This window comes from Carassius carassius, chromosome 7 (genome assembly GCF_963082965.1).
Source record: "Carassius carassius chromosome 7, fCarCar2.1, whole genome shotgun sequence".
Lineage (NCBI taxonomy): Eukaryota > Metazoa > Chordata > Actinopteri > Cypriniformes > Cyprinidae > Carassius > Carassius carassius.
In genome coordinates this window covers 17,098,386-17,230,885 of record NC_081761.1, presented here as the reverse complement: position 1 = coordinate 17,230,885, position 132,500 = coordinate 17,098,386, and the positions used below count along the sequence as shown (strand labels likewise).

General features: G+C 35.6%; 11 protein-coding genes across 17 annotated transcripts in view; 5 read left to right on the top strand and 6 right to left on the bottom strand.

The window, feature by feature from the left end:
• Window positions 1–6,690, top strand: part of sh3gl2a (SH3 domain containing GRB2 like 2a, endophilin A1) — a 26,375-nt gene extending 19,685 nt beyond the window's left edge. Inside the window, exons 5-9 of the mRNA XM_059554070.1 lie at window positions 44–177; window positions 2,106–2,264; window positions 3,138–3,241; window positions 4,754–4,872; window positions 4,968–6,690. Coding sequence (XP_059410053.1) covers window positions 44–177; window positions 2,106–2,264; window positions 3,138–3,241; window positions 4,754–4,872; window positions 4,968–5,164 — 713 coding nt within the window. The 3' untranslated portion in view covers window positions 5,165–6,690. The remainder of the gene's footprint in view (window positions 1–43; window positions 178–2,105; window positions 2,265–3,137; window positions 3,242–4,753; window positions 4,873–4,967) is intronic.
• An 11,268-nt stretch (window positions 6,691–17,958) lies between these two features.
• Window positions 17,959–20,587, top strand: foxe1 (forkhead box E1). The gene has a single exon (XM_059554069.1). The coding sequence runs from the start codon at window positions 18,283–18,285 to the stop codon at window positions 19,345–19,347; it is 1,065 nt and encodes a 354-aa protein (XP_059410052.1). The 5' UTR covers window positions 17,959–18,282; the 3' UTR covers window positions 19,348–20,587.
• A 782-nt stretch (window positions 20,588–21,369) lies between these two features.
• Window positions 21,370–38,406, bottom strand: spag5 (sperm associated antigen 5). The gene is made up of 25 exons (XM_059554068.1): window positions 38,365–38,406; window positions 38,164–38,280; window positions 35,965–38,027; window positions 35,698–35,887; window positions 35,482–35,598; window positions 35,307–35,399; window positions 35,108–35,221; window positions 34,870–34,989; window positions 34,624–34,716; window positions 34,359–34,493; window positions 33,355–33,448; window positions 33,118–33,265; window positions 27,517–27,567; window positions 27,231–27,405; window positions 27,005–27,138; window positions 26,744–26,912; window positions 26,038–26,161; window positions 24,128–24,214; window positions 23,806–23,932; window positions 23,046–23,178; window positions 22,843–22,923; window positions 22,534–22,683; window positions 22,217–22,291; window positions 21,609–21,689; window positions 21,370–21,521 (listed from the first exon to the last, which is right to left on the bottom strand). Exons 1-25 carry the CDS (start codon window positions 38,389–38,391, stop codon window positions 21,450–21,452), a joined length of 4,770 nt encoding a protein of 1,589 aa, XP_059410051.1. The 5' UTR covers window positions 38,392–38,406; the 3' UTR covers window positions 21,370–21,449.
• A 1,839-nt stretch (window positions 38,407–40,245) lies between these two features.
• On the top strand, window positions 40,246–46,434 carry trmo (tRNA methyltransferase O). The gene is made up of 6 exons (XM_059554075.1): window positions 40,246–40,486; window positions 40,580–40,731; window positions 40,956–41,130; window positions 41,795–41,952; window positions 44,868–45,416; window positions 45,492–46,434. The coding sequence occupies exons 1-6, from the start codon at window positions 40,398–40,400 to the stop codon at window positions 45,701–45,703; spliced, it is 1,335 nt and encodes a 444-aa protein (XP_059410058.1). The 5' UTR covers window positions 40,246–40,397; the 3' UTR covers window positions 45,704–46,434.
• A 1,219-nt stretch (window positions 46,435–47,653) lies between these two features.
• On the bottom strand, window positions 47,654–49,935 carry hemgn (hemogen). Of its 2 annotated transcripts, XM_059553230.1 has the most exons (5): window positions 49,787–49,935; window positions 49,636–49,702; window positions 48,674–48,764; window positions 48,203–48,522; window positions 47,654–48,065 (listed from the first exon to the last, which is right to left on the bottom strand). In XM_059553230.1, the coding sequence occupies exons 2-5, from the start codon at window positions 49,691–49,693 to the stop codon at window positions 47,953–47,955; spliced, it is 582 nt and encodes a 193-aa protein (XP_059409213.1). In that variant the 5' UTR covers window positions 49,694–49,702; window positions 49,787–49,935; the 3' UTR covers window positions 47,654–47,952. The 2 variants fall into 2 exon arrangements, with proteins under 2 accessions (XP_059409213.1, XP_059409214.1); XM_059553231.1 differs by lacking the exon at window positions 49,787–49,935 and having other exon boundaries at window positions 48,686–48,764; window positions 49,636–49,780.
• Window positions 49,936–52,639: 2,704 nt separating this feature from the next.
• On the top strand, window positions 52,640–57,938 carry anp32b (acidic (leucine-rich) nuclear phosphoprotein 32 family, member B). Of its 4 annotated transcripts, none has more exons than XM_059554064.1 (7): window positions 52,642–52,854; window positions 54,657–54,806; window positions 54,890–55,012; window positions 56,646–56,838; window positions 56,953–57,077; window positions 57,155–57,224; window positions 57,329–57,938. In XM_059554064.1, exons 1-7 carry the CDS (start codon window positions 52,801–52,803, stop codon window positions 57,409–57,411), a joined length of 798 nt encoding a protein of 265 aa, XP_059410047.1. In that variant the 5' UTR covers window positions 52,642–52,800; the 3' UTR covers window positions 57,412–57,938. The 4 variants fall into 4 exon arrangements, with proteins under 4 accessions (XP_059410049.1, XP_059410050.1, XP_059410047.1 ...); XM_059554063.1 differs by having other exon boundaries at window positions 52,645–52,854; window positions 57,326–57,938; XM_059554066.1 differs by lacking the exons at window positions 56,953–57,077; window positions 57,155–57,224 and having other exon boundaries at window positions 52,640–52,854; window positions 56,646–56,844.
• A 3,001-nt stretch (window positions 57,939–60,939) lies between these two features.
• On the bottom strand, window positions 60,940–80,616 carry coro2aa (coronin 2Aa). Of its 2 annotated transcripts, none has more exons than XM_059554061.1 (12): window positions 80,477–80,616; window positions 71,459–71,659; window positions 69,317–69,433; window positions 68,778–68,927; window positions 67,461–67,640; window positions 66,946–67,062; window positions 63,715–63,819; window positions 63,514–63,610; window positions 62,961–63,073; window positions 62,727–62,817; window positions 62,070–62,356; window positions 60,940–61,968 (listed from the first exon to the last, which is right to left on the bottom strand). In XM_059554061.1, the coding sequence occupies exons 1-12, from the start codon at window positions 80,489–80,491 to the stop codon at window positions 61,837–61,839; spliced, it is 1,605 nt and encodes a 534-aa protein (XP_059410044.1). In that variant the 5' UTR covers window positions 80,492–80,616; the 3' UTR covers window positions 60,940–61,836. The 2 variants fall into 2 exon arrangements, with proteins under 2 accessions (XP_059410044.1, XP_059410045.1); XM_059554062.1 differs by lacking the exon at window positions 80,477–80,616 and adding an exon at window positions 73,898–74,149.
• A 2,716-nt stretch (window positions 80,617–83,332) lies between these two features.
• On the bottom strand, window positions 83,333–110,388 carry uso1 (USO1 vesicle transport factor). Of its 2 annotated transcripts, XM_059554060.1 has the most exons (25): window positions 110,124–110,388; window positions 109,645–109,731; window positions 107,961–108,025; window positions 107,794–107,870; window positions 104,932–105,032; window positions 104,720–104,822; window positions 102,333–102,388; window positions 102,115–102,235; window positions 101,835–102,013; window positions 101,100–101,240; window positions 97,005–97,093; window positions 96,764–96,918; window positions 96,315–96,520; window positions 94,772–94,792; window positions 91,290–91,400; window positions 90,828–90,946; window positions 89,946–90,127; window positions 89,242–89,363; window positions 88,395–88,533; window positions 88,135–88,298; window positions 87,371–87,430; window positions 87,166–87,261; window positions 83,901–83,996; window positions 83,552–83,767; window positions 83,333–83,434 (listed from the first exon to the last, which is right to left on the bottom strand). In XM_059554060.1, the coding sequence occupies exons 1-25, from the start codon at window positions 110,187–110,189 to the stop codon at window positions 83,351–83,353; spliced, it is 2,856 nt and encodes a 951-aa protein (XP_059410043.1). In that variant the 5' UTR covers window positions 110,190–110,388; the 3' UTR covers window positions 83,333–83,350. The 2 variants fall into 2 exon arrangements, with proteins under 2 accessions (XP_059410043.1, XP_059410042.1); XM_059554059.1 differs by lacking the exons at window positions 83,333–83,434; window positions 83,552–83,767; window positions 83,901–83,996; window positions 94,772–94,792 and having other exon boundaries at window positions 87,117–87,261; window positions 110,124–110,386.
• A 2,694-nt stretch (window positions 110,389–113,082) lies between these two features.
• g3bp2a (G3BP stress granule assembly factor 2a) lies at window positions 113,083–120,821 on the bottom strand. Its single transcript, XM_059554058.1, has 13 exons — window positions 120,537–120,821; window positions 120,041–120,157; window positions 119,872–119,953; window positions 119,607–119,780; window positions 118,073–118,163; window positions 117,025–117,127; window positions 116,688–116,874; window positions 115,845–115,946; window positions 115,627–115,729; window positions 115,421–115,480; window positions 115,163–115,288; window positions 114,938–115,056; window positions 113,083–114,361 (listed from the first exon to the last, which is right to left on the bottom strand). The coding sequence occupies exons 2-13, from the start codon at window positions 120,133–120,135 to the stop codon at window positions 114,080–114,082; spliced, it is 1,524 nt and encodes a 507-aa protein (XP_059410041.1). The 5' UTR covers window positions 120,136–120,157; window positions 120,537–120,821; the 3' UTR covers window positions 113,083–114,079.
• A 1,085-nt stretch (window positions 120,822–121,906) lies between these two features.
• ints12 (integrator complex subunit 12) lies at window positions 121,907–125,385 on the top strand. Its single transcript, XM_059554055.1, has 6 exons — window positions 121,907–122,388; window positions 122,474–122,638; window positions 122,742–122,926; window positions 123,347–123,506; window positions 123,597–123,749; window positions 124,540–125,385. The coding sequence occupies exons 1-6, from the start codon at window positions 122,233–122,235 to the stop codon at window positions 125,140–125,142; spliced, it is 1,422 nt and encodes a 473-aa protein (XP_059410038.1). The 5' UTR covers window positions 121,907–122,232; the 3' UTR covers window positions 125,143–125,385.
• Window positions 125,386–125,466: 81 nt separating this feature from the next.
• Window positions 125,467–132,500, bottom strand: part of arhgef38 (Rho guanine nucleotide exchange factor (GEF) 38) — a 21,443-nt gene continuing 14,409 nt past the window's right edge. Inside the window, exons 2-13 of the mRNA XM_059553404.1 lie at window positions 132,313–132,430; window positions 131,708–131,855; window positions 131,590–131,607; window positions 131,256–131,455; window positions 130,999–131,132; window positions 130,806–130,910; window positions 130,378–130,500; window positions 129,862–130,173; window positions 128,767–128,898; window positions 128,486–128,687; window positions 126,735–126,946; window positions 125,467–125,901 (exon numbers count right to left, since the gene is read on the bottom strand). Of these exons, the coding sequence (XP_059409387.1) occupies window positions 125,719–125,901; window positions 126,735–126,946; window positions 128,486–128,687; window positions 128,767–128,898; window positions 129,862–130,173; window positions 130,378–130,500; window positions 130,806–130,910; window positions 130,999–131,132; window positions 131,256–131,455; window positions 131,590–131,607; window positions 131,708–131,855; window positions 132,313–132,430 (1,887 nt within the window). The 3' untranslated portion in view covers window positions 125,467–125,718. The remainder of the gene's footprint in view (window positions 125,902–126,734; window positions 126,947–128,485; window positions 128,688–128,766; window positions 128,899–129,861; window positions 130,174–130,377; window positions 130,501–130,805; window positions 130,911–130,998; window positions 131,133–131,255; window positions 131,456–131,589; window positions 131,608–131,707; window positions 131,856–132,312; window positions 132,431–132,500) is intronic.

Below are 132,500 nucleotides of genomic sequence, written 5' to 3'. Positions count from 1 at the left end.
CTATATTATAGAGAGAGATGTAATGTACACTTGTGTTTTACAGGTCTGGCTCTGATCGATGTTGGAGAAGCCATGCGAGAGCTAGGTGAAGTTAAAGATGCTCTAGACATGGAGGTCAAGCAAAACTTTATTGATCCCTTGCAGAATATGCATGATAAAGACTTAAAAGAAATCCAGGTGAGATATAAGAAATTATTGCAATGAACCCCCAAAACCAGTGCTTTTGAGATTAGACCAGTCATCCTGTATGTACTCATCCTCTTATGACCTGTTAACGGAAAATTCACAGTCGTGTTCCTTTTGCATGCAGTATTTCAGTGTAAAAATCAGTTTTATTCACTAACCTTCCACAATACAGTCTAATCTGACACTTAAAAGCTCTGAAATAGCACTAAACTGCATTCTGGAAAGTTGTTACAGTGTCACTGATCAGTTAATTTCAACCTTGACAGTTTAGGTGGCAGATTTAAGTGTGGATTGTTTCATGAACTTGGCACAAATAGGTTGTTGGATGACGGATGGCTGGGGTTGTTATAAAATATACTGGAAGCAGCTTGAGATTAAATAGGGCTAAATCTCATTTCAAACACATCAGCAAAAATGGCTTATTTAATTCTAAGGTCAGAGAAAGGAGACACAAATGGTCCTAAAAATCTGTCATAACTGTATTTAGATGCCTGTAATGACTATACTAACAATATCTGAAGTGAATATAAACAATAAAAATGTATGTATGACCTCCTTTAAATAAAAATTATTCTCCCATGTCAGTCACTGATATTTAGCTAATTAATGATTTTGGATCAGCTTTAGTTGAGGGTACAGTTTTTTTAGATTTTAAATGTTCTTGTGATTTATTACATTATAGTGAGAATATTCAGCAGAAGTCATAGGGCAGGGTTCCTCAATTAGTTTTCTTCGAGGGCCAACAATCTGCCAACAATACCAAGCCATGGGCCACTGACATGTATAATAATAATAATAATTATTATTATTATTATTATTATTACAATTATTATATTATTGTTGCTTTTGTTAAAATAAAAAATAAAAAACCGCTATATAAATGCAGTCCATTTACCATTTAAAAAACAAATGAACAAACAAAAGATCTCGATGTCAATGTCTGCCATGCAAATCAACTGTTCCTGCTCATCTCCAGACTGGATCTCTTCTCTCCACTTTCCCTAATTACAGATTCAATTATTAGAACTGTCAGCATTAATATTTTTATACTTGGATCTTGGTTGGGATCAAACTGTAGCCCAACCAGATGTGACACAATGCGATAAAAAGTATATTTTCCATGTAGTTTTAGCCCTTACCATTCAAGACAGTGACGTGACTAAGTGACACAAAATATGACATACAACATACAAAATATGACAACGATAACCTCAGGTAATGATTATATGCTTTATTTAATGTGAAAAGTGTCTAATGCGAGTTTGAAATAATATGTTGTGGCATCTTTAGACATAGTGAAAGCAACAATAGATATTTTACCTCAGATCTTAAAATTAAGTTAGCCAAAAGCAACCTTACGTTAAAACTGCGAACTCACTACGAAATAACATCCCTAACAAAGATGGTATCACTCACTCACTCTAAACTGTTCAGTCCTTTCACAACTGAATCATCTATTTTCAGTGTCCACTTTTGTTTACTTCACACTTGCCATGTTTTTGCTGTCACCATTGTATGTACACTAGACTCGACAAAAGCATTGAGAATCATTTAAATTTTGTCATCACGTCATAAATAGACAGAGTCAGCAGTTTTCTGTCTGGAATTTGTCTCGCCGTGCTACACCGTATCCAGTGTAGACAGCATCACTTATAATATATATTGTTATATTGTGTTCTGTTGCATTGCGTCTGGTGTAGACACGATGTAAGTTAATTTCGCTTTCTGATGCTGCTTTTGGATTTTCATGCAACATTATTTGAAATTAGAAATCATTTTTCTCTCATGGGCTGCCTACTGAGGAACCCTGTCATAGAGTGTTTGATCATACTTTGTCACAGTTGTTGATTGAGACTGTATAAATGAATGCATCACTAGAGGTCAGTAACTGAACATTGCATCTTTTTCTATTATGACAGCATCACCTGAAGAAGTTGGAAGGCCGACGGTTGGACTTTGACTATAAGAAGAAAAGGCAAGGAAAAGTCACAGAAGATGAGATCAAACAGGCCTTGGAGAAGTTTGATGACTCAAAGGAGGTTGCCGAACAAAGCATGTTTAACCTTCTGGAGAGTGATGTAAGCTCTGTGGCCTGACCGGTGCTTGCCCTTGTTCACAATCCATTTCATGCTTCTGTAGAGTTTCATTTTACTTTTATCTGTCCCAATTTCCAACGAGTCTTCCCACTACACCTTTCCTTTTATTCTGAAGTAATAACCCACAGTAAGTCACAGGATTCACTTCATTTCATTGATCACAATGGCTATGTCTACATGGTTAATAGTCTGTTTACCACCAGTAATCAAAGTAAGAATTTAGTTTATATGACATGGGCAAACATTTTTAGTCCCGTTTACATGATACTTGCCACTATTTAGACTATTTGCTAAGAGGTGTAATGTTTTTGCTTTAAAATAGGCAGCCTTCAAGCATTCCTGTGTACACGGACCTGTTCGCCAGTTCTAGGGTACACGGTCTCCCTCATTCTGCATAAGCCACACTTCTGGGGAGCTCAGGAAACTGAGTTCATGCTTATAGCTTTACACAACATGGGCATCATGTGTTTTATTGATGCTCGGAAACACTAGAATTGACCATGCTTCGGGCACATTTCTGAACATCAGTGTACATGATGCCAATAAAGTGTGGCTTCTTCTGTTCAAGCATGTTATCGAAACCCATGCATGCATGAGCGTATAGTCAGATTAAAAACATAATACTGAACATATTAACACACATTTACTGTGATCCATGATTACTCTAAATATGAACGTAATCATTATCACAGTGTTTACACAAGCTTGCAATACTTTAGTGCTGCCTTTACTGCATTATAATGGTGCATGTAAATGTAGCCATTGTTTGTTAGTCTTGACCTTCATGTATAATCAGTACAGCATTATTTGCTTTCATGCGTAATATTTGTTGATGTTCTAACTGTGTTTCTGCAGATTGAACAAGTGAGTCAGCTTTCTGCTCTGGTCCAAGCTCAGGTGAACTACCACAGACAGGCCACAGAAATCCTTCAGCAGCTGTCCAGCAAGTTAGAGGACAGGTCTGTATTCTGGAATAAATCCTAAATCTAGTTTAATGTAACAGAAGATCTCCCTTCTCACAAAAAAAACTATGCAGTTACTGTCATCTGTTCTAAAAAGTTAAAAGTATGTTTATGAAAATTCATTTTTCTGTCCATTTCATGTTATTACTTGTACAAACAGTTTTTGACAATTGCATCTGATTTATGATGAGTCCTTAAAATGATGTTTTGCCCTATAAAAAACTGCTAAATGATTAGCTCTTAAACACGCCAACTACACATAGAAGTGACAAATGTAAAACACTACAGTCGTCTTTTGCATGTTCAGAGTGCAGTGCGCAGAATTTTGATTGCTCTGTACATTATTTATGCTTAAGTATGTATTTGCACTGTAAACAGAAATGATTTCTAAGTGCACAAATTATTTAAGAATGCTGTTTTTACACATGAGCACTAATTGTAATTGGGAAAATTGGTGTGACATTTTGAATGGCACTGTTTCCAAATGAAACACGAGAGCTCTTATTTCTTAAATGATGTGTGTAATGTAGAGAACTGAATTTATATATATATATATATATATATATGGCTTTAATTATATATAAGGCTTGTTTTACAGTTAACTTAAACAGTTTATAATATGGTTGCAGTTTTGCAGACTTGGTCTGAAGATTAAGTACAGTAGCACAATCAGTGGTACTATTAACTCACAAATCATACTAAAGAGCAAAAAAAATTTGAAAAAAGACACAACCCTAGTAATAATGTTAAATTGTATTTTCTGATTGACTGTACTTTTGAAGCGTTTTACTACATTTTGCAATCAATTAGAAAAATTGAATCAAATGAATTACATTATATGATACAGTACGTGATAATATTTGTAATTAAATGCTAATCACTTTGCTGAGAAAAGCCTTCAAATGAATACAATTCAAGAATGTCAATTTTTTTTTGTGGCAGCTGAAGCACTGAATATAGTCATTAGAAAAAAAAAGTGACTTTGTAAGTGTTTGTTTTATTTCAATTGCATTTAATTCGGTTCATTGCCTCGGTTCATAGCAGTTGAGTTTGGCGTTTGCTAATCTGTCAGAGGTAGCCTGTGGGGGGGCCTTCACACAGGATGCCTTTTTGTATCCCACCTGCTCCTGGGTGTTGCAGTGCATCTTGCTGTATTGCATCACATCTCACATCAAGAATATCACATTTCTCAGACACTGTGTGAAGGTAAAAATAGTTCAGAACATCTAGAGACCCCATTCAGTTCCATTCTGTTGCCCTCCATCTGTATTTGAACACGAAAACATCCTGTGTGAATGACCCCCAACCGTTCTCTATAGGTATGGTTTGGCAAAGCACGTTAGTTGCCTGTTGTGGCAACTGATGAAAGTCTGACTATGAAAATACACAAAAAAATTATCTTTTTATTAATTATTTTTAAATGTTATTTTGTGATTTAAAAAATTATTAAATGTTGATTTTTGTGATCTTTTTTTTATCACTTTTTTTTGGGGGGGGGGGGGGGGGCAGAATAAGAGAGACTTCTAATAAGCCAAGAAGAGAGTATGTCCCCAAACCTCGCACTTCCATTGATTTCAGTGAGAACCACAATGGGAACAGTGGGCACAGTGGCCCTTCCAGGTCACCAGGTAAGCCAATAATATAATTAAAGCTGTGAAATGGAAGATTACATTTTTTTTCTGTTCTGTAAAGAATCCTTTTTTTTTTTCTTTTTTTTTTACAGCTCCAATGGACCAGCCTTGCTGTCGGGCACTTTATGATTTCGACCCTGAAAATGAGGGTGAGCTAGGCTTCAAGGAAGGTGACATCATCACGTTAAGCAGCAAGATTGATGACAACTGGTATGAAGGAGTGATCAATGGGCAATCTGGCTTCTTCCCTGTCAATTATGTAGATATCCTGGTAGCTTTACCCCAGTAAGTCTTATGCATGTACTCTAATCATGACCCAACCAATCAAACCACTTCTTCTGCAAGAAGAGAAAATAACCAAAACAAACAGCACAAACAGCTCTGTGGTATTTGCTCATAGGAAATAAGCAACAAAATCATTTGAGTGCTCTTTCGTAAATATTATTCCTGACTTTGAATGCCACCACTTTGTTGTATTAATTTCTTTAATTTTCTTGAGGTTGATCTGACCTCTGCATTGCCTGCTGCTATTCCTCCTGTATTTTCAGACATTGTTCATTTTTGCCTGTTTCCATTTGCAACAGCAAGCCTTGAATTGGTCTCTTTATCCAAACCCTTTTAAAAAAAAAAACATCTGCAATAAAATAAGAAAATGTATTTTAGTTTTTACGTTCTGAGCATAATGTATTTATGAAAAGTTATTTGAAGAATAATGATTAAGGTGATGTGAAGTATTAAACATTTGAAGGATTTTTTTTTCTTTGAAATTGCAATAGTTGCAAAAACAAAATACATATTTCCTGTTCATAGTGTGAAATGTTCCAATGTTTCTTTAATGTCCTAAAATAAATTTTAGCCTTTATGTGGTGGTAGATTTAACTATTTAAATAGATTAATATTTAGCAACAAAGAAAAAAATTGAGACAAGGAAAGTTAAGCAAATCATTTCTTTGTTTTTACAGTGTGTCATTTATCTGTCATGTAACATTCTGTACGGTCCATGAATTCAGTGGGCATTTTCAAGCTTTCATATCACATTCCATAGATGGTAAACTGGTCACTAAAAGGTAACCCTTTTGTGTGTGTGTGTTACTATATGCCTTTTAAACTCTTTAAGGATCTGATTAATACACGGTTGTTTCACCTCATCATTAAACTGGAAGTATTTTAACCTCACAAAAATTACACGCGTCACCTGGTGTCAGATTTAAGGCAAGGATTAATTTCTGACTAAATGATGTATAATTTGGCCTAATATTTCCACAGACAGAAAAAGAAAATTTAAGTGCGTTTAGTTGATGCATTTATTATTGTCAAATCTAAGATCCCTTTATATTTAAAAAATAAAATGACCTTATCTTGTATTGGCAGGACATTACAATATTTTTTAAATTGTTGTTTATCCTCAGTGAGGTCTGTACAGTCATTTTTGTGTTTTATTTCCTATTTGTGTATAGTCACGTAACTATAGGACCATGTGTTACTTTTGGATCAGTGTTAAAGCATTTACCACTAGATATAAAATAGACACTGGATATTTATTAAAGTGCTGCATATCAACTCCAGCATGAATTTTCAGTGACTCATCTGAATTGTTAGGCTTGTACTGGGAATGAAAAATAGTGCAACTACAATAAAAAAAAACAACAACAACAGTTGAATGGTGCTATGTGGAGTGTTGTGTATTTTGTTTGACAAACCAGTAGGTGATGCTGCCACAACACAGACTGGATATTTTTCCTTGTTTAACTCAGAATTTGACCTATTTCACTGGTGTGTAATTGCCCATTGGTGCATTAAACTTTCTTGAATATTTGTATTGGTTTTTCTTTCTGTTCCAATTAGAAGTCAGAGGAAAAAATGGCATATTTCAGGTTATCATTTGACACCATCTACATCAGATATGTCTATTTTTTATTAAATATCACATGGAAAGTGGAGCAGGAGCAGTCCGTGTTATCAAAATAAACCAATAGTTTCTTACTGGTAATTATTTACAGAAGGAAGAATTTGTCCATTTCTACTACTAAAAACATTACAATAAGTTGTTTTGGAAATATATCTTCATATAATTTCAGGTACTATAGTATCATGATACTAGATTTAAAGAATATAAATAACAAACTGTGGTGATGTCCATGTTGTTATCTTTGGGGTTTTGCAATTTTGGCACCCATTCACTAGGATTTGAAGATATTAATAGCATTGACCAAACGCTTTTAACTGCTTCTCAGCCACCGATACTCTCCACCCCCGCATGGCCCGCCCAGACACTGGCACGCCAGGGATGTGTCACTTCATCCTACAACTGTACTTACAGTCAGCGAGGCATATCATATCCACCCTATACTTTACCCCACCCCTCCATGAACACAAGCCAACCAGCAAGCTTCACTCTTACATGGCCACAATGCAAACATTCACCCTGTTCCCAGACTCACTGCGTGTCGGCAAACACACCAAAGACTAACAGTGTTCCTTGCAGATACTGTGACTGAAAGTACATATTTGTAAATCTACTTGTATTCCATGTCAGAAATTGGTCATGTATATTTGTATAATAGAATACAATCAATCATTATCACGCAACAAACCCTTACAGGATGATCAGGACCTCAACATGAAACATGAAGGTCAGGTATCATCCTTATGAAGGAAAGTGTGGCCTGGGACAATGGTCATTATTACTACATGTCTGAATGTTAATGTGCCCATTTGTTTATTTATATTAATACACACAATATATCTTATACATTGTTATCCTAAAATATTCATGTTAATATGATGCAGAATCTCTCATTAACTTAGCCTGTGGCAGTCTAAGCTAATATTAGTAATATTAGTAAACGTTGAAATTTACTGATTACTAAATGCTTTAGAAGCCTTTTCCATTGTTCGTAATGAAAGTATAAAAGGCATATACTGTATTTGTCATTGTTACAAATGTAGTAAGCTTGTTAACAAATAAAACCTTAAGTGCTACCAATAGTTTTACACCTCAGATAACATTAAAGGTCTCTGAAGTTGTGATTTGCACCATTGCTATTTGGCAAAGCATCTGTCATTTGAGCTTAAATCAAAAATTTTAATATGGCTTAGTGCAGTGGTTCTTAAACTTGTCCTGGAGGACCTCTAGCCCTGCACATTTTGTATGTCTCCCATAACTAATAAACCTGATCCAACTCATTAGGTCATTAGTAGAGCCTAAAAGGACATTAATTGGGTGTGTCTGATAAGGAAGACACAAAATGTCCCTCCAGGACAGGTTTGAGAACCCCTGGCTTAGTGCACTTATTAAATTTCAAAAGGCCACAATCACAACAAATGTTTTGTTTATCACTGGTAATTGACAAAATAGAATATATATATATTATATATATATATATATATACACACGTTTGTTTTGTGGGGATATCCCATAGGCGTAATGGTTTTTATACTGTACAAACTGTATGTTCTATGGCCCTACACCAACCCTATACCTAACCCTAACCCTCACAGGGAACTTTGTGCATTTTTACTTTCTCAAAAAAACTCATTCTGTATGATTTATAAGCGTTTTGAAAAATGGGAACATGGGTTATGTCCTCATAAGTCACCCTCTCCTTGTAATACTTGTGTCATACCCATGTCATTATACAAAGTTGTGTCCTGATATGTCACAAAAACACGCACACACTCACATATTGTCTTATTCCTGTAATAACAATTCTGTATGATCTTAAATCTCTCCTACACAGACAGACATAATCAAAGACATCATGTCTTGTGACATACATACTTAGATTAAATAAATAGATAAAAATAGGTCATTAGATTGCATTTCTTATCATTGCCTAAATGTCAGAAATATTTGATGTAAACAGCTTGAGTCACTCTTTGGATGTTGCAGAGGACTGACAGGGAAGAGTGTGTTTGCCTGTGTTCTTACATGTTTAACTTGCTGGTGTTCTCACATACTTTCTCTTTTGAGCTGCAGGCTGAGCTCTCATCACCAAGCAAGGGTTGATAATTCCTTGTCTTTCAGCTCCCCTCAAAAGAGCTTGTGATTGGAGATGACAAATGAGGCGGTAAGACAGGTCAGACTGCAACAAGCTCAGGTGTGCTAACATGACTGTTAGTGTGTCAATGCACGAATCCAACAATCATTTATAGACTACAGTTTGTTAAAAAAACTGCATCTTCCTAAATAAAACTTCTGAAGCTAAAGCTGTTTATCTGTAAATCACAAGTAGTGCCATGTAAGAGTTAAATTGGAAGGGAAAGAAATGATAAGGGTGAAGGCCAGAAGTGGCCGTAGGAATGTGTGTCGGTGTAAGATGGAGAAAGCTCTCTTAATATTGTGTCTGGTAAAGTGTTCCTGTCTGCACCAATGCTCTCAAAGTGGGCCTAGAGCCTATTTTATGACCTAATGTCCAAATCTGTGTCATGTCTCCAGTCAGTCAGGATCTGAGAAGAAATTTATACAACGAGCCAGATAGCAAAAATATAATAATATAATTACACATTTCATGGAGGTATAAATTAACAAATATATAAAACATTTTAATATATATAATATTATATATAAATTTTCTCAACATGTAGTAAAATGTGATGCCACTAAATATTTTTTAATTAAATTTGAACTATAATTAGGTGAAAAGTGTGTGTGTGTGTGTGTGTGTGTGTGTGTGTTTACACATATATGTAGTAACATTTGGAGTCTTATGTGATTAAAGAAGTCTGTTATGCTGTTATGTTATGCATTTATTTGATCATTTTTTTAAAATACAGTAAATTTAAAATAAATGTTTTTCATTTATATCAATTTTAGTCACACTTTATTTTAAGCTCCAACTCTCGCTATTAACAAACCATTAACTACTCCTAATTTGTTGCTTATTAATAGTTAGTGAGGTAGTTGTTACAGTAAAATTTAGGTATTGGGTAGGATAAGGGATGTTCAAGTAGAATAAATGCTTTATAAGTAGATAATAGGCATGCTAATAAGCAACTAGTTAATAGTGAGAATTGGTCCCTATACTAAAGTACTACCATTAATGTAATTTATGTTAAACTACTTTGCCTTAATCTCGCATTTGATATATAGCCTGTGCAGTGCAATAACACAGAATATGATTGACAGAAATGCAGTGGGGATGAGTGACAGATGGACACATATTTGGGTGCAGCTTCAGAAAAAAAACAAAGCAGCCGTTCACCCTCAGTGTCAGCTAAAGAAGCAGGCACACACCATGCAAAACAGCTCAGTGAGGGCACCATTTGTTGTGCAAATATACTAGTATATGCAAATAAAGCCACACACACATACACATATACTTTGACATGGCATGGGGAAGCCACAAATAATCATGACAAAAAAAAAAAAGGTTGACCGATTTACTGATGTGTTTACAGGTAAATAAATAAAATGTGGACTAGGTTTTTTGGTTTTTAGTCAAATATAACGTGATCGTATCACAAAGTGATATGTGCTAAGTTACCTATGAATTCTGTGACCCAAATAGAATGACATGGCTTGGATATTTGCCTTTATATGATGATCTTAAGCCAAAATCACAGAAAAGCAATAGTTTTTGAAAGGTCATAGAGAATAAAGTGTAGTCTTTTTTTGACACAACTCTTAAAAGTGGCAATAACACGTAAGTAAGGAGTTTGCAATATAAGACTGTGTTTCAAGAAAGTCCCATAGACAGATCATGCATACAAGTCTAAACCCAGAATGCACCTGCTGTAATCCAAGGCGATGGGAGTTGTTTATTGATAGAGATTAGACTGATTGTCAAAGTGCTTCCCTTTCCAGGGTGAGTCTGTCTCTCTAGGACAATAACTCACCTTTTCACCCGACCTTTGAACCAAAAGTCGATAAACCAAAAGTAGTGAATCGTAGCTGGATCTTATCCACAGAGAAAAAGCATTTTTGTGCTTTTATTGTTTACTGTTGCAACTAGTTTCTAGCGTTAGCTCCTCCAAAACAAGGTTTTAGTTTGAAGTAAAAGAAAAATTAACACTAAGCATTTGAGAGTGCTTAATCAGTGTTTAAAGAGCAGGAAATTAGTATATCATGAAATCATAATCAGACTACTGCCAGTAATAATAGGGTAAATCCATCCCACAAAGCAAAGAAAATCAAGTGTGTGAGAGCTTGAATACTTGTGCGCAAGATGTGGCTTGCGTTGGCTCTTTGCTTTAAGAACAGGTAATCCAGTAGTGTCAGTGATTGAGGAGATACAAATCCTGCAGTAACAGACATGCAGGTGGCACTGGAAAAGAACTGCATACCATGCAATTTTTTTTCTCTCTGTCTTTGTCAGGCATCCCCAAATGCCAGCCAACCACTATCTCTCTCTCTCTCTTTTTCACTTTTAAAGAATTGATGATAGATAGATAGATAGATAGATAGATAGACAGACAGACAGACAGACAGACAGACAGACAGACAGACAGATAGATAGATAGATAGATAGATAGATAGATAGATAGATAGATAGATAGATAGATAGATAGATAGATAGATAGATAGATAGATCGATCAGATGAGATCTTTTCCTTAATATTTAATTTGTTAAGCTCAAGTTGTTTTAATAAGATTTCAAAACCATGTTTGTTATATTAAAAGGTTCAACCTATTAAACAGCCAATATCCTGCCAACACTTAAATAAATCTGCAGGAGCTGAAAGATTAGACACTGAATGACATTCATGAGAGATGCAGAGCTTTGGCTGTTCAGAACACTAGACATCATGCATGAACTCCTAAAGCAAAAGACGGACACACATACATCTGGATTACATTCGAAAAACCCATGCTATGGTTTCCAAGGCCATTTGAAATAATTTCTATCACCACTCTGTCATTTTACACAATATCCATGAGTGGCATATAAACAAATGAAATAAATCTCAAGGTTGTGGAACTTCATTTCATCGTCAAGTCCCAGTGAGGTGTGGCCACATCTGTCCTCCTAGACAACCAGTTTCACTAATGAGAGAGAACATTCCATGGAGAACATTGAACCTTCACACTCACAATACAACTGGATTGAGCAACCCATTCAGAAGCAGGCAGGGGGAAAGAAAATGAGCGTTTGAGCCAACACAAGTCTATATGTGTCTACAGAAACATTGGAAAAGTACCTTGGTGGCCAATGTATACTATCAGACACATGGAGCCGACGCAAAGCCATGAAACTGATGTGCATTGTAACAGTTTAGGCTGTTTAATTACCACCTTTTAACATTTTAAGCAAATATTTCAGTCACACTTTAAGCAAAGAAACTTAATTAGTTTGCTTCTTATTAATTGTTAGTGTGGTAGTTGTTAAATTTAGGCAAGGGGTAGGATTAAGGGATCTAAAATATGCTCATGCAGAATAAGTCATTAGTATGTGCTTTAATAAACAACTAATATACTAGTAATATTCATGCTAGTTAAAGTGTTAAAAGCATTAAAGTGGGCACTTTAGGAACATAATAAATAAAAATACCTTTAATGTTGACATATTTCAAGAGATGAGTCAGAACCGTCATATAGTCCCCAAAATAAAATATGCTGTGAGATGTAACTCCACATTTAAAAAATGCTTGGTAAGATGTTTTCTTCTTCTTTGGAGTCATTTTATTTATTTATTTTTGAAAAGCCTTGTCAGACAGATGTTTTTTTTTTTTTTTACCGGGTAATACTAATGTGAATGTACAGAGAGCAGTGTTGATTTGCCGTGTAAATACAGACAGGTGGCTGCCTTGTGGAGGGTCATAAAGAGTGAACGTTAGGCGAGAGAGGCAGCATTCTGCTTCAGTTATGTAAACTGGCCAGGCCTGAGAACCAGTCAACCGGCACTGGGACTTTGCATTGCCACTGACAAGGCTCAGGCTAAATGCAAACAGTATACATGTTCAGGTACACACAAATAAACGCACATACAACCATAACTAGAATAATGCACGACAGAAAGAAACTGAGATAAGATATAAGAGCAAAATGGTTCAGATATTCTAATATTCCATTTCATAACATTGGATTGAGCATATAAAATATAATCTGTCCATGTTTGAGACATATTTCTATTTGGAGTTCACCTGGAGCTGGAGCTGTTGCTGACAAAGCAGCAAAGCTGTTTTTATTATACAGTATACAGTATGTATATATATATATATATATATATATATATATATATATATATATATATATATATATATATATATATATATATATATATAATGTGTGTATATATATATATATATATATATATATATATAATGTGTGTGTGTGTGTGTGTGAGAGAGAGACCCTGGACCACAAAACCAGTCTTAAGTCGCTGGGGTATATTTTTAGCAATAGCCAAAAAAAAAAAAAACCTTGTATGGGTCAAATTTTTCTATTTTTATATAGTTGTATCTCGGCCAAATATTGTCCGATCCTAACAAACCATATCAATGGAAAGCTTATTTTATTCAGCTTTCAGATGATGTATAAATCTCAATTTCATAAAATTGACACTTAAGGCTTAAGGTTTTGTAGTCCAGGATCACATACTGTGTATATATATATAATTGAGCAGCAATAATAACATAGTAAATAACCACCAAATCAGTATATAATGATTTCTGAAGCAAAATGATGAAGGATAATGATGATTATGTAGACTGGTGAATGGCTGCTGAGAATTCACCTTTGCCATTACAGGAATACATTAGATTTATATATTTAAGTCTGTTTAAATATGTAAACAGTGATTTTAAATGTTAATAATATTCATAATATTACTGTTTTTACTGTATTTTTGATGTAATACAAACTTGATGAGACTTCTTTCATAAACCTCTTTCATAAATTGTAATGATTCCAACCATTTGTGTGTAAAATTGTATTAATATAATAAAAGTATGTTTTAAAAATATTATTTGTGTGTGTGTGTGTGTGTGTGTGTGTGTGTGTGTGTGTGTGTGTGTGTGTGTGTGTGTGTTTCAAAGTATAAACATGTAAGAAAAAAAGTTTCAAGGTTAACTGCTTAAATAAACAAGAAAAAAATGTCACATTCATTTATCTAAAAAGGAACATGAATTGCACAGACATCGTTAATGATATATTTAAAGATATAGATCATATCAGGAAGCTAACGAATGCATTTTATTCAACGTGATTTAGAGCAGCCTAAATTATAATTACTGCTTTAAATACTTAGATCCTAATGACCAGTATTAATTCAAGATCAAGTTAGACCAAAAGCATATAGACATGAGCAAATCCTCCAGAATCTGCCAAATTTAGGAGCTTGTGAAATGCAGAACACGCACTGGGATATACACAGTTCGTGGAGCAAGGCCCTGTTACACACTGAACGCCTGAGCAATTAGTCATGTGTATTATTCTAAACCAGCAAGCATCAGAAACACTGAGCAACCCAACACAAATAAACTGTCACTAGCACAGGGCCAGAGGGTTATTTAGATATGCACTAATGATGAACACTCCGAATAACACGCTAGATTTGTCTGTTCACTGCACTAGATTTTTCTTAATCAAATTACAGTTAGGGTTTTAATAATGCAAAACAAAAATGATATTGCTGAAAAAATCATGAACAGTAGGTTTGACAAAATCATAGTACAACAGCAGATGTTTCCTAAAATGCATTACTAATTACAGATGAGTTTGTGACCAGACCAAGAAAAGAATGTTTGTGTTTTAAAGCAAAGCTGTGTGTATGTGTGTGTGTGTGTTCGTGAAGTCTTTTACAAATGAAACAAACTATCTAAAGTGACTTTCTAAATAAATACTGAAGTTTTCTTTTGCATGTCACCATTTCACCATGAGAGGGATGTCAGAGATTTTTGCATGGCTTATGAAGACAAAACAGTAATTTACATAATTCGTCAATGGGTGGCCTTTTGGACCATGCCGGTTTGTACAATATTGAAAAAAACATTGTTCTATTCATACTGGAATACATACTACATTTGTGCAAAACATTTTTTTTTTCACCACACAAAATGCTTATTCTAACAAGTGCAGGCAATTCAGTTTAAAATTCAAAATATGTTTTAGCTGATTTTTAAATACTATTTAAATACTTTTGGTAGACATTCAAAATAAACTGCAGGTTTTCTTTAATGCAGACAGTAGACTTATAGATAGTATAAATTAAGTGGAAACAGAGGTTAGTCTAAATTGATTAATATTGAAATATTATTCATTTATTCATCTATTTATATTTACTTCAGAGATCAGCAGAACAATCAGCACCAAGCAATACACATATTACATAAACAAATAGTCCTTTTTTGTTTTGTTTGTTTGCTTTGTAATTAAAGCTGTTGGAATACATGACTGGAACTTCAAGGAAAAAGCTGGCGATTTTCACAGAATTGAAAATTCCATTCACAAAATTTGACACATCCTCCACCCCTTGTGTCTTGTTTGCTTATGTATATGCTGTTCCTTAGATTTTCAAACAAAAAAGTGTTACAGTAACTCAGATTCAATAACCCTTATAAATTCTGCAGATATTATAACACTAGGGTAGCTTAAATCTTTGTATAAAATTACATGAATAAATAGCAGTCATCCCATAAAAAATTACAACTTGCCAACTCATAAATAAAAAACTTTGCAGGACAATTTGAACACGTTTAAATCAGCAGTGTTCAGTTTTCTTCTTTGCAATTATATATGCTGATTGCATATATATATATATATATATATATATATATATATATAGTTCGTAGAATTAAGAATTACAGGTAAAGTTAAAAGCAATGCATTATCAATTGCAGGATTCCATGCAGCAAGGTCTTCTTTATGCTGTAAATTTTGGCAAATGTAGGAAGCAATGTTTATTACATATACAGAAAACACCAATTTTCCTTGTCGAGCATTGAAAACTGTAGGAAAAAAATAACATTATGCAATAGGGGGGAAAATAACATAACGTAACAATCAATTATAAATTGTACTCTAAATTTTCATATACATTTAAAAAGTAAAACAGAAATGTATTTTAAAGGAATTTAATAGGTTCATTCTGTCACAATGGTGTTCTGTTCAATATCTTTAGTAAAAAATAGTAGTGTTTACTTAGTTGTCATTAATTTTCTACAGTATTCATGTCAAGAAAAAAGCATCTGCTTCAATAAACAAACAAACAATAATAACGTCATATAGCCATTGTAAGTGCCTGTAATTTAGCTGTGTGACAAATGTACAGAATACAATACCATTTAGATTTCATGACTCAAATAAGCTTTCTCGTTAAAGATAAAGAAAAAACATTCCGTTCTATCTGTACAGTCTTCTACAAATTTACAGGACCTGCCTAGGTAATGCTTTGTCAACAAAACCCAATTTACGGATTGTATTAAAAAAAAATATATAAATATTATATATATATATATATATGTATATATATATATATATATATAAATAAATGTCATTACACATTTATCTTTTTGATTATTAATTGTATAGACTGAGCTATTGCATTTAATCAACACTGTAACATGTAGAATTAAGAGTGCTTGGTGTAAGTTTTATACAAGACTGATTGTTTTGATGCTCTTGGCGGGGGGGGGGGGGGTTATCATTTCTGATGTTTTGATGTTTTATTGACTCTGATGACGTCATTGACAGAATAATCATCACACAGGGTATTAAAATTATTTTTCTTAAATGTAAAATCCTCTGTATGACAGAGAGCAACATTTTATGAGTCATCCCTGGAGCATTTTCTGCCAGCTGCACAAGGGTGGGCAGCCCTTAGGAAATATCCTCTATAAATCCACCAAGCACAAGAGATTACCCTCAGATGACAGGTGAGGAATCTCTTTGTAAGCCCAAGCAATGTTTAACCTTTAGAGAGAGGCTCATTGTCTTGGCGCCTGTCCGAGGAGCAACTCATTTCAGCATAACCTCTCAAACTCTCCCAGCACAAGACCCCTCAGTTGGCCTCAAGTGCCGGTTCTCACGTAAGAGGTTTTGCCTGAATATTTGCTAAGTACTCGCTTGAAACAATTATCTGAATATAATGCAAGAAGCCCACCTGAGTAGTGTAGAAGGTCAGAGAGGTTAGGGACAAAATTTTATAAATTACCTAAATCAAGACCTCTATATATGAGAATCAGTCGACTTCCCAAAAAAACAACAAAAAAAGACAACAACATAAGCTTATGGGAATACCACTGTATAGTCAATTGCATTTTTATTTCCTTTATTGAACATCTACCCAACATCGAAAGAGGTTACCTGGCCTAGGTATCAGCCTGTCTATACCCACACACCAAAATGTGACCCAGATTTGCATGCAGTTAAAACAGAGGGAGGCACACACTGTGTCTTACAATAACATATTTACATCTTCTCACACAAATGAAACCGCCTGACACGGCACTGAAGATAAAAAAAAAAAACTACGGAGGCAATGGAGTTTGTATTACCACTAAACAGGGCTATTAGAGCATTATAATGCCCCACTTTAGCCAAAATGAATCCCAATCTGTTTTGCTTGCTACAAAAATAAACATACTTGTTTTCCAATTACTTGCTGGAGAGCTAGAAAATTAAATTCTCCAAAAAGAATTAGCTGCATGTAGTGGGGGCAAAGATGATAGGAGTCACTAATCTCCAGATTAAACAAAACCAGGATAAGTAGTCAAACAATAGATGCCTTTAAATTTTTTGGATTTAAAAGGAAAAAAATAAGCACTTTGTTGGCAACAGGGAGAACAGTAGCCATTTGAAAGTCTCAAGAACATAATCATAAACAGAAAGTATTCTCTGAGAGTGAAGAATTTTAAACAGAAAATACACTCATGGACTACACCATTCCATAGAATTCAGAATTTTAGCATACAGAAGAAACCGTTTTATTTGTCGGCTCTGAAAGGACATCTGTGCTTTCAAAGTTCTTGTTCCAAAAAAGTAAATAAATGTTAACAACTAAGAGAGCACTTAAAGATATACAAATCTGCAGAGGCATGTGCTTTTAGCCACGTGACGGTTAACCTGCGTGAGGAGGTGGGGCTAATAACTCTTCAGGTGGTGTGTTCCTTGGCCAGTTATTGACTGTTCACTTCTCTCTTCAACATTACGAAGACTCCCATCAGATAAGGCTGTTTATGTGAGTGCTTCCATTTTATTAAACTTAGTACTGCAAGAATTGCTTAGAATTTAGGGCATCACAGTGCAAGGACACACCTGACGTTCCAGATGAAGTGCAAAGGAACTGATATTTCTGTTTGGGGATTTTAAGGTCTGCATTATGACTGGTATTTTTTCAGCAGAATATTTCCAGCAAGCAAAGAGCATTTGTTGCACCTGACAAAGAACCAAGTGAACCAAAACCGTGACAGTCAGACTATTGTGATTTCCAAGCTGTGCTACCGTTGGGAGTCATTTTAACTAGAGTCATGCCTGTGGTTAAAGTGGAGAGCGATTCTCCCTCTGAAACCACTCTTCCAGTGAATGACAGTCAGAGAGCAGAGCCGCAAAGGGGACGTCGGAGGAAGAGGCCTCTTCAGCGAGGCAAACCACCATACAGCTACATCGCACTGATCTCAATGGCCATCGCCAACTCGCCTGACCGCAAACTCACTCTGGGAGGGATCTACAAGTTCATCACAGAGAGGTTTCCTTTCTATCGTGACAACTCCAAGAAATGGCAGAATTCCATCCGCCATAATTTGACGCTCAACGACTGTTTCATCAAGATCCCCAGAGAGCCCGGTAGACCTGGAAAAGGCAACTATTGGGCCCTGGACCCCAATGCTGAAGACATGTTTGAGAGCGGAAGCTTCCTGCGACGGCGAAAGCGGTTCAAACGCACTGATTTCACTACGTATTCATCATTCGTTCATGAGTCTCCCGTCTTCTCACCAGTCCAGATTGCGCGCTCAGCCTACGCCAACTCGGTCTACTCCAACATGGCCGTGAGTCCACCATATGCACAACAGCTGCCTTCTGCCTACTACCAGTCCTCCTCCCCTAGCTTCAGTGCTGGTCAGTCCAGGGTCTTCAGAATCAACTCTCTCATTGGGTCACCTGGCAGGATGGGCCAAAGTGGAGAGATGATGCCTCAGCAGTCTTGCCGCAGTTTCAGTCCAGAGAGTGGCTCCTGCAGTTTGGGAGGACCGGGCTTCCAGCATCAGTCCTGCAGCGGGGAGACAGTGCTGTCATATTGCTCAAGCTCCTCAAACAACATGGCCTTTGCCTACCCCGGCCCAGGACACGGACAGACTCAGGTATCATATCCACAAGGCAGCACCCAGGCCTACGGGCCAACAGGGAGGGTGGCTATCTCCAGTTTGTCTCCCATTGCTGGAGATGCTGTGGGGGACCCTTATGGTAGAACCTCCCCTGCACAGCTGGGCTCTTTTTTTCAGTACAATAATTCTGGTCCAGTAGGAAGCTCAGGAGCCTACATCAGGCATCCGGCTTACTCGGGTAACATGGACAGGTTTGTGACTGCCACCTAAACAAGTTCATGGACGATTATTTTCCATTGCAAGAACACGGGCGCACAAGTACCTTTGGAGAGACTATTTTAGTAAATATAAAAAAACAACTGTGATATTTAAACTGATTTTATTGTGATTCCATCAATTGAGTAAATGGAAATTTTAATAATCTCAATTTACGCATGTACAGCCTTTTCCTATTACAACATTGTAAAAACAAGTTGAAAAATGTTTACAAGGATCAAACTTTTTTCTTTCTTTTTTATTTTTTTGAGTGAAATGTGTTCATATGCTTTGTATACGCTTTTCTTATAATTGTCATCTGTGCTAAGAGTAAATGCTTCGATTTACTTTTCATTGAAATAAGGTACTGCATTTACTACAGTGATATAAAAATGTTTCTACAAGAGGCTGTGTTGTTATATCCTTTTACAGATAAATTATTTAACATTTTAATTTAATCGTGAATATATAAAGAAAACTAGGCTGTAAAGCAAGAATCCATTTCAGCAGAGACCTACATTTATAGAAATGTTAACTGATTTCACTTATTTTAATGACATTTATTTCTAAAAGAGGTTATTTTTTTCTCTTTCCTCTTATTGAAAATACATATGTTACAAATTATTATTATATACTTTGAAAGAACAATCCTTTATTATCTAGCACTTAAATAATGAAAGCTGACATTTATTTAAAAAATTTAAATTAAGAAATGTATAAATTATTTTGTGGCAAGCTTTCAGTCAAATAGGTAAAACAATATTTTAGCATGGTTAGACGCAAATTATCAATCCTCCATGCTATTTTGAAGTTTACACTACTACATAATTGACAACAAATTATTCAGAATAAGTGCAAAAGGGGTTACAAGACAGGTAGGGTAAAATAATTAATTTGTAACTTTTTCTGCCCCTTATCTTTTCTGAGCTTTATTAGACAAAGTCTTCCAGTTCCGCACAATAGCTTGTTTCGGCGGCACTGGCCATTAATGATGTCCTTTCACTCTCCAATTTTGTATTTTTTAAATTGGATTTTAAATAGACATTTACGCTTATTAATATCCACCAGCTTCGTGCTGTGACAATAAAACTAAACAATAGTGATGTCAATATTGCAGAATAATTTTGAGTAGGTAATGATAAACTATAACAACTAACAGGTTAAAAATATAAAGCTACTGAAAGATCTGAAACCAAATAATAAATCTAAAGGTATGCTAAAGTATTTCATATATATAAGGAGGTAATTAGTATATATATATGAAGGATCTATAGGATATATATACACACATATCAGGATATGAAGGAGTGTAAAGCTGGCATTTTTGACAAGCTTATGAAGTGGCCAGTATTTGCACAAAGATTAAAATGAAATTTTTTTAACGTGTCTTGCCGTGTTAGTCATAAATTAAATTAATTGCTTTTATTCAACAAAAAGCAAAAAGAGAGAGATGAAAGTCCTAATATGGTGAGAAGGGAAAGTTTAGCAGTCAACTGTGTAGGTTTTAAATGGCAGGCCAAAGAAGAGATGGAGGTATTGAGTATCAGTGAAGCAGAAGAACACATCAGTGAACATTGTCCTTGAATGGCTGGATTAAAACATCACATCGTTCACCAGGTTTTCACAAGCACTGGCATGATTAGAATAACTATGATTAATTACTGGACTATCTGCGCATCAATCAGCTTTTATATATATGATTCAGACTAGGAGTAAAAAAAAAACAAAAAAAAAACAACAACATTCAATCAAGAGTTTCTGTTTAAATCCAATCTATAAAATAAGATTTTAAAACACTGAAAAACAAATGTTACTGATGTCCTGATAACAATTCTAATAGTTTAATTCGTGTACAGACTTTGAACTAAGACAAAAAACTTTTTTTTTTGTTGTTTTTTTTCTAACAAAGCATATCTAAACACTTACTTATGACTTACAAAATTAAATGAAAAAGAATCTTACAAAATGAGCTGATTGGCCTACAACCTTACCAGACAGAAAGTCTGAAGATTATTCTTAAGTTTAAATAAGAACATATTTAAGAAGAAAACAAGAACACGGTTTATTTAACAATTATGCATTTAAAAACTAAACTGCATTTCTGAATTTTCAATAATTCATTCAAGAAATTCTACAAGATTTTGTAGCTCAGGACAGCTCTTGACAAGATCAGGAACAGAAGACAATGTCTGTGAATAGAAGAAAACAGTAAATTTGTTAATATTTCTCCAATACATAAAGAATATTAGATGTTTGTTTTTAATTGTTCCTCTCACCTGTCTTACTCTTTCAATCATATCATCAAGCAGATGTAGCTCTCGCTCCAGTTTACTCTGGTTCATGGCATGGACCCTTTGCTACAGAACCATATTTCATTTAATTCAAAATTAAAATACTACACAGTGAAATTAAATGTACATAAGTATTTTGTCTCATCACTTACAGTCCTTAAAGACATGATTCTGACAAAGACTCTTTTTCCCCCCACAATTGACTCTTCGCAAAGACCCACTCCCTCCTTAGTTACTGTTGCTATGTCTGATAAGCCATGCCACTCTCACGCCTCTCAATTCAAGCAGAACGTGAATAGATCATCTTTTCATATTTACTAGTTAAAGCACGAAATAAACATTAATGAACATCAGAAGGTATTTTATCTCAACCACTGAAAGACGTCAGTACACACCATTTTTCCAAGTTTTAGTCCACCGAAGTTCAACTACTCTCCTGTCCGATTTGTTTGTCAGACAAAATGACAGATTCAGAGTTATGACTGGTCAGGTCACCTGTCAATCAAGCTCCTTGCGAAGGTTCAATTGCTATAGGAGACACATTGGTGTGTCTGTATAATTATAACAATAATAATAATGCGGGTAAGTCTTACATGTCGTTTTGCCCTCTCCAAGACCTTGGCACGATTTTCCTCGGCTTCCATTAAATTTGCCTTGAGCTTCTCAACCTTAGAACAGAATGTGTTTTATTGATTCAGTTTTTTTTTTATTATTAATTTCAAAACATTAAAATATTGGGTCTGTGAAATCTCTAAATGGGAACTGCTTCAAATATCAAACTTACATTTAATTTTTGTTTTATGTTCACAAGACTACGTTTTGGACTGTTTGAGAGTCAAGGAGTATACACTTTATTTAATAATATTGTTTCATGCCAGTTACAGAGGAAAAACTGGATAGACTGCCATACCTCTCGGAGCAGTTTGATTTTTTCATCTAATGCTTGGGCACTGGCTGCTGATTGGACACCGGTTCGATTAAGCTCCTCCCTCAAGACCTGAGCCTCCACCTGTGCCTGCTGTTCCAGGCGACGCAAATCAGCAACTTCTCGACGCAACTCCTGTTTCACACAACAGAGCAAAGGCAAGTTAGTTATTATACAACAATCTAACAATAGTATCGACAACCACAAAATGTATCCATCAGTCTAAAAACGTGTATGAAAATATTGTCAGCAGTATGTCTGTGGGCAGTGAGTGCACTGTGAAAGGTGACTTACACTATTCTCTGCTCTGTATTTGTGTGCCGCCTCCAAATTTTCCTCCATCTCACTGCATAATTTCCTCAAGTTTTTTTCATCCTTAAAGATGACAGAAAAATGATTACATATTTAATCCTCAAATGCTCCAAATCCTTGAGAGCAAAGTTAAAAAGTTTTGCAGCTGGGAAACTGACCCTGAAATTTTCTAGTTGAACATTTACCTGGGCTTTTTGCTGCAGGACCGCAGCATCCTTCTCCACCTGAGACTGCAGTCGGTCAACATTCTGCCTCAGCTCTGAGACTTCCAGTTTGTGTCTCTGAGATTCTTCCAGCAGCGCCTCCTGCAGGTCACATCTGAAAGAGCAGGTTGTCAGAAAACATGGAATGTTTCAGGATAAAACATTTTTTTTTAAAAACATTTTCTACAACAAAATCTATATGACTTTAATAATGATTCATTTAAAAAACAAAGTAAAATTGAAGTATACCAGTAAAAGTGGTTTGGGTCAAAATAATTTTACTCCCTTTATGTGTTGCACTTCAGGTGATTTACATGCATGTGACAAAAAAACTAACAAAAATCTGAATTTAAAATTTACACTTAATTGCTTGCTTGCTGTTAAGTTAATTTCATCGCTCTTCATGATATTCCAAACCGGTCTGACCAAAAGTCAGACTGACTGACTTCTGTGGAACAAGACTTAAGATGACATTATGAGTTTTTCTTTTTCTTCTGGCTGGCACACAATGAATGTTAAAAAGGCTATTGATTTTTTTATAATTTTTTTGGTTAATTAATGTTCTTCAAAATGTCTTGTATAGTGTTTTGGAGAAGTAAACGTCATAAGTTTCAGAATGACATGAGGATGAGTACATTTTCATTTTTGGTTCAACTATACCTTTAAGTTAAGCAAAAACCAACAAAAATCTGTTCCCTAGCAAATGAGCCTTACTGAGTATCCCTGAGTTTGAGTAACTCACATAGTCTGCTTCAGAGTCTGCAGCTCCGTGTCTTTCTGGATTCTCAATTGGTCTAAATTGAGCTGAAGATCTGAGATGGTCTCACCAAAATCAGTCAAAAGCTCCAACATACGGCTCTGTCTTTCCACTGAGTACACAAGAGAGTATCTTCATAATATAAATATCTATCTTTATGGATTAATTATATTATTACACTCATATATAGACACAAATACAGATATAACACATAAACACACTCACACACACACAGATATTTGAGATAATTTTTTTATTATATTTGAACCTAACATAAGTACATGTTATCATCCGGTAAGGAACGTACCTTTCACTTCTGTGTGTGTAGTTGGTGGTATTCGGGTAAAAGCACTGGTTTCACTGCTGATGCCATCTTGTTGCACCTCACTCTCCTCTGCAAAACATTACCAGGGGTTAAAGCCAAAAAAAAAAAAAAAAAAAAAAAACCTTTTTTTTCCAGGGGTGGGACGGGACGGGGGTCCTCTCTTTAACATTTGAAAATATACTATGGCAAAGTTATTGCTTTCAGTTTTCAAACTGATTTATATTTTCATTAATATATAGTTGACCTGAAGAATGAAATCTATATTATACACTCAGCAGGGCTCGAATTGAATGCCATCCCCCTGGTTGAAAAAAAATTACAAAAAGGATCCCACCATCAGTAAAACCACCATCCCTCCTTACCATCCCCTTTGGATTAATAATGTCGTTTTTCAATGAAAATTGTTCAAGTGCAACTTTTTCATTTATTTAAAAAGACAACAGAAAAAGTATGATTTTTCCTTTAGCAGAACGTAAAAACATTCCCGACATGTCATTGTGCTGTATGTGTAAATGTGAGGGATTGAGATGACAGAGCTGTTCCTCACGCACACACACACCCACACACACACACACGCGCGCACACCCCCGGAGCAGTGGGCAGCCATTTATGCTGCGGCACCCAGGGAGCAGTTGGGGGATCGGTGCCTTGCTCAAGGGCACCTCATTCGTGGTATTGCCAGCCCGAGACTCGAACCCACAACCTTAGGGTTAGGAGTCAAACTCTCTAACCATAAGGCCACAACTTGTCCTTATCCCAGATGAATGGTAAGGCCTAAAAAAAAAATTAGTTTGGTTCCGGTTTCCGACCGACCGTGTCAATTTATGTGCGACCCAAATTTATTTTATGAGACTGGGGACGAACGGTCTTTCACACATCGTTAATTAAATTACAGTTTCCTTTAAATGCTGTTTTACACTTAAGTAATCCGTTAAAAACCATTAAGTATTGCATCAAAACCCTTTAACTGTCAATTCCTAAAGTGAGCTATAACTTAAGGTTTGGAAATCGTAACATTAAGAGAAACACGGGGGGAGTAAACAATATATCGCGGAACAGAGAGGACACTGACAACATGCTGACAGACAGGACATTAACATTACCAGCTTACTTTTAATATGAAACAAAGTCTCATTTGGTTATTTCACCTTTCAAATGTGGTCATTTTTTAAAGAAATGTAAACAATAAATACCGTTTTGTGGCTCTTGAATGTGTCGAACAGATCGCTGTAAGTTAGATCATCAGTTAAAACTAACTGATCGTCTCTTGCTTCTAGTTAATTTATAGCATCAAAATCAAATAAACCACATAAATGAACATAAAGAATGTTGTTTGACTACAAAAAGATGTCTGTACACTCCGTTTTTCAAGTTCAAATCCTCCATGTTAATCTACTATGAGATCGCCTGTCAAACTCCCGCGAAGGCTTTTTGTGCGTGTGTGTGCGTTTTGCGTGTCTATGGCAACAACAGACTTTAAACGGGAATACAGAATCACTGTCGTAAAATTACCGGTACACACATTTAAAATCAGCGCGCGTGTGTGTGTGTGTGTAAAACTGCCACTGGAGAAAAAATAAATAAATTTCAAAAAAAAAAAAAATCCCTACCGACCAATGACCTCAACTGACAACCAACCGGAACCAAACTTTTTTTTTTTTTAGGCCCAAGCAATTCAAATTCACAGCATATACAGAGGAAGAGTTTAGCCTCTTTCATACATACATTCTTTACTGGTAAATGACCACTACATTCTCACACACGAATATGCCTGTGATTAGTTTGGCAAGTAACCAGAAACCTTTGACACTACAGGAAAAGATACTCAATAAATGATGCAGGATTAGAACGGCTTTCCAACAAGACAAGACAAGCACCAAAAGCTAACGCACCTGAACCCTTAGGAGACTCTGTCTCAGGTTCCTGTGTCTTCATCATGGCCACCATAATAGAATCCACAAAAGAGCTGGAGGGATGCCGATGAGACTGCAATGTCTTATCAGAGTCCTCCGACTCCTGAGAAATGCAAAACAATGCTATTAGTTCAGCAAAAAAGCACCTAGAATAAATACAGCATAACTATAAACATTAGACTGGAGTGACGTCAATTGAAAAACTAATTTGTACTATTCAATATCAAGTTTTTCTACTTAAAACCTAGAAACAAGTAAACCCAACAACATTTATACCTTAAAAGGTTAATTTAGAAAAACTAAATTTACAAAAAAATAGTTCAGATTTCAGATTTTAAACTGTGTAATTTACCAAATTACACAAGAAACTGCAAACAAGTGTTACTGTTAACTAAAATTATTTAATCTTAATTAAAATAAGGCTGAAGATGTAAATATTCAACTTAAATTAGAAATGTTTCAATGACAACAAATTAAATTATAAAAAATAAATATGAAAAAAATTTATATATAAAAAGGTTAAATATTAAAAAAACAATAATATAAAAAGAACAACTAATATAAATGAGAAAAACAACAATTTTACTTTAAATTTAAAAAATTGAAAGACTAATTTAAAACAAAAATTAAACCTTCAGTAATTCACAGCACGTAAATTATGACAAGTGTAGTAAAGCATAGGGACCTTGGAGGTTAGGGACTCCTTTAAGATGTTTGTGAGACAGCAAACTCTGTTGTTTAGAAGCATGACATCATTAGATGCCTGAGCCATCTGCTCTCCTTGTTCCAGCAGCATGCTACGGGCTTTGTCTCGTGTACTGTCCAGCTCTTCCTGAAGGGACTCTTTCTCAAGCCTTAGAGAAGAGATTGCAGCAGAAAAAAGACTTCCATTTATTCTGATTTGTTCTGACATTTGTTATAAAAAGTAGACAGGAATATTCTGTACCGCAATTGTTCCAGTGATAGTTTGAGGTCTTCACACTCCAGGTTTCTCTCTCTCAGGCCCTGTAAGTGGCACCGCAACAATCGCTCACTTTCCTCCATCTGTTCCTGTGCCATTTCATTTTCTGCCTGTAAGAACTGTTAGAACAAAACATTTCTGTTATAATGGGAGTAACAGGTATTTTTGAAGTATTGTGAATGTTTTGGTGTAAAATCTAATATCTCATCACCTCACTCATTTCTTTGGCACTGGATAGTTCAGTCTTCAGTTGAGCCAGCTGTCCGAGCTGGTAGCGATGAATCTCAGCTTCAGCGTGAAGCGCTTTAATCAGGCCTTCTCTCTGCGACAGTGTGTCCTCATATTCCTCTAGCTGCTTCCTGGAAGTCTCCAGTTCTTCCTCAAGCCTGCAGAAAGCATATATATATATATATATATATATATTGAAAAAGTCAATTATGTCCATTTATTAATACAACAATAAACAAAAGAAGGGAGATGAAAATGCGACGATATACCGGTTCGCTCTCTCTGTAGCTTGCTGTGCATCACACATTGAATGCTGCAACCTAAAGTAGAAAAATAAAATAATATAGGATTGCAGCCCAAGAATACGTCATGATGAGGAAAAAAACATAAGTCGCACTTAGAACCAAGAGAAAACATTACCGTCTACAGCCGCAAGAGGGCGCTCTATGCTCCTCAGTGTAGACTACAGGAGCAATGAGCAGCATAGAGCGCCCTCTTGCTGCTGTAGACAGTAATGTTTTCTCTTGGTTCATGTCAAATTAATTTTCATAAATAAATCGCACCTGACTATAAGTCGCAGGATCAGCCAAACTATGAAAATAAAGTGAGACTTATAGTCCGGAAAATACGGTAATCATGTGAAACTGCACATTGAGACCCTTTATTTTTTCCATATTTGCAGGAAGTGCACTAAAACAACAGTCAGTAAGGTTTTTAGAGCTATATAAAAGAATTTTTTTTTTTTATGGTAACTATTGTGGCCGGTGGGATTAAATGGGTTATTAATTAAAAGTTAAGGTCTTCAGTGGTTTACCTGGTATGAGTTTAACACATCGTTCACATCACAACGTTCTCTGGGGAATTTCACAGGATTTTATTTTTATTTTTTATTATTATTTATGTTTATATTTATTATTATGATTTATGTTTATATTTTCTGTCACTCACAACCATCATATATAGATTTTTCCCACAAGTAATTAGCTCATAATTAGGTCTCCATTCATTTGTCTGGTTTGAAATGTATTAAACAATTATCCATCTGATATACTAGAGATGTACAGATCAGCTTTAACACCACCCAAACGCTCACCTGACACCCATAGGAACTAGATATTTCTCTGATTTAGATATAATCTAATGTTCAGTGTTAAGCGGTATGATATGGCAGGAAAGTGCAGAGGGGAGGTGCTTTGGAGGACCCCTTTTCAAAATTAACCAAAAGTGCCTCTTAACAATTTTATCATTAACACTGTGGTCAATAAAATAAAACACAAATGAATGATAATTTATGAGTTGCATGTCTTGCTCAAACAAGCTGAAATTCCATAGTCAATAGCCAATGTGAAGCGGAGTGGTAATTACTTATTCATAAAATGTTTTTTGTTTTTAAACAAATGCAAAATAGTTATAATAGAATTGATCACATTAATGGTAAGTACTGTTCAATTTACTGTACTGCATTTTAATATATCTTTCACCATTTGGTGAAACTATCATGATCAGTTAAATGAAGCCCAAGTGCCACCTATGGGCTATTATGAAATGGTTACATGAATCGACTTCATTACATTTCCACTTTTAATAATTAATCAGCAATAGTTAATAACTAGGTTTTTAAACATGTTCACGTTTTATAGAATATAGTTAATATTTCATTAATGAATTCTCATTCACCCACAACCCACACGATTAATCAGAATGTTGTTTTTTTGTGACTTGGCCCATCTGACTTGTGGATTATCCACATTGTTTTTTTGTGATTTACTGGATAAAGATTTAAAAATGTTTTGCTTACAATTTCTGCCTATTAAATTATTTTAAAATGTGGCACAGCTAGGAAAAAAAGTATACTCATTATAAAAGTGCCCATAGAGTTATAAGATTTTATCAATTTAAGTGACTCTAGAACAGGGGTGCAAAATGAGCCCTGCAGAGTTTAGCTTCAACTCTAATTAAACGCACCTGATACAGCTAATTAAGTGTTTCAGGGGCCAATTCTTCAGAATCGAATTACTCTGTCAGCTGGATTTTATTATTGGAAATCTGACATGATCTTCGAAGCTTATCCTAGAGTTGCTGTCATAGCAACATGTCCGCTAACTTAAACCTGCTAAGGACCAGACTTATTTAAACGGGATTATATTGTATCATTTTAAGTAAAGGTGACACTGAAAGTCTGCTATTTTCTTGTAAGAGCACCTTATTAAACCAGGAAAAATAATTACATATATGTGACCCTGGACCACAGTCATACGTAAAACACAGGTATATTTGTAGCAATAACCACACAGTGGCTAATATGCATTGCTAAGGACATTACTTGGACAACTTTAAAGGCGATTTTCTCAATTCAGATTTTCAATTTCAACTTTAATACTGTCACATAACAAATCCGCTTCAAAATAGGGATGGGACGGTATGAAAATTTAATATCACGATTATAGTGACTAAAATTATCACGATTATCAATATTATCACGGTTTTGTTGAAACGAGATGAAAGTGTTCAAAAATAGTTGATGCTCACACTGAAAACATTTCAGCAAGTTTTATATTTAATAATCAACAAACAACTAATAAAACAAGCAACTCTATGCACTTAATTTAAAGAAAGATTAAATTCTGTGGCATTTCCTTCCTTACAATGAAAAGTGTAGAAGCATAGAAAAGCATAGAAAAGTCATTGACTTTCGCCATTCCTTCTCGAAAAAAAAAAAAAAAAAAACATTGTGCGCTGCGCTTGCGTCAGACTGTTGCTGGCTTCATTTTTAAACGATATTACTAACCTTCAGCACATTTTATCACGGTTATCAATAAAACCGGTTATCGTCCCATCCCTACTTCAAAATTAAATGAACTGCTAATTAAAATACATTTGACACTGGAAAATGCAAAGCCTGTACAAATACTGATGGTGAAAAGTAAATAATAATAAAAAAATATATCTTTTATTTATTTTGCTCGCTTGACTATTTCTTTGATCTCGGTTAAGCCTGGTTCACACGGCAGGATAATTGGGCCGATTTTAGCCCCGATTGACACCTTCCGACAATCTTAAGGATGCTCCGATTATCGTAAAATAATCTGATCAGATATTCCTGCCGTGTGTGGTGTGTTAAGACTGCTCTCCTCTGCTCGGAAGGACGTCGGGACCGCTCCTATCTCAAATCGGGGATATCCAACATGTTGGATTTATTTGGCCCGATTTCTTCTCGTGTGTGGTGTCCCCCGAGGACAAACGATCACGCAGCCTGTGGACTGTGGCGTGTAGCCAATCAGAAAGCGAGGTGACGAGGAAGTACCGGGAAACCAAATCGAAACAGCCGGCGACATGGCGCACCAGAAAGTCGGGTGGACGTCGGAGATGGAGGACTTTGTCTCCACTTCTTTGACCATCGCCTTTTCTTTTTTTTCCGGTTACAAACAAAGGACAAACTATGGCCACTGCATCCTCTTCGTCCGCCATGATTGTTTACTCTGAAGTCACGTTTGATCTCGAGGGATTTTGCGAGATTTCCCGTCTGACCTGGGAATGCTCGGGAGTCGAATCGGTTCGTGTGTGATGTGTTGATTTTGCCGTGTGGCTGCGCACCACACACTGTACGACCAACACTGTTAGACCCGTGATTTTTTATCGCCGTGTGTGGGGTCTCTCAGGTTTGGAAAATCGGCCGACAATTTTAAAATCGTCCTGTGTGAACCAGGCTTTATATTAGGGCTGGACGATTAATCGAAAAATAATCAAAACCGAAATTCATAACCTCTAACCGACGTAATTTTCCCATGTCGGTTATTTCGTTTTTTTAATCCTGTTAACACTTCCCCCTTAAAAGCATACTAGCGCGTGTGTAGTCACATGACTCTGCCCCGTCCAGTCAGTGGCATAAAAGCAAAGCGGTGTGAGCGGTGAGCCTTGCGTCTTCACTAAACTTTGTCATTTGTATTTGTTTTATGGTTTGGACATTCAAGCGAGTAGATGAACGGATGTGTATTATTATATCGAGCTACCATTTCGCGCAGCTGCATTGTGGCACGAACCCTCATATAAACAGTAGATGTGAAGATCGCGTGCACGGAGGAACACAAAGTAACTTGTCAGCGCTGTCCTGTGATTTATCACTAAAGTAGCTTAGAATCTCAAACTTCTTTATAGCATGTTTGTGTGCAGCGCACATGAAGCACAAGCGCGTGCACAGAGAGCAGCGGTCGGCGGTCGTGCTGGGTTCCTGGTTTGTGTCCGTTCTCGGACTGTTCTGTGTATTTTAACTGTAGAAAAGGTTGTTCCGAGTCGAAACTACGATACAGAAAACTAACGTTACATCAGTATATCATCATAAACTGAGCCGTTTTTGTCTTACGTGAACATAAACAGATGAGAAAGAAAACACACATGTGCAGTATTTTTGCTTAAAGAGACAACAGCCTAATAAATGTACTGCCTGTCATTAATGTTAATCAAAGAACAAAAGAAAATCATTCACTGATCTTGACTGAATATATTTAATAACTTTACTTGATTAATCTTTATTTTATTTACAAAAAGAAAACTATGCAGTGTTTTTAAAGTTTTAATTACAGTTTCTGTACCTGAAATTTAGTTTAGTTGTATTTATGATATTGCTAATTGATTTGTTTGATCCTTTCTAATTACTGACCTATCTTATTACTTGTCTTTAACACTTTAATATTTGAAATTTATATAAATCTAGTTGTTTTTGCTATGGTATTTTTTTTTTATCACAGGCAAAATTCCTCTTGCAGAATTTTGTAGGCTGCTGATTTTTGCTCATGTTATTCAGCTGCAACAGAATGCTTTGTAAAAATGTTTGACATCTAAATGTTTGACTTAATTTTTTTTATATTGGATTTATCTTATTGGAATCGAAACTAGGAATCGATAAGAATCGGAATCGATAAAATTCAAACGATACCCAACCCTAGTAAGAAATGTTAAGAACATAGATAAAATAACTGCTGATAGTCAATCATATTTACAGTACAAACCTTGTCAGTGAACTATGAGGGCAAAAAAAAACAAAACCAAAAACAAAATAATCATTCAATAATCGAAGCAAATTGTTCAATTAATCGAGGTTTTGATTTAAGGCCATAATCGTCCAGCCCTACTTTATATGATTTCATTGCATTTCTTTCTTTCTGCTAGCCAATCAATGCTTTTCTGATCATAGTTTTAAGTATTAATATACTTGAAAACTGCATTGAATGTGTGGTGAAGTAGGGTTGGAACTAAACTAAGTTTTATACCCTGCTCTGGAATCACACTTTTAAAATTAGGCTCTTTCATACAGTATATCCAGGTTTTTCAAGAAAGTGGCAACCATAGATCTTTAGTGGATCTTGACGAGTGAATAACGATGAGAAAAATATTTTGGTCGCGCTTTATTTGAGACCTAACTATTAATTAACTATGCCTTTTTGGTTGTTAAATTTAGGAATGGTTTAGGATTAAGGATCTAAAATATGGTCAAGCAGAATAAGGCATTAATATGTGCTTTATAAGTACTAATTAATTGCCAATACACTGGTAATATGCATGCTAATAAGCAACTAGTTAATGTAATAGTACTGAATTGTTACCATGTCTTCCTTTTTAGTTGTTTTCAGTTATTTAAATGCTTGTTTTGGCTTATTTGAAATCATTACATTTTTCTTGAGGCACTGGCACCCTGATTGAGAACCACTATTATAGATTCTCATACGAATAAATAGAATAGAAATCATTCTAGGTCAAAAATCTAAATTGGTGTATCCCTAAATTAACTGATCGAGTTCATTCAGTCATCCAAAAAGCAATATGAAATTAACTGTTTTTCAAAAAGCAATTTCCCCAAGTGGATTTCTACATACTTGCTGGTCTCAGAGGCGAGGGACTGCTCTAGGAAGGCGTAAGAGGCCAATGTAGATGTGACAGTGGCTGAGAGCTCAGTGCTCCTCCTCTGCAGCTGAAAGCGCTCCTCTTCTGCCTGAATCAGCTGCTCCCTCAGCACTGACATCTCTAAAAAACCCACACACAGCAGAATCAAGTAAAAGCTCTCCTTTGACTACACAGGGAATAAGTCAATCCAAAGTAAATCACTGTCACACCTGAAGTCATAATGGTCTGCTGCATGTTCAAGTCTGAAATCTGTTGACTGGCATCTTGCAAGCTTGATCTCATGTGCTCGAGTTCATTTTCCATCTGGGGATTAATGGAAACAGCGATTAAAAAGACATACTGCATCTAAAGACATTAAAGGAGTCACATCACAGACTTTCCGGTCTCTTAGAAATGAAATAGTTTAATGGGTGAAAATACACTAACATTCACAACTTTAGGCAGGCAACAAAAATCTAGCATTTTCGCATTTAAGTTTAACTGTCTATAGTCTGAACTTTTCCTGTAAACCAGGGGTGGGGAACGTTGATCCTGGAGGACCTGTGTCCTAAACTCAAGCAGGGACACAGGGCCTCCAGGATCAATGTTCCCCACCCCTGCTGTAAACCCAATCCAAGGTTTAACATTAGGTCTGAAACGCAATTTAAATGATTTCTGAAAATGCCACTTAAAGGGATAGATCACCCAAATTACCCTGTGATTTTTACACCCCCAAGCCATCCTAGGTGTATATGACTTTCTTCTTTCAGACGAATACAATCAAAAAAAGCTTTATAAATGGCAGTTGATATTCAACAGTGCAATAGAAGTCAACAAAGTTGCCCACAATTTTCACATGCAAAAACATAAGATTTCTCACAAATCACACACCATGTCACTTTCATGCCAGGTATCACTCTCTCGGTCAAAGTGGTGAATCTGCATGGGACAATCTGTGTGTGTGTTGGGGGGGGGGGGGTTGGGTTTAATGAAACCGCACTTTGACATATCTGGTCAAATGAGACTGATTTTGGTCTGATTTTAAAATCAAATATGATATCACTGGATCGTTTCTCACAAATTCTGTCTGTTCTTCAGACAGAATTTGTAAGCTATTATATGGCTTCGGAATAATTTTCTTTCTGTTTTTTGGGTTCCTTTAAGGTTTGACAGACATGGAACTGAGAATGAATAAATAATGAGAGCATTTCATTATTAGTGGTAAATGTCTAACCAGGTCTCTCTCTTCCACGGCTCTGTCTCTCATTTCCAGATGTTGCTTGCTGCTCTCCACGGCAGTTGTAGTCCTCTGATGGAGCTGGTGAAGCACTGGGTTTATCCTCTGAATCAGCTCTTGAGCCTTTCTCAGCTTCCCATTGAGGAAAGGGGGAAATTGTTATTTTGCTCCTTAAAGACTGAGTAAGCAAAATGTAGCATGCTATTTTTATTTCATTATCTAAACACACTGCAGACTGATGGTTTTAAATATGAACTCTTACCTCTGCTAACAAGCTCAAGTGATCTTCTTGCTTCCTTCTCAAAAGGTCATTTGCTGCACTGATGGATTCCATGTATGACTTGCTCAGTTCAACCTTGGGTGGTCACACAACTCACTCAGAATACAAGCATATTACATACATAGTCAAGCAAGCCTTCACTTTTAGTGTCTGTGGTCACTATTAAACTAGTGGGAAAATTATATTTTCATATAAATTGAGATAGGGATGCAAGCAGTATGAACAGACCAGTGATGGGTAGGCCAGTTTGAGGGCTGACATCAGTTCCTGTTGAGACCCAACAGTGTGCTCTAGTTCTGCCACCTGAGCAGCATGATAGTCCCTCAACTGCTGCGTTACATTGAAGGCCTGCACACAGAGACAAATGAACAGGATAAGAGGCAAAGATCAACAGGATATTAATAAAAAATAAATAAAAAACTTGTGTTCTTAAGCTTCAGCAAAACCAATAAAAATGTCTTCTAACCGCTTCTTTCTCCTCTAGAGCCTTGTCCATGCAATCTCTCATATCTTTCATCTTCTGCTTCATCCTCTGAAGCGTTTCCTTGTACCTCCCATAAAGAGACTTCATCTGACTGACCTACATAACACAGACTTTTTATGAGATGTGATTTCTTGCCAAATATCTTCTATGAAGCTTATGAAATACATAAGTAGTGACTTACCTGTCTAGATAAAGTTTCTTGATCAACATTAACAGTATTTCCAATCTGTTGCATCTTGAAGATGGCATCCCCTGTGCTAGACTTAAAAGAGTCCTATAGGAGATTGATGATAATTTAGGCCTGTAAAACTGAAAAATGCAAGTGTAACTTTAAAAACTTGCAGGGCGTTTCTCACCATCTCAATCCTCATTGCTTTAATGCTGTTGTATAAACTGTGAAGAACATCCTCATCATGCTCAAGACTCTGAATTCTCTCCAGGGCAGTGCCATACAAATCTTTATATGTCCCATTCTGTGAAATAAAGACAAGATAAAAAAATAAAAAAAAAACAATACCAGACATATTCAGAGTTTTTCTTCCAAAAAGGTGTCTGTGGAGCTGGGTTGTCACCTGTCTGAGCTCAGTGTGGTCTGTCTGGATGAGTTTCTCCCTGAGATCTGATGGAGAAGTATTTTTGCTCGAATTATGAGCACGTGCAGAAGTGAGCTGCTGGGAAAGAACCTCCACCATGATGAGCGTAGAAGCCAGTCTCTGCTCCAACTCTGATCTAGACAGATGCTCCATATTTCCAGGCATCAGGCTTCGAAGAGGAATTCATACTGAGACAATGTAGATCACTTCAACAGAGAGACAACAATTCATGTTTATCTTACTTACTTCCATAGCAGAGAGTCAGTTGAAGTGCTGGCATCAGAAACATCAACCTCCTTTAAAATTTCTACCAATGCTGAAGTATTAACACTGCGCTCCATCTGCTGAACCGGTGTGCTCCAGACACAAGCGCTACGCATCACTACTGGAGAACTGCGCACTAAAGCATTGTGGGGATTCACTGTTGCTGGAGTAGGAACAACCATCTTCCCTGACACAACCATCAGCAATTCAGCCATCTGTCTGAGCTGTTCCTGCAGAGGCCCGTTACCCAAACCTGGAAGGGCATTCAACATCATCTGATTGTCTTCAGAAACCATTTTAGGTTCCACATCCTTTGTCTTGGGTGGGTCTTGAGGAACAGGTGTGTAGCTTAAAGCATTAGCCAGGGATGTGGAGTTCAACAGTGGAGGAGGCATTGGACTCTCCGGGAGCTCAGGCCACAAATGGCTCATTGGGTTCTCAGCTGTGTGGTCATGAAAAACACCCCTGCTTAGGGTGGGCGTCTTTGGAGTGCAGGAACCTGTTAGAGCAATAGCACTAGGAAGATCCTGATTAACAGAGACAGCTTCACCAGATCTATCACAGAACCGCATAACTTCGATCTCTGGGTGCATCTCCTCATCCTTCAAACCCAGTGTCTTATCTTTGAGAATGCTGGTTTCCAAGCCAACATTTTCAATAAAAGCAACTTGAGGACAAAGGTTTTCCTCAAAATATGAAACTGCCTCTTCCCTTTCCGGGTGAAACTGTTCATCACAGTATCCCCCCACATCCTTTCTAGTCACGACAGAGGATTCATCCTTGGGCACCTTGTATTTGTCATCCCTGTTGCTTAATTGTACAACGTCTGAACTTTCAATATTATTTTTACCATTTAATACTGACAATTGTTGGTTTGAATTCTGGTTAGCAAAGATCTTTGATGCTTCTGTTTCACAGCATGAGACAGATTCAAACATTGTCTGTGTATTATTTCCATGAGGTGATGTTAAACTACCAACTGTATTTCCAGACTTTTCCAAAAGACTTGGTGAGGAAACCTGTGACTTGGAACAGACCTCGTTTTCAGTAGTCAATACATTTATGACCAGTGGCTTTTCCTTAGAATGGCAGTAAATATGGTCAACATGATTCCTTCCTGGTGTCAAATCAGCAAAGCTTTGGCCATCATTTTCCATGGAGTCATTTATACAAGACAGACTTTGTTCTTCAGCAAGATTGTCCAGAAGCACTGACATTTTTGACACGTTGGATAGATCAGCTATTTCTATTTCAACTCCAGAACAACACAAGCCTTTAAAATTGATTTCTCCTTCTTCGCTAGATACACCATGACACCCTTCAGAGAGATTAGCTTGATCGTGATTGTTTAGGTTCACTGTATTTTTCAGGGTACACTGAATACCTACAATGTGTGCAACATTTGACTGAGAGGCGTCATCTGCATCAACTGTACTGATGGTGCTACTATCTTCACACAAAGACTTCCAGTTACAGTACGAATGACCCAGAGGTTGATTGCTTACTGATACAGCCTCTGTGCCCACTGTAGAAATGGGAGTATTTTTACATTGTGAGTGATTTCCTGATGCTAGATCCTTTATGAGAATGGACTCATCAGAGATAGCACAGTTGTCGGAAACCTGAACCTCTCCACCTAAGTACATTTGGGATTTGAATGTGACATTTCCCCCCTCATAGGTGGAAACTTCTTCCTCCTGACACAAAATAGATGACGCATCCAGCCCAGTAGATCTGCTCTTATAATAGTATGGATGGTCAACATGCTCTTCAGTGGTCTGATCATCTTCTGTGCAATCAGGTTCAATGGTTTCATTTTGGGCACTCTGAGGTGGGTCATTATCCTCAAGAACCAGGCGCCTGATGAGAACAGACTCTTCTGACATTACAGGTTCATCCTCAACTACGACTTCTCCTTCAAGACACACAAAGGATTTTATGATGGCATCGTGATGTTCATCAGTGGCATCCACAGCTTTCCCATCATTATGGATGTCTGTTGTGATAGTTAAGCTTGATTGCTTTTTACCAGGGACAACTTCATGCTGGTGAAAAACAAAATATCTCAGCTGAGGTCAAAGTAACAGACAAACTTCTTATATTTTTTCCCATATGAACTTGAAATCACAGAAAGTAAAAAAGATAAAGTGGTCTGAAAGCAGTGCAGGAATGCTTCCATACCTTTGTTGTAGGGTCCTCCTCATGCATTGATGCATGCTTAAGCATTAGAGTAGGACTGTCCTGAAAATTCTGCAGTTCATTCTGTACATCTCTGAATGGAACTCTTTCTGATCTGGGCTGAAAAAGGCATAAACCTCTATGATTAGAGCTCAAATAACACTTTTTTTCTAGTTATAATATGCATGGATGTGAAGTACTTACGTTTGACAATCCATGAACAGATGACATGTTTTAGATTTATATCTGCAATCACAAACAAAAGTTAATGAATGTGATTTTAAATACATTTGAATTACTGCAATATTATGCGACTTTATCTGGTAACGTTACACTTAAAAAAAAAACACATCAAAATTAAGTTAACACCATTTTTACATCACGCATAAATCAGCATATTTCAACTGTAATGGTGCTTGCATTTTCAAAAACAAAGATAAATATATAAATACCCTATATATTGCGCTAACAACACAAACTATAATAATAAATAGGTCTTGAAGAAAAGTTCGATATTTGTTAATAAAACGAGAAAGCAAAATGTTGGCTGCGTTCAAAGACGTTACAGTTAATTGTATAATGATATATCCATTTCTCACATTATGTCCAACACATCTGCTTACAAACTGTTGAGATCAGGTCCACTTCTCCATAGAAAGTCAAAGTTTACGTAGATTTGCAGCTTAATATCTTCGAAAATATATAATAACAAGACATATAACTGCTTGCATCCTCTCAAGAAATGTCAGATTTGTTGGTTCTCAACGACCAGCCAGCTGCCTGTCTTCACGACATTTTAGACATCACAGACACATAGCAAATGTTGCTTAAATATTGTTTAGACTAAAACGCAGATCTAAAACGGTTTTCTAAAACACAGAATTGGACAACGGCATCACCAAACCCAAAACATTATAAATGATATAATTATACTAAAGTGTGTTCTGTCTTTAATTCTTACCTTTGCGTCTCATACGCGTTTTCTTCTTTTCTTCTTCTTTAATAAGCGCTTTTCTGGACGTTACTGTTTATTTTAATCCGTATTAGACTACTGTAAAAGCAAACGATGTCAGTTTAACCGCCACTAGCAAGTTCAAAATAAAACACACAATTACCTGATTGGATAAAACCACCGCGTAACATACGGAAACACGTATCTTCTTCTTCTTCTCTGGTTTATTGGTGATTGCATTTCATGTACATGGCGCCACCAAGTGAACTGTTGTGAATTGTATATTTTCCCTCAACTTTTTTTTTATTTTTTATTTTTTTACGGAAACCAATTTGCATTATAGAATTATAAATTACAAGACGCAGGCTGCGTTCTGTAAACTGCCACCTGCAACGATCAATATTAACCCTCGAAGACCCAAATACTGAAGAAAAAAAAACTTGTACATGTTGACAGGATGCCTCAAATGCAGAAATAGGGTTTTTACCATTTTGACATTTGGTGCCAATTGTAAATATGTTTTTAGGGAAATGTTGTAATATTGCAACGTTGGGCTTTTTGGGTAGCATAATTTATGTGATTTTATTTACTTTCTGAACAAATGTAGAGAACATCTTAGAGTTCATTTGCAGGTTGTACTGCTTGTAGTTCCCTAAACAGTAGTCTATATTTAAACCCTAATAATCCCACAGTAATAAGCAGACGTCATATTTTCATGAAAAATAATTTATTACAAAAACATTTAAACATTTTTATATTTATTTTAGTTATATTGTACTTACAAAAGGATGACCTGAAAAAAAACTTTGGAATTTACTGTTTAATTCTGTTCATAACCATGTTCAGTTATGATAGTCCCAAACGCAGTCCTCTGAGAAGCAGAGGTGGACATTTTGTGAAGTACTAAATAATTTTTCAATTAGCAATAATGCACAACTTAATCATTATTTAAAGTAACACTATATTGCTCAAACATTTTTTTAAAAAAATATGTGTGAAATTATTATTATTATTATTTATTTATGTTATTTATTTTATAATATATGGCTGTGCTGTTTGCACGGTAACCTGTGGGTGGCGGTATGTCACTCTTATTTTCCAGTAACCTAAAGAAGAAGTGATATTCTGAGGAAATTCTGCGAAAGTAGTTGGTTGTCCAACGTGTTCCTCCCAAAAACAAAACACGTGCTCGTACTGGCGCAGAGCAGCTGCTGGAACAAACAAACCAGTTTACCATAGCATAAAATATTTTCGAAAGTACAAAAGGTTTTCAGCTATCACTAAAATGTCGCCTCCAGTATGTGGTTGTGCTGAACAAGTCAGGAAACTCACACAGCAGGCGTCAGTAATGAGAAGAGAGATAAAAAATCTCAGGTAGGTTCAAATCATTATGATTGCGGTATATGAGTTCTGATTATCCTGAAAAGAAGTTTCCTCTTCATTGATTGGTTTGTTGATCAAACACAGACAGCAGATGGATGGTGCCATTCGAGCACATAAGAAGCAGATGTCATCACTTCAGTCCATGCTGACAGACAGTAAACACGAAGACAGATTACAATCAGTGAGCAGAAGCCCAATTCAAAGCCCTGCTGAAATCAATCAATTATTAGAGCAAGGTAAAATACATTTAATACCACACACTGACCCACTTTCACTTTTTATTTTGCAGTCTACTTTAGTAGATCATATTTAGGTTGTTTTAAAACCTTGTCATCATTTGAGTAAACTCTATGGGTCCAGATGTTATTGTTGCCATGTTAACTAGTCTAACTAGGACTTCTTGGTCACAGCTAAGTTTCCATGTCAAATAAAATGTATTTGTCTGTTTTTACGGTCTCAGGTCATATTCAGACTGTACCGATCGGATACATCAGCTCATGTTTCGCAGTCAAAAATGGCACTCCACGACAACCCACCATATGCAGTTCTTCTCGGGCTAGCTTAAAGATTGAACCCTCAGTATTCAATAACCCTGAGCATTCTTTAGTTGGACTGGAACAATACTCCCATATCTGGTATGTAGCAAATGGATGGAGAAACTTGTTTGTGTGTGAACATCTCCTTTCTTCCTTGACTTCCCGTCAGATTTGACAACTTTCACCACATACAGATCTAAAGAAATACATGCTGATATAATAATTTGGTCTCAGGAACAAAATAATAACATAATAAAATAATTTTAAAGTTATGTACACGTTTTTTTTTTTTTTTTTTTTTGAAAAGGGAAACTTATACATTCTTATACATACGATAATTTAAAAAAATATTTATTTTAAGATGCATTTATAATGTTCATTCCAAAAACATTGTCTTTTATTTTACTAGTTTTTAGAACTATATTAATGTTGTTTACTTTTAAACCATGATATTTTCTAAGTTGCCATACCATGAAAAAATCTCGTACAATTCAAAACCCCTTGTAGAAAAGCATATTGTTCACAAGTCCTGGAAAACAAGACTTGTTTAATTGAGATAAATAGCAGTTTAGAATTTGGTACTTTTGATCATGCTTAATCAAATAAGAGTGGGTTTAGCCATTACAAGAAGTAAATTTAAAGTATACATGGTAATGTTTCTAGACCGGTCTGATGAGTGAGCAGGCCTAATTAATTACAATTGAAAGTTTCTTGTATATTTATGTGAAGTGAACTCTTTTGTCTTTATCTTTCACATCTTCAGGATAATTTTCCTCTTCCATAAGAATGGGCAAATGAGCTACAAAGCCAAAGTAAAGCCACCCCGTCTGAATGGCCAGAGGGTGGGGGTGTACTCCACCCGTAGCCCCCACAGGCCTAATGCTTTGGGACTGACCTTGGCTAAGCTAGAAGGAATCACAGGTACCACATACTTACAAGACTGAGTGACCTCTGGGACCACGGTTCTCAACCAGAAGGCCCATACCCATCAGTGGGTTTCAGAAAACTTAAAATAACTAAATGTAAAGCTATTATTTTAATTAATTCAACAATTGTGTTTATTTCTTTGAAGAATCAGCGCTCCCAGTGTGCTGACAAAACTGAATATATGAGCAAAAATAGCCTAATTTTAAAAGCGTAATAATAATTGAATTTTTTTTTTTAATAATCTCAACTTTTAGAATTACACATTTCACTTATGCTTAGATTTTATCATGTGGAAGCAAAAAGAAAAAAAAAACATTTAAAAAAAGAAGTTGTTAACCTTTATCTTTATTTAGTAAATCACTAACAGCTGGAAAAGTCACGGGGTTTTTGAATATCGTTGTGGACAGTAGGGGGCCTCGGAGTCAAAAAGGTTGAGAACCACCGCTCTACTAGATCAGTGGTTCCCAAACTTTTCCATTCCACGACCCACCTAGACAAGTGTAATCTATTTCATGACCCACCACAATATTTGAGGAAAAAAAAGGTTGATATTACTTTAAGCCTAATCTTACTTAAAAGTTTGATGACAGAAATGAAGTATTTAAGAAAAAAAAACTTTTTATTTTAGAGTAGGCCTACACCTGAAAAAAATCACTATTAATATTTAAGTTTTAATTTTTGTTTACAGACTTTAGAATATGTAGTGTCCATAAAAACGTTAAACAGGCTCACTCCAGTGAACTGTAATCTGCGCTGCTGTGTTTTGTTGCAGAAAATGCATTCACGATCCTTCCGTGTGTGTCGGTGAGAACGGAGCACAATCCAACACTTTTTTTAGAAAAAGCATAAGAAGCAAAGCAGAACTATCTAAAACTGTTTGGAGATTAAAATAATTGTGAAATAGGTAAAAAATAATAATAAACATGTGTCTCGTTTTAAATAAACAAAAAAAAAAAAAACTGGATGACATTAAGTTCAGGCAGAAATTTATTTTAGCAATGGTTAAATTAATGTTCAGCAATATCTTCAAAAGATTTCTGAACTTTGGCAAATTTTTCTCTAAAAAGAGATGATACGTCAAGGAGTATTGCATTATTTTTTTGTGCATTTTGTTATGTGGAAATGTTTAAATCTTGTAGTGTTACAATTAACCCTGCGTTTGTGCACTGCTCACCCTGTACATGTGAAATGCTTTTTACAAACCGTTTCCCGAACGAAAAAAGTGCACAGAGCTCAAACGGACGATAGAAATGAATGAACATGGCCTACCTGAAACCGTTTTCGTAACATTTGTTTTCTGGTGTATGCAATCTCATGCGGAATATAGTGTATTGAAGTGAGCAAGTTTTTCTCTTTTAATAATGCGGACCGATTGAACCTTTTAATGACATTGCTCTGAGACCTTCACTGTTATTACAACTCGTGCGCGCCCGCGCTTCAAAACACGCAAAGCACGCGGACTTAATTGCAATTCGAAAATCACACTAAGGATATTGCAGTCCTTATTAATGTTGGTGGGCTATATCATTGTGACGAGTGGGTTCCCGGTTCCCGCCTCCTCCTTCCCGTGATTGAGAAGTTTTTAATGTGTTAGACTGGTGCCGAAGCCTGGGAGGAAGGAGGGACGCGCTGCCGAAGATCCCTCGGCACTGAGGTGAATCCGCAGTGCCATCGAGTAGGGCGAAGGAGGATGCTCGAGGCGGTGGGCTGGAGTGAGTTGCCGGGGAGACGGACGCTCCTCTTTTGTATCCTTCCGATCTCCTCCGTGGTTCTCGAGACTGGTGAGTCGAGCAGGTGTCGCTCAATTCCAATCACTCCACCGGCCTCGCACCGTTCCCACTCGTCACTTTCGTGCAGCCCTAGACTGAACTGTGTGTGTGTGTGTCATTGAAACGCAAATTTAGCTGCAGCCAAGTGACTTTGTGCGACCCACCTTGTTCCATTCTGTGACCCACAAGTGGGTCGCGACCCACAGTTTGAAAACCCCTGTACTAGATGATTATGCCGTGTTGTTTGCAGTGTAATTTTAACAACATTTATATATTACTACAGTACTTATTAATATTGTAAATAAGCTTTTATTTTTATAGTAATTTTGTAAGCAATTTGTATTAAATATATATGTCTTTAACTTTAAAGGAATAGTTCACCCAAAAATTTAAATTCTGTCATTAATTACTCACCCTCACATCGTTCCAAACCCATAAGACCTCCGTTCATCTTCGGAACACTAATTAATATATGTTTGATGCATTCCAAGAGCTCTCTGACTCTCCCATAGACAGCAAGGATTCTTACACGATCAATGCTCAGAAACATAGCAAGGAGATCATTAAAATAATCCATGTGACATCAATGTTTCAGCCGTAATTGTACGAAGCTACGAGAATACTTTTTGTGCACAAGGAAAACAAACAAAAAAATGACTTTATTCAACAATTCATCTCCTCTGTGTCACATACGCGAGAGTATCACATACTCAAACAACGATTGCAATGTATGTAAATGGATACGTAGTTGGTTCATATCAAAGCCCAAACAACGTAAACAGTGTATCTGCATACCAGGCTTCTGACACTGAACAGCATACCTTGTTTACGTGTGTGATACTCTCCAAAATGGTGCTATAACGAAGGTCTTGCAGGTTTAGAACAACATGAGGGTGAGTAATTGACTACATTTTTTTAAATTTTTGGGTGAACTATCCCTTTAATTTACTCGCCAGTCTCAAACAGCTTAAAAGGGCCCCTAGTATAACATCAAGTTTGTCATAATCAGTATGATAGTTTACCATATGAAAATGTGCTCTTTACCATCGTAAAATCATTTTGAGGGAAGCTTTGATTTGAAAGACCCTTTTATATGCTGAATATAGCAATATAGTAATCCTTTATCATTTGATTTTCAAGGGGATACACTTCACTTGTCAGGTGTTGATATTATTGCTGGAACACCTGTGCTAGACATCAAGCCATATATTCCAGACTACGATTCTCCAAAAACAAGAAGAGATGATACCAACAGTGAATATAGACAAACATCACCATTCACAGACTCGCAGATGCCCCAAGTGATGGATCTACATGAAGAACCAAACATCTCAGGGACATCATCCGAATCCTCCTCAGAGCTCAGAGATTGTGCAGCTGGACCTTCAGATTTCTCTCAGTCGCAAAGGTCTGGATCAAGTTATGTGACTGATGTGTTAGCAGAGGTTAAAAACTATGTCAAACAACAGCAGCTTTTCACTGAAAGTCTAGAAGACAAACAATCAGATTCTCCTGAATGCACTTCACTGTCAACCGACTGTTTAAGTTCATCCAGTCTTAAATTTGGATGTGAGGACTACAGTACTATCGCTGCCTGGGTCAGGGCACCTCCTGTCAGTAACCTAGACGTGCGGTTTACTGCCAATGCTGAGAAAGAGCTCAAAGAGTTTGTTCCCTGCGACAGTACAGGTATTCGATTTTCTGATGCCTAAGGTTTTTTTTTTTTTTATGTTGTAATACTTCTAACTGATTTTTGATTCATAGACAGTACAAGACCAAAGTTCCAGTTCTTGAAAGGACCAGAAGAAGCAGTGGCAGCCATCAAAGGCATTCTGTCAGCTGACCCTAGATCAGTATATCGTCGCACGCGTTGTCACGACCGCCTGTTCTTCTTCACCCTGGATACAGCTGACATCACCTGCTGGTTTGGCGATGGTTTTGCTGAGGTTGTGAGAGTCAAATCTATGCAGAGTTAAGAAATCTCAAATGCTGTCTGTGATTTCTGTCAAAATCCTGCATTTTCAATAATAGATAAGGAGAATTCACCTAAAAATGTACATTCTGTAAACATTTACTCACGCTCATATCATTCCAAAGACATAAGACTTGATTTTTCTATGGAACACTTTTTGAGAGAAATGTCCATAAAATATTTTTCTCATTGTCCATACAGTTGAAGTCAGTGGTCACCAAAATTGTTTGGTTACCATCATTCTTCCGAATATTGGTTTTTGTGTTCCACAGAAGAAAAAGTCAGTGACGTCATTTTCATTTTTGGGTGAACTGTGCCTTAATTTGTGTTACTGATTAATGATTAACTAAATTTAGTCTAAAAAGATCATTTTTTTGCCTTTAAGCACATTAAGATATTTTTATGGTTCACAACTTAGATCTAAATGTTAACATACTATTCTTAGCAAGCAACTGTATTGCTAGAATTTCATAGTTCCAACAATTACTTGTTTTGTTTGTTTGTTTATTCACATAGTTTTTGTATGATTATTTATTACATTTTAATTTGTTAAATGTGTTCAATGAACTGCTGGGTTTATTAAAGGTGTCATTTATTTTTTTGGCATTACTAAAGCATAAAGTAACATGATATATTTGCTGATACTGTATTTAGTTAAGATGCTAATCTCACATACATGTTCCTCCACAAAACAATGCTGCAGCCATTTATTGTACTTTGAAATGTCTGTTCTGTGTCAGAAAGTCTGGTCTGGTTTTGTTTTGGTCTGTGTGATTTCACCCACTGCCAGTTCAACCAGTTGGTAGAAAAAGAAAAAAAAACAGCATATTGCAACCATGGAAGCCAGAAAATGAACTTTGTCAGAGTTGTTTATAATTTGATGCAATGATTCCCAAATGTTTTTGTCATCCAAATTCCTTAAAATAAAATAGTTTAGTTGAATTCCTAATAATTTAACAACACATTCAGTGGTATTGTTTAATTGTCATATTAGCATGCAGGTAAATAAATAAAATATTTATGTGCCCTCTAGAAGCTTGCGTTCTGCAAGTGAACGTCGCTTGATTGTGCCATCTCAGAGAAGCACAAAGTCACTTTTAACTACCTTTCTAATCTTTTTGTATTCTATTTTCTTTTCATTTATTATGCAATTGTATGTGTGTGTGTGTGTATATGTAAAGATCTCTAACACTAGCTTGCTTTATTCTTTTTTTATTCTATCTGTTTTCTTTTTTTAAATTTTTATTTATTATATTATTTAAAATCCCATGCTACGTGTACTGTGTTAACCTAACTGAGACTTGTTATAGCACTTATATATCATTGCTCTTTTTGTTGTTTTTGATTGCTTCCACTGCCCTCATCTGTAAGTCGCTTGAATAAATGTAAATGTAAAATATTTAAATTTTTAGTGTTTAAGTGTTTAATTTAGTTTCCGTTTTTAATTTGATACATTTTTACAGTTTTACATCAGTGAAAACCTGGTGTAACGTAATGTTTAATACATTTCATGATGTTAATATATATATATATGTATTATTATTTTTTTTTTCTGATCTTTGCTTTTTGTACCAATATGTTTAATGGTTATTTTGAATTAAAAATAGATGATGTAATCTAAAAAGTAGTCAGAATACCTAAAATGAGTAAAATAGATTCCGTTACGAACTACAATTTTCATCACGTAATCAGTTACAGACTGCAATTTGTAATTGTAAGTAATCTACCCAGCACCACGGCGTGTAAGGCTTGTTTCTTTCCTTAATTGCACTGGTTCCTGTCCTCAATCTGGCAACCCGCTGTGAGCATCAAGTCTGAGGAGGAGAAACTACTCGATTGAATATTTTCCTGTATTTAGAATTTGGACTGCAGTACCCATATAGCTGTCAATAGTTCAGCTTTGGCAAAATAAAATGTTTTCCCATAGGAGCGTGACAAAATGACTAGACAAAGACAAAATATAAAACCAATTTATTTTAAAATAGTTGTACAAACTAAACAAAGATTATTTGTAATATCATCTTAAGGCAAATATCTAGTTGCTTTAACACAAAAGTACTATAACAATTTCAGGTTTTTATTCTATTAACAATATGTATAGAATGTTTTTTCCTTTTTTTTCTTTGACAGATTACTGATAAGTGGAGGCATATATACATGGAGACATTAATAATTTCAATAAATATACATTTATTGTTTAGGTTTAGAAATGGTAAATTTGATCAAATTCAGTTTTCTGTAGAAAGGAGACACTCAGATGATTAAATTCTCAGATAGACTCTCTGGTTGAGAAGGAGCAGATGCTGGCAGATACACTGGCACTGAGACTTGACTGTTCAGGTCAGTCCTGGGCTGCTCTTCATCACCTAAAATCAATGCACGTTATTCAGTTTTATTCATATTTGTTCTGACAAATAAATAAATACAACACTTTTATATATGAGCCCCCCCGTTAATGAATGAAGATCCCTGTTGAAAACAAAAGGGGCATTTCTACAAATACCTGTATCAATGATAAGGCTTTTTTGAGGCATGTCTTCCTCCTCATCAGGCCCCAGATCCTCAATCAGAAACTCCAGAGGTTTTTCACTAATTGTTTCCACTGGCGCCGGCTCTGGTTGTGGCTCAGCTGGTACTAAAGGCACTGTCTCTGCTATGGTGGGTAACACAGGTTCTGGGACAGGAAGTGTGACAGGTGAAGGATCTGTTTCCTGAGCCAGACCGAGATCTTCTGGAATAACTACAGCCGGTTCTTTTCTTGGTCGACCTTTCCTTCCTGGGGTACCACTGGTCATCTTTTTCACTCTCTTAAGGCTTTGTGCCCTGTGTTCAATATTAAGCTACATTATTTGAATGACTTATCCAAATTTGTGCATTTGCATCATACTATCACAGTGTCATATTTGAAAAATAAATAAGTGCTCTAGGCCTTTTCCACTGTGCTTTTATTGGCCTAATTCAACACTAGCTTTACCCATAAACCCACTGGTTGGTTGCCTTTTCCTCTGCCTCAGCCTTTCGTTTCTTCAACAGGTCTCTGTCTCTCAGTCGCAGCCGAATTCCACCTACCAAACAAACAAATCACTCACTCCTTTGCTGCTTTGCCTGCTGGAGGTATTGCAGTTTACCTTGTAACATTAGCTAAGGTAAAACCAACCACAAGTATTCAGAATTCATGAGTGAATGAAAAGGTCCTCAGTGCATGTTTCAGAAGAAATGTATGCGTTGACATAGATAAGAATCACGTCAGTTATGGTTGTTGCCAGCTAACAAAAATGTATTCTAAGAACATTTTTCTAATGTTCTCATTATATTATAAAAATCATTATTTATTGAGGTTCTCTGAACATTCAAAATGCAGATTTTTAATTTTTCTTAGCTATATGCTAACATTTAGGGAACATTCCATTTTATTATTTTGCAAACATTATGGGTCTGTCAATTTTTTATGTTATTTAGTATTAACATTTAAAAACATTAGTCGAGTGTCCAACTAAAAGTGATTTATATATATATATATATATATATATATATATATATAAATATATAAACATTCCATGAGTGCTGTATAAATTACGTTTTTGTGCAAATGTACTGAAAGAACTTTTGTTCATAATTTTTTGGAGAACCTTACCACAATGTTAAACTTCTGAGAATGTTCCCTGTTAGCTGCTCAGCACTGTTGCAAGATCTTTCAAATATCTAATTGTTGCTAATTAAAAAATGTACATAAATATAATTTTATAAAATTCAGGACAAATTGCAGTCAAATTAAAGAACTACTTTTTTGTTTTCAGTTTTTCATCTGATAAAATGTTTCATCTGAACCTTTTCATACAAGAATAATAATAATAATAATAAAAATCTAAACAACCACTAATGGATAAACAATGAATAAATTCATAATGAAAAAAAGTTTTAAATCAAAAGTCATACCTTCATTAGAATCTTTTACTTCAGATGGCGGGATCTCTTTCTCCAATGTCTCTTCCATTTTGTTGTCCTGTCACATGAATATGAAGTATTAAAATGACAGGGCATTTACTTTTCCTTCTGCTAAGAGAATAATTATCTGGTTAAACATTACCGTAGTGCTGGGAGAGTTCTTGCAGTTGTGCTCTTATCTTATTTGCAAAGGTGGAGAACTTGGCACTGTACTCACAGAAGAAAGTAAAAAAAAGGAGGTCATGGCTCTGACAGCCTGTGCATTTATGTGAATGTTTATCTGTCGTCATGAGAGATGACCGCGATTCCTAACCTGGTCAAGGGCCAGAGACAAACATGAAGCTAAATCATCAGTTTAAAATATAAATAAATAAATCCACATATAAACTAATAGAGATTAACATTGGATTTAAATTAATCTACAGGTTGGCCAAGAAAAAGAATAACATCATAATAAATATATTTTATTCAAAAATAAAATAAATAAACAGGTACCCATATGGTCTATTCACATATGAACGAATCCTTACACAGAGAGACTTTAAGAGAGTCTCTTTAATTGTTAGTCTTTTGTAGTTTGAAGACACCACAGTTAAAAACTTCCCAGCCACAATAAACTATCCCTTTTCAAAGTAAGGAAAAAAAAATGATACTGACATTAAAGGTGTTTCAGCATTCAGTATTTCCATGTTATTTGAATACTCTAAAGGGCTGCAAAGGGCCTGCCCTCTCTGGCCACTCATACATAACCATTTTATCTCTACTGCTCACTTTCTGGGCGTTCACAATCGTGTCAAAACATATTGAGGTCTGATCTCCCGCCATCAACACCCTTGAACAGCTCTGAGGTCAATTAATTAAATATTAGACATTCAAAATGTATCCTAGATAAAAATAATTTGTTACACTTTTCACAACAGATTACTTTCCCACAGCAGACATTTCATTAAAATTAAATGCTCAGTTTTCTCTCTCCCACTGTTATAATTTGGTTAACCTCCACCATTGTTACAAAATAACAGCAATGCTGAGCAGCATTTTAATACTGAGAGGCCTACGGAACAGTTGAAGCATGTGTGGGATATTGCATTATCCTTCATGAAGACACGCCTCCAGTTCTTAGGATGAAGTTCATGTTCAAAGATGTCAGTAGTCAGAGAGACCATGGAAGGTGTTTGACTCTTCCCTGTTAAAAAAATAAATAAAATGTTTGCAGTTTATTTTGAGTTGTTGTTATCCTGGAGCACATGGAATATCATGAGAGAATAGCCTAGTGTTTGCACCATATGCATCGTGTACAGTCTGCCTCATATTCTTTGGCCAGTGTGCAACTGTGCAATTATTGGACTAAGATAGAAATAAGATGACTTCACAATTACCATGTTGGCATACAGTGTTGGTTATAGGTAAAGGGTTCTCATAGGTGCAATTGATGTACTTTTGTGTTATTTACCAACAAATCTGGTCTTTATTGTTGTAGGTGAGCCTGGAGAGAATATTTTCTAAATGGGTTCCCTTGAAATATTAAAGAAATTGTAACACATTTAGAGTTGCAGTTGACTCTGTGGCCCCTTGGTTCTTACTGCTCAATATGCTTATAGCTCTTATTGCTAGTTTGTTTAATGTAATGAGACTCATATAATTTTGTAAGTGTTACTAAGTTTTGTAAGTTATTACCCCTTAGTTTCAAATATTGTTGTCTTAAATATTGCAGGATGAGAGTGACCTGACAATGTACAGTAGAAACAAGAAACAAAATGATGCCCTCTTCTGGCAAGTTCCTACACAGCAAGTGAACTTGTTGAATAGCACACAATGTTTATAACATTAACACAGGTTAAACAAATAGAAACAATATATAAAACAATGTTTTTTCTTTTTTGCAATATATATTGTATGTATAATTTAAATAGTATAAATGATAGAAACCCCAAATAAAAAATAATTAAATAAAAATTTAAGTCTGTTGTCTCTCTGAATAGCAAGAACATGAAACTAGTTTCAAAGAGATAAATGTTGTTCATTGTTTGTTTAGAATCATGTAATAGTGGGCTGAATCTGTATAAAGTGGTTTGCTTTCCAGACACAGATTAATAATGAATAATTATGAATTTAGGTGCTGATTAATAATGAAATCAATGAATAACATAATAAAATAAATCCATGACCATTAACGTATATGCACTATAAAAAAGTCAGAGTAGGGAAATGTCTTATTAAAATAAGATAATATATATTTTAGATAATAATAAAGTGGATGTGAAGAGAACACTCAATTTGGGAAAATAAATATATGAAAAAAAACTTATGCAATTTAGTTAGTGAAACATTTACTAGGCTTAAGCCTAGTACCAGACTAAAGTGTAAGTCTGAGCTGATTTAACCGAAAGAAACTTGCACTGACTAATCTTAAAATATATCAGTGCCTCTGTTTAGTCTCAAAATGCAGACCAGTAATGTTTTTTTTTTCCTAAGGCACATTAATAAAAATTACTTAAATGTCCTACATTTAAATGTCCTACATTTAAATAAATTGCCTAGTCTTGGCTTAGTCTAAGTCATGTCTGTGAAACCAGGCCTTAGAGTTTAAGGAATATCTTGCTGTCTATTTTTAAACATATCATTTGCATTAATCACATGTAGGCTAAGATAGAATAACTTGTTACTTGATGTAAGAAAACGTTTTATTGCATTTACACAATCAAATAATGATGAGGCCATATTAACCCAGACAGAAAAACAGGGTTTTGTGTTCCCCAGATGATGCATGAATGTTAAAAGCCATAATACACATTATTTATTGATTATGTAAACAATAAGTTACATAGAATTAAACATATATGGCACATTTGTAATAAATTGTACTTGAATTACAACATTCAGACAAACTTTTGATGTCACACTGTAATGCAGCGCTGTTCGAGCTTGTTTGTGTGACTGCAGTGGGCGTCGTTGGCCGGAGAAGGCGCTATTGAGTATATATTCGTTTCAGTGCCGTTTCCCTCCATGGTTTCTGCTCTCCCAGAGTAACTTGGCGCTGGGCTCAGATCATTATACAGTCCCATATTCTCCCTCCATTAAGGCATCTTACCTTTTGGGCTGAACAGAAATTCCTCCAGAACCCAAGAGGGAAGAGTCCAACTTTTGAGGGACGATATGGACATGAAAAAGAGGATTCATTTGGAGCTGAGAAACAGGACACCATCTGATGTAAGTAATTTTGAGCCAAACCTTTAGTTTTGTGCTCAGCCATGCTAGCTGTGCTACTTTCTACTTCCACTGACCTGTGTGTACTTTAATGGTTAGCACATGGGTGTAATACCCCTGGTACAGAGTTAGACGAGAAAGTGCTGCGTGTATATTCAAACCATTAATGTTCATTCGTCTGTTTTCATATGAAATAATCCAGACTGTGTAACACGTACTGAGTAACGTTAGTTAGTTTGGAAAGCTCAAGGCATTATTGCAAGCATTTTAAGCCCCCCATGCTGGATGTGTGTATTCGTGATCTGGAATGCTTTTATGCTTAATATTAGCTTATTTTAACATCGGCGTGGTAGGATATGGATGGGATGATTTATTTAACCGTGGTGGCCATGTTTGTTGCTAACATGAGGCGCCCTTTATTACAGACACTTAAAAGCCAAAGTAATAAACCAGCTATACTCTGAAGATGGCCATACACTAACACATTTCCTTAAATACGGTCACATTTTGGTCTCTGTCACTATAAAACACGGCTCCTCCATTCCTACGATGTTCTGGTATAATAACAATAAGCCCTCCAGTTCAAAAAATAAAGTAAATATATAATTTGACGAACATACAGTCGAATTATTAATTTCATTATAAAGGACACAAAGGCTTAACGATTTATATGAATGAACTAAGATTTTTTTTTAAAGTTTGCCAAAAGATATTCTTAAAAGTAATCTTAAACCATATAGTATTTAACACATGTAAGTTATTCGTTAACAAAATCGTGCTGAATTATTGTCAGTGGCTGCTGCGAGGCGCTGATTCCCGCCATTACTCCCCACGCGCCACTACCGATTAAACAGACGCGTATACTCAATAAATACTCGCTCTGGTGATTTTCAAACGTTTTTAAGATACAATATGCATCTTAACGTGTTCAAAGACGGAACAAGAGACTGAGTAAATAGAAGCTAACGTTACATGTACTAGTTTGGTTGGGCAATCCAGCGGAAATGTTTAAGTTCCGTTTTAAAATCAAGTAAAGGTCGCGTGAAATTATATCCTGTGACTTGAATAACAGCACAGAATAAGGTTTTCAAACACAGTGTTGAGTTTTGGTTAACGTGTAGCGTTTTTCTGCCAATGTAGTCTATCTGAGGAGGCGCCATGTTGTCATGAGAGAAAGAAACTCCATTTTTGTCTCACTAATTTCCGCTCTGTCTTCGTTTTTCGCAGCAGGAATACGCCATCGACACATCTCTTCCATCCTTCACAAGCTCATAAATACCCTCCATTTGCAGTTTGTCACACAAAATGTCACAAAAGACCGTGGTGTCTTTAGGATATGTCCATGTTGTCTGGCTGTCGGCGTGTAATCTGCCGTTTTCTCATTGGCGACTCGCTGCGACAGTCTGAGCCATAGGGCCATACAACAACAACAGCAGCAGCAGCAGCAACAACCGCTTAGCAAACATTATTCAGTGGTTTTCAGATTAGTTTCTTGACTGAACACTTATCGAGTGTGCATGGCAACTCAAAAACCTTTAAATCCCCCAAACATTTTAAAAACAAGCGTATTTGCAAGGGAAGCCGCCTTGTTTTTCCCCCAGTTGAGAAACTTTTTTTTTTTTTTTTTTTTTTTAACCAGCATAGTTTGTCGCCTCCATTGAGCATGGCCATGTTGGCCAACGTGTCCACCCCCTGGCTGCTCAAATTTGAGTTGCTCTTTGTATTCCATATTGTTGATGTTAAACCTTATTGTTAACACATTACTTCTAGTATTTATATTTTTCTCTTATGTTGGTTGTTTATAGGTACGAGAACTTGTCCTTGACAACTGCAGATCAAATGAAGGGAAAATCGAAGGCCTCACAGCAGAATTTGTTAATCTTGAGTTTCTAAGTTTGATAAATGTTGGTCTACTCTCAGTCTCCAACCTCCCTAAACTCGGAAAACTTAAAAAGGTAATCAGTGTATTTACTGGTCTCTGTTAAGAATGTGAAATTATCTTAGTTGTGTTCTGATATGTATGCATGTTCATTTTCAGTTGGAACTCAGTGACAACAGAATCTCTGGTGGCCTTGATGTTTTAGCTGAAAAACTCCCCAATCTCACACATCTAAACCTAAGTGGCAACAAACTGAAAGACATCAGCACATTGGAACCCTTGGTTTGTACAGACTTCCTGTCTTATGAATTTGCATGTAGTTTTACACATTTACAAGTTTACAGCGTAACCCTGTAAAGCCTAGTTATCAATGTTATCAAAATTATGCTGAAAAATCTAAAGTCTTTAGTGTCTTTTGTGCATTCAAATCTTTAATATATACACTACAGGTCAAAAGTTTGAGATCAGTAAGACTTGTAATATTTTTAAAGAAGACTCTTATGCTCATTAAGGCTGCATTTATTTGATCAAAAATACAGAAACAAAACCGTTATCTTGCAAAATGAAAAAAAAAACACCTTTTAATTTATATATATATTAATATAAATTAAAAGTAGAAATATTAGAAATATTAAGCAGCACAGTTGTTTCCAGAACTGATGATAAATCAGCATATTAGAATGATTTCTGAAGGATCATGTGATACTGAAGACCGGAGTAATCATGCTGAAAAATCTTCTTTGCATCACAGGAATAAATCAGATTTTAATGTATATTAAAATTTGAAAAACGTTATATCACATCATAATATTTCTCAATATTAAATTTTTCATGAATTTATGGTCAAATAAATGCAGCCTTGATGAGCATAAGAAACTCCAGTAAAAACATTACAAATTGTTCTGATCCTAAAATTTTGACTGGTTGTGTGTCAATGTCAATGTCACCTTTATTTATATAGCGCTTTAAACAAAATACATTGCGTCAAAGCAACTGAACAACATTCATTAGGAAAACAGTGTCAATAATGCAAAAATGATAGTTAAAGGCATTTCATCATTGAATTGAGTGATGTCATCTCTGTTCAGTTAAATAGTGTCTGTGCATTTATTTGCAATCAAGTCAACGATATCGCTGTAGATGAAGTGTCCCCAACTAAGCAAGCCAGAGGCGTGTGTATGTATAAGTATACGAATAAATGTTATGTTCTTAATAATATTGCAGCATGAGTTTACTTGATTATCCATACATGATGTTTTAGAACGATTATGTTGAAACTGGAGAGTTAAATACTATACAAACGTTTATTTATACATTTTATTGCACGGAGCATAGAACAAAGCATTTAAATATCATTTTATGAAGACATTATTGGGAGATATATAATATAATAGATATAAAAATATTAGTTTTTACTGTAATTAGTCTGCTAGACTGTTATAAAGATCTCATTGGTTTACAGTACAAGCTGTTAGTTCATCTACCTTTGGTCATATGCAATTCGGGGCATTTGCCAATATTTATATTTTTGTGCAGGTTAGGCCTAAATAAAATGATGTCTTTATTGGAGTATGAGCTTCATGTTCTCTGTATCATACTATATGAGCCATAAAAGCAACTGTGATGTTTACTTTTCTTATTTCCTTTATTAAAAAAACAACAATAATATATATATATATTACTTTATAGGTCAGGCTTTATAGGGTTAAAGCAGCACTTAGCCCAAAATTAAAATGACCCTCATGTCATTCCAAACCTGTAAGACTGACTTTCTCCTGCAGTGATATTTAAAATAAAATATTTAAGATATCTTATGATATGACCTCAGGTGTGCAAAGAATTGTTTTAGCTTTACTGACAGTATAACACAAAGTGGAATTGTACAGTTATGGCATTCATCTGTTTACATTGGCAGAAAAAACTTGATCATTTGAAAAGTCTTGACCTTTTCAATTGCGAAGTCACAAACTTGAATGACTACCGGGAAAGTGTCTTCAATCTCCTTCCAAAACTCACATATCTAGACGGCTATGATATGAAGGACCACGAGGCGTCAGACTCTGACGGAGAAGCTGATGGAGATGGGGTCGATGACGATGATGATGAGGGTGGGTGTGGCAAAGTTTTTTTTTTTTTTTTTTTGTTTTTTTTTTTAATTTCAATTTCTTTGAGTTTTTGGGGGGTTAACTTAGCAATGTTCGCTAATATCACTTTAAATACAGAAGGAGAAGAAGAGGAGGATGAAGATGGAGAGGAGGAGGAGTTTGACGAAGAGGAAGATGATGATGACGATGAAGATGAGGTTGAAGGGGAGGAGGATGATGAGGATGGGAGTGGAGAGGATGAGGTACAAGTTAAATTTTATGCATTGCTTACGGAAACAACAGAACAGCTGATTTAATTACATGGGCTTGTTGGTTTCAGGAGGAAGACTTTGGTCAGGATGGAGAAGTAGAGGATGACGAAGATGATGACGATGAGGATGATGATGAAGGTGAGTTGTATTGGATTGAGCACATTTTTTTTGATTTCATGACTTGGTTTGCTTCCTTTGGTGTGTGAGTGATTATGAAGTAATTGTTTTATCTCACTCAGAAGAAGAGCAAGGAGGCAAGGGTGAGAAGAGAAAACGAGAAGCAGACGATGAAGATGATGACGACGATGATGAGGAGGACGATTAACAGCCAATGAACAACTCTGTTACCAACTCTACCCTCTCCTTCCTTTTCAACAACTTGGCTATCCCGTCAACCTTTCTACCCCTCCACAACTCCCTCTTTACCCAAGCGCTGAGCTCCCTGTGGGGGCAAGACTGTACCGGACGGGTGGAGCTGTTCATATGGAGCCTACGAGCTGAATGAAAGCCTTCTGGATCGGTGGCTTACTCAGCATTCCACAAGTCCACTGTCAATCCCCTGCCCGTTTGTGTTTCAAAACCTCTGGGGACTTTGGGGACTGGTATTTAGTTTTGGGTCTGTGCTTTTAATATTTTGTTGAAAGTGTTTTTTTTTTTCTCTCTCTCTACTTTTTTTCTTCTTTTTTTGTTCCAAATTTCCCAATAAGATTGCTATAGCAACTGTGTGACAAGCGGGCCATAATTTTAGTGTGGCAGCCTGTGGCACAAATCAAGGTTGTAGCTACATTTTTACTTTCTGTAAGAAAAAAATTTGTAAATAAAATAACATTTTGTGCTTTGCTCTCTCTCCTATTTCTCTGTCCTTTGTCTTATCATTTATTTGAAGGCTGACAGTGAGAGTTTAAGAGACCCGAGTCTGTCTAGAGACACTCATTGCCTGATACAATAAAACTGCATCTGATCTTTTTCAATAGATGCACAGTTCAGTATTGCTTGTTTTTATGTTGAAGTGCCTTATTTTCTATTTTCATTTTAGTATTTTCTTGAATACAATCAAAACAACCAAGTCGGAAGAGATCATCATTCAAGTTAATTCTTCATTGGTTTAAATCTATGACTTATTTCATAAATAGATAGATAAGATATATATATATGTGTATGTGTGTATACTAGGTCTTGGAGTGAAAAGACAAATCAAGAGTTCTCAGAAAATGCATGTTGGTAAATCTGTCATGTTTAATCAAATCCAATCAAGACTAAGATGGTAAATATAGTGTTTAGTCTAGTTGTGCTCCAGTGGATATTTCCCTGGATAGGTTGGCTTTGATTCGTTTTAAAATCCGAACCTGAATGCCTATTGAATATTTAGATAGACTTTTTTTTTGTTTGCCCAGAAGAAAAAGATAAAGTTCATTCTATGTATAATGGCCTTTTGTAATAGGTGGGGTAATTTTCACAAAAGAAACCTATCATTAAATGGCTATTAAAGGCTTTATCAGTTAAATGTAAACAGTAAAACAGTTGTGAAAACTTTAATGGAAATTATGATTTAGTTTTTGGTTTATTATTGTTCAAAGTAGGTTTAAAGACAAATTAATTCCAAATTACCTTCACTTTCTGTAACTGATGAGATGTGGTTGTGTTTCCTCTCACAGCAACATGAGGGCACCATATCTTTTGGTAACTGTCAGTGTTTGGACAGGAATGTGAAGTTGTGTGTGCAGGGATCATGTAGGACAAACATACAGGTCACACTACAGTCCCACTGGTGTCCACATACTTGTCCTGTTGAATTTCTTAACATCCAACAAGAAATATATGTAATGTAAATTGTTTATATGGTTTGATTAGGACTTATTACTATTGCCATTTTCAGTGGGCTATAATAATTGTGGTAAAGAATCATGGAGGACAAACCTGCAAGACTACTGTATTCTTATAAACACAGGCAAGGCTACAAATTACACGTTCTCAACCAAGGGCCCTGGGACCCACTTTGGGGTGCCAGAGTAAATAAATTATATGAAATAATTTAACAATAAAAATGTTGAGATCTGTTCAACAAAGTGTGTTTTTTACATGAACTTTACATGCACCTCTAGATTCTCACTCCCATAACCTTTTAATTTGCCCATTCAACAGTATATATAATTAATACTCTTATTCTAGTAATACTTAGATATACTATAATACTATAGATAGGCATTACAAGAAATGTGTTTACGTCTGTGAATTTGAGTTTTACAATAAGATGAATTAGCAGTTTAAAGGTATATCAATGGAAATAACATGCATTTAAACAGTATTTACTGAACTAAATAAATTGCATTTATTTTCAACTCATTTTGACCAGTTGTCAAAGCTGTGTGTGTTTGACAGACAGGCATGAATATCTCCCAAACTGCCTGGAAATGGATACCAATCACAATTTATTATAAATATGAGTGGCAGGTGGAAAAGAGGCCGATACAATCCAGTGAAATTCCTGCAATTTGTGAAAAAAGAATGGTAGAGGCATCTGAGGGCTTTGTGTGTGTGTGTGTGTGTGTGTGCTCTTGTTTTTGTGACATATCAGGACACAACTCTGTATAATGACATGGGTATGACACAGGTATTACAAGGAGAGGGTGACTTATGAGGACATAACCCATGTCCCCATTTTTCAAAATACTTATAAATCATACAGAATGAGTTTTGAGAAAGTAAAAATGTACAAAGTTCCCTGTGAGGGTTAGGGTTAGGGGTAGGGTTTGTGTAGGGCCATAGAATATACAGTCTGTACAGTATAAAAACCATTACGCTTATGGGATGTCCCCACTTTTCACAAAAACAAACGTGTGTGTGTGTGTGTGTGGTTCCCTTTGCTCCACATATTGCTCATTCATGGAAACTTTTTGTATATGAAGCACAATTGAAAAAAAACATATCCAGGCTTAAATCTGGATTCTTTCGATAATACTTGACCAATCTTAAAAGAAATTCTGAATAAATATCTGAGTTAATAAAAAGTGGCCCATACAAGATTAAACTAGAAGGCAGCAACCAAATTCTCTTTCATGTAATACAATTGTTTTGTCGGTTCTTATAAAGATCATTGATCTGATTTTATCCATGAAACATTACTTTTACATTTTATATTTTTTAATCATTGTATGTTTTTCTGTAACACAACAGCATTTATTATTATCAGCAATGTATTCACAGTACGTTAACTGTTTTCCTAAATAATGTTGTTCAGTTGCTTTGATGCAATCTTTTTTGTTTAAAGCGCTATATAAATAAAGGTGACTTGACTTGACTTAATGTTATATATTTTGATAAAAAAAAAATCTATATATATATATATATAAAATGTTGAAATTAACAAAGATGAATAAATAATGTCTTGTTCATTGTTAGTTTATATATTAATATAGTTCATATACAAGTGTAGTTGTGGCAATCATTTATTTGAATGCCTTATTGAGTCTTCAAAAGCCTCTTTATTTGCCTATTTTGTCTGCTTTTATCCCAAATTATTGTATTCATTTTAGTTTAGGATTTAAAAAGAAAAGACTGCAATCAAGGTTGTTGGGACAACATTTAGTATATATCTTGAAATATTTCAGCTCTTATTCGATTATATATTCTGATGTGTGCATATACAGATCCATATATAAACAGAACATTATTCAAATAATTTGTAAAAAGTATGGCTTGTTCAAATTTGTGGAAAGCTTTTTTCTTTTTTTGTGAAAATTTTGAGTAAAACACGGTAAACCAATAAAATAAGGTGGTACTTTCATGCATTTTAAACAGTTTGGCAGTTCATAGCAAGCATGTATGAAATTCCATGAACAGGAATTTGTCAGTAGATGGTCCATATGCTTGAAGGAATTACTGAACCTAAACCCGATTTTCCTCAGATATTGTGTGAACCCCAGCCAGTTCCCACAACGCTACCACTTCAGTGCATGCTGGGATTTGGTAAACTCTTTTATCAGCATTTGAACACACAGAAAACGAAATATCTTAAACATAATATTATAATGCACATTTTCAAATGTACCTCCCTCTGTTCTTAAAATTTCCATTTGCATAATTATCAAACTTTTATCCCACATCGCTCATCCATTTGCTCAGAGATTTAAATAGAAAATTAATCTGAAAAAAAAAAATTCATTACAATTCTATACAAGCAAAATCTCAAATAACCAAATTTATGAAACAAAACACACGTATGTTCATTTAGGCCATTTTTAAAATAGTAAAAAAAAATGTTGATCACAAGCTAAAAACCAACAACAACCGTTTGCATAGAGCTAAAGTCTAATAAAAATCTCAGTGAAGGTTGTACAGTATATATGTGCACAAAACGTGCATACAAGGAATGACTTTCCATAAAGAGACACTAGAAATGTGAATGTAGCCTATGTGTTTCCTTAAGGTGTGGTCACATTAGTGAAATTTTCGTGGGCAAAAAGGTCTACTGTCCATTGTCACAAGTGTAGCGATGCATGAAGCACAGAGTTCCTTTCAATCCAAGCAGCTTGCTATTGGTCAGTGGCTCAAATTCGTGTGACTAACTTGAACACAAACTGTTTTGCCATCAAATGAAACTCCCGATCGCAAGGATTCCTCTAGAAATGACTAAACTTCTGTACATGTGACCGCACCTTTACAGCATAATTCATGAGGCAGAACATTTGTTATGAATGAATGTTAGTAAAGCAGACAGGGCTTTAGACACTGGGCTGTACTACAGTTTCTTTTAAAGATTGGCTTGTGAGTTTCTCACATTTTTGATCTCCAATTCCAACTGTTTTATCCTTACATCCTTCTGGTTAAGCTGCTCCTTCAGCCTTCGGATCTCTTCCTGCTGCTTATAAAACATTTGTCGTAGCTATATGCAGAAACAGATACATAAATGCACATTAGAGGGAAGTATGAACACTTTTTGTACTAAGAGGGATGCCTGTTCATTGCTAAGCTATATTAGCATACCTCATTCTCTGTTTTTGGTGGCGAGCAGTGTGTGGAATCTAGTTGTCCGTTGCTGACGTAGGTTGTAGAGCGGCTCTTTTCATCTGTGGATGGGAACAGTGAGGTAGGAGGGGATACTTTGCGTGTGTTCCCTTCTTTGGCATCCAGCCGTTCCTGAATCAGCGGTGATAGTCCTGGCCGACTACGAGAATGCTGTGTCTCCATTGAGCCTGTTGGGTCTTTCCCTGAGCCCGGGTCCACATATGACTCCAGTTTACTTCCAGGCCTCAGAGACATCATCACAGGACCTGCAGAGCAAGTTTTTTATTATTTCTATGAAATTAGCAATAATGCACACAGTAAACAAACAACCGTTTAAAAAAAAACCCACAAAGATGCATTAAGCTGATTTAAAAGTGACAATAAAATATTATCATGAATAAATGTTCTTTGGAACTTCCTATTTTTCAAAGAATCCTGATTTATCATAGTTTCCTCAAAATATTAGGCAGATATCAAATATGAAATATTAGATTAGTATACATTTCAAAATATTACTGTTTTTACTGTACTGTTTTTATTTTGACCAAATAAATGAAGCCTTGGTGAGCATTAGAGACCCAAAACACACAACTAGTCAATAAATATCTAAATCTTTTATTTTTATTAGACTCTAACCTTTGTCTAGACCAGCGATCCACTCATCTGCTGTCATGGAAGGCTTGTTCCCAGCTGTCATGGGGTAAATGTCCTCTTGATAGGACTCTGACTGCAGAACAGAACACGATAACATCTGTGAGGCTGCTAGGGATCCTCATCAACAGGGATAGCATAGTAAAGTGAGAACTAACTCTACTTTTTGTCATATTTCTTTCTATTTGAATGCATGTGTGAACAGAATTGTGTATATACCCTTCGTGGAACAATCATGGATAGAGGTTCTATGAGACTTTTGATTGTCACTAGCTTGTAGAATCTGAAGATTTCACAGGAACACACATCAAGACCTCTCTTTGGCATGACACCTGGAAGAGAATGCAAAGACATGTTCTGATTGAAGTAATATCAAATAACACACTACAGTTTAAATTGCAGTCAAGTATTTTAAATGAGCTTAATTATGTCATAATAAAGATGAAGCTGAACATTCTCTATAAAACAATTACAATTAGTATAAATATGTCTGTGTGTGTGTGTGTGTGTGTGTGTGTGTCTTTGTGTCTGCTCCTGAAGGTAAAATATAGTACAATACTTCTCTGACATCTAAAGTTTTTAAACCATTTACTTACCAAACCTGATAAGTGAAAAAAAGGATGACCCAATTTCAAATGATTGAGGACGCTGATTTGTGCTGATGTTTGAGTACTTGTGCAAAGGAATGTTAAAATGGAGTAATAGATTAAGGATGTTGTTATAATTATGTTTTTGTGTGTGTATACATGTAAACTATACAAAGAGTACTCACCCATTCCCTTCTGTGGAAGAAGAGACCGGTATTCAGTCAAATAGTGCACATATGGCTTCTCTGGGCTGATTTCATAATATCTGATATTTCCATCACCCTAAAGATTAAAGGAGGATTGTGTTATCCATTAATAACCTGTATCATCAATTCAGCAGTAACAAACTATTTGCTGATCTGGTAGTTTAGGTTATATGTACTCACTTTTCCAGCTATGTAAAGCATGTGTGTGTCAGGGTCATAAAACGGGAAGAGAACACCAGAGGAGCCGTCCAAGTCCTCGGAATAAGACGGCTGAGAGAGGTCCTCCTGCAGAACACGCACGCACATGTGATTTTGGCACTTAATATATCTAATACTGTTAGATTACAATTTTATGTTATTATTATTTTTTAAGCAAAACCACCAAAAATATCAATGTAAAGTTATTACTACCCTGGATCCATATTTAACTCATCTCAGAAAGGTAGATGAGTTGTATTATAATGGTCAGTAAAATAACTGCTATATCATGATTGTAACAATAGGGGGAAATCTAAAGTAATGATGAACATGTCAGAACAGAGCTTGTATATAGAGGACAGGTCCATTCCAAACAGTCAGACATTAAAGGGATAGTTCACCCAAAAATCTAAATTAGGTCATTAATAACTCACCCTCATGTCGTTCCAAACCAGTAAGACCTCCATTTATCTTCGGAACGCAGTTTAAGATATTTTAGATTTAGTCCGAGAGCTCTCAGTCCCTCCATTGAAACTGTGTGTAAGGTATACTGTCCATGTCCAGAAATGTAAGAAAAACATAATCAAAGTAGTCCATGTGACATCAGAGGGTCAGTTAGAATTTTTTGAAGCATCGAAAATACATTTTGGTCCAAAAATAGCAAAAACTACGACTTTATTCATCATTGTCTTCTCTTCCGTGTCTGTTGTGAGAGAGTTCAAAACTCTGCAGTGTAGTGATATCCAGTTCGCGAACGAATCATTCGATGTGACCAGATCTTTTTGAACCAGTTCACCAAATCGAACTGAATCGTTTTAAACAGTTCGCATCTCCAATACGCATTAATCCACAAATGACTTAAGCTGTAAACTTTTTTAATGTGGCTGACACTCCCTCTGAGTTAAAACAAACCAATATCCCGGAGTAATTCATTTACTCAAACGGTACACTGACTGAACTGCTGTGAAGAGAGAATTGAAGATGAACACAGAGCCGAGCCAGATAACGAACAAAAGATTGACTCGTTCTCGAGTCAAGAACCGTTTGTGTCAGACGTGTGCGATTCGAGAACCGAGGAGCTGATGATACTGCACATGTGTGATTCAGCGTGAAGCAGACTGACACACAGAGCGTCTGAACCGAACTGATTCTTTTGGTGATTGATTTTGAACTGATTCTGTGCTAATGTTATGAGCCCAGGTAAACCGAAGGCTTGAATCAAGGGCAATCATCGCAAATAAAGTCATTAGGTCGAGCGCAAAAGAACCGGTGAACCGTTTTCTTCAACCGGTTTATTGAATCAAACTGTCCGAAAGAACTACTGGTGATCCGAAAACCGGACTGTACTGTTTGAGTAAATGAATTACTCCCGGATATTGGTTTGTTTTAACTCAGAGGGAGTGTCAGCCACATTAAAAAAGTTAACAGCTTAAGTCATTTGTGGATTAATGCGTATTGGAGACGCAAACCGTTTAAAATGATTCAGTTCGATTTGGTGAACTGGTTCAAAAAGATCCGGTTACATCGAATGATTCGTTCGTGAACCGGATATGACAAACTGCTTTGTTTTGAACTCTCTCACAACAGACATGGAAGAGAAGACAATGCTGAATAAAGTCGTAGTTTTTGCTATTTTTGGACCAAAATGTATTTTCGATGCTTCAAAAAATTCTAACTGACCCTCTGATGTCACATGATGTCTCACAGTGTTTGGAACGACATGAGGGTGAGTTATTAATGACATAATTTAGATTTTTGGGTGAACTATCCCTTTAACTAGGGCTTATGGCAAAATACCACCAAAAGTGACAAAAATGTCAGAGATATCTCGCTGTTTGTGAAAGTCAAAATTAGGAGTGTTTTATTTCTAACACAAAAAGTTTTTATTGTTTAAAAACAATAAAAATAATAATAATAATTGATCAGTCAGTATGCAACAAATTATTCAAAAGTTAAAACATTGTTACAAAACGTTTCTTAAAATGTCAAATAAATGCTCGAATCAAAAGTATTCTAGACCGTAAAAAAATAAATCTTACTGGAGCCAAACTTCTGAATGTTAATGTATTATTTAAAGGTGCAATAGGGGATTGTCTTCGGAAACATTTTTTGTTATTCTGGGTGAAATCTCTTCACATTTCTATAGTAATCATTAAGTTAAGTGGTCTAAATATTTTTATCTGTATTTATATATTCTGTGGAAGGCATAGGACCAAGAAATGTACATCCAATCAAAACGCTCTGTCCGAGCGTTTTTAATGGCTTTCCTACCTGCCTGTCAACATATGTATCTGCATACCTCTGCGCACCCTGCTTGCGCAGACAGGATACATCATCAGCGCGTTCACCCACGCTGTGCAGACAGAGCCAGAATGGCAGACAAACATCAACAGCCCATTCTTCCTTCCTGATATTGTAGTACTTTTCGAGTTTTCTCACTGGTGAATGACATGATGTAGCCCAGCGGTTCCCAATTCCAGTCCTTGCGCACATATTTTGCATGTCGTGTTTAGGTAACACATGCATTTATATATTTAAGAAAATTATGTTATGTTTATATATTAAATATATTTTTAGATAATATGAATATAAATATATACATGTAAATATATATATATATATATATATGTATGTAGTGTCCCTGTAGCTCAATTGGTAGAGCATTGCGCTATCAAGTGCAAGGTTGGGGGTTCGATTCCCCGGGAACACATGATAGGTAAAAAATTGATAGCCTGAATACACTGTAAGTCGCTTTGGATAAAAGCGTCTCCTAAATGCATACATTTAATTTAATTTTAAATTTAATTTTATTTAAATGTTTTCTAAATATATACGTTGTGTGTGCGTGTGGGTGTGTTTATATATATACATAATAAATATACACAGTACACACACATATATTATGTACACAAAATGGATGCGATTAATCATTGCCCAGCACTAGTTTTTATTTTAAATTATTGTTTGCAAATGGTTCAAAATGATTACTTCGCTACTAGAATTAGACCTATTTCCTTTACCATTTTATTATTTTATACTTTATTCCATTATTGGATAATGGTTCCTTGATGTTCAAGACATGGTTACAGTCTTGTTTTATAGGCAGTCTAGCCAAAGTTGCTCAGATCACAAATTTATTTCAATTAATAAATAAAAAATTAGCTTTTTACACAAAAAAGCAAAATAATGAAGCCTATTTTGAGAATCACCTACCTGATCCCAGAGTGCAATCTGACGATGGTTCCAGCGTGAATTGCCCGTAGAGAGGAGCATTTTCAGGTTTCCAAGAAATAGCACTTTACCGGCTTTGTGTGATTTGTTGTTGGTCTCCTGACATCACACATTACACTTAAGTGAGATTTAAAAGTAAATGCACATTCTTTAAAAAAAAATATACAACGTATACTTGTTGAAGAAAAAATGACATTAATAAAATGACATTAATCAAGTCTCTATAAGTCTTGATTATCTGAGTCACATGAAGAGACACTACAGTGTGAATGTAAGACCTCTGGGTAAAGTTTTTAAGGTGTTAGTTTTGGATGTGTGGTGTCAGAGGGGCACATTTCTGTGCAAGTACACGTATGATATGCTATGTGTATCCCAGTTCATAATTTAAATTCAGTGTAGACTAATTACTGGGTTAAAGTTGTGTGATGATACTAATATGAACCTCAAAAACATATGAATGACAGACAGAGAAGAACATCAAGCTAAATGCAACACACCTGTAAAAGTTTGCCAGTACGTGGGTCAATCACTCTGATCTTCTTGTCCTTACAAGAGGTGGCGAGTCTGCTGCCATCTGTGTTAAAAGACATGGAAAGAACCACGTCTAAGTGCACACTGATGGACCGCAGAGGGTTCTTGATCACCTGTTCAGGAACATCGAGCTTCCACACCATAACCTACACATCAACACACAAACAAGCACACATAAGGTAAATTAAGTTACTTTTACTTGCATCTAATGCATGTACACTATACCCAACAAAAGTCAGTATAAGTGGTTTTTTTTAATTGTTACAAAAGATTTAATTTTAAACATATGCTTTACTCTTGAGCTTTCTATTCATCAAATAATTCTGTACAAATCTGTATAAAGGTTTTCACAAAACATTAAGCAGCACAACTGTTTTCAATATTAATATAATAAATATATAGTTTTTTTTTAATTAGAGTGTTTTTGGAATGCTGCTTGTCTAACTAATTGCTGTATAATAATTTATTTAAGAGATCCCCCAGCAATATTAATAAGGTCACTGCAGATTTTGGGTCTCTTTCAGGTTGTAAATTAAATATACCAAAACTCAGCTGCAGGTTTACAATTGTAACTTGTAATTAAATGGACTGCATTTATATAGCGCTTTCAACAGACCACATGGCCATCCAAGGCACTTTACAATTTGCCTCACATTCACCCATTCACACACTCATTCACACACCGACTGCGGTGTCAGCCATTCAAGGCGCCATCCAGCTCGTCGGGAGCAACTGGGGTTAGGTGTCTTGCTCAAGGACACCTCGACACTTGGTCAGGTGGAGCCGGGGATTGAACCACCAACCTTCCGGTTTGTAGACAACCTACATGAACCACTGAGCCACTGCCACCCTGTATATTGCCGTGTTAAATATTAACACCAATGGTATATAAAGACTATTAAACCCTAAAGACTATTATTTACCCACAAATATGGTGTTATTTTGCCTGGTTTTGTTTGGTTTATGTTTTTTTATTTATGCCTTATCCTCTGATGGAGAGTTGCACTTATTAAACAATGAACTTTTATTCTTTCTTTTTAAAATACATTTAAGTAATAATTAAACCATTATCCTTAAACAATATTTAAGTATTTTACTTGTTTTCGCTAACATACTGAAACAATACAACTATTTCGACTCTGGCCACTGCAACAAAAGTTTAGGATTATTAAAGGGTGATGTGTGCTAAGAGCTTATTATCACTGTGAATATTTTAAATGTCTACCTGGGGACCATTTCTCAGAAATCTTGTCTGCCTTCATTCCATGAGAAAGGATGTGTACCTGATAGTCATAGCCAGTACTGAAAATGATGTTGTTAGCAGTGGGATGCCATTCAATAAGTCCGACACGTCGTGAATGACCCTGCAGCTCCTTCCGAGCCACTGTAATGTTCTTCATAACACCATGTTCAGGGATATCCCAGATCTTTACCTGTACAACAAACATGGGCACAAATGATAAACTGTGTATACTTGTGAAAACAATGTTAAAATTTATCAAGAACTTCTGTCTGAAATCAGCTACTGATCTGAAGGTAGAAAGTGGGATATGATACGATATGAGATAATCAGATCCATCTTAGTCAGTAATATGTGAATATGAAGCAATCTGAATTTGTGGCATGAGTGTATGCATACTATATGTTCACACTATTTAACTGAACAGAGATGACATCACTGAATTCAATGATGAACTGCCTTTAACTATCATTTTGCATTATTGACACACTGTTTTCCTAATGAATGTTGTTCAGTTGCTTTGACGCACTGTATTTTGTTTAAAGCGCTATATAAATAAAGGTGACTTGACTTGACACTTACTGTGGTGTCCTCTGAACAAGATGCTATGCAGAAGTCATTAAAGGGATTCCATTTGATGTCAAGTACATTGCCTCTGTGACCAGAAACCTTCGGATGATGAGGGTCAACCTTGCCAGTCTGAGAAGACACACACATAATTACACACCGATATTTGTGTAAATATAGAGAAGACAACCATGGTTGTCCAACCATGTATCCAAGGTTTGAAGTATATTTAGCATGGCCTAGTTAGTCTGCGCTGATAGAATTATCTAAAACATAAAAAGCTGTAACCAGCGATTATCTTAAATGTTATAACTTAATGTATTGAAGTTGAATAAGTAATGTTAAATCCATATATTTAGCTTAAATAAAAACAGGTTATTATGTATGTTAATATTATTTTGATTGTTACCTATAAAAGCAATTTGAACTTTATATTTATCAAAGAATCCACAATGATATAAGCAGTTCAGCAACAATACTAAGAATAAACGTTGCTTAAACACTGAATCAACTATTAGAATGATTTCTGAAGGATCATGTGACACTAAAGTATATAGTATATATAAAACATTGTTCATGTTTTGCCTGTTTTAAAAATAAATCTCACAAAATTTGTATTAAAACAAGTGACAAAATTGTTGAGAACACTTATATTCAAGTATACGTTCAACATTCAGATTTCTCAATTGACTTTATACAGTTATTTAGATATTTTACAGATTAGAATGTTTGTAGTGTAGTACGAAAAACTAGATCTAAGTCATTGCAAGTCTGACCAAGACTCATAGCATAGAAATGTGTTTACAAAAGACACAAGTCTCAACAAGGAGAACATCCTTTAGTAGGCAAAAAACAATTACGTAACATATGACTCAGTTAACAGGTGACGAAACTTGACTTTATCATTTTTTTTATATCTAAACTGTGGGCATTGTTTCTGGGTAAAGGCACTGAAATGTTGAATTGTTGAAACATGCATTAACTTGCATTGTGTGGTCAGACCATTTTATTTTATATGTTGTTACAAAAGCACATTTAATTGTGCACTTAAGTAAACAATAATATAACACTACTTTTTAAGACAGCATTTATTATTGGGGGAAAGGAGAAAAGGCAGACAATACGGACAGATGCCTCAAGGCTTTCATGTAACCTGTGCCATTCTTGAGACATGAGGTAATACCGGACTGAACATGAGAGGCCAACAGACCAATAAAAGCACACAGAGAGCTTAAGTGTGTCAGAACAGAAGAGTGTGTGTGACAAAAAGAAAAAGTTTGAGAAGCTATTTTTGTATGTTAGGCTATAAAATAATAGAAGCTCATAAATATGCAGATAAAAAGGTTTTTTTTAGATAACCTAAAGAAAAGTGGTACATAAAATACTATTGTATAGTATATAGTAACTTATGCAGCTCACTAAGTTGTCCTTTAAACTCCCTATTATGTTAAAAAACTGGGTACAACTTTTGAGTTATGGTTCATATAGACCTACCTTTGTTTCCATCCAGTTTACCAAAAATGTACACTGTGAAAACACTAATGACCTACCTAAAACAAGAAAACCTCTCTTGTAGCTTGTTAGAGAATGAAAAATTGAAACAACATACTTATTCTGACCTGTACATATTAAAATATATAAAAGAATAAGTGAGCATACTAATTTTCTTTTTTTAAATGACTAAAACATTATTGCTGACAAATGGCCAAAATTTAATAGTATAGTATTTTGGGGGAAATTAATTAGTCTTTTAAAATGCCATAAACTGATTCTTGTGGTAAATATGCCTGACAAGATTGTTACACTGAATGACATCTTAGTGTCTGTTTTCTGTAAATCATGGTAAAAATTTATGATTTTTTTCTTTTTAACTTTAATTCAACAGGATACTTTCTAATGTACTGAAAAACAACAATAACAATTCATAGGAGCATAGAAGTTATTGTTCTGATGCTTGAAAACCCTTTTTCGTCTTTGACCCATGCACATTCATGACACTAGAGAAATATTCAAAAAAATGTCAAGAAGAAATAAAGAGTTAACCTGTGTTTTAATCAGTCTTAAAATTTAATGTGGGTATAAATAATGCAAACACAACAGCATTTACAGCCCATACATTATCAGTGCTAGTCACAGATATGAGCGTGTTTCACTTACGTGATTGATGGACAGTACCAGGAAGGCCCCACCCCCTGCACATTCAGTGATGACGGCGATAAAGCGAGGGTTGACGGTGCAGAGGTGATTGTCATGAACACTCTGGGTGATGGGGACACCATCATAGCAGTTCTCTTTTGTGGCCGGCTTTCCAAACACATGGCGATACTTGGAACTACGGTACTGAGGACGCCATGTCATCTAGATTGAAACAGAAGATGGATACACATTTGACATTACTGCTGATGCTAAAATGGCACAAGTTTGAAAAAGACAGAAACAGGCCATGGGGGGAGAGAAAAAACACGCATTTCAAATTTTGAACCTGAAAAATATTCATAAGTGGCTCCCATGAGGGCTGAAAGTTCTGTGTAGAAAGAGTATTTTTCCTGGTAACTCTAATATTCAATGAAGATCATGAAATCAGCTTATAGAATGCTGAAGATCTAACAGAACACAAACATAAAAGTGAATTGGCCTGCAAACAACTAATCAGTAAAGATTAAGGACACAATCTGACAATGGAGACCATACTAAGTTCTAATCGATGCCATATTTTTTAATTATTATGATTTCATTTATTACTTTTCCAAAGGATCTTAAAAGAGTTAACTGGAAATGAATGTCCATGACGCAAATATAGCAGCCTCCAGGTCAGAGTGAAATATGCAATTGCGTGCATCAAAAAACTGCAATAATATTGACTAAAATTACTCTATTTAATAAAACTGTTGTTTTTACTTTTAGTTTTAGCCTTACATGTCCACATTTGTCTAAAGAAGGACACTGGGCTAAATGTATTAATGTATTTTTTTTCAGTAAATACAGGGGAGAAAACGAATATTGCGAAAGATGATTATAATTCAAAATAACCATTTCCTAGTTTAATATATTTTAGACCTTTAATATTCTTGTGATGGCAAAGTAGAATTTTCATCATTGTCACATGAGTCATGACCCTTCAGAAATAATTTTAAAATGCTTGTTACTCAAGAAAGTTTTGCTGCTTAATACTTTTGTGTGGTTAATTTTTTCAGGATTTTTTGATGAACAAAACGTCCAAATTAATTGAGAAAAAAAACCATATATCTACAGATTAATTAATTATCATTAGACTTGTACATAATCTTGGCACAATTTCACAGAGAGCTACACAGATTTCCACAGAATTCGAACTACACATATCCATCTGATACGTGTTTGATTATGACATTTTATTGCTGTTTTTTGATGATACTCTCAGCTGCCCCATAAAGATTTCCACGTGGGCATAAAAAAATTCACCTTCTGCAGGAAACAAAGAAAAAAACCTCACTAGCCAACTTTCTAACAATTTCACGAACAAAATGCCTGTCAGAAACATCTGCAATAACCCTGATGACTGTGTAGATAAATGCCTTGTGAAAACAGCATGACTGATTTTGATTGAAAGATAAAGTTAACAGGTACTAGATAGACAAGCAAGATCAAACTGCAGAAAGTCTGGTGTTTCCACGACTGGATTTACATATCCGTGTTGTGTGCAATTGAATTCTGAGTGTGGAGATCCAAATCTGGAGAATATGGTGACTAAAACAGATAACGGTTACAGATTTGACGGTTTATATGCCTGACTGGAACTGCAACTATATGCAACTAAAAATGTTCCGTTGATTTCATAGTATCCCGAAGTACACAAAAAAACAAACGCACATATATTTAAACACACCTGTGATTAAAATACTAATCTTCCCTTAAATGCAATGCATCGTGGACCAGAAAACAGTCTTAGGCAATACAGGCCGAGCATTGAAAAACACGTACTGTATACTAACACTATGTCTGATAATTTATTAGAAAACCTCTACCATAAATCCATACTAAAATATATTGAAATTAAGTAGAGAACATGAAAGACTGCAACACTGTCAAGCATATGAGGAAATCCTTCTGTGGCAGGATTTGTATATGTTTGAGGTGTTCAGCTTTCAAAGCCTGGTGTAATAATTAACGAAGTGATGGATTATCTAGTGTGGGTGTGGTGGTAGGTAACAATAGATATAAAAATCATGGCAATACCACAACCTTCTTATTAATGTTTGAAGCATAATCAATAAATTAACTTAAACATTAAGAGTAGATGCCATCCAGACAATGTGTCAATGTGGAACATGACACTTAAATCCATCTTTCTAGACGAAAAGTTTACAATTATTTATTTTTTTCTGTTGTTTGTAGCTGGTTTGTAGCAGCTCCTGTTGTTTACTGCATTAACATAACCAAAAAAAGTTTAAGCCTCGACATGCAGATAATAATAGTAACAGTATCAGTACCATAACTATAATTATAGTACGCATTGTAATATCTCTCCAAACTCTATCTGGCCTGAAATAGGCTAATATAGTTTTCAAAGACCTGAATGGTTCTGTAACATCAAAATGAATTGCGGAAACTACTCACCCTGTCTGTGCCGAGCACACGAAGACCTGAGAGAACAGAGGTGAAGATGCAGAAATAAAACTAGAGAAAATATCCCTATATGCCACTTCCACAGGCGGAGTTATTCCATTTAAGATCTCTTGTAAAACATCACAGACAAAGAAAAGATGACAATAAAGGAAGAAAACCCTAAAGACGGCTAGAAAACTGATGTTAACCCTCAGTAAATGTGGACAGTATGCCAGCAGCACGTCCAGTGTTTGTGAGCGAAGCAGGTAAGAGATCATGTGTGCACACTCCCTAAATGGGTGGCGCCTCACAGCAGAAAGCACAGGGGATGGGTAGGTTTGAAGGAAAGATAGGAAAAAATCCCCACAGTGATTTCCTGTACATTCATCACTAGGGCTAGGGTGTTAAAATGTCTTTATACTTCTATATTCAATAAATGTATTGACAGTTGTGTATTTTATTAGAACTCGCAAATGCACCAATATAACCAACTTCTAATAAACAGCCAAAGGTATCAATATTTTCACTGAAACAAGTCACACAAAGATCATGCATACAAACTACTCAATCAGAATATGAATCAATTCAGTGAAACAGACTGTTAGAATTTATTCACAAGAACGAATCTCACAAACAATTATGGCATTTTAACTGCTTTAATATAAGGCGATTAAAACATTTGAGGCAAGGAAAGATTAAAACCACTGCAATATTCACAATTTTGCTTGATTCTGTGAGATTTCAAATAATTATTTATTCCATGGAGCTGTGGTGTGACAACTTCTTTTCTACATTTGCCTTTCTATTTTTGTTCAAGGACCTATATTTAGTTTCTCTATTCTTTTGGATGTGCGTGCTTTTGTTCATTTTCTTTCCCCAAAGAATGTGTTGGGAATTTTTGACATCACCCATTCTCATGGTATTCAAATCTGAATCTGTCTGCTGCAAGAAAGACATTTCAACTGAGCCGAAGAAAAGGCTGTTTTTCTGTTTTACTGTACAACAAGGAAAGCTCAGGTCATTACCAAGTGTTATCTGAGAACAGCAGAGGCTTGATAGAAATATGATTATGCTACGTAAATAAGCAGGGTAAAACAAATACACAGGAAATGAGGACTGGAGTCGTAAAAGTGGTAGAGTTACTGGATGCAACTCAATATGAGAAGAGTAAACACACACGGGGACAGAGTCCAGTCCAAAGGTAAGGTAAGGTTTAGTCTAAAAAGAGCAGACGTTAGTAGGAGAAGTATCATCTCTATCAGATGACTTCAAGGTTTACCTGGAAGGCAAGTTAGTAACTGAACACCTGCAAAGCATAGGAGGATAGGAATCAATGACTTGCTGCAGGCGAACGTCAATCACAAAAAAAAAATAAAAGACAGAACCATTAGCGATGAGGTCAGGATGTGTTATCTAAGCAATTAGAGAGCAGCTTGACACAGCTTTCTGGAGGCCTCCAGAGCTGACTAATGTGCAGAGATTACAGACGTTATGCTAAAAACAGAGGAAAAGCTCTATGGGTCCAGATCTTTCAGTGTGGAAAGGTGCTTGATCTTGAATGAGGAGATCTCCATTTTGACAATACACCGCCTGGTTTCAGTTTCTGGGCCTTTGAGACCTCACTAAATCCTGACTGTGAGGATGGGGCACTGGCATTAGTATTGTCTTGAAGTATCCAGGTCACTGTTATGTTAACTGACCCCACAATCTTGAGAAAGACTGTGTTTTGATATGATAAATCTCAGCTATGGGCTCTAGGAGGGTCTGGTCGAGTTTGTTTATCCTGTCTCAACTCTTCACTCTTGCAGAGAAGGTCTTCTTTAGGTGTAGTTTGATCTGGAATAAGGACATGAGTGCATGTCCTGAATAAGTAATGATTAAAACGAACAACTTTATTGCTTTATTGCACCAACGCAAGATCATGAAACTGAGTCCGTAACAGTATCTGTTAACTGACACCCCTAAAGTCCAAAAATAAGCCAGTGACATGATAGCAGTTGTAGAAAGCAATAAAAGCTTGATCATTTCTACAGATTTCAACACAAAATGTTAAAATAAAATCTTGTTCTTATCTTTAAGTGTACTAATAAAAAAAAAAAATCAATTTTTTTTTTCTAAATGAACAGCCAAGGCTCAATGAAAATCAAGGTGTTTCTGCACGATGTAATTTCTTCTCGCATGTTTCAAAACACTGACAAAGTGAAATGCCAGTCAGTTGCACAAAAAGAGCATTTGGTTTTATCAGAAAAAAAAAGATCTGGCAAAGTTATATTACACTGGTTGTTGTACGTATTGTGGCAGTTCCGAAATGAAATGTCCTGTAAGCGGTGCTAAAATGTTAATGCTCTATGACATTTAAAAAAATAATGTACTAACACTAAACCCTAACCTAAACATAACTGAAAAGCAAACATGAGATTAGAAACTAGTTTCTGAAGCAACGCTAAAACTAAATTTCCAGGTTAGAACACATTTTGCACATGCCTACCCCATACATTCTGTCTTACATATACATTTATTAATTTAGCAGATGCTTTTATCGAAAGCGACTTACAATTTGGGAATATATCAAGCGATTAATCTTAAAGTGGCTAACAGACACAGGAAGTGCTAGTCATACCAAGTTTCAAGCATTGTTCAAATAAGTACAAGCTAGACAGAGAAAGGACAGGGGTTGCAAGATCATTCCACCAGCCAGGAACGGTAAACCGTTTGCTTCATGCGATTTGCTTAGCAAATACTCAAAAATCTTCATTTGGGACTGGTATAGAAGGTGATCTACTTTTGGGTTTGGTGAAATCTTTAAGGTGAGCATCAGTTTGTCAACGCATGTGTTGAGTAAGGAAAAATGCAAATATATAACCAATGTGCTAAAGCTGAAGGATGTGACTCATTTGCACAGCTCTTTTTTTCTTCAAAAAGTGGGACTGTTTAATTTGACATTCAAAACTTACATTTGAATTTCCCTTTTAAGAGAGAAAATCTAGCTACTGAGGCTCACCAATCTGCTGGTCCTGAAAGAGAAACTTTTGGATATAAATATCCCCAATTTGTTCTTGAGAAACAAAACAGTCTATGATTATGTATTCAGCTATATCAAGAATAGTAGTTGCTTGTTAAGTCAAAATTGTGCAACATCACTTGAAGCTCACAAAGTGAATCACAGGATATAATAATGTTTGCAGTATGGGTGGATGGTACATATGTGTCACATGGCTTCACTCTGCTAGCAGACACATTATTGATTCGTATAATATAGGTAATATGTTAATAAGGAACTATGGCTTCCTCAAAAACTCAGTGATCAGTATTTTTAGTTCATAAATTAAGTGTGCTACATTTGTGCAACAACTGCTGTTTATTAAATTTATGTTAACATGACCAACATAACAAAATAGTAATTTCTCCCCCATACAGACGATGAAAGGGAAACTTCTGATGTATTAGTGTGTATTATAATATCATATAACAGACATTGGACACTAAATACATCCACATAAAATGTGTTTATATACATCATGAATGTCTATTAATTTGTTCACCTGCCTAAATGAAGGAAAATGTACATCCTAATATTGCAAACAAAACAGCCATCTGCTCATCTAAACACTACGACATTTAGAAGAGTTTATGAAACCTGAAACTAAATCAATATGTTTATTGACTAATACAAAGCAGGGATGTGCTGCACACACAAATGATATAATGACTCGAGCATTACAGAGGGATGTGAAGTCAGGAAGATTCCATGCCACTCAATAACCCGTTTAAGAAGAGAGGAAGCTGGGAAAGGCTGCTTGATGGCTTTTAGAGTGGGTACAGTAACTTTAATGTGAAGCTAAAAATAAAACAAACTGCTTTGTTTGGTAGATTATGGATGTATCTCTCTCTCTTTCTACACACACACACACACACACACACACACACACACACACACACACACACACACACACACACACACACACACGTATATACTGTAGAGATATCGAATAAGTGACATTGTTCAGTATGAAATATGAAACAACATGTATGTATGTATGTATATAAGAGTTGTTTCATATTTAGCAATGTTGCTTATTTGTTAATGGTTGTTTGTAAGCTCCCAGCATGCATTGCAGCATGAATAAATGAGGTGGTAAGGATTGTTTTGCTGTTTGCTGACTTGATTTATGTTGCTGTTATTGTCACCATTGTAAGTTATTAGTTTTGTATGGGTTATGAGCTCTTTTTTTATGATGTTTGTTGATTGTTATTGAGGTTTCTGTGCTAATTGTTAAGGACCATGTGTCTATATTTTATTACTGCACATAGTACCAATATTCAGATGTCAAGATCACAGTTCAAATGAACTGTGTATAAGAATGAAATATTTCTAAAGCTTATAAGAAAATTTGCGGCATTGCTAATTTATTATTTGCGCAGCAAGAACTATGTATTTGTTCTGACATTAACTTTTTAGATGAATAAGACATTTTTATTTAGTGCATGATCAAATTAAATTTGGTCAAAGAAAGTAGTATTGCGGTATTACGATTACGTCAAGAGAACCTAACATTATTGTCGAGAATATGTAGACTTATTTCTTTGCCCAACAGCTCAACAACTGAGTGATGGACTGCCATTCTAAAAAAAAAAAAAAAAAAAAAAAAACCTTGAATCAATATATGGGTGTGCATTTCCATCCACAAATGTCTACCTTCACCAAAAGCAAGACGAAGTGAAAGAAAGTCCCTGTGGATTCCATGTCAGGTCCAGACAGAGCGAATGTCATCTATTAGATTTGAGTCTGTTTTTTTTTTTTTAATGTCCAATACCAAATCAGCATATTAGAATGATTTCTGAATGATCAGAAAAAAAGTCATGTTAATTTGTAATAATATTTCACAATATTACTGTTTTTACTGTATTTTTGATCAAACAAATGTAGTCTTGGTGAAACTTTTCAAAATCATAGAAACAAAATCATGTATCGTTTAACCTCCATAACTGACTGTTCAACAATAACCTGCTAGTCCATTAGTTGACCACCTCAACTCTAGTTCTTGTATTTGCTAAATTAATAATAATAATAAAGAAATAAATATAAAATACTATTTGAAACACTCACCAATGTGATTTACTGGCACTTGTATCTAGAGCTACTTGTATGTTGACAGTGCTAGCAAATGGATTATATACAATTGTGTATGGTTCATCAATGCAGCTTCAACCAAACTGTTTCCAAGTAAGAAAGAGGGTTAAGCTTACTAATTGGCATTGTTCTTCTCACCCTGTACAAATGCTCACAAATTTTTGTTTGCTTCAGTAAGTATTCTCACCTGTCCCAAAATCAACCAACTAATCAAACTCATCAGCCTATGATGAGAATTTTCACTGAACTGTTGCAAATGTACAGAAAAAGTATCATTAAAGAGTAAAAATGGAGGAGCCAGAGTCATATGTGTATAGGTAAAGACCCAGACTAAAGCAGCACTCATGGCTCATGGACGTGTCTGAACACGACCAAACCTCTCTTTGACATGTTTCACCCTCAGGACTTTGACACCTGGCAACCCTTCTGAACTGTCTTTCTTTACCTGACCTCCCCTGAGTGTCTGTCTGTCTGTCTAAATCAGCAATACAACCAGGCCATTTCCTCCATTTAATTATAAAGAATGACCATATTCAAGACAATTCAACTAAACATTAGTGCTCTGACAGACATGTTTTATGATAATGATTATTTGTATTAGTATTTTTAAAGAGTAGGCCTAAAATTAGAATACATGTCCAGGTTGCTTGTTTGATAAAAATTATAAATTGTATTCAGATTATCAAAACTGTTGTTGTGGTTATAATGGTCACAAATGGAAAATGGACACTCAACTGGATAGTTCATCCAAAAATGAAAACGAGGACTGAATTTTCATTTTAGGGTGAACTAGGACTATCGCTCTAATTAATGTGATATATCTGTCAATGTTACAAAAATAAATAAATAAAAACTTTTATCCTTCATTTTAAAGATGTGCAGTGAAAGCATTTTCGCTACAGAAATGCATCTAATGTAAGCGTCAGTTCAGCTCTGGAAGGGATAGAGAAAAGGTCTAAACAAAATAAACACAATAAAACAAATATCACTTTAAAATAAGTTTTCACGGGTTGACATTAGATAACTAGCCTATTAGTTAACATGTACTAACAATAAAAATAGGCCTACCTCTAAGGCTTTTTTAATTTTAATTAACTAATCAGGCTCATGATGTTACAGATGTATTGCTCATTGTTAGTTATGTCAGTGCATTAAAACTAATGGGACCTTATTGCAATGTTACCAAAATTAACACAGTAGACTACATAAGATGAGATAGGTCACAAGAAAACAATCTGTAATATCAAAGAAAGCCTTCTACAATCAATTGTTCGAATTATCGAATCTACACTTATTTGGCAATTTATCAAATTATGTTCTAAGGTCTCCTAAAGTCGCTCTTTCACCGTCAAAAATAGCCTCTAATAATAATAATAAATTACATAAAAAACACAGTTTGGAACACAGTATGGAAAACTACAGCTAAGTGTAGGCCTATATATAATTATGGGTTTTCTTACCTTTGTGATGGTCATGCAGTATGAAGAGAAATGAGAATAACCCAAGGCTGCTAGATCCGCGTCTTTTTAAATACTCATTCGCAGAAGTGTGTCAGAGAGAGAGAGAGAGAGAGAGAGAGAGAGAGAGAGAGAGAGAGAGAGAGAGAGAGAGAGAGAGAGCGAGAGAGAGAGAGAAGGGGAGCGATTATAGGATGATGCCGCAGTGTTTGAGGTGAGGTGTGAGCATCAGCTGGCATCTGTTGGTGTTCACTATGGGACGCAAACTTGTCTTCCTAAAGGGGCGCTTGGGCGCTCAGACAGACAAACGCACCATTGAGTTTCATTCAAATCCCAAAACACTGTTCTTTTAATTCGATACATGTATACACTATAATGTGTAATCGTTTAAATATATTAATTCAGAGAACTGTTATCCGGGAAACAAATGGAAACATTATAAAATAATCTCTATAAAATCATTAAATAAAAGTCTTAGTAAGTAATCACAAAACTACTATGATTGGTCCAAGCTTCTACAGCGAAGTGAAAAGTAACATATACCACGTGACACCGCGGTGTGCATGTTACACAAGCATTTGTCTGGACAATAATTTCGAATGATTAAGAGCATTCTCGACAAACATTAATACTCATTTTGTTTAAAGATATGGTTAAGAGTTAAAACAAACCTTAGTTTTTTGTGATAATTAGACCTGTCCAATTAGAAAGTACTTGCACGCACTAAGACCCGCCCATGTTCATTCTGTGTATTCCGTTCACCGTCCGTCCCGTCTTTCGATGTCTATGGGTGTGAGGCGGCGCTGCGGTGGAGTAAAGGGTGGGGAGATGATGAGAGATGATATAACCATAGACTGTGGATATAACCCATAGCCCATAACCTGTGTTTGAGAACACTGTCCCCTCCCCCAGTCCCACAGTAAACAATCTGAGGGCCAAAAATGAACGAAAAACATGCAAATAAATAAATGAAGTATATGTGCATGATAAATGTGTAGCCTATGTATAAATACACAATAAATTATAAATCCGGTCGGACTTTTTTTTTTTTAGTTACACTAGCTACTAATATCATGCCTGAATACGATCTTTAATATTGTAATAGCTTATTAATTTTTGTAATACTGTATTTATTATTTTTTAAACGTATTTATTTACGCTGTTTTTTTTTACAGTGTGATGATGGGGTAGTCAGTGTTTTTTTTTTATTTTTATTAATCACAGAATACATAGTTTAACCGGAGGATTTGGCTGGTCAGAATGGTCCCGGTAGGCCCTGCTGGTAAATACAGAAATACACCAGTTTGTTTCAATCTTTCTTCATGGCAGCTGTTCAAAGATGCATATTCTTATTCTATAGCATATTTATATTTCAAATAAATGCTGTTCTTTAAATGACAGAATTACCAAGGGGTCTGTATAGTACAGCATATCCATTTGGAAAAGGGGGACACTTTCTGTCACAGGTCCATGAATTTTAGCAAGGAGTCTGATACACTTGTCTTCTTGTTGTTGTCTCTCTCTGCACTGGTTACTGAAAACAGGGCATTCCATCACAGGTAAATGTTTTAAAATATAAATATAAAAACACACTATTAATATTTTTAAAAAGAAGAATATTTAAAATAAAATGTTTTATAATATTGCAGTTTTGATACTTTTGATTTTAATACTATCTTTAACAGAAGAACAAACTGTGGTGTACAAATAGCAAACATTTAATTATATAGTAGCAGTTTTTTTTTCTTGCCAGCACACAATTTTTTTATGGGATTGTTGTCTGTAAAGCTGCAAAACCTGCTGTATGAACTTTAATATTACAATTCCTAAATAATTGTTGTATAATTCATTATCCAACATGATCATGAATGCAGTTCATGGCAAAATTATATTTGTGGGAATTAACAGTGGGAAAGTTCTCACTCAATCCTCAAACACATCTGTATATTGAACAAAACATCAAGAACATGAATTCAAAACTTTAGTTTAAAACCAAAACATCACAGACAAGCATTTATATAGTTTATTCTAAGGAGGCGTGTTTATCCATAAATTAACCAAAGCTTGAATCAAATTTTGCAAAGTATACCTCTCCAGTTTTTTAGGAACCTGAAAATGTAGCATCCCGACATTTAATGGGACTTCAGAAGCGTTATACTGAAGAACGCACACATAGTATTAACACAATGTAATGCAAAGTGGGTTGAGTGTGTCTGATCATTTGTGGATATGAATGTGTGAATGAACAATTCTGATAACTGCTGACCTGGAGGAATAGATGAAAAAAAAAACAACAACAGCCATTTGAGCAGGCAGTAATCTAACTCAAAACAGGAAAAGGACAAAATTTGAATGAGATGTTAAACAGAGCTCACTATGCACCTGAGCAGAGAAGGCATGTCTTACAGAACACATCCATCCATCATCAAGACAATTACAAGTTATCAAACTGTAAGGAAATGCAGATTGAACTTTCTTTGTGGCTTTGCACTATGTATAACAAAGAAGCAAATCTTTTCTTTATTTTCTCCTTTCCATCATTAGTGCAAAGAGCTCTCCAGAATCCTCCACAGTACGTTACCAGGACATAAGCACTGGGAATGTTGATCAAAAAGAAAGTGTCAATCAGTATTTATTATCTAAATAAATTCTAAGCTTGAAATTAGTCTGTTCAATTAGTTGGATTGTTCTGTCCACTGCAAAATAAATTCTAAAAATTAAAAAGCAGTGATGAAGAAAGTAAAGAAATAGGAGATTCTTCTAAAAACCAGAAGAAAAGCTCTACGGTCCAAGGCTTATGATCTCTTTCTCTAAGCGTGTAAGTGACAGGTTAATATTAGCAGTCTTTCACTTCAATACTCAAAGTCAATACTTTTTTTATTCATCACACTCCTCATCCTCCTCTTCATCATCATCATCATCAAACTGGTCCTTTGAATCCAAATCATCCTCATCTTCAATCTGTGGGGGAAAAGCCCAATCAGAACCAAGAATAAGAAGAAATGCAAGAAACCAAAATGACATTTGATGAATACAAAGCCAGTGAAACTATGTTCTGCATTATTGTGAGGAATGTACCATCTCTCCCAAGTCCTTGAGTCTCTGTTTCAGGCTCAGAATCTTCTGGTCCTGGTCAGCGAGTAGCATGAGAAGATCGTCCTGCTCCTTCTTGGACTCCTGCACCTCCTGCTGCAACTTGCTCTTCTCTGCCTGCATGATGGCAGCTGTGCTCGTGGCTGAAGCAAGCTCTTTCTCCATCAATTCCTTACTATCTAGAAGTGTTTTAACTTCCCCCTGAAAGACAGGGTAGGACAGAAAAAAAGAAAGTGTTAAATGGGAAATTATGTAAAATGTAAAAGCACATAAAATAAGTAAACGAGTGAATGATGAAAAAAGGAAGGCGGCCATTCTTCTAGGCAAAAGTCACCTTGAGTTTTTGTGTCTCTGCTATCTGAGCAGAGAGCCTGCTCTCTAACTCTGCAGTCTTCTCTGTGTAGACACAGTCTCCTCCTGGAGCTGCACCCTGAAAGAAAGACAATATTGAACTATTTCATTCAAAAGTTTAAGGTCAGTTATATATACATACATATACAAAATTATTATTATTATTATTTTTTTTGCTTTAAGCAAGGGTGCATAAAAAGGGACAAGACTTTTACACAGTTATAAAATATTTTATTTCAAATAAACTTTTATAAAATTAAATCAGGAAAATCCTGAAAAACAATCTGTTTTTAATATTAATAATAAGAAATGTTTCTTGAGCACAAAATCAGCATATTAGAATGATTTCTGAAGGATCATGTGACAGAGTAACAATGCTAAAAATTTAGATATGCCATCACAGAAATAAAATGACATTTTACAGTACCTTTAAACACAAAATGTAGTGCAATTTGAAAATGTTTGTGTATTGTAGGATCAGGTACCTTGTTCACAGTTTAGTTTTTTAGTGGACTTTGAATCAAACTTCAATTCAGTATCTTACTTAATTGAAATCTCAGGAGATACTTAATAAAAGTTACTTAAAATTTCAGGTTTTTGTCCTGCCTCTTTCATTTCTGGATGATAGTATTCAATGTGACACTTCAGAGGTGGCACAGATGCTGCCTCTGAAGTGACATTTACATGTAATTTACAAATGAGAGTATTAAAAATAAATAAATAATACTTTAAATATGAATCTAAAACCATTAATAGGTGGTGGTAAGTTCTTGTCTAAATGAGTAAATTAATCATTGAATAACATAGCATTTGGACCAATCAGACACACAACTATTTGTTACATTTAACAAATAATATCTAACGCCTCCTCATCTAAACAAAGGGTTTATGGACCCTTCCCCCAAAAGGAAGCTATCACCTCAAAAAAGACAGAACAGGCCTCTGGTTCCATAGCAAGCAAAGGCACACTATCTGATAACACTAGGTTTACGACGCCCAGGAATGTGGCTAAGCAACTCTCAACTCAAGTTTCTAGAAAACACACTCATAATGCACATAAAAAGGGACTCTAAAAAACATATTTTTTTAATGAATTCACATATATTTTAGTGCATTGTGCATACTGTTCCTGTTCTTGTATATTGTGTATTGTATATGTTTTACACATGCTTATGAAGGATCACTAGTTAATATAACCTTACCTATATGATGTTTTGTATCTATAAGTTTGTATTTTCATGATCTAAATGAGAGTGTATATTATATGTTGATGCCTATGCAACACATTAGTTTTATAAGAATCTTAAAGATTCTTCTCTTGAACCCCCCAATCTAAGTTAATAAAAAGTTAAAAAAGTCAAATCCTGAGGGTGTGACATCATTCCTCTATATAGATCACTGGACAGGAACAGGGAAAGCAAGGAAAGCAGTTTCCTTAAGGTAACATTCTTAGAATTGACAGACAGTTGACACTAAGAGGTCAAGTAAATACTTACAGCGGATCTAAATATTTATAATGAATCATAAGCATATGATTTATTTAGAAATGAAGCAAGTCACTGTCTTTATGAATGGATCATTGAATAACTCACTCAAACGATTCATTAAAAACACAGACTCATTCAATAACAAAACAGTGTGTTGCTCAGAGATGCACAATGTTTCTGCTGTGGCTTTGTTTGAAACTATTTTCACTAACAGGCTAAACCAAGCAGTGAAACCATGCCCTCTCAATGCTTGTTTTTTTGCAAAGTGAGTGACACATTTATGATATATTTGTAGATGATACAGATCACACTTCTTAGTCTTGGCATAATGGTTAGAGATTCAGACTTGTAATCCAAAGGTTCCGAGTTGGAGTCTCGGGCCGGCAGGAATTGTAGGTGGGGGGAGTGAATATACAGCGCTCTCTCCACCTTCAATACCATGACTAAGGTGCCTTTGAGCAAGGCACCGAATCCCCAAATGCTCCCCAGGCACTGCAGTATAAATGGCTGTCCACTGCTCCGCGTGTGTGTTCACGGTGTGTTTGTGTTCACTGCTGTGTGTGTGTGCACTTTGGATGGGTTAAAAGCAGAGCAGAAATTCTGAGTATAGCCCTATTCGGACGGGACTAGTTTTCTAAACTACGTTTGAGTTTCGATTCTTACCACCTGACGTCTGCGATTTTCATGTACCAATTCGGACGGGACTAACATCTCCGTGTTTATTACAGAGGAGGGAGGATCTGTTTTGTACATCTGGGCGTCAAAGAGATCATGCGCTCTGCGTGCATTGCATATAGTCATTCGGAATGATTACCATTAGTATTATTACACAATAAAAACTAAATTAAATGGCTAGTATAGCCAAACCATGTTAATGTGTGGTTTCTTTAGTTTAACTTGTTTTCCTTAAAAAAAAAAAAAAAAAACAAAAAAAAAAAACTCCATGTTTAATTTTCATAAAGGTATATCTGTAATTAAAACATTATGTAACTGAGTGCATAAATTAACATGAATAATCTTACCTGATGCTGATATTACAATAGCCAGTATTACAGTTTAAGTGATCTGGCTCTTGATTTTATTATTTTTATTATTATTTTTTTATTATTATTTCTTTGCCGGTAAGCAAATATATCAAACATGCATCTACGGTAATTCATGTTGGCCAAAACACACGAGGAAACGCGTTGTGAAATAAAATATCGCCGACAAACACAGACATTCGCATTTGGACGGGATTAGTTTTCTCAGAGGACCACTGAGTTTGCTGAAAAACAGTAGGTAATTTGCTCTGGAATTATCACAGAGGTTGTGTGAGAAAAACACAGACGTGGCAGATTCGGACGGGATTAAAATCACCAAGTACGTCTGTGAAACACAGATTTCTCTAATGACACCCTGTAAAACTAGTCCAATCCGAATAGGGCTTATGGGTCCCCATACTTGAATATACGTCACGTCAATTTCACTTTTTTTTTTATGTACCCAACTGCTGCTCTTGGCCTGAAGTGCCCCCTTTAAACTGTCTGAGTGCTGCACTGCTCTCACAGCTGCCAATTTTATTTTGTTAATTATTATTTAGAAAATCATTTCATCATTTGGTAGCGATTTGAATCCTTAAAAATAGAAGCACAGTGTTTCCCCTCCACTCCTAGTGGACTGATGAAAAAAAGCCTGCCCATGATGACTCCTTTAGACTGAAATACAGGTGGTCTGTTGGAATCTGAAGCTGAGACTGCACAATTATTGGAACACACTTACTGTAGTCTCAGATCCTAGTAGCTCCTGTCTTTTACTCTGCAGTTGTGTGATCTCTGCGGTCTGGCTCTGCAGCTGTGCTTTCAACAACTCCACCTCCTGCAATCCAACATAAAAAAAACAAGATTTTCAACTCTGTTTAACGTGTTTTGTATATATTATTATTGTTTTGTATGAAATATATTGGAGAAAAAGGTTGAAATTTTACCTTTTGTAATTCTGTGACCTCTGAAGTTGAACCCTCTGCTGATGGCACTCCTTCAGCTTTCTGTTGAGCACAAACCAAATATACCACTACTGTTCAGGTCTGTATGATTTTTCTCACACAAGTATCCCACAAGAAAGTTTCCACAAAAATATCAAGCAGAACAACTTTTTTCAACGTTGTAATAGTAAATGTTTCTTGGGCACCAAATCAGTATATTAGAATAATTTCTGAAGGATCAAGTAACACTGAAGATTTAAGTAATGCCTGCATTAAATTAAACACGAATATATATTAAAGGTACTGTATGTAGGACTTTCTCAGAGTGGTTGAACTAGGTATTGCAGACCTAATTCTAAATATTGGAGAGGGTTTTTTCACCATGCCTCTCCTCCTCAGACTTGATGCACATGCAGGTTGCCAGATTGACGACACAAACAGGAATGAGCGCACTTGACAATGAATACACTGTGTTTTCTGCTAAATGGCAACTCATGGTGCCAAAATACAGTTGAGTAAACTCACAATACACCCGGCTGCAGCTTGCAGATCGGGGACGGGGCTGCACGTGTCGCCCGCCCCATACCTACTCTAATTGGTTCGATCATCTTTCATAAGCATACATGATAGGAAATGTGTGCATAGTTGGTGTAGGGCAGAATATGTTGTTTAAATGCTGTGCCGTTTTGCAAAGACTTCATTAATGGTAACAAAGTCTAAGAACTAGAAAATACATTTCCATTTTGAATTTTTGAACAATCTCATACCAGGCTGGTTATTAGAGAGTCCTTTTCAGTCAGCTGTGTCTGCAGCAGCTGGTTTTGTCTTTGCAGTTCCTCAAGTTGTTCTCGGAGTTGGCTCAGCTCTTCCGGTTGCAGGCCGTTCACATGTGCTGCCTCTGCCTGATTACCCGTCTGCTGATTATCTTTACCTACAAAACGTGAAGAAAGGGTAGACCAATTGTAACAGTAACTCCTACTCAAATATTGCAAATTTTACTGATATATATCTGAAATCTGCTCAGTACCTAGTTTGAGTTTGAGGATGTTATACTGATCCTTGTGCTGCTGGATCTGAGATAACTGCTGTGCTGTGGTGTTCTGCAACTTTTCATTCTGGGAAGTCAGCAATGTTACTTGCTCCTTTAGCTCATTTATTTGAGAATCCTGCAATTAAACGGAGAAATGGAAAATTAATGTGTAATTTAAACATATGCCTATTTGTCCTTCTAAAACCTTACAGAGGAAAGAGAAACCAGTGTTGTCAAGAAGGGGTAATAAGTTGTAAAGGTTTAGTTATCCTTATACCAATTATAGCCCTATAATACTATAATCATATTAGCTATATTACAAGCCAAATACATAAGGATTCACTTCTCTGGATTAAGATCCAGTAGGGCTACCTATGGTAGCAATCAAAAGCTCTAAATAAATATAGAAAATAGTTGTTTGCTCGTCAATTCTTGGTCACATTTGCACAGTTTTGAACATCATCATTTGAAGGGGTCATCTCACAAAAGTTGCTCTAGGTGCATTGGCTGGATCACAACATAAAACATTCTTTGAATTTAAGTGTATTGACATTTCAGCTTTAAGATAGGTACAGATAATAATCAAATATTCAATAAATAACAACTTAAAAGAAGAGACAATTACGTGCAAGAGACTACTTTTTACAAGACTCTTTACATCTACATGTAAATTGTGTGTGATTTTCATATAAAAATAGACTGATGAGGTGTGCAAATTATTGTTGCTTCACGAATAGCCGAAAATAATTGAATATACTACATGCTTTAAAATATCAAAAGGACTACTTTGAAACCTTGCACAGACATAAATGTGGGAATGGAATATAGTTTGATGTAATTTTACCTGTTCTCTAATCAACTCTTTGTACTGGGTTACAATGCTGTCATGCTGTTCTAGTGTTTTCTTCACCTCTTCTTCCTTTTTCTCTTCCTCGCTTGACCTAAGCACTGCTTTTGTTATCATACCTATAAACAAATAAAGAACCACAGAAAATTGAAAAACATCATGGATGAGGTAAAAGGGTCATATGAGTAATCACACTTTCATTCATAGAAGATGAAACCCCCCCGGAGGACCTGATGACAACCCTCAGACAACATACAAAACTACAAAACTTTGCTATATTGGACATCACTTTGAGATAGTCACCACTGATAAGCTATTACTAAATATAATGTAGAATCTTTAATTTAATGAAAAACTTGAATTTAATTTAATGGAAGACATTAACAAAATGAAGATTTTATGAAGCACAAAATGAAGAGTGAACAACAACAACATAATGACACTTTAATACTAAATACAAAATGGCAGTGGTAATAATGCAGTTATTACTTATGTGTGACGGTGGCTATATGCACCCCTGGATTCTTAAAAGAATAATTAACCCAGAAAATAAAGTTTTTTTTTTTCAACAATGGAATTTCTATAGTTCTGCATCATATTTAGACTGGATTTAACACCGTGCACTTGTGATCGGATCACTGACAGATGTTATTAATGAGGGAAAAGAGTTATTGATTTGTGTTCAGGGCTCCAACACTGACCTTCCAACTCTTTAACAAGTTTGGTGAACTCATGATCAAACAGCATGTGTTCTGGGGTGGAAAAGGCTGGCTGAGGTTTCTGAGCGGCACGAGAATACAGTTCGTGTTTGGTTATAAAGGCCAGCTTCTCCACAAAGTTTTCTTTTCCTATGCGCTTCTCAATCAACTGCTTCAGCTTTTCTCTGTGGAGAGATATTTTAAAATATTTTGTGAAACATTGAAAGATAGGAGGCACAACTGACGGCACTGGGGTAAATGTTATAAGAAGGGCTGTCAATGGTAACATGTTAATTTCTTAGACTTAATTAGATTAATTAGACTTCCATTCAAAAGTTTTGGGTCGGTAAGACTTTTTTGATGTTTTTTTTTTTGACATTTCTTACGCTCACTAAAGCTGCAATCGTTTCATCACAAATACAGCAAAAGCATTAATATTGTAATAGCATATAATTCACAATAACAAGTTTATAAAGCTTTATTTATTTCTGTGTTGGCAAAAAAAAAAAAAAAAAATTTAACAGCAGCCATTACTACAGTCTTCAGTGTCTAATATCCTGATATGGTGCATAAATAACAAGTTATTATGAATGTTGAAAACTGTTCTGCTTCTGATTTTTTACAAACATATAAAAATGTTTAGCAAATATTTAACACCAATTTGTCCAATTAATTTTGTACCTAATTTTACACAATATAAGAAGAATCTTATCTGCTTTCTAAAAAAAATTCAGTGTCCATGTAATGTTAATGTATTAACACAATAACATTCAATTATATGTACATTAATTAACAATTAAAAGATTTTAAATCAACTGACAGCCCCAGTTACAAGACAATTAAATATGCATAAAAATACAGAAAAAGGGTAAAGTAAGAACATACTTTGTGTAATTCTCTAAGCTGTTGTCATTATAGTAGATACAAATGCCCAACAACAGAGCACACAGACCCTGAACCAGTCGCTCATCCTCACCCAGGTTTTCTGAGATTTGACCTGTCAGCTGGAAACATAAGTTAAGGATAATGCACAGAGCCTGTGACAAACAAGTAGCTGTACTTAATGATACGAGCCATCAAAGTCACAGACAAGTCCACACTGGTTGTAGTCTAGTTTGCAAAGAGCTAAAGATGTAATGTGGTTACTGTAAATGCAATTCAACAATTAGCTGTAACCAGAATTGGTCACATTAAAGCCCATAGTCGCACTGTGAATTATTAACCAAGATTTAAGCTTTATCATCACTGTAAAATGAGATAAGTCATTGTTTGTGTGTACATCAGCTTAATAAATCAGTTGTGTGTGTGTGTGTGTGTGTGTGTATACACACGTAGATAGAAGGATACAAAGGGAACATTGTCTTGATTGTGCAGGAAGTGCATGACAGCAATTGGACAGTTGCTGATCCAGGTGCAGAGCAACATGAGGAGGCCGACCTTCGTCTGCACCCTACTGCCCTGTAAACAGAAACAAAAACAATTATAAAACTCATTTTAGACAATATTTCCAAGATCCTCCGAATCATATTTGCTCATTTCTGTAGAAATACAATAAACAGCAAGATTGCACAGGATTGCTTTTTTGAGTTAGAAATGTGCTGAGCAGTTAGAGCCCATCTAACCCTTGTCTTTGACCTGTTTTGCAGTTGATTTTACAAAAAAAAAAACAATTCAACAAAAACTTTAATTCATTTACAGATAATAAAAAATGTGAATTAAAAAAATGACAAATGTTTGCTGTTAGAGGGGCAAATTATATGCAACACCTGTGAGCCTAAGACAAGAGCAGTCAGAGAGAACTGAGTTTGTGTGCCATTTCTATTTGAAGTTACAAAAAACCCAATCCATGTTCTAGCACAGCATATTTGCAATTAGTAACTGTGAATAAGTGATGCGCTTTATTTAAAAGTCAAAAGAAAAGATTAAAGGCTTTCCAAGATTTGAAAAAATTTTCTGTTCTATCTACCGGCACACATGCACGCACGCACACACGCACACACACACACACACACGCGCGCACACGCACACAGACGCGCACACTTTTAGTTAATTAGCTTTTGAGGATAAAATGCCATCAGGATAATCTTATCAAAATTAGATTAGGTTTATTACTTCTCATTAATAAAATATAAAGGTGTAAAATATTTATAAGTCATGTGAAAAAAAAAAACAGGAGAAGAAAACATCAAACACAAGCTCAAGTCCAATGAGATACCTGGAACACAAACACAAAACCTGGAGTTCCTCAAAATAAAACAAAGCCTCAACAGAAAAGACAAGAGTTGCATCCCAAATGATGTATTAATACATTATTATAATGCTACCATCTACTTTATGAATTTTAGAAAGGCGGCAAATGGAACACAACATTTTTAGTACATGGAAGCATTCAAAGTTTTTCAGTTGCCGATAATTATGTCAAATTAATGTTTAGCCTCTCCTCTTCTTAAAGAAAGCCATGACTGAGTATTGAGTACTGAGTACCGAGTAAAGTATTTACAATTTGAAATCATCCGGATATCCATACACACTACACCTCACTGCATATTTCAGTGTTAACACACATTAGGTCGATTCACACCGCACAGACAAACGCCAACAAACACGTGGACTGTTGGATTTAGAATTTTATGAAAAATAACAGTCATGTTCACACTGCCACAGCAGACACCAACAAACACTGACTGGACCTGTCAGTCGGGTAAAAAACAAACTCCGACCAACTGCAACAGACATTGACAACTAAAAAACCCAACAAAAGTGTTTGTAGACATTTGTCTGTGCGGTGTGAATTGGCCTTTATATGCATTACTTACACTAATGTTCAAATGTTTGGTTTAAAATTTTTTAAAAGTCTCTGATGCCAAAGTCCCTTTAAGACAAGTCACATGACGTGGCGGCCATCTTTGAAACGCCTCTCGGGGATTCAAGAGCAGCTCCTATCTCTTGGAATGGGGAAACGAAGTCCTCCAAAACTGTTTACTGAGCTTTCTATTAAATTTCATATTTGACATCTCCAAAGAAATCTGACAACAACTGTGTCATAAACGTTGTTTATTTTGTTCAAATGGTGTTATAAAACGCTTATTTTTCAGGCTAGATCAGACAGTGTTGAATGTGTCCTTCATGAATGTATATTTCTTTACAAAAGAAAAAAAATAATTGAATGGCATGCAATAATTGCGAGTTTGAAATGAAGCAATTTCCATTCAAACACTATGCAGTAGGTTTTAGCGTTCAAAATATCCTTCAACTTTTAAACCATTTTTCAAAGAAACAGCATGTGTTAGTGTGAGCTTATGTAAATTATGGGTTAAAAGCATGGGATGGGGGGATGGGAGAGAGTTAATTGCTCAACAACTGACACAAAATAGTCAATGTTTATATGTTTATATATATATATATATATATATATATATATATATATATATCACAAAAGCAAAACAGGAAAGTACTGGGCAGAAGAGAAAGCAATCAGAAAAATTAGTTTTGAATGAATATTTGCTGTCATCAACTCATTGGACTTCCAGCCACCTGGAAATGGGTGAATAACAGAAGAGATTTCATAGACTGAGTCCGAAATAGACATGTGCCGGCATTCTGCAATGCAATACATCATGATAATGAATATTCACAATATTGTTATCGTAGTCTCTTCGAAATATAGAGAATAATTATTTTTTTACAAATTATTCAACATTATTAATCCATTTTAAGAATAGTCTCCAATCAACTGGTCACAATGCACAACACCGCTGTATGCGTAGATGCATGTGCACTGTTAACAAGCACGGTTTACAAGTGTATGGCGGAGAGCGTGAGAGATGCTCTGGATGAAGGGTCACATTCACTCTGACAGCATAAGGCGCTAAACAGAATACAGCTCTTACCACCAAGACAAAGCAGCTGCACTACCTTCTTAAACATATTAAATTTATTTAAATAGCCATTCAGATTTGTGTATTCGCTATGGTGTTCACCACAGCCCCAAATATTTAGATTTAATAGGCTATTTATTTAAAAACATTTTTACATTTTATTCTGGACTACAACATGCCCTAAATATTGTTTGAAAGTGTTTTGATTCTTTATTGTTCTGTCACACTTTCATTCATTAGTTAACATAAACTGCCAATGGAAATAATATTCTAAACATTTATTAATCTTAAGTAATTTCAATACTTAACAAGTTGTTGTAATAAAAAATTGAAACGGTGTTTTTTAATGAGTTAACAGAGTTGTATTTTACTAATTTTTTTTAACAAAGATTATTAACTCCTGTAGCAAAAGAAGCTATTGCTCATTATGAATGTTAATGCATTAACTAAGGTTAACTAATGAGATCTTATTGTAAAGTGATACCTATTGGTCTTTATAATTATTTTGCACTTTAATCTGTGTAAAAGTTTTAACTATACATTTGTGTATAGCTTTGTTTTTAAATATTTAGTTATTTTTGTTATAAGAAACAGTTATTAAACCTGTTATATTGTATTATCACTTTTGTTCAACTAAATGTCAGTATCGTGATAATACCATATACTGTGATAAATGCATTAGCAATTAATTGCAAAATGAAAATTTGGTACCGGCATATCCCTAGCCCGAAAAATTTGTATCTTCCAGAACATTCCCGAAAGACCAGAGCATGCTGTGAGCAGTTGAAAATCAAATGGTCAAAGCAAGGGCTGCCAGGGTCAGTAAGGGGACACAACAAACATGGCAGAAACAGAAAACAGAAAGAACACAAAACACCTAATGAACCCCCAATGTGGAAAATGAGGCCAAGCCACACCATCACATTAAACTGTCCACGCTAAAATACTCACCCTCCGGTTGAGCTTATCACCCTGCAAAAACCACAGCACATTTCATTTTGAAATTTAGTGACAACCACAAGGTACCATTCCCAAACGAGTTCATAGAGTCTCCAAAATTTTGACACCTGCCCCACACACCTGTTGAAAAAACAGCTTAGACCAGTTTGAACTTGATGGTCCAGGCTTGTTAATGCTGGTTTGCTCTTTTCCCCAGACATGTCCTCTTTTTGGACATGAAAAAAATTGTGTCCGGTCAGGATTTCTACATCGCCCAAAAGGTCTGGGATTCGGATTTTGCTTTCAGTCACCATGCATTGTGTGTTATTTTATATTAGAGTCTTGCCCTGTTTTCTTAATCCCACTCCTGCTGAATTTCTGACCATTACCTGCACCCGCAAACCTTCTAATATTGCATATCATTCTTGCGCATCAGGGCGCTGCTATCAGTATGCAGAGTATTTAAATCCCTTTGGATGCAGCTCGTGTTGAATGCAGAGTTGCCAAATCTGCATTTTTTGCATGGAATTCTTTGCTGATTTTAAACTATTGCTACGGGTTGATTTTCTCCCGTGGGTTACAGGTTTGAAATATTGCATAAATTACAACTGACAGAAATGCTTGTACTGAAACTTTTTGCATTCTACCTATGATAAAACTGTGGTAAGATGTTATGGTAGATGGCCACTGGTTGGAAGCTTCATAGTTGTGTTTATGATCAATCTGAATAACAGTTACTGTAAAATATGTATTTTACATATGAAATTACATATTTTGAGTTTTGATATACTTTGGGGGCTACTTTAACCCTTTAATCGTTACTTAATATCCTAATGATTTTTGGCATAAAAGAAAAATTTATTGTTGGCTATTGCTACAAATATACCTGTGCTACTTCTGACTGGTTTTGCAGTCTAGGGACACATATATTATTTAATTGATTTACAAAAGAAATGTTATCAAGAAACAATAATATGTAGTGATACAAACCGCTTACCTTTTTTTTTGGTCAAATTTAGCTTTAAATCAATAATACTTGCTGTCATTTATGTGATTCATGTAATTCTTTAAAATTAATGTGACGAGACAGGAAGGCATTTTATATGTGTTTGCAACATTATACATACAAAAAAGAAAAATGGTGTGTATTTATAAATATTGTGGTTCGAATTAGTGCCTTTACCAAAAAATGTTTTGTTTTCTTTAACTTTGTTTTTCTTTATACCTCTGAATCCATGTCAACTTTTTTTTTTTTATTAATTTAAATAAAATGAACATTGGGGTCTTTCTAAAAGACCCTTTAAGAAAATGCCCTCCCCCACCTTAGCTGAAAAAGGTGGATTTGACAGTTAGCCTGAGAACAAACACAACATAGTCTGGTCTTTTCAACAGTGAGTGTCTGAAAAAAAGTGGATAGTACGGTAGAATTACTGAGGTAAAAAATTCTACATCCAAAAGTTACTAAAGTCCTCAAGCTCAGAGCCTTAAACCTAAAATGTCGACTAAACAGCCATGAAAACACACACAGCCACATTCTGAAGTTGAGAGAGGGTACCTGGGACAGGATGTTGGTGCACTGCTGGAGAAGGGAAACGGGTGGCTTGCCGAGACTGGTGGCCAATTGTACCCGTAGCAGCTGTTCTTTCTGGGTGAGATTATCCTGCAGCGCATGAGCCAGAGCCACAGCGGCACACCAGTTTGACAGAGAGTCTGCTGAGAACAGACCTCCACACAATAACTGTCCCGCTGAGATAGAGTTAGCTGAGGGACAGAGAGACATGACATGGGTCATAAAATGTATACAAATGACAAGGGGCAAAAATTTATTTTGAATGTAAAAGTTTGCCTAGTGAAATCAAAAATAACGCAGCTCCGCTGGACAGAAAATTGTCCTCCTACTGTTCCCATGTATAAAACAAACATAACCAACTGAAGTCAAGTGATGCATGAATAGTCGACACCAAGTCATCCACTAATGGCAGAACTAGTCAGGGCAACCCTTACCATCTATAGTGGAGGGCAGCAGTGTGGCTACAATCTCCCCCTGTCCTTTATGGTTCTTGTACAGGAAGCATTGGAAGCAGTAAAGTACAGCACAGCGGAGAACAAATGGCTGTCTCTCGTTCACCATCGACATTAGTAGAACCACAATCGCAGGCCTGGAGGAAACAGCCAATATGTTAATATTACCAGCTCTTCCTTTTTTGTTACCATTTCAATAAACAGTGCTAAGTACAAATCAGACCTTGGTGGATTGGATGGTGCGTTAACTGATGCAAAGTAGTCCTGATTCACTTCAGAGCCACGTATGACTTCTGACACAGTATTGATGGTCTGCACAAGAAAGACAAACAGAAAATATTTGAAACATTCAGTTGGTACATCACTGGTACAGTGATATTTGATACAGGTAAAAATAAGCAAAAAACATCAGCTTTGTGTACATAAATGAATGCTACACAGTTAGGGGTAATGTTTTGATAGTAGTGCTGGAAATTTAACGTGTTAATTAGATTAATTAATTATGGCAAAAATAACGCATTAATGCATTTGACACACTTGCCCTGCCCAAGACCTTTGTGGATCATCTGCCCTTTCATACAGTCCATTGAGGACTAATATGAGGCAGAGCAACAACTTACTGCCTAGAAAATGTCCCTAAAATTCAAGATATAGGGCAAAACGCCCGTTTGTGATTGTCTCATATTTACATCACATAGTATTACACATAGTTAAGAAATATCACGAGAAGTAGGCCAAGTTCAATATAACATTGCAAATGTGATACTCATTTTATACAACAGTTCATTAAGAAGTTAATATTGTGTAATTTTGGACACAACGTTGTCTGTTGTGCTCAGTTTTGCCAACCAGAAGATAAAGACAAAACAGAACTGTTCATCTCCGAGCAACCCACAGTGGCATTTCATTTCTTAATCCACAAAAAGTTTTAAAAGAATTTGGTGAACCATTTGTCGTGTTGAACCATTGGCCATAGTCACATTGGCTTAGAAGTGGCGCTGCACAGACCAATCGCTGTATGACATCAAAGCACCACGAGAGTAGGGCTGCACGATTAATCGCATGTGATTGTCACTAAATATCCATTACCTGCTTTCAAATGGAGCAGCATTTACTACACAGAGCCGTAGTTCACTGACAAGCTACGCAATATTGCGTCATAAATCGCAGATGAATCGCATTTGGTTATGAACGCGATATTGTATAGCTTGCAAAGTCAAGTCAACTTTATTTATATAGCGCTTTAAACAAAATACATTGCGTCAAAGCAACTGAACAACATTCATTAGGAAAACAGTGTGTCAATAATGCAAAATGACAGTTAAAGGCAGTTCATCATTGAATTCAGTGATGCCATCTCTGTTCAGTTAAAATAGTGTCTGTGCATTTATTTGCAATCAAGTCAATGATATCGCTGTAGATGAAGTGACCCCAACTAAGCAAGCCACTTGTCAGCAAACTACGACTCTGTATATTAAGTGCCGCTCCATTTTAAAGCAGGTGATGGGTATTTAGTACTAATCACAGAACTGGCTTTACTGACGAGACACTTATGACAATTGCGTGCGATTAATCGTGCAGCCCTATGCGAGAGCAATTCAAAAGCACAAGGAGTCGTCTGCTCTCTAAGCTCTTGCGGTTCTTTGATGTCACACACCGATCGGTCTGATGGTGATTACCCGCTTCAACTTAAACAAGCCTAATGATTCAATGAACCATTCATAAAGAACCATTTACTTCATATCTAAATGAATCAGCCATTTGAACGAATCAAACGAATGAATAAATAACTCGATGACTTAATGATTAAGACATTTACCACCACCTACTGGCAGTTTTAGTTTATTATGTGGAGTATAATTTCATTAAAGAAATAATTTCATATTTTCATAGTAATAATAATAAAATGTAATTATAGTTCACGCAACCAAAAATTACAATTCTGTCATCATTTACTCACATGGTCCAAAAAAGTACCATATTTTCCGGACTATAAGTCGCACTTTTTTCATAGTTTGGCTGGTCCTGCGACTTATAGTCAGGTGCGATTTATTTATCAAAATTAATTTGACATGAACCAAGAGAAATAACCCAAGAGAAAACATTACCGTCTACAGCCGCGAGAGGGCGCTCTATGCTGCTCAGTGCTCCTGTAGCCTCTCCCTAAAAACATAGAGCGCCCTCTTGCAGCTGTAGACGGTAATGTTTTCTCTTGGTTCTTGGTTCTAAATAAATGCGACTTATAGTCCAGTGCGACTTATATATGTTTTTTTCCTTTTCATGACGTATTTTTGGACTGATGCGACTTATACTAAGGTGCGACTTATAGTCCGAAAAATACAGTATAGGCTATATGTAATAAATTTGATCAAACAAAATATTTCTTGCTGAACGTACTTTTTGTAATCTCTGTTTGATGCTTTACACAACAATGTCTTTAAACTATCTTTTGGGAGTAACTTCTCCAAATTTGATGTGCGATTAATTCGATTAATTTATGGCCACATCATGTAATTAATTAGATTAAAAATTGTAATCGCTTACCAGCCCTATTTGATAGTTTTGCTAACATCTCGCATCATTTTCAGTATCTCACATGTAAGCACTGCATTTTTAGAATGCGGTGTCAAGTTGAAATTGACGTTACATTCTTTTTTTTTTATTCCACTACTCATGCCTCTCAATTTTAAATGCAAAAATGTGTACTGTGTGAATGACCCCTTACTTCGTAAAAGCTTAATAGGGATCCATTTCTTTGAACAGTGGTTTCACTATCTGATGTATGTGAACTGGTTGCTATAGTATTGACACAAGTGATGAAAGCATGATGTCAAGTGACATAAGAGTAGACAGTTTTGCCTCATGTCATCTCACAGCAGCTATGAACTCATGAGGTGCATGAGAGAGCATAGGCGATGCAGGACATATTACTACTGGAGTCCACACACCAGCATTTAAACACTATTGCACACTGAACATCAAAACTAATTAACAGACTTGAACTTTAATGCATTACATTAAAGGGTTAGTTCACTTACAGAATAAATATTTCCTGTAATTTACTCAGTCTCATGTGATCCAAGATGCTCATGTCTTTTGTTCTTTAGTTGAAAAGAAATTAAGGTTTTCAGGATTTTTCTCCATATAGTGGACTTCAATCGGAGCCAATGGATTGAGGGTCCAAACTACATGATCTTCATAATCCCAGCCAGAATATGGAACTCATCTAGTGAAACATTTGGCCATTTTCAAGCTCGACCTCATGCATTACGTAATAATGTTGGAAAGCTCAGGTGTGGACTAGGCAGAAATACTGACCCAGTAGTTACAAAGCGAATGTGCAAAGAAAGGCAAACACCCTTTACAAAAAAAGGGTAAACAACGATGTCGGATGGTTTTGAAGTTGGAGTAGAAAATAAAATTGAATTTTTCACCCTACCCTACCTTTTAGAACCGCAGCGCACAGACAAAAAAAATGACCAGGCAGCTAGTACAAGACAAGAATTTGTAAAAAAAAAAAAAAAAAAAAAATTAAATAAAATCATTTTTATTTCTTTTAGAAAATGATCAATCGTTTCGCTAGATGAGATCCCTATTCCTTGGCTCGGAATGTGTACAGCTGAAGCTGCATTGAAAATGCAACTTGGATCTTAAACCCGTTGGCTGCTCCTAAGTCCACCCAATGGAGAAAAATCCAGGAATGTTTTCCTTACAAAACATAACTTCTTTGTGACTGAAGAAAGATCATCTCGGATGACATGGGGATGAATTAATTATCAGGAAATTTTTATTCTGGAAGTGAACTAATTCTTTAAGTTTGAAACTGATTCATCAGAATGGATTTGGGGAGTTACATCGAAAGTACTGTTCAAAACTCTCTACATGTGGCTAAATATTGTGGTAGGTGACCAAATAATGCCCACTGTTAGATTTCACTTGCCAGTGATTGAGTTAGAGGCTTAAAAGTTTAGCACAGATATATTTTCGCTCACGTACACTACACTCGGATTAAATGCTTGAGAGTCTCTCTCTCTGTATTTTTAGTACACTTTTCCAATTATGGCTGGGCAATCGATTTCGAACGTGATATCGCCTAGCTTGTCAGTGAACTACGGCTCTGTGTAGTGAATGCCTCTCAATCTGAAAGCATGTGATGGTGATTTACTACTAATCATTGAACCGGCTTTACTGACGAGATGTGCATGACAATCGAATGCAATTAATTGCACAGCCATAATTCCTATTGATATCAATAGAAGCTCAACAGTAATCAGAAGCACTGTTAACTTTGAAAATAAGGTTCTGACAGCAATCTGACCTCTGTGAGGATGTCTGCAGGAACACCTGTAGCCATGAGGATGGTGCATAACTGCTGGAGGAGATCACACTGGAACATGGCCTTCTGACAGCTGGCTGTGGCCCCCGGAGAGTTCACTGGAGAAACCATCACTCGTACCAGCTACAAAGACAAAACACAACTAGAGATTTTAACTCATCTTCACATACAACAATGTACGCTGACTGTAGCTTCTATGCAACCTGGAATTTGTTTGTTTTTTTTGGATATGAAAGAATCATTAGCTGGTATAGGTAAATAACTAGAAGAAAAACAGAGTGCAGTAAACGGTTGAGCTATTTTGTGTTTAAAAAAACATTACATTTATGATTATATGCTTATTAATTAAAGTAATATGATGACAAATAGGCAAACAGGTTGCAATATAAATTAGCATAACAGCCTGCTTTTATAGCAAGCAAAGCAAACACCGGATCAATCGTACATTCAAATTACCAATAGCCATGCCTACACTTATACTAAAACTAAGGTGGGTGATATTACAGGATCATCAATATAATACAAATAAAAACATTAATAAATAATCAAAATTGTATTATTTTTATTATTATTATTATTATAACTAGAACTTTTCACGTAATCTTTTTATATAAGAACTAAATTCACAGTAAATTTTAATTCCACAATAAATCTTATTGTAACTAAAAGCATTGTAATACTAAGCACAACATATCAAATGGATTCTTCATATCAGACCTGTAGCATTAGATGGAGGTTGGTGACCTTCTGTGCCGACCAGCCAGAGTTGTCATCCCCCACTTCAAACCACGGCTTCATCTTTTGAATATAGGAGCCTTCTTTAAAAAAATTCTGGTTGGAGCTATTGTTCTTCAGGAGGTTGAGCAACATTAAGAGACAGTCCTCCACCACAATACCTGTGAGGTGAAGATGTAGATGAATGAATAATCTGTGGCAATTCAGGGTGGAAATTCATTTTCTGTTTTAAAATGAAAAGTATCTGTTAACTGGTTACTACCTCCGTCACTTGAACCTTCCTCTGTGATAATTTCAAGAAGTCTCTCAAATGCATTTTCAAAAGCCACAATTTTCTGTATTGCAGTGTTGCCTTTCGTTAGCTGCTGCAGCAGCAGGAGACCCTTAATGGGAAAAGAAGTAAAATGGTTTAATAAAAAAAAAATAAAAAAAATACTTCCTCTATGAAAATTCATGTTAATGTAGAGTAATAACACTTACATCATTACGGATAACCTCTCTGGAGTCAGCAAGTAGATCCATTAATCTGGATACTCCTATCGAGTGTGAAAACACAACAACATTAGAAACCAGATATCTAGAAAACAATCCATACAACTTTAAAAAAATGAGAAAGTTGAATTCTGAGCAAAAGTCATTATAGATATTGACCTGTGAGTGTAAAATGAAAAAATGAAAACGGGTGTGAGGAACAGAAATACAGTTCACGTAACACTGAAAATATTTATCCTCCAAATTTGGTTGTGAATATCCCAATCGACCCAGTGGATCTATACATTGTTTTTAAATGTAGTTGAAAAATGTTCACCAAGGTAAACAGTGACATTATGGAATGTTATTAAAATAAAATACTGTTTTCCATTTTTATATATTTTAAAATGTAATTTTTTCCGGTGATGATTTTCCTGTGAATTTTCAACATCCATTACTCCAGTCTTCAGTGTCACATGATCCTTCAGAAACCATTCTAATATGTTGATTTGGTGCTCAAGAGATTTTTTTTTTTTTTTCAGGATTCTTCGAAGAAGAGAGAGTTTTAAAAGGACAGTTTTCATTATTTTGTAACAATGTATAAGTCTTTACTGTCAATTTTGTACATCCTTGCTTGATAAAAGTATTTATAATGCTGCATATTAGCAAAGTCCCTATTTCAAGGAAAGTCCGTTGACTCGGCCACCATATTTCCAACACCTCCGGGCAGCTTAAACAAGACCAAGACCTATCTAAATGAATGGGGGAATCCTGAAATCTCAAACCGGTTCGCTGAACTTGCAATTAAATTACATATTTCAAATCAGCAACAAAATCTGAAATGAACTGCCCCATGAATATTGTTTCTTATGCGCAAATTGTTTTTAAACAGCTTATTTTTTTTCAGGCTAGACCAGCCAATGTGCATCCGTAGTCCCAACAAGCTTTTGACTGTGCATGTGCATCGACTGGTCCAGCCTCAGGTTTCTATGGGAACCGGAGCTTTGGCATTTGCAGTGACCCAATGACTTCACCAATCAACGAATGGCTCTTTCATTTAGTAGGTGGGACTATTTTACCACATTGTGCACTTTCTCCGATTCACAAGTACAAGAGTAAACTGTCTTTGCATTTCTCTAGTCATTGATATTAGTCTTTAACCACTAAACCTATAGTCACCTAAAGCCACATATAAACAGCTTTTGTGCCTGCTTACATTTTTGGGAGTGGCATTTATTCAAGGATTAACTGAACAAAAGGGTGCTGGAGTTGTCGCATTGTTCACTTTAAGTATGTATTGGTTGTTACATTGCAAGCAAGCAGTGCAATACCTAACAAATCCAAAATCATTTCAAATGACCACCAATGCTATGGTTTTAAAACTTTAGATTATTATTATTTTTTTAAATGGTTAGTTCACCAAAAAATAAAAGTCAGCGGAGACAAACGACTGTTTCTTAAAGTACTTATTTTCATGTTGCCAACGTGAACATCTAAACCTTATGTGAACAGCACCTGCACCATTGACTTCTGAATCCTGACTTGCCACTGCATTCATGCACTTTATTATGTGGTGCCCTGCTTTTTGTTTTGTGTCTGTTTTGGGTTTTCTATTTACAACCAAGTCCAGTTTGATTTTTTTGATGAGAATATCTGGGCTATCATATCATTCTTAATTGTGGTAGTATATTGGATCACATTGGTTTGTCTGTCATATACAGCATAGTCAACACTAACAGCAATTCATTTTGTAGATATCTCAGCTGGTTTATATTCAGAGTTATAAAGAACATTAAGCTGGCTAAATAAATGTGTAAAATTATATACATATATATATATATACACACACACTCCAATTAAAACATCTTATTTTTCAAAGTAAGTCTATTTATGTTCATCAAGGCTGTATTTATTAAAACAAAATTATAGTAAAAACAATACAACTGTGAATTATTATTACGGTTTAAAAGAACTGTTTTCTATTGTACATGACTCACATGATTCTTCAGAAATCTTGATTTCTTTTTTGTTTTTGTTTTTTTGACAAGGATTCTATGATGGATAGATTTTATTTAAAGTAGAATTTTTCTAAATATTGTGTTTACTGACAAAAAAATAAAAATAGAAAATACTGACAAACATTAAGACAGTAATGTATTTTATATACACTGTATATGAAATGTGATAAAATATTCACTGCACATTAGTCATTTATTTGAAAATTTATTTTAAAAAAAAGAAATTGTGATCTATCGAAAGAAATTAGCATGTAATGCTAAGCGCTTTCAGACAAAACCAGGCCACTGGGATCAGCAAATAGTTCTAAACAATCAGACGCATTAAGTTTGCAATGATGCTTTCCTAATTACAAAAGAAAAGGACATTTTTGAACGAACCCATTGGGCTGACCAGGATGATGCCTTGGACCGGAGCACACTGGCTTTTCAAAAGTGCAGTTAGGAGCTTAACTCCTGGCCAGCGGACATGGAAGTCAAACTCCTTTCGCAGGCAAAACAGTTAAAAAACATCAGGAATATGTTAGAGAAACATGGAAAGCAACAAGACAACAAAAGTATAATTTGTATATGAAATATCAGTTCTAGCTTACCTCCAACAGTGTGAGGAGAAGTGTTATATTATCTGGTTCCTGAATGAACTTCTCAGTGAACTGAGCTCCCAAATCATCCTCCTGCTTTTGCTGGTTCTCCTCTGAAAGAGAATATGAGATGGAGAGAAACTTATTCTTTGCCATTTTTACTTTTCTTTGATAACTTTAAGACTTAAAAAATGTAGAGAGGAAAACAAAAAAGAGGAAGCAGACATGAAAAATATATGAAAACTAATACAAGGGAATAGGAATAGCAGTGTGCTGCTAAATATGATCAAACAAAATTATTTTCAATACATTTGTTATCATCAATCTTCAGAAGGAAGAGCAGTGGAACATGTCTGCTGACAAGAAGTATATTAATACAAAGAGAGACAGAAAAAAAAGCACATCAACCCACAGGTTAGTAAACTGGAAAAAATAAAATAAATAAACAAAACTACACACCAGTTAAAGCTTAACCTCTTCCACACAGAGAAAAATGAACAGTTGTGGCCAAAAGTTTTGGAAGTGATATACATTTTGTGTTTTGCAAAGTTTGCTGCTTAAGCTGTTGTGGTTATTATTATGTATCAGACACATTTTATAAAATTGTGTAAGCTTCACTGGCCAATAAAAAAAAAAAAAATAAATAAAAAAATAAAAAAAAATTTCACAGTTTTTTTGACCCTGACACAAAATGACCAGTTAACATTAATTGACTAATCATATCAGCAGCACATGTGAAAGTGTGAATGAATACTAGTCAGGTTAATCACTATAATACTAATTAGGTTGTAAGAGCAGACTGGTTGCTATAAAAGGAGGGAAGAAGCATTTCCAATCATTGTGTTCTTAGCAATGGTTACCTCCAAAGAAACACGTGCAACAATCATCGCTCTGCATCAAAATGGCCTCACATGCAAGGAAATTGCTACAAAAAAAATTTAAAGTGAAAGAACCATTTACCAGATCATCAAGAACTTCAAGGAGAAAGGTTCAACTGCAGTGAAGAAGTCTTCAGGATGTCCCAGAGTGTCTAGCAAGTGCCAGGACAGTCTCCTCTTGAGGAGTCAGCTACAGAATCGTGTCTCCAGCAGTGCAGAGCTTGCTCAGGAATGGCAGCAGATTGGTGTGAGAGCATCTGCGCACACAGCGAGACCAAGACTTTTGGATAATGGCCTGGTGTCAAGAAGGGCAGCAAAGACGCCACTTCTCTCCAAGAAAACAAACTGAAATTTTACAGGAAGTACAAGGATTGGACAGCAGAAGACTGGTGCAAAGTTATTTTCAATGATGAAGCTCCCTTCCGACTGTTTTGGGAAATCGATTGCTCTGAGAAGAAAAGGTGGACGCTACCATGAGTCCTGCGCTGTGCCTACAGAGGAGCATCCTGAGACCTTCCATGTGTGGGGTTGCTTTTCAACCAAGGGAGTGGGCTCTCTCATAATTCTTCCCCAAAACACTGCCACGATTAAAGAATGATATCAAAATATCCTGCAAGAGTGACTTCTTCCAACAATCCATGAGCAATTTGGTGATGATAAGTGCATTTTCCAGCATGATGGAGCACAATGTCACAAAGCAAGAGTAAAAAGGAAATGGCTCGAAGATAATTACATAATAATTTTGGATCTGTGGCCAGGAAACTCCCTAGATCTCAATCCCAGAGAGAACCTGTGGTCAGTCCTCAAAAGGCCTGAACAAGCAGAAGCCCAAAAATTGTGATCCGCTCAGAGAACTAATAAGACAAGAATGGATCGCCATCTGTAAGGGTTTGGCCCAGAAGCTAATTTCCAGCATGCCAGAGTGAAGTGCAGAGGTTATGAAGAACAAGGGTCAACACTGTAAATATTGACTCATTACATTTTTGCCAATAAAAGTCTTTAAAACTTATGATGTGATAATCCTTGTTTTTCAGTATACCATAGAAACATGTGAAAAAATAATCTACAAATACTGAAGCAGCAAACTTTGAAAAACATAAAACAGATGTCACTGCCAAAACTTTTGGCCATGAATGTAAAAGCTATTGACATTAGGACAAAGCAAGGACAAGGACATAGCTTGAGAAGTGCAGTTTTCTTTCCCATTTCAATAGAAATGTGATTTTGGGGTCTTTATTAAAAGTGAACAACCTAAATAACTGATAAATATACGGTTCCCTATATTTACAGTAGATGAAACCAGACTAAATCCAATTATTATTCAATTATTACTAATTATTGTTAAATTACAATTGTTTATTAGTGGACAATGTTATTTATTTTATTCTTACAATTTAATTATCATTAACTTAGAAGTTCACTAACAACTAAACCATGTAATCAGTGCAGTAGCTCAACCTTTGATTGAGCTGAACATAAGGAACAAATGTCTGCTACCAAATCTTAAGTAGCTAAATGAATATCTTGATCAAAAGAAATTGTAGGTTTTGGATCATTTTCTAAACTCCCAACCATTAATTTACACATCTTTTCATTTAGGCATCTAAACAACATTTTAGCACATTTTGGAAAACTGTGGAATTCCCTGAATATCAAATGCATAGTGGAGGTATTCTACAGGGATTTAAAAGCATGGATGGGCTAGCGGTTAGACAGCATCATGCACAAAAAAGTGCTTTACCTTCGGAATCATCTGGTGGATTAAACATGGAAAGAAAAAGGAGGACGATCAGATATACAATATTTCCCTGCTCATCAAACATAAACTGCAAGAGCGAGACTAGTAACAGACTGAAACAAGGTTTATGGACTGTAAGAACTATTTAAAAAAAAAAACAATTCATTTGGAATCAAAGAATAAGACTTGAATTAGCCCAAGATGCTTTATGGACATTGAAACAACATATCAATATTGACAATATTGAATATAACATACCTGGTTCCTCCTCTTCGTCACTGCAAACAATGTTGTACAAAGTGTCCAAAGCGTAACCTAGGATTTCAGTGTCTGCCCTGTTTCAAATAACCACCAAAGACAAGAAATACTATGAGGCAAATGGCTTTACAATGATGTTATATTTTTGACCCAAGTTTGAAACATACCGGTCAGTCTGCAGTATACGAACCAAATGATCCATAGCCATTGTGCCAACCTCCATTCGGTATTTCTGTAATCAATAAATCTACTTGACACATGTCCTTATGTATATATCTCTGTCAATACAGAAATGTCTTTTCTGAGACAAACGTGCTTTAGAGGTGTGGGCGGAAACATTCTTCCAAAATAAATAAATAAAAATAAAGATCGCACATCACTTTTAAGGCATGTTTGTGAAATATAAATCATTCTGTGAGATTTATGCAGCATGTACTGCAGTCCTTCCTTCTACTTTAATATTCCATTTACTGTAATATTACCAATGCATTACAAGCAGTGCTCAATGTATATAGACTTATAAAACAGTAAACTATGGTCCCGACCAGTGTTGGGTTACTCCAAAAAGTAATTTGTTACTAGTTACTAATTAAATCTTCAACAGTGTAATTAGATTACTGTACAAATTACTCTACCCAAAAAGTATTTAATTACTTATTACTAATTACTTTCTAAATCCTATATCAACCTCAACAAGTTAATAATATAAGGATAGACATGAAACGGTTATTTTAATTGTTTCATATAAATAATAGATAACTATATAAATTATTCACTTTAGATCAGGGTCCCATTCTCACTATTAACTAACTATTAACTGATTTTTTTGCCTCAATATACTGGAGGTCAACCGACTTGGGTTTTTTTCTGGGTGATGCTAATATTTAGAAATCAGGGCAGCCGATGGCCAATATATGATGCCAATTTTTTTGGCAGATATGTTTGGCCGTTTTTCTTTTCTTTTTTCCCCCCTGCTGCTGACTGCTTTTTAATACTTAGTAAAGTAATTGTTAAATTTGAGAATTGGGTAGGATTAAGGAATTAGGTCTTAAAGAATAAGACATTAATGTGTGCTTTTTAAGTAATAATAAACAGCCAATATCCCAGTAATATTCATACTAATAACCAACTAGTTAATAGTGAGAATTGGACACTAAAGTGTTACCAATATTCTTATTAACTCAAAGTATTTAAAGTGAATGTGCAAATGTTCTACAGCCTATAAACAGTATTAAGTTCAATTACATAAGCAGCATCTGTAATTAAATTACAGAAAAAATACTCACTTTACTTCTCAAAGGGAAACGTAATTAAAGTAACTAATTACTTAGTAACAAGTTACACCCAACACTGGTCCAGACATATAATTGATTAAATACATAATTAAATTAAAACATTATTACAATTTAAAATGACCATTTTCCATTTCAATGTATTCAATTCCATTTCATTCTAAAAATTCAAAGAACTCCTGTGATGACAAAGCTGAATTTTCAGCAAGCATTACCCAAGTCTTGTGTCACATGATCCTTCAGATTTCATTTTAGTATGCTGATTTGTTGCTCAATAAAAATTTCTTCTAATTATAAAATGTTGAAAACAAATGTGCTGCCTAATATTTTTGTTGAAACCATGATACATTTTATCAGGGGTCCTTGATGAATACAATGTTCAAAAAAATGTTAATTCATTCATTTATTGGACAATCCTCTATTGGACAATGTTTCAAAGTATTTAATTTACTACTTTACTAAAACTTTTACCCAAACTTTTAAACTGCAGTGTACAAGTACAACACCCATATTACCTCAATTCCTAACATCAACATGAAAAGCATTAATTTCTGGTCACCTTAGAAAGAGATTTGAGGGCACGGACAGCATCTCTTCGATCCTCCAACAGGGTGGATGAAGCCACTCGGTCACACAATTTTTGGATCTGAAAATGAACAGACAAGCACACAAGAACAGTTAGTGAATCCCTTGTCATTGCATGGCATAAGGTGACATCAAATTATCCATACATAATAAAGAAAATATATATATATTAATTAACAGCAAACATACAGTCTGATTGAACATATGTCATTCAGACTTACGTTACATCAAGGTAGCATAGACATAAACACTGCCTGATTTGGAAGTGTTATTTGGAAACGTTTTGAAATCCTGATTCATAAGCTTTCGTATTTACACACATAAATGCTGATCTGTTTAGCCTTATGTAATGTTTGTCATTGGCTCGATAAGCAGGTGCTTTCAGTAGATTATGAACTGCATTCATTTTTATTTGTTCACACGTTTATTTGTTTATGCAGTAAATAAACTCACTGTTTCTGCTCCAGTCGGCTGTTGGCCTGTTGGATGCCTTCCCACTACTTCCCAGATGTAATTCATCCTGCTATGTGTCCGCTTTAGCTAGCCTTTTAAACGTCGATGTTGCAACAGATTAAACGTTTGTTAAAGTAAAGAGAATTTCCAGGACAGGCAGACAGTAAATGTCATTAAAAACAGCAGCTGCCTGATGTTGATCTCCCAACACAACAGCACCCAGCCCGGAACTGACCTGGATGCGCATGCGCAGAGACGTGGCGATACGTGGCTGACCAGAGCGTCACTGACGGCCTTTTAAAGAGACAGTTACACCTAAACACCATGGTGGGCAACTATATCCTTTCCAAACGATATCCTTATTCATGACCAATATGAGAGCAACTCTAAGCGAGGAAAATACAAAAAATTAAAATAAATATTAGTGAGGAGGCGGGGCTGACCCCGTAGCAAGTTATGACACAATCTTTTGAAGACTGTGATTGGTTGGTTGTCCAAAAAGAAAAGAAAATAGCGTTTTTAAAGGCACAGTATGTAAGTTTTCGCTGTTAGAGGGCGTGTATTAAAAAAAAAAAGTTACAAAGGCATAGCTTGGTGACTCCTTAACTGAGTGTTGAATCATGGGAACAATCCGACGGGACTCGGGCAGAAATCATGTTCATGGATGAGCTAATGATTTATTAACATTTTAGAATCAGGATGAGGCTGAAAGCCATGAAATGAGGCCGCTGAACGAGCGTGACACACGGCTCGAAAGCAGCGAAGCTTTAATTATGCCACAGTCGAGTGCTTCTGGTCATCTGTATGTGGGGGGGGGGAAAGCTGATCTGTTTTATTATACTATACATTTGAAAGTTATGTTACAGTGCTACTCTGTGCAATCGTCACCTGTCTAATAAAACGCATAACATATTAAAGCGTCTTTAGTGTTTATATGTTTTCTACAAAACCGAGGGTGTGTGATGTCATTGCCAGGCGACACAATGGACACTATAGTTAAACACTAGTTAAAATTGCTTCTTTCTCTGGATTTAAACATCCTTCAAAATATTTGGCATAAGTACACAAGTCAGCAAAATATATAACACTGTTCTAGTGGTTTTTGGATATTTTCATAAAACAATCTTACACAGTGTGCCTTTAAGAGTAGGGTCAGTTATAAGCCTTCACTTTGAAATTACAGATGTAATTCTTCCTGTTTTACCATACTCTCTTTCTCTTTGGATCTTTGATCCATCTGTGAATGCAGTTTTATGTAGTGGAAATTAAGACCTTAGCTCTTAAGAATTTCTGTATTCAATTCGATGAGTTTCTATCTTGTTGTGCTGATTCAGAGTCCAAAAAATGGTTGGCTTTTCCAGAGTCCAAGGAGGTACAGGCCAATAATAGAGCCGTTTTATACAATCCATAAGTTAATAGTGATTACTTCTGGCACTGTGGTATTTCTGCATGGTGTCGGAAATGTTAGCGTGTCTCTTTTGGACACAAATATCTTATTAACTCACTGTCATGCATTGTGCAACCGTACAGTCTATGTGTGCAACACATTTCTTCTCTCTTTTCATGTTTCATTCATTTTCTCCACTGCTAAAAAAAACTCTTAAAAGTCCTCGTCCGTACTCATTATGAATGGACCTTAAAATGCTTTCTGGATTAATTTTTTCTTTACTAGGATATTTTCTTTAATTCTAAGAGGAAAAACCCACTTTTCCAAGAATTTTCTTAGAATTTTGTTACTAGAAGCAACTCTTAGGACTAATACGATTTTTTCATGAGTATGAGCCCTGATCTTGTCTTGATTTAAAGCCACAACACTTGCACTGAACAGCACATATTTCAGTTTATTGTATGTCAAGTCTAACACATTGAAACTTAATGAAAATGAAATAAACATGGCAGTCTAAACATGGTAACCACCTGCTAATACAAGAACATGTTCTTGTTCCACCAAAATGAACTACATCTATAAACGGAGCATTTGTAAACCTCATAATAACTGCATGAAAACCAATATGTTTTGCATGAGGATTAGAGGGTTAAAAAAATCTGATTAAATGATATGAGCGAATAAAACAAATTAAAGTCTGATGCATATTTTGGGTTGAAAAGCAGAGTTATTTGACCAAGCCCTAGGTCTATTGTCTTTTTTTTTTCTCCTGTAATCCAAACTTTTAAAGTATCTGGCTGACCAAAGTCCTTTACATCTAAAAAGAAAGGCCATTGTGGCATTTATTTACACAGTAATTAAAAAGTTCCAGGTCCCAAACTCAGAACACATAAGAACTAAGTAGAGTTGATGGGGAAAGAAGTCTCTAGGGAGGTCTGTAGGCATATTTTCTTCCAAAATCTTCCAAAAGTAAATGTTTCTGCAACCAAAATGTCTTTTTGGTTGCAGATACAACCAAGCTGTCCCAAAAAAATTAACAAATAAAAAAATAAATGCAATGTCCCTGATGAGGATTGTCCTAGAAATACTGCAATTAGTGCAATCTACCTGACACGGAAGACATTAAACATACAAAAATAACAAAAATAGCGCTACATCAAACTGTACTTACAAAATCAGTGCAAATAGTTGACGGAGTACCACTGCACAATGAAAACAGTGTCTACTCCACTGTACTTATGCTTCCTTCCATTCATGAAGAACAGCATTAACACTTCCCTCATGAAAATGGAAAACGGGTGTGGATATCAATTAAACAGATATACATGAAAATAATAACAACATTATTTTATAATAAATAAAATAATGATAATACACAGCTGAAAATTCTGCTTCCCCCAATAAGACAAAAATTCTAAAAAGACCAAGAGTTCTTGGGGGGTTGGGGCCTTAATGAAGCCTTGTGTGTCCGGGGCAAAATTGACACTTTTTGTAGTCAGTGCTAAAAAAAAAAAAAAAAAAGTAATTATTATTATTATTATTTTTTTAAATGTAGAATGCAAAATTAGCCCATTTGGGAAAGTCAGAAATGCACAAGCAAAATTTCTCTGTACCCTGTATAAAGCCTGTTATGCTTTAATTTAAAACAACAAGAACAACTGTTTGGATGTAAAATGAAACTCGCATCACAAAATGAGATTAGAATTATAAAAACTAAAAGGAAAAATGTAATAAAGTGACTCTGCCTTAGAAAAACATTCGGCAATAATCCAAAATGCCTTGACACAAAAATCATGGCACCTTTCCATTTTACAAATGCTTCCATTAATGCTCCATTCACTTATTCAGGCAGACCCAGAACATAAGAAAAATGTTTTCAAATCTGTACATTAAAAATAAAAACAAAAATAGTAACCGGAGAGGACATGTCTTGTCTCCACTCTCACTGTCTTGTACTTTACCTTTCCTTTTTTCCCCCTTTTCTTCAAAGTACAATTCATTACCAATAAATTAAATCTTGTCATCTCACAGTTATGACTGCAGGTAGCCTTTAGCTTATCAATGAGCTGATTAGTGGATATACCTTAACAATATGCATTACAAGGCTAGTCTGGAAAAAAAAAAAAATGATATAATATACCGGTATATATAATTTTTTTTTAAGCCACCTTTCAATCTGCACATTTTACACCAACAGCAACTGGAAGGTAATCTAATAAAAGAAACATCACAGAGCAGAAATTAGACTTCTATCAGTGCTAAATATACCTAACTGATTTGTTTCCTTACAAAGTTTGTAATTGTTATCACTTGATAAATGACAAACCAGAGGACTTGCAGCACAATTCCAATTTAAAGTGAACAGTGTGTTTTGAGTCATTACATTGTTCAAGCTGTTGATCTGTTTCACAAGAAACAGCTTACATTCCAAAGGCAAAAATGCAAGTGTACACAAGGAGTAAAACTGAAAAAAAAAAAAAAAAACCCTGATGTATGTTTTTACATAGACTTCTCAATATCATCATACATGAACATTTTACTACTTCCGAACTACAAGGTGAGCTTCCTCTCAACGCCTCTGAGCAGTAAAACGACCCTCACTAGGACCTGTGCCCTTCCCAGAGGCCATGCCTGGTTTAGGTAAGGTGGAAACACGTGAAGGTGGGCCTCTGCCATCACGGTCTCGCATCATGCTGCTTCCGGGAATGCCACGCGGCCCACCTGGACCACGGTCACTGCGCCTTGTGTCTCGCCGGTCTTCTCCACCTCCACTACGAGTTTCCCGCTCACGCATCACCCTCGTCTTTTTCTCCTCCACGTTCAGACGTACCTCACCACGGAACATGATGGGCTAATCACAAATGAAATGGAGATGGGTCAAAAAATATTCTCTCAATACCATATCTTTATACATGAAGAAAGGTATAACAAATAAAAGCAAGGATGCATGTTATATATCAGTACCAATTAGCAATGCCGAAGTTAGAGTTTCTCCCATTTATCATAGTAATTTTTTTTAATAGATTTTTCTGAATATATAGTGATAAAAAATTCTTTTTTTTCAATTTTTTTTCATAGTAGTAGTTTAGTTAACAATAGTGACCATAAAACTGACTACAGTTATTAATATTTCATTGGTTCTCCTTTTTGATTACAACAGCCATTCTTCTGGGCATTGCCCAATCCTCCATACTCGTATTGCAGTGAGAGATGGGTCTCACAGTGCTTTGCAATAATTCTGCAGTTATCAATGTTTTTTTGGTCATTTATTTAGAGAAAAAAAATAGAATTGAAATACTGGTCATTTCTAGATTATTAGCCCTTAACTTATTGTGTTTGGCTAGAATTGTAAAATAATCGTAAAATAGTTCATTCCTAAAAATAGTTTTAAAACCACATGCATCAAAATAAAAATAGCTTTCCTTACTTTAACTCCTAAAATTCTTTGCACCGGCTCAGAATCATCAAAGACAACAAAGCCAAAGTTGGGAATCTTTCCTCCAGTGCCTTTGGTGTTAATTCGCAGCTCAACAACATTTCCAAATGCTTGATGGGAGAGAAAGAAGCAAATGTGAAGATGACTGATTACCAAATGCGAGAATGGATCAATGCAATGGTTACCGCGACCTTTTTTTAAAAAAAGACAACTTACTCATGAAGAAGTCTTTGAGTTCATTCTCATCAATGTCATGAGGGAGATTTCCAACAAACAGCTGATGACTGTCTGGATACCTGACAACCCTTCTGCTGTCCATTTCACTTGACTCATCTACCCTTCCTAAGCAACATAAGATAAGATTGCATCTGCTATGACTATACAGGGAGCAACAACATCAACCATTCTATATCCATTGACAGCATTATTGCCGAAACAATATCCTATTAACAATGGAAAGACACATTTATTTACCTTTATTCACAAAGCTGAAATGTGGCTTTCCAGTTTGAGAGTCAGAAGATGAGACACCATCTAACGATATAAGAAAAAAGATCCAAAGAAAACATTTAAAAGTTGTTTTGGAAAAAGTTCTGAAAGACATTCATAACAAATTAAAGCTATCTGTAATAAAATAATTTGTACAGAAAGTGTGAAAGTACTGTATTCTAGATTCATACCAGATCTAGGACCTCTCGAGGTTACTGAAGGTCTGTCGCGGATGCGCTGGTCACGTGGACGGATTGTAGCTGATGACACCTCTGACTTGGTCTCAACTCTGGGCTGACAACGTTAAAAACCAAGAAGGCATGCACGTGAAGCTTGGTTCTAGTAACTTGGAGTCAACAACAATTTTAAAATGAGAAAGAAAGATATGAATGTATTCATAAGTACTTACCTGTGAGTTTGGTGCTTTAACAACATGTGGTTGAGCTCCTGAGGATGGAACAGTCCCAGCAAGAGGCAAATTTTTGCTGGTCACAGAAGCCCAAGATGAAGTCTGTAAGAGATATGATAATTAAGAATTTAATAAATAAGACATACATAATTAAAATAGTACAAATAAAACAGTAATCAACAAAAACAACAACAACTACAATTTGGCATGTCTTCCAACCAAAACCTTTACAATTAATAAGAATGCAGCTGCAAGAATAATATTTAATGAGCCAAAAAGAATGCACATCACACCTCTGTTCATTAATTTGCACTGGCTACTTGCAGCTGCTCGCATTAAATTCAAGTCATTGATGTTTGCTTACAAAACCACCACTGGGTCTGCACCACCTTACCTAAATTAATTACGGTACTTCAGACTTCTGTGACTCCCTAGCCATCTTCAAGAATCGGCTAAAACACATCTCTTTCATCTTTATTTTACCCTCAAATTCTAGCACTCTCTATTCTAAATCTATTTTATCAATTTATTTTCTTTTTTTATAAAATGAAAACACTTTACCCTTTAAAGAATATTTGTTTTCTAACTGTTTTTTTATTATTATATAAATTTAAAAACTAACACTAGCTCTCTCTATTCTTTTTCTAATTAGTTTTCTTTTTATTTATTATATAATTAACAAAAAAAACTTGCTTGTACTGCATTAGGCTAACTGAGACTTGTCATTGCTCTTTTGTTGATTTTGATTGCTTTCATTGTACTCCTTTGTAAGTCGCTTTGGGTGAAAGAGTCTGCTAAATAACTAAACGTAAACGTAAATGTAATGTAAAGATCAAAATTTACTTTGGGTGGTTCTTGTATGTTAGGTGGCGATTCCATAGGAACAGGAGACGGTGCCTTCTCCTCAAACTCCTCTACGACCTTCTCCTCTGCCTTGAGCTTCGGCTCCTCAATCTTGGGTTCTGGGGCAACCTCAGGCTCTAGCTCCATAACTGCTTCCTCATGAGCTTCTTCCACACCATTGTTATAGCTGAAGGTGAAAAAGAAAGGGATAAAAGGTATTTATATTTATAAAATGGGAAGTAGGATTTCAACAGTACCATACCAGAACAAGAAACCTCTACAATTCTAGAACATCACAGGAAGCTTTCTTTTAAGTTCCAAGTGAAATGTGGGTTACCTCACAGGATGGGGTTCATAGCAGTTTGCATTACTGGGGCTGTCCTGGAGGGGTTCGGGTGATGGTTGCCTGTCTTCTGGCTCATCGGTTTCTTCTTCGGACTCTGTCCCAACATAACACATAACAAATGATGAAGTACCATCCTCTTGCTTTAAAACATTCCTGTAGCTCTAAAGAAATCAATTCGCAAAATATAGCTGCAAGCAATTGAAAGATATTGATGAAATGGACTTGGACGACTTCTGTAAAACATAATTGAGTCCTTTATGCCTGACCAAATCTAGGATTTTGTATGGTTAACTTTTGTCTATAATAAGGCAGCACTGACAGTTTATATCTTTAGATACTTAAGAGTTATATGAATGCCAAACGCTATATATTTACAAACGATAAGATGAGGAATGCCCTTGTTAAAGTAGCTTTGTATAAATGTAGTCCAATCCGCATCAATCTGAAAATGCTGCATCAATTTGATTGGTGTAATGAATAGAAAAAAAAAACCCTGACATTTTGGGATGTAAAACGTTGGCATTTGCCAAACTGAAAGAATATGCAAATTCATAAAAGCTACATCCAGACAGAAAGAGAGAAGAAAGAAAAAAAACAATCTCAGATTTGAAGATCATTTGTAATGTTTTGACTGAAAATGTCAAAGAAAACATTTTCAAGGTTGGACTTACGAATACTTGGAAGTTATTCTTGAAATTTGATCCACATGTCTCATCATGCAGATTTTAACTTAAATGGTGTAGCAGTCTAGCAGAGCTGATGTTTGGAATATTGCAAATTTAACTGCTAGTTGCTAGGCAACCATATATCACATCCATCTCCACAACACAAAATGTAATTAGTCACAGACTCTTCATGCACTTAAAGTGTGATGAATTTTCACTAAATGCATAAAAAGTTCAAAACGTGAAGAACAATAAATGAAGCAACAAATGGAAATCCCTGGGGTAAAAGTAGACTGTAAAAGTAAAGAAAAAGACTCCAAGATATTTTTATAGATGCTTAATGTATGAACTGTATGTGATAATTATAAACTAACCTTCATCAAGCTCCGCCTCAGAGTCACCAAAGACCTCATCCTCATATCGGAAGATGTCATTGTGAACATAAAACTTATTGGCCACAGAACCCTAGACAACAACGAAACAAAAAGGGCAGTTTATTTATAGGGCAAATCATGATCACCATGCAGATTATCATCTTAGCCGATCCACTGTCTACACAGGTTAAATAAATGTCATTCTATACATAAATATTCTGTATACACTAGCACAGAGACAGAAGTTTTTTCTTAGCATTGTGGGGTAAAATTAACAGCAGACATGTAGCATAAAAATAGAAAGAAAAGTATATACATACTGTAGGTTGTGTTTTTTTTTAAATGGGTAAATCCATTATATATTTTCATGTCATGTTTTACAGTTTAAATGCCTGAGCGTAAGTGAAAGTTTCTTACTGCTTTCAAGCTTTAAGGTTATTTCACACCTTTATGTTGGGCATGTCATTTTTTTTTTTTTTTTTACGTTAACTTAAATATAGTGTTTGAAGCACATGCCTGTAACTCATTTATGACTATGAAAACAAACCTACCACTTATTGACAAATTCAGGGCCTTTCATATTTGGTGGTGTCAGGAGAAAGTGAAGACTATTAGGTTCACTTTTACATCCAACTACAAAACACCTGCTTTGCTCACAAAACATTGTTGTAGCTACAGCCGCTTGAACGCGGAGAAAATGGCAGACAGCATACAACTAGCTGAGGGCAGAAATGTGCAATTGTCCACACACACCGTTAAGACACATTTATATTTAAACACCATGTACAAGTGAATTTTGCACCCGATGTTCCCTTTAAGACCAAGTTAAGAACATTTAAGGATTAAGTTAAAGAGAACTCAAAATGTATCTTAAGTTTTCTAAATGTAAATGCCTAGAGAGCACACAATGAGTTGCATAAAAAAATGCAACACATTTCCATTACGTTTTAATTCATTTTACAAAGCAATAGATAAAGCAATACATAAATAGATAAATAGTTCTGTTTCCAACCACTAGAAAAAGGAAATAACCATAACGTTCACTGTACCTGCAGAAAAAGATCAGTATTTTTGTCTTGGTTTTCATTATGAATGTCTAAAGATACAGCAGATAACATGAGAAGTTGGTTTTCTTACAATCTGATAAAAATTAAGTTTATGATTAAAACAAGATCAATCTGTCAGTGGGCTCAGAAACAAGTTGATATTTGTTCTTGTTTAAGCATAAACTCACATAATTTTTTTTTTTTAAGTTTTTCAGATACAAGACTTTATATCATCATTTTGCTTCTCATGTAAATGTATCTTGAGTTAAGGATGTTTAGATATTTGTACTGAAAACAAGACAAACACTTCCTTTTTGCAGTGCATGTGACATTAAATACCTAAACTTTACAAATGTAAGACTTTCTGTTCCAATTTAACACCATTTAAAGGACTTGATTTGTGTAAGGACCTTTGTAGACCTGCAGAAACCCCATACTAAACACCAACTGTGGAGGTGAATACAGTGTCATTTTATCATTACACACACCTCTGGAGCCAGTACAAATGTCTGTAGGAACTTCCTCATGGGCTGCCCATTATTGGAAAGTTCTCCCATCACCTGGACAACCACACCATCACTCAGAGTGGCATGGGCATCCACATGCCGGATTTTTGTGTGGCACTCACTGAACTGCAGGGACATTACCTTCTTATGTATCTCCTAGACATGAGGAGAACAGATGCTGGTGAATATATTTAAATGTCTGATGTTTTGACAGGTTATACATGAACACTCAAACATCAAGACGTACAGCTTGCCCATAGACTGCCTCTGAAAGCTTTCCATTCGAATCCAGTCCACCGTGGACATAAGATGAGTTTCGTCCATAGAATCTGAATTATGAGAATGTTTTTAAATATTTTTTAGATGAAAATTCCATGAAAGACGAACTCATGAAATTATTATTTTACAAAGCATACCTGTGCAGAAAGTCTGGTGCCTTATTGAGAAGTGTGTAATACTGTCTCACAAACTCCCGCCCTACCAGCAGGGGACTGGGCTTCTCCATCACCATTTCTTTGCTAAAAAGTCAAAATCTGAAGGGGTTTGAAAAAATAATTATAATAATAATAAAATTATATATGTATTATACTACTACTAACAACAACAACAACAACAACAATAACATCGAAATAAAACTATCTTCCACTTCTCATTAGTAAATTTTCATGCCAAGGATGCTTTAAAAGTATCTCATGTAATTTATTATAATGATGCTTACATGAGGGTTGTATGCAATGCATTAAGAAATATGACAAAGAAACTGTCTGATAACTGTCAATAACGTCATTATCAACATTTCTTTATGCTCAATAATAATGAAAATATGACATCTAAATAAATCCTATTAGAATACAGAGACATTAAGCGTGTCGAAATTAACTGAAATGGATTGGAATTTATAGATCCACTTACCTTTTCTGGGATCTATTTGATTTATTTAAGTGATTAAATATAAAAAGAAGAATTATTCAAGTCGTCTCATAAAATTATACGTTAACTGTTGTATGTGTGTCAGCGAAAGCTGCTCAAAATCACAGAGAGATATATTCCATCTATGCTGTGTTATTAATGGAAATGCTGCTGTTTGGATCCTTATTGTCTAACCCCTGCGATCTGGGACAAGAACCCCCGTCACATCAGAACAGCCAATCAGCTTCTTACACTCGACAGGACAATTATGACGATGCTACAACGCACTCTTCCGACTCCTGTCAACAACGCCATAATCTACGTGATTTGCCACTTAATTCCCACAATAAATAAATTGGATGGTTGTATACGAATATGGTTTTTGATCGTTCATTATAAGACACCACTGACCATTTTATCAAGGATATTAAAATTTTACGCACTACGTAGCATTTCCTTGTGTTACATTTATTAGTGTCCGACTCATTTTTTAATTCACTGATTCGATCTAATTTTGTTTGCTTTTTTTGTTTGTTAATAAATGTATATATAGTGATATTTGTAAATCATTTGAAGCTTAATATTTCTGTGGAGGTGTTTTGACTGAATATGACAGCTAAAATGCAGCGCTTGTATAATTTAATACAAACACAAAGCGTCATCAAAGATCTATAAGAGTCTAGGCTGCAGTGGAAAAGTGGGCGTTTATCACCTTGTGGGTGTTTTCAAACTGCTGGGTGTTTCTAAATCATGCAATCTAAATTAGCCCCCTTACCCAATCCCACCCCTAAACCTAACGTTACTATGACGTCAACCAATCAGGTATCATGGTGTAAAAACACCCTGATCTGGTAACTCCCATTACTTTCGGCAAATATCACGACACAAGGTTGTCTTCCTGTAGGGGGCACTTGACGGCTCAGAAAACAGAATCATACCATAGGATCCTACAGTGAGACACATTCAAACTTCGGGGTGTTTTTTACTTATTAGATACATTTGTACAGAAAATCAATAATAATTTAACCCAGTTTACTCCGATGAATATTGTGTGACCCACTTGTGCATTTCCGTCACGTCATTTTCTTCTTAATAATCTAAAATTAGTAATAAAAAACGACTGTGATTGAGCCATTCTGATCAGCGGTAAGAAAAGTAACAAGTATCACGTGACAAAACTGTGCCCGTTCTGTTTCAGCAGTTATGTGAAACAGAATCGTTTCTACAATAATTTAAACGTGATATTGATAAACGTGTATTGCCTTTAAATTGAAAACACACAGAAAGGAGATTAATTAGAATGTAAAACCGAAGAACGATATAGCATCCGACCAATTAGAGACAACATCCTTGCCGCTAAGCCCCGCCCATTTTAGTCAAAGGCTTCTCTGCTTATTCTGTTTCTGTTTGGTTGTCGGACTACTTCATTCCGCAAATGCTCACTGCTAACTTAGTTAATTAGCGTTACGGGTAATATTGTGATTTACTACTGTTTATAAAAACGAGCTTAAGGCAAAAAACTTGAAGACCTTAATCTCGAGTGAATCGGTTCCAGTTGCTTAGTTATCTTAAAAACTAGAGGTTGTACTGGACAAAAATGCTGGTTATCTAGTATTACTCTTGTATACAACACATTCAACTCTATAGGAAGAGGGCTGATTCGTTGTCTTATATAAAATCATATAATAGCCGCTAAACAATGGCTGGAACAGTAAGTCTAGAGCTTGACCCCATCTTTCTGAAGGGACTGGGCTACCTTCACTCCAAGAGCAAAGACTCCGCGGAGAAACTCAAGGCCCTGCTGGACGAGTCTTTAGCCAGGGGCAGTGACTCCATCTATAGGACATCACTGAAGGTGATCAAATAAAAAAAAAGGTATTTTTATTTTTTAAACTTAATTATTATTTGTATTAATGTCCAACTAATTTCCCATGCATTAGGAACCTGAAGTGAGCAAGGTGTCATTACCAAAAATGACCAAACAAGACTCCAAATCCTCCTCTAGTTCATCATCATCATCATCATCTTCAATCACCAGCAGCAGCAGTAAATCAAGCAGCTCAGACAAGACTAAGAAAGAGAGCGAGAAAAGATCTTTGGAAAAGGTATTTTTTTTCAATGTAATTTTGCACTATTATTTATAATTGTAAATGATATAACTGGAAAAGCTCAGTCGAAAACACTAATAAAAGATAATGTAATATGTAGATTAGGGTTGATCCTGGGGAAGGAGTGGAGCCACCAAAAAAACCTCGTGTGGATAAGCAGGACAGTCTTTCGTCGCCGATTGCTTTCCAAACCAAGGACATTCCCATCTCTGATTTCACGGACATTGATGAAACCAATGCTGACGACTTTGCCATGGAAATGGGTCTTGCTTGCGTGGTTTGTCGGTGAGTAATGTAGCATAACATTGGCAGAAAGGCCTGGTACCCAAAAAGTTTTTATCACACCGATATGTATCATTAAAACTCTTAAACCCTGGTTTCATTCAAACACTTTTAACATTCAAAGTCTGCTGTTTAAATACCATTTACCTATTATCTTACCATGAATAAATAAATTATAAATTAAAAATTATTAACAAAAACCAAAACTGAAATGTATTAAAGCTACATGGAAATATAATTTTACAAAATTGCTAAAACTAAAATTCAAAAGAAAACCGAAACTATAAAAATAAAAGCTCAGTGAATAATGTGATTTATAAGCATATATTGAACAGTATCTGTCTTGTCATTGACATCCATTAAATCCTTCACTAATCTCAGGCCATATATGTGTGAAATTGATCCAGCTTTTTCTCTTCTCAGACAAATGACTGTCACTTCTGGCAATCAACTAGTGGAGTGTCAAGAATGTCATAATCTGTATCATCAGGAGTGCCACAAACCTCAGGTTACTGACAAGGATGTCAATGACCCACGGCTAGTGTGGTACTGTGCTCGGTGCACCAGGCAAATGAAACGAATGGTAAGAATTTTATGATAAGTTACTGCATATCACTTAAGAACTTTCATATAATAGTAGCAACACTCAGTGTGATGTTTATTAATGTCTCAGGCCCAAAAGACCCAGAAACCTCCACAGAAACCAGCTCCTGCTTTGGCAACAGCCGCACCTATGTTAAAAGATCCGCTAGTGAAGAAAGCTGAACTAAAGCCCAAACCGGAAACAGCAGGTTCATTCCAGGCCTTTAAGAGAACGGAGGTGAAGGTGAGTGTATTCACACCGGTACAGATTATGGACCGGGGTTTCAAATTCAAATACTTGAGTCAGCTGAAAAATGACAACAAAGTCTAAGTGTTTCACAGCCAGGAATTAAATGATGTGGTTACTGATGTACGATAAACTGACTACCAACTAGACATCAAAAACATTTGCTGGCTTCATTGTAAAGGTCAGTTATTATGTATTTTCTACTAGTGAAAACGCCTAGTAAGGACATTTATTATGCATTTTAAATAAATGCTTCTCATTTGAACTTTCTATTAATCATGGAAAAAGTTTCAACTAAAATAATTTAGCAGCAGAACTGTTTGATAATAATGTTTTTTAGGCACCAAATCAGCATAATAGAATGATTTTTGACACTTGAGTAATACGCTCGTTAATTCTGATATCACGGTTTCTGGGTCCAAGCACTCTATCAGATGGCAAAAGCAAACAAAAGACATTAGTAATATACAATAACAGAATACTGTAATACTACAGAAAAATCATGACCCTGACCTTTCATCTCCATACAGACATCTCAAAAGGCCAGCCAGTATTTCGTTTAAAAAAAAAAATAATAATAATAATTATATATATATATATATATATATATAAATTAATAAAATATTGGTGAACATGATGGCTGATAATTCAGCTTTGCCATCACAGTAATTAATTCCATTTTAAAGTATTTTCAAATAGAACATTTATTTTTAAATTGTAAAAAATGTCACAATATTACTGTTTTTACTATATATCTGATCAAATAAGTGTCTTTTTCTGTGTTCAGGCGTCTGTGGCATCAGGAAACTCTTCCAGCAGTAGCTCCACTTTGCCCCCAGGCCTCACAGGATGGGCTGCATTTACCAAGACCACAAATGTAGGACCTACCAATACCAAGTTGAGCACCAGTCAGCCAGGTAGCAGTAAATCAACCCCACCTCCCTCGGGCTCCAAACCTGTGGGACTCTCTGCACTGGCCAATGTTAAGCCCAGTCTGGCTACTAAACCTTCAGGAAGCAGCAGTGGAAGTGGTAATGGAAACAACGGCTCTAGCACAGTACCCATGAAACCACCCCCTCCACTCACACTTGGCAAGCAAGTGTTGAGCCGCTCAACAAGTGGAGATAGCGTTGGGAAAATGACTGTGACTGGATCACAGTCACCTGTGGCAGCACCCTCTAGCAGCCTGGGAGGCAACGGTGGGTCAGCAGGCAATGGAGGGGGCAATGGGGGCAACAGTGGTGGCAATAGCAGCAGTAACAACAACAGCAACGGATCAAAAGCCTTAGCTGATGGCAAGACGCCCACTTCCCAGGAGTCTCAGCTCAATGCTATGAAACGGCTGCAGATGGTGAAGAAGAAAGCAGCACAGAAGAAACTGAAGAAATGAGGAAGAAGAAGCCAGATTATTATGTTAAAGAGCAAGTCATGTCCTGTTTTTCAAATCAAATATACTTGAATTTGAATGTTACTGGTCTTTCAGATATGGTTTGGTTTGAAGATGTGCCTCATTCTTTCTAACCAGCCACTTTAGTGAAAACAAGCTGCTCATTTCAATGATGTTTAATAAATAACACCTTTCTTCTTTTTGAAAAAAAAAAAATGATTGTTGTTATTTCAATGTTTTTTTATGATTATGCTAATACTTTGAGAAGTATAGGAGATGAATGAACAACAGCCTGCAAATAAATAGACATGGTAATTTGCTCATAAATATTTTATTCATCACACAATCTTTGATGTATTAATATTACTATATACAGTTACTTAGAATAATTTTTTTGATTAACAAGCTCTAACAATTTGTATATAATTCAAGCAAACACTGTTGGAAGCTTCACATGTGCAAAAGTATTTGTGCAGGGGTGGCCTTCATTAAACCAAAAAAATAAAAATCTACTGTATATCCATATTTTTCTTCTTTTAAATAAAAACTATTAATAGAGAGAGAGAAAAAAAAAGAGTTTTAAGCATATGACATCTTTCCAAGGTAATTTGCTGGGACGTAGCCTTTTTGTCCATTAGATTCAGCAAGCCACCAGTCTTTGTTACCAACGAGGTCAGAAAACTGAAGTATACGAACATGCTGGTACTCCTGAAGCGTGAGCTCTTGTTCGCAGCGTGCCTGGAAGGCATAAACTGCATAGAACTGTGAAAAAGAAAAGTTAAATTGGTCTCTTTAATAATTCAGCTTGATAACAAAGCAAAAAATAATTACTTTACAGAAAAGATATTAGTTTGAAACTACAAAATGCACTGTATTGCCAGATAACAGAATAGTAGCTGAATAGTATCGTTTTGTCTTCATTTGAGATCCTTTCCAGGACATATTACCAGTGGATGGTGCTGTCTATCCAATGTTTAATACAACAGAAATAGGACATTTGACTGTCGGTTTTATTCCACTTGTGTGTGTTTGTGGCATTCCATACATGTTATCAGTTCTGCAAGTCATCATTTTACCAGTAGGAGTGACGAGTAAGTGGCTTTTTGTATCTTACAAGTCATTCATTCATTCATTTGCTTATCTGACTAGTTCAAAAGCATGGATTCATTTAGGAATGAAACTCTGAGACATGCAAAGGTTGATCCTGTGTGACTTTGCTGGGAACATTTCCATTGTGCCTAATGTGTATGTTTCTGAATATTATCTTCATTTTTATTGAGCTGTTGTATACAAGCATTGTCACACTCACAACTGTGCTGTTGTTCTGAACTCAAATCCTAGAATCTAAAATCCTATTTTCTGTTGTAGTGTGAATTAATCAAATGTATCATCTAAGAAGCACTAAACAAAACTACTAAACTACAAAACGACTAAACATCACTGTTCCGGTCAATGATTCTGCCCATCCAAAACTCACTCTTTTGCTGTTTCCACTGGTTGGTAAAACTTTGTAACAACAGCATTTTTTCTTATATGAAAATGATTACATTTTTAAGCGTAGTGTACTACACATGCACACTCTTCATGTGTCTTACATGTTGGTCCTCAGAGGGGTCCGGCTCGTCCTGTGGTCCAGGCTGAGGGGACATACTGTCTGAAGTGCTGTACGGACTGAAGCTCCGCATACTACTGCTCCTGCTATTCGACACGAACAGACTCAGATTGTCAAAGTCATCTGGCCTCTCAGTCACCTCCCGCTGGGGGTTGTAAGCTTTCAGGAATGATGAGTACACATAGCCCTGTGTACCTAAACACACATACAAACAGATATGTCATTATCAGCAGCAGGAGCCTGGTTAACCTGACAGGAGCAACAAAATGTGCTTTGTGAGACCATAAGACTGAACGTGATCTCAGACAGGTCAGTTTCAGCCCTCAAACTAACTGAATTAATTATCTGAGAATTCAAATTTATGGATTCCACTTTTCACATTCATCTTAAATAATACAATTAAAATATCTCTTTCATGACCACATTACAAAGAACACTTTTCCCCCCCATATTATGATCTATAAATATTTCATGCAAAATTTTATTTCAAGGGCTTTAGTGGTTAAATTCTTCTCTTTTTTTCCCCCTACTTTCAATCGCTGTGGTTTTATTCCCCATTGACCTGAACAACCTACAGTAGTGGATACAGACAATAATAAGTCACGTGACATAACAACCAGAACGCTGGTCTTGTTGTTAAGCCACAGTCTCTGTGGAGTTAATGAGAGGCTAGTTCATAGACATGTGATGAAAGAATATCCTGAGGGGACTTCATTACTTTCTGCCATAAAGTTATGGACTGCTACCACAGATGGGATTCATCCAGAATTTCCACCAGCCTTATGAATGCTGTAGTTAATGTTTCTTGGTTTAAACTCTCATGTGAATTCATAGCATAAACATGGGTGAAAAAAAACGGTTCATTTTGTTACAGCATTTTTAAATCTGGTTAAAGATAATTTATAAATATACTTTCATTTATCGTTAATTCATATTAATTCACGATACACAAACTACTGTTTATTTATACAACTTATGTTAATGGTATGTAGAATTTAACATTAAGACTAATGAATACAGTAAAACTTGAGTTTGACCAAGAAATTTTAGTTTAATGCACAACAACCACTCATTTACAAATAAATAACAGAACATATTCTATTTTTCAAACGTTTGGGGTCAGTAAAAAATAAATTAATACTTTTATTTAGCAAGGACACATTAAATTGATCAAAAGTGACAGTACACACATTTATAATGTTACAAAATATGTATTTAAAATTAAAGCTGCTAATGTGAACTTTCTCTTTTTTAAAGAATCCTGAAAAAATTTCACAAAAATAATAAGCAGCACAACAATTTTCAATGGTGACAATAATAAGAAATGTTTTGTGAGTACCAAATCAGCATATTAACATGATTTCTGATGGATCATGTGACACTGAAGACTGCTGAAAATTCAGTTTTGCCCTCACAGGAACAAAATTTAACTGAAATATATTAAAATGTGAAACTGTTATTATAAATTTTAACAATATTTCACAATATTACTGATTTTACTGCATTTTTAAAAAGAAATAATCAAATAAATGCAGCCTTGGAGAGCATAAAGGAGTCTTAGTCTATGAGTGGTTACAGCCTGCAGAACTAAAATTTCTTGTTAACACTTTACAAAAAGTTTCTATATTTCAAATTAGTTAATGACTATCAATATTTCCTTCTTTTGTACATTATTATATATTTTTCGTCTAAAAACAAATGTAAGGGCATTTGAACAAACAAAAACAGACTTACTCCCAGTGTGCACCAGCCAGCGGCTGCTGCTTCCCATAGGGTCTTTGTCTTCCAGCAGGGCCACCAGCTCCCCCTCCAGCAAGCTGATGTCATTTTCCTGACAGGCATTGCAGTTACGCTTGAGTTGATAGAGCCGATCCACTGCAAACTCTTCCAGGAGCCAGGCTTTGTGCTCCTCTGTCTGTCTGGAGACCTCTGGGACCTGAAGAGAATGTACAAGTCAGCTGGGACCTTAATTGGACCTTATGGATTTACCCTTTTTTCCCCATTTGTAAACCTACCATTTTCTTGTCCCGTTTTTCAAAGCTCACTTTGCGCTCCATCAGCTTTTGGGAATTATCTTTGAAGAATCCAAGGTTGCTCAACTCCTCCATAATTGAATTTTGGACTTCACCAACGTTTGACAAGGGAACCTAAATGACCAATGGTTAAAATGTCCTATTAAACATCCATGACAGAATTGAATAAGTCTTAAAATGATTTAAAATTAGTTGTATCAAAACAATCTTAATTACAATACTAAAATACTTAAATGATGGTGTACAAAATTAAAGCAACTGTTTTGCAGTTTTGTGCATTACTGAGGTTTGAAGCCCTCTACAGTTAAGCGAGTGGAATTCACTGTTGTACAGTGAATTACATTGGATTTCTGTACACATGCATTTGTTGCTGCTGTAAAAAAAAATCCACCCTTTTGTCAAGCCCTTTCACCAAACATACATATTTTCAGGACAGATGTTTGGGAGGGAACATGTGGAAGGAACAGAAGCCGTTTAGCCATATTAGAAGTAAGTGTACCATCTTAAAAATGATATCAGGATAAAAAAAACGTACATACAGTTGTTTTAAACTTACATAATATTTTGAGTTTATTTGTTGTTATTAGAGCAGAAGTCATAGAGGGTCATATCAGCTTGATATATGGGCCTTTGAATATTGGCTTGTATTCAAAATGGTTGAGAACCCATGCTGTGGATGAAGAACCACTGTAATATTGAAAACCTATATTACACTTTTGAATTTTGGAATTTATATGCATTATTGTTGTTTTACATGAAATAACTGTAACTAAGTTTTATATTGTAGCCTTTGTAAATTTTTCCATTTCAGATTTTGTGGCAAGCTATATTACATGCCTGAAGATATGCTTCGAATATAATAGGCTAATGGTTTTGGATAACATAAAGGTTGTAGGTTTTAATCCAAGTGTGGACCACAGAAGTAACCTGATAAGTAAAAAAAAAGCAGGATAGCTACACCCAACTTTTCTTGGGTTAAAAGGGGCTCTGTCACTTTCTGTACATTTCATTGTGATTTTGTTGTTTTTTAAAACTACATCAGTATTTTAGCATGATTTTCTACCTTCTTTAACTTACCGGTATCTGTTGGATAGGCGGCTGAGCTGCTTCCATCAGCTTTCTAATTAATTTTACTACACAAATCAAGCAGTTGGTGAGGATTGTCCTGACAGCTCGATTGAAGCATTGCAGCTCCTCAAGCAACTGGGCATTGAGGGCCAGGTAATCTTTTTTGGCCTGGCCCTGTTCCTCTTTGGAGGATCGGGAATCCAGCTGGCTGCAGTAGTCCAACAGTTTATCGTAGCGCTTCTGTATCAGCTTCTGTGGCGAGGCAAACATTCCCAGCAGCCTCTCGAGTGGAGCAAGAACAAGATGCTCCATGTGATCTTTCTGAGGAATGCAAACCATACACATTCTTAAACAGGATGAAGGGTGGGAAAGCTGATATTCACTAATGCAGGCATTTATTGAACAAAGCAGAGGGTTATATACCTGTTTTTTTTTTAGAAAGAACTGAGAAAGAACTGAGGAGGACTTAAAAATGTCTTGATAAATTATGCAAGTGCGTGCAAGTGTGTGAAGAAAACCACTTACAAACTGTTTGTATGGGTCATTGCCGTTCCTCTTTTGCTGAAAGCCATTTGTGTCTATTTTGTCTGGATCCTTCATTATAGCTTCTAGGTCCTGTGCATTTTGAACAGCAATGGATATCATCTCCTAAAATATAAAGAGAAATATAATTAAATTCTTAGGGTCATAAAAAGTTTATATAACTTTTAAAGCATATTTAGAAGTTTGCTTAAAATTAATATAAATGCAATCAAATTCACATTTGTACAAGAACATTGGATAAAACCATGCTTACAATTCTGGTTTCATTTTGATGACATATAAAAGTTGAAAGTTTCTGCTATTTTTGTTTTTAAACATTTAAACATATATTTTGGATGTTTTATTTGTTTAATTTGTCTAGATTAAACTTTGCATACTTAAAAATATTTCACGTTTAGTAATCTTCATACCTGAGTATAGAGCAAGTAACAGGTGATGTTTTTCACTAGCTGTCTCACAGCTTTCTCAAGGATACGGAACAGTTTTTCCTCTTTGTCAAACGCTTCATCTCTCACCTGTGAAGACAGAAACCATATCAATACACTAACACTGCCTTTACAGAGGTAAAAACATGGTCATTTGAACCTTGTTTGATTAAAGTACCTGTGGCTCGACACCAGTGAGAATCTTGAAATAGCTTGTCAGCCGGTCTGATTTCTTCCTGATAGAATGAATGTTGAACTTGTTGAGTTTACCAATCAGTGAGGTTTCATCTTCACTCCTCTTATACTTCAGCACTGAAACAACACAAGTGTCCTTTATTTGCATACTTGAAAATGTGTTAATCTAAGCTGATTTGATTTTCCAGTGTACTTCATACCGTGTTCTTGATATAGTAAAATATTCTGTGTATGTCTCACCTATGTCTTTCCTCCTCTTGAACTCATTAATGTTGATGTTAATAATCTTTACAGATGTCAGAGCTTCTTGTAAGGGTCTGTTGTCTGGGTGGTCCGTGGGTGTGGCATTCCACAGTTCAGCCAATAGCAGCGGGTATTTCATGATACGCTGCACTGGTTTAATGAGTAGAGAACCCATGTCAAGCAAATTGGGCTTCCCTCTAAAAAATGACATTGAATGAAGAAAACATTAAAAACAAACTGTATAGATTACTTTTATGATATTTCTGTCATATTTATGATTATGAAATATCTGAATGAATATTGTTTATTAAATTTGAAAATGCATACTTACTCTTGGTCGTATATTTTCCTGTGAGAGAAGAGACAACAAATCATTAATACGAACTTCAAAGCCAAAGGCCTAAAAACTACACATATACCTAAGAGATGAATGCAGTTAACATCATTACTTGAGTGTGGATATGCATCTTCTAAAATGCTGCTGGATGTCTTCCTGTGCTTCATAAGACTCTAGTAAAGCGTTAGCCTCGTCATGATGATAGCAGTAAATTTTGTATACATCCTCCATGACGGCTTTGGCTTGGATAAACACTTCTCCTAAAAAAGATCAGACTGCATTTTGGGCAGAACTCTATGAAGTTTAAAGAGGTCACTATTTTAAATTAAATTGTAAATACATTTTAAAATATTTTGATATAAAAATCTTTACATAGTTGTGTTTTTTATTGAAATTTAAATTATAGTAAAAATATGAAATGTTTTAAATGATCAAATAAAGTTTAATGAAATTATAAATAATTATGTAATTATGTAAATTAAAAATCATTTAATTTAATCTTTTGTATTTTAAAACTATGTCTTAAAAGTATAGGGTTTATTAATTGTATTAATATTTAGCTTAATAATAAACATGAATAAGGTAATGCTGATTTACAATGCTGGCTGTTGCTTTACAGAAATTTTGATTATCATTAGTCATTATCACTAGAAAACATTTTTGTTTGTTAATATAATACTTGTTAGTCAAATATGTTTTTTTTAATTTCAAATTTACCTATGAGTTGTGTTTCAGGGTCAGGGTCAGCTATGGCATCTCTCAGTCTTTCGAGCAGTTCAGCAGAGACAACACACACAGACTCAATGTTGGTGAACAGCCGATCTACATCCACCAACTATGGAAAAAAAAAAACATCAGACCCCATTTAAATCCAGTGTTGGGGGTAATGCATTACAAGTAACGCG

Coding starts and splice junctions, on each gene's coding strand:
- foxe1 (XM_059554069.1), top strand. CDS start 18,283: ATGCCTGTGGTTAAAGTGGAGAGCGATTCTCCCTCTGAAACCACTCTT.
- spag5 (XM_059554068.1), bottom strand. CDS start 38,391: ATGTCATCTGTTCATGGATTGTCAAAC. Junction 34,494..34,623: donor ACTTGAGCTTGTTAGCAGAG/GTAAGAGTTCAT, acceptor CTCAATGGGAAG/CTGAGAAAGGCTCAAGAGCT. Junction 26,913..27,004: donor CTATCACTGGAACAATTGCG/GTACAGAATATT, acceptor CTCTTCTCTAAG/GCTTGAGAAAGAGTCCCTTC.
- trmo (XM_059554075.1), top strand. CDS start 40,398: ATGTCGCCTCCAGTATGTGGTTGTGCTGAACAAGTCAGGAAACTCACA. Junction 40,732..40,955: donor CAATCAATTATTAGAGCAAG/GTAAAATACATT, acceptor TTACGGTCTCAG/GTCATATTCAGACTGTACCG. Junction 41,131..41,794: donor GAACAATACTCCCATATCTG/GTATGTAGCAAA, acceptor TCACATCTTCAG/GATAATTTTCCTCTTCCATA.
- hemgn (XM_059553230.1), bottom strand. CDS start 49,693: ATGGAAGAGACATTGGAGAAAGAGATCCCGCCATCTGAAGTAAAAGAT. Junction 48,765..49,635: donor AGTAAAAGATTCTAATGAAG/GTATGACTTTTG, acceptor TTTGTTTGGTAG/GTGGAATTCGGCTGCGACTG. Junction 48,066..48,202: donor AAGCCTTATCATTGATACAG/GTATTTGTAGAA, acceptor CATTGATTTTAG/GTGATGAAGAGCAGCCCAGG.
- anp32b (XM_059554063.1), top strand. CDS start 52,801: ATGGACATGAAAAAGAGGATTCATTTGGAGCTGAGAAACAGGACACCA. Junction 52,855..54,656: donor GAAACAGGACACCATCTGAT/GTAAGTAATTTT, acceptor GGTTGTTTATAG/GTACGAGAACTTGTCCTTGA. Junction 55,013..56,645: donor TCAGCACATTGGAACCCTTG/GTTTGTACAGAC, acceptor TTACATTGGCAG/AAAAAACTTGATCATTTGAA.
- coro2aa (XM_059554061.1), bottom strand. Junction 69,434..71,458: donor TGGTACTGTCCATCAATCAC/GTAAGTGAAACA, acceptor GTGTCTTCTCAG/ACTGGCAAGGTTGACCCTCA. Junction 62,818..62,960: donor CCATGATTGTTCCACGAAGG/GTATATACACAA, acceptor TCTGTTCTGCAG/TCAGAGTCCTATCAAGAGGA.
- uso1 (XM_059554060.1), bottom strand. CDS start 110,189: ATGAATTACATCTGGGAAGTAGTGGGAAGGCATCCAACAGGCCAACAG. Junction 102,389..104,719: donor CATCCTGGTCAGCCCAATGG/GTTCGTTCAAAA, acceptor CACACTCGATAG/GAGTATCCAGATTAATGGAT. Junction 102,014..102,114: donor GGAAGGTTCAAGTGACGGAG/GTAGTAACCAGT, acceptor TTCACCTCACAG/GTATTGTGGTGGAGGACTGT.
- g3bp2a (XM_059554058.1), bottom strand. CDS start 120,135: ATGGTGATGGAGAAGCCCAGTCCCCTGCTGGTAGGGCGGGAGTTTGTG. Junction 119,781..119,871: donor AGGCAGTCTATGGGCAAGCT/GTACGTCTTGAT, acceptor CCTCATGTCTAG/GAGATACATAAGAAGGTAAT. Junction 115,481..115,626: donor CTCGAGAGGTCCTAGATCTG/GTATGAATCTAG, acceptor TTATATCGTTAG/ATGGTGTCTCATCTTCTGAC.
- ints12 (XM_059554055.1), top strand. CDS start 122,233: ATGGCTGGAACAGTAAGTCTAGAGCTTGACCCCATCTTTCTGAAGGGA. Junction 122,389..122,473: donor TCTATAGGACATCACTGAAG/GTGATCAAATAA, acceptor CCCATGCATTAG/GAACCTGAAGTGAGCAAGGT. Junction 123,507..123,596: donor CCAGGCAAATGAAACGAATG/GTAAGAATTTTA, acceptor TTAATGTCTCAG/GCCCAAAAGACCCAGAAACC.